We start from the raw sequence: 144,179 nt of genomic DNA on the forward strand, positions 1-144,179 counted from the left end.
GAGGAGGGGGAAGAGACAGCTTGGCCCACTGCTGACGGTACCCATGCTGCTTGTCTGTCATCCTTTCAGCGTGTATGGGCTGAGGAGGAGGAAGAGGAGGAGGAGGATGATCCTGAAAGTGATCTTCCTAGTGAAGACAGCCATGTGTTGCGTACAGGTACCCTGGCACACATGGCTGACTTCATGTTAGGATGCCTTTCTCGTGACCCTCGCGTTACACGCATTCTGGCCACTACGGATTACTGGGTGTACACACTGCTCGACCCACGGTATAAGGAGAGCCTGTGCACTCTCATTCCCAAAGAGGAAAGGGGTTCGAGAATGATGCAATACCACAGGGCGCTGGTGGACAAACTGATGGTAAACTTCCCATCTGACAGCGCTAGTGGCAGAAGGTGCAGTTCCGAGGGCCAGGTAGCAGGGGAGGCGCAGAGATCATGCAGCATGTACAGCGCAGGCAGGGGAACATTCTCCAAGGCCTTTGCCAGCTTTATGGCTCCCCAGCAAGACTGTGTCACCGCTCCCCAGTCACGGCTGAGTCGGCGGGAGCACTGTAAAAGGATGGTGAGGGAGTACGTAGCCGATCGCACGACCGTCCTCCGTGACGCCTCTGCCCCCTACAACTACTGGGTGTCGAAGCTGGACACGTGGCCTGAACTCGCGCTGTATGCCCTGGAGGTGCTTGCTTGTCCTGCGGCTAGCGTCTTGTCAGAGAGTGTGTTTAGTGTGGCTGGGGGAATCATCACGGATAAGCGTACCCGCCTGTCAACCGACAGTGCCGACAGGCTTACACTCATCAAGATGAACAAAGCCTGGATTTCCCCAGACTTCTCTTCTGCACCAGCGGACAGCAGCGATACCTAAGCAATACGTATTATGCACCCGCGGATGGAAGCATCGTTCTCTCTCACCATCCAAAACGGGGACATTTCTGCTTCATCAATCTGTGTATAATATTCCTCCTCCTCCTCCTCCTGCTCCTCCTCCTGAAACCTCACGTAATCACGCCGAACGGGCAATTTTTCTTAGGGCCACAAGGCTCACTCATATAATTTTTCTAAACAATTTTTATACGTTTCAATGCTCTTAAAAGCGTTGAAACTTTAACTTGAACCAATTTTTCGTTAAACTGGGCTGCCTCCAGGCCTAGTTACCACTTAAGCCACATTAACCAAAGCGATTAATGGGTTTCACCTGCCATCTTGGTTGGGCATGGCCAATTTTTACTGAGGTACATTAGTACTGTTGGTACACCAATGTTTTGGGGCCCTCACCTACAGTGTAATCATAGCAATTTGTATGTTCTTCGCCTGCACTCATGGTACAGAAGTGTGTGTGGGGTTGGCCTACACTTTAGCTACATAAATGTAACTTGGGCCTTGGCTATACTAAGGCTACTGAAATGGAACTAAGACTGCGCTCCCACTATACTGCTGCTTCGGAATTGTTACTGGGGCCTGTCTTGAGTGCTACTATTGCTGACATGGAACGAAGACTGCGCTCCCGCTATACTGCTGCTTCGGAATTGTTACTGGGGCCTGTCTTGAGTGCTACTATTGCTGACATGGAACGAAGACTGCGCTCCCGCTATACTGCTGCTTCGGAATTGTTACTGGGGCCTGTCTTGAGTGCTACTATTGCTGACATGGAACGAAGACTGCGCTCCCGCTATACTGCTGCTTCGGAATTGTTACTGGGGCCTGTCTTGAGTGCTACTATTGCTGACATGGAACGAAGACTGCGCTCCCGCTATACTGCTGCTTCGGAATTGTTACTGGGGCCTGTCTTGAGTGCTACTATTGCTGACATGGAACGAAGACTGCGCTCCCGCTATACTGCTGCTTCGGAATTGTTACTGGGGCCTGTCTTGAGTGCTACTATTGCTGACATGGAACGAAGACTGCGCTCCTCCTATAATGCTGCTAGTGATATGTTAGTGGGGTCTGTCCTAATGCTACGGCTGAAATGTTACGAATTATGGGCTCTGCCTATACCGCTGCTAATGGTATGTCTCTGGGGTGTGGAAACAGAGGCTTCCCAAAGACATGATGGCGGCGAGGCCATTTCCCACCAACGCGGTTACTGTTAAGGTGCATATAACCACGGACACGTGGAGAGGACACGTAGTGCCTCAAAAACATCCCCCTCCTCCTCCAACAATGAAAACATTCTTGGCAAATGCCTTTGCATTGGTTCGTCTGGTGGCAGTCCAAGAATTTCACCTTTACCGACACAACAAGAGAGCCCCCCCACCATCCCCCCGCCACGGCCCACTTAATCCTGGCCGCATTCCGAAAACCAACAAAATACAACCGTGCTACTAGGTCCGCAGTCACCACCACATTACCACCAACGCGGTTACTGTTAAGGTGCATATAACCACGGACACGTGGAGAGGACACGTAGTGCCTCAAAAACATCCCCCTCCTCCTCCAACAGGGAAAACATTCTTGGCAAATGCCTTTGCATTGGTTCGTCTGGTGGCAGTCCAAGAATTTCACCTTTACCGACACTACAAGAGAGCCCCCCCACCATCCCCCTGCCACGGCCCACTTAATCCTGGCCACATTCCGAAAACCAACAAAATAAAACCGCGCTACTAGGTCCGCAGTCACCACCACATTACCACCTACGCGGTTACTGTTAAGGTACATATTACCAGTCTGACTGGGGCATGCAGACACCTTAACAGAATGAATAGTGTGTGGCACATAGGTTCCCCATTGCTATGCCCACGTGTGCAGCTCCTGATGGCGGTGGCACAGGATTCTATTTCTCATTGCTTCTGTACAGCATTGTGGGCTATCGCCCCACCACTTTTAAAGAGGGTCGCTGCCTAGCCGTGCCAACCCCTCTGCAGTGTGTGCCTGCGGTTCCTCCTCATGGCAGATGCACTTATAAATAGACATGAGGGTGGTGTGGCATGAGGGCAGCTGAAGGCTGCGCAGGGACAGTTTGTTGTGCGCTGTGGACACTGCGTCGTGCGCGGGGGGGGGGGGGGGGGGTTGGGCAGCATGTAACCCAGGAGAAGTGGCAGCGGAGTGTCATCCAGGCAGTGATTGTGCTTTGTTGTAGCTAGTGTGGTGCTTAGCTAAGGTATGCCATGCTAATGAGGGCTTTTCAGAAGTAAAAGTTGTTGGGAGGGGGGGGGGGGCCCACTCTTGCCGGTATTGTGGCTTAATAGTGGGACCTGTGAACTTGAGATGCAGCCCAACATGTAGCCCCTCGTCTGCCCTATCCGTTGCTGTGTCGTTCCCATCACTTTCTTAAATTGCCCAGATTTTCACACATGAAAACCTTAGCGAGCATCGGCGAAATACAAAAATGTTTGGGTCGCCCATTGACTTCAATGGGGTTCGTTATTCGAAACGAACCCTCGAGCATCGCGATAATTTCATCCCGAATAACGAGCACCCGAGCATTTTGGTGCTCGCTCATCTCTATTGAATAGCAATTAAAAAAGGCAATGGAGTAATCAGAATGATTCTTGTCCAAACTAATGTTTACATTATATTTATTACACTAATAGTCTAAATCTGGTGGCTATTTTTGGCACCTTTTTACCATTAACTCTTCACGTCTTTTTTGCAGTTTTTGGCCTACAGTAGGTGAGGTGCCTGTAGTGGTACTAATTGCAAGTAATCTAGTCACATTAAGAGTGATTTCACTACTAAATCCTAAGTCTGTAACTATAGTTTCTGCTTGAGGAGCTTTTTTTAGAATTTGGTTGAAAATAATCTCAACTTAATTTTGGAAACTCTACTTTTGATGCTCAAAATTTAAAGTTTTTTGTTTCTGCTAGCTGATTTCAAAAGCATTTAATCATCCAGAACATCATTTTACTTGGCAACATAGGAATATTTATGCATACTAAGACATATTTTAGAGTTTGACAATTTAAAGATTTGTATTTGTTTGAAGTTATTGGAATAAATGGGTCAATTTGACCTCATTGACTGCCCATAAAATATTTTCTATTGAATCATTATTTACCATGGAGCTTCCTTAGCTAAAATAAATCTTCTTGTTAAAGTCTACTAAGGTCCTGTGCTATGATAATGACCATGTGAAGTTCATAGAGGAAACCAGTGCAGTTCTGCAGTGACATGATGGGCGGATTGAATAAATATCCCAGAAAATTCACGCAGCGACAGCTGGTATTTAAATGCAGTGTGCTGCCATTCACGAAAACAAAGGAGGAATATTTTCCCATACCCACATCCTTTTTTTGAGGTCACAATCACGCCAACATGCTACAGTTAAACAACAACAAGCATTTTCTCTTTTGTTCTAAACATTTCTCAGCAGAATTCTTGCATTAATGAAATATGGCCCGGCCACCGAACTGCTGTGATAGTACGAAAGAATAATGGATTTTTACATAAGTTTACAGTATATTAATCATCTTAACTCAAAATCCATCATTGTTGGATGCTTACATTAATCAATGTGTCATGATTTTAATTCTCAGACCCCAAAATCCCCTAAATTGAATTTCCTAGTTGGCTTGTTTATTCTACCTAGCAACAAATCCATTTGCAAGAGAACTTGATCTATCAGGCTTCAAAGGCGCCATCCATTCATTACCGAATTAAGACTTGGAGCAATCTTTGGAAGCGTTTCTGCTTGGGGGTGGGTGTCTCACATAGAAATCCTGATGTAGTAGACAAAAATGGTCAAATAGATCAGTTGGCTAATGGAAGACAGAAATAAGGGAGCTAAATACATTAAAGAAGAATCTCAAGCAAAATGTGCATTATGATTAATAACTTCTCCCCCACTTAGCGGAACTGTAGGGGATCACATTGTGGGCCTCTCACTGTTCAGAGAAACTGACTCCTTTGGTGCCTGAAAAACATTAATAACTTCACAGCCTATTCTTGTTAGAGATCAATTGAGAAAGCTATGTGAATAACCAGCATGTTCCATCTGTTATCTCTAGGTTTCTCAAGGGGAATTCAGTTTTTTATGTCATACGTGCCCATTTTAATCTTCTTCATAATGATAAATTAACATTATTGACTCTAAAGAAGTTTCGTCCAATTCTTCCATTATCATGATTTGAGTGTGTAATAATTTGTTGAGTGTGTTAGTGACTAGTAAATTAGTGGATGAATATGGGCAGCTGGATAATTTAATAAATATATGAACTAATTCATGGATGAACCCTCAGAGACTCTATGCACAGGTAATGTGTTGTTCTTAGTACACATGCTTTTCAGTGCCTTAAATATGTGGTACCCTAAATTGGATTTCAAAACACAAATCCCTACAGAGAATACATTACACAGAGGGTGAAAAATTGGAAAACACTGAAATAGGGTAAAATTGTCTGCAAATATGAAGCTGAGGGTATTGCTCTGCAAGTGAAAACTGATAATTTGACATGTGTTTTTATGTGGAAATTGACGAGGATTTTAGGGCAGAATTTCCAATGTGGATAATCTGTACCAATTCCGCTACTTGTGAACGTACCCTAATGATGCAGATTGTGGTGCAGGTTTGCAGCAGATTTGATGCTTTTAATTACATTTAACTGGAGGGGGTGAAATCTGCACAAAAATTTGCAGCAAATCAGCACCCCAAGGGTCATTTATGTAGACCAATGTGGGCATTTAACCAGACAAAAAAAGGGCAAAAATTTCTGAAGTAAGCCTAGGCATGGTTTCACTTTTTTTTTTTTTTGGGGGGGGGGGGGGGGGGGGGGAAGCTGCATTTTTTTTTTGCTGAAGCCAGTAGTAGATCCAAAGTTATGGGAAAAATAAAGATAGGACTTTTGGGTTTGGCTCAAAAAACTGCCTCAAAAACTGTTGTGGCATTTTTCCAAAAACAGATGTGTGTGTAATCACCCTAAGGGCTTAAACAGATAAGAGCATGTGCAAATACGCTTACTGTTACAGAGCACATTTGTGCAGAACAAGTCAAAATTATTTTTTTCTTCTGTCGCAATTTACCGCGAAATCGCGATTTTGCGCGATCGCGATTTTAACATTACAAGTCCCATAGACCCCTGCAGAGAAAAAAAACGCCAGTGGGTGGGCACCCTTTTAGTGTTTAAATTTTGTGCTATTGTGCATGGTAGAAAAAAAAACTGCCGAAAGATAAGGCAGGACCTATCTTTTCTCAGACGTAGTATGAGAATCACGCTAGTCAAAATGAAACCATTGAGATCAATGTTTTTGTTTCATCATGTTTTGTGGCTGTGATTCATGGTCGTGTTTAACCCCTTAGTGACCAAGCATTTTCGTTTTTTCCTCCCCCCTTTTAAAAAATCCTAATTCCTTTCTTTATCCATTGACATCACTGCATGTGGGCTTGTTTTTTGCGGGACGAGTTGTATTTTTCAATGGTACTATTTAATGTACCACATAATGTACTGAAAAACTTTTAAAAACTTCTAAGTGGAGAGAAATAGAAGAAAAAAGAAATTCCGTTATCTTTCAGTGCATCTTGTTTCTATGGCGCACAAACTGCAACAAAAATGACATGATAACTTAATTCTCTGGGTCAGTACGATTGCTACGATACCAAACTTATATAGTTTTTATTTTTTGCTGTACTACTTGTATTTTTTTTTTCAAAGGCATTTAACTTTTAAAAATTATTTTCTGCCGCCATCTTCTGCGCGCAGTAACGTTTTTATTTTTCCATCGACATAGTTGTGCGAGGGCTCATTTTTTGCAGGATGTCCTGTAGTGAACGTTTCTACCATTTTGAAATACATGCAAATTTTTGTTCGCTTTTTATTGTATTTTTTCTTGGAGACAGGGTGACCAAAAAAACCCGCAATTCTGGCGTTCTTTTTTTTTTCAGACAATGCGTAACTTTGATAGATCAGACTTTTCCAGATGCAGTGATACCAAATATGTATTTTTGTTTTATTATTTAGATTCTTTTATTGTAAATATGGGAAAATGTTTTCTTATTACTTTTTTTTTTAATTAGTAAAACCTTATTGTTCATATTTCTACTTTTGTTTTTTAATCCCCAGAGAGGACAACAACCTGCGATCCTTTGATTGCTCCTGCTGTATTATGTAATACATCATACTGCGATCGAGCAGGCAGCCTATAAAGTCACCCAATGTGCATGGCTTGATAGGCATTCTGCCATGACAGCTCTGGGGACTTTCAGAAGGCCCTGGCTGCCATGACACCGGCACGGCTCCCTGTGATCTCATTGCGGGGGGGGGGGGGGGGCATACGGATTCCCTGAACATCGGGGGATTTAAATGCCGCTGTCAGAACTGACAGCAGCATTCAAAAGCATTAACTGCCATGATCAGCCACATGGTTGATTGGAGCTGTTGCCGCTGGGTGTCAGCTATAAGAAACAGCCGGCCCCTGCCTTGTATGAAGGGAGATCACCCCTTGATCTCCGTTCATACAATGATTGTTGATACAGGCCGTTAATCAAAAGACATATTGGCGGTCACCAAGGGGTTAAGACCTGAGGCAGGTGGATTGAAGAGGTTAGAGCACATTTACCAATCCTGTCTAATAGACAATGTAAACATAGACAAGCTAGTATGAAAATGCACCAAATATAAGTAATAGAGATGAGCGAACGTGTTCGTCCGAACTTGATATCCGTGCGGATATTAGGGTGTTCGGGATGTTCGTTATTCGGGTTACTTTCACTTCCTTCCCTGAGACGTTAGCGCGCTTTTCTGGCCAATTGAAAGACAGGGAAGGCATTACAACTTCCTCCTGCGTCGTTCAAGCCCTATACCACCCCCCTGCAGTGAGTGGCTGGGGAGATCAGGTGTCCGCCTAATATAAAAGTCGGCCCCTCCCGCGGCTCGCCTCAGATGCCTTGTGAGTTAGATGAGGGACAGTGCTGTTTGTACCGGAGCTGCTGTAGGGAAAGAATTGGTAGTTAGTGTAGGCTTCAAGACCCCCAAAGGTCCTTATTAGGGCCACTGATAGCTGTGTGTTGGCTGCTGTTAGCAGTGGCAATTTTTTTTCCCCTCAAAATCGGCTCTGCAAAGCGTTGCACCCGGCATTAGGGACAGAAGTGTTGCATAGGCAGGGAGAGTGTTAGGAGTGAGTGTAGCCTTCAAGAACCTCAACGGTCCTTTCTAGGGCCATATTTAACCGTGTGCAGTACTGTGCTGGCTGCTATTAGCTGTGCTGCATATTTTTTTTCTTCTCAAAATCGCCTCTGCAGAGCATTGCACCCTCCATTGATACTGCAGGGAAAGAATTGTGTAGGCAGGGCCACAACACAGTTATTATTCATTGAATATACGCAGTGCGGCCTTTTGCTTGTAAAACAAGTGAAAAAAATTCTATTTGACCTGCCTCTGTCCGTCCTAAGGGCTGTGGACACGTGTCGGCTGCGTGTGCAACGTTTAAAAATCAGACGCACCCAGCTACGTTTTACTCCTGGCTTCGCCATTTGCTTTCCTTAATTGGGAAAAAAATACCTGCTCTGCCAGAGTTATAATAACTCTGCTACCCTCAAGTTCTGTGCCACATTAGCAGGGCCACAGCACAGTTATTAAACTTCTCATGTTCATTGAATATACGCAGTGCTGCCTTTTTGGTGGAAAAAAACTGAAAAAAAATCTATTTGTCCTGCCTCTGTCCGTCCTAAGGGCTGTGTGTACGTGTCGGCTGCGTGTGCAACGTTTAAAAATCAGACGCACCCAGCTACGTTTTACTGCTGGCTTCGCCATTTGCTTTCCTTAATTGGGAAAAAAATACCAGCTCTGCCAGAGTTATAATAACTCTGCTACCCTCACGTTCTGTGACACATTAGCAGGGCCCCAGCACAGTTATTAAACTTCTCATGTTCATTGAATATACGCAGTGCTGCCTTTTGGTGGAAAAAAACTGAAAAAAAATCTATTTGTCCAGCCTCTGTCCGTCCTAAGGGCTGTGTGTACGTGTTGGCTGCGTGTGCAACGTTTAAAAATCAGACGCACCCAGCTACGTTTTACTGCTGGCTTCGCCATTTGCTTTCCTTAATTGGGAAAAAAATACCTGCTCTGCCAGAGTTATAATAACTCTGCTACCCTCACGTTCTGTGACACATTAGCAGGGCCACAGCACAGTTATTAAACTTCTCATGTTCATTGAATATACGCAGTGCTGCCTTTTGGAGGAAAAAAACTGAAAAAAAATCTATTTGTCCTGCCTCTGTCCGTCCTAAGGGCTGTGTGTACGTGTCGGCTGCGTGTGCAACGTTTAAAAATCAGACGCACCCAGCTACGTTTTACTGCTGGCTTCGCCATTTGCTTTCCTTAATTGGGAAAAAAATACCTGCTCTGCCAGAGTTATAATAACTCTGCTACCCTCACGTTCTGTGACACATTAGCAGGGCCACAGCACAGTTATTTAACTTAGATTATTCATTCACTAGAGGCAGTGGGGCCTTTCGTTTTCAAAAAAGGGAAAAAATTATATTTGGCCTGCAGTCTTGCGCCAATTTATTTCCTGCCTGTGAAATCAAATCACTGGTAATACTGCATGCTGAGGGGTAGGGGTAGGCCTAGAGGACGTGGATGCGGCCGAGGACGCGGAGGGCCAAGTCAGGGTGTGGGCACAGGCCGAGCTCCTGATCCAGGTGTGTCGCAGCCGACTGCTGCGCGATTAGGAGAGAGGCACGTTTCTGGCGTCCCCACATTCATCGCCCAATTAATGGGTCCACGCGGGAGACGGTTATTAGAAAATGAGCAGTGTGAGCAGGTCCTGTCCTGGATGGCAGAAAGTGCTTCGAGCAACCTATCGTCAACCCGCAGTTCTGCGCCGTCCACTGCTGCAAATCCGAATCCTCTGTCTGCTGCTCCTCCTTCCTCCCAGCCTCCTCACTCCACTACAATGACACCTGCTCAGGAGCGGGAACACTCCCAGGAACTGTTCTCGGGCCCCTGCTTAGATTGGGCAGCAGCGGTTCCTCTCCCACCAGAGGAGTTTATCGTCACTGATGCCCAACCATTCGAAAGTTCCCGGGGTCCGGGGGAAGAGGCTGGGGACTTCCGCCAACTGTCTCAACAACTTTCTGTGGGTGAGGAGGACGATGACGATCAGACACAGTTGTCTTGCAGTGAGGTAGTAGTAAGGGCAGTAAGTCCAAGGGAGCAGCGCACAGAGGATTCGGAGGAAGAGCAGCAGGACGATGAGGTGACTGACCCCACCTGGTGTGCAACGCTTACTCAGGAGGACAGGTCTTCAGAGGGGGAGTCAAGGGCATCAGCAGGGCAGGTTGCAAGAGGCAGTGCGGTGGCCAGGGGTAGAGGCAGGGCCAGACCGAATAATCCACCAACTGTTTCCCAAAGCGCCCCCTCGCGCCATACCACCCTGCAGAGGCCGAGGTGCTCTAAGGTCTGGCAGTTTTTCACAGAGACGCCTGACGACCGACGAACAGTGGTGTGCAACCTTTGTTGCGCAAAGCTCAGCCGGGGAGCCAACACCAACAGCCTCACCACCACCACCATGCGCAGACATATGATGGCCAAGCACCCCACAAGGTGGGACGGAGGCCGTTCAGCGCCTCCGGTTTGCACCCCTGCCTCTCCCCCTGTGCCCCAACCTGCCACTGAGATGCAACCCCCCTCTCAGGACACAGGCACTACCGCCTCATGGCCTGCACCCACACCCTCATCTCCGCTGTCCTCGGCCCCATCCAGCAGTGTAGTTCAGCGCACCGTCCAGCCGTCGCTTGCGCAACTGTTGGAGCGCAAGCGCAAGTACGCCGCCACGCACCCGCACGCTCAAACGTTAACCGTCCGCATAGCAAAATTCATCAGCCTTGAGATGCTGCCGTATAGGGTTGTGGAAACGGAGTCCTTCAAAAGTATCATGGAGGCGGCGGCCCCGCGCTACTCAGTTCCCAGTCGCCACTACTTTTCCCGATGTGCCGTCCCAGCCCTGCATGACCACGTCTCCCGCAACATTGTACGCGCCCTCACCAACGCGGTTACTGCCACGGTCCACTTAACAACGGACACGTGGACAAGCACAGGCGGGCAGGGCCACTACATCTCCCTGACGGCACATTGGGTGAATTTAGTGGAGGCTGGGACAGAGTCAGAGCCTGGGACCGCTCACGTCCTCCCACCCCCAGAATTGCGGGCCCCAGCTCGGTGGTGGTATCTGCGGAGGTGTATGCTTCCTCCACTAAAGCACCCTCCTCCTCCTCCTCCTCCTCTGTCTCGCAATCAAGATGTGTTAGCAGCAGCATGTCGCCAGCAGTCGGTGTCGCGCGGTGTGGCAGCACAGCGGTGGGCAAGCGTCAGCAGGCCGTGCTGAAACTACTCAGCTTAGGCGATAAGAGGCACACGGCCCACGAACTGCTGCAGGGTCTGACACATCAGACCGACCGCTGGCTTGCGCCGCTGAGCCTCCAACCGGGCATGGTCGTGTGTGACAACGGGCGTAACCTGGTGGCGGCTCTGCAGCTCGGCAGCCTCACGCACGTGCCATGCCTGGCCCACGTCTTTAATTTGGTGGTTCAGCGCTTTCTGAAAAGCTACCCACGCTTGTCAGACCTGCTCGTAAAGGCGCGCCGGCTCTGCGCACATTTCCGCAAGTCCCACACGGACGCTGCCACCCTGCGCACCCTGCAACATCACTTTAAGCTGCCAGTGCACCGACTGCTGTGCGACGTGCCCACACGGTGGAACTCTACGCTCCACATGTTGGCCAGGCTCTATGAACAGCGTAGAGCTATAGTCGAATACCAACTCCAACATGGGCGGCGCAGTGGGAGTCAGCCTCCTCAATTCCTTTCAGAAGAGTGGGCCTGGTTGGCAGACATCTGCCATGTCCTTGGTAATTTTGAGGAGTCTACCCAGGTGGTGAGCGGCGATGCTACAATCATTAGCGTCACCATTCCTCTGCTATGCATCTTGAGAAATTCCCTGCAAACCATAAAGGCAGCTGCTTTGCGCTCGGAAACGGGGGCGGTGGAAGACAGTATGCCGCTGGATAGTCAGGGCACCCTCCTGTCTATTTTTCAGCGCGTACAGGAGGAGGAGGAGGAGCATGAGGAGGATGAGGAGGAGGGGGAAGAGACAGCTTGGCCCGCTGCTGACGGTACACCGGCTGATTGCCTGTCATCCTTTCAGCGTGTATGGCCTGAGGAGGAGGAGGAGGAGGAGGAGGAGGATCCTGGCAGTGATCTTCGTAGTGAAGACAGCCATGTGTTGCGTACAGGTACCCTGGCACACATGGCTGACTTCATGTTTGGATGCCTCTCTCGTGACCCTCGCGTTGCATGCATTCTGTCCACGACGGATTACTGGGTGTACACACTGCTCGACCCACGCTATAAGGAGAACCTGCCCACTCTCATTCCCGAAGAGGAAAGGGGTTCGAGAGTGTTGCTATACCACAGGACCCTTGCGGACAAGCTGATGGTAAAATTCCCAGCCGACAGCGCTAGTGGCAGAAGGCGCAGTACCGAGGGCAAGGTAGCAGGGGAGGTGCGGAGATCGAGCAGCATGTACATCCCAGGCAGTGCAACAGTCTTTAAGGGCCTGGCCAGCTTTATGGCTCCCCACCAAGACTGTGTCACCGCTCCCCAGTCAAGGCTGAGTCGGCGGGAGCACTGTAAAAGGATGGTGAGGGAGTACGTAGCCGATCGCACGACCATCCTCGGTGACGCCTCTGCCCCCTACAACTACTGGGTGTCGAAGCTGGACACGTGGCCTGAACTAGCGCTGTATGCCCTGGAGGTGCTTGCTTGTCCTGCGGCTAGCGTCTTGTCGGAGAGGGTGTTTAGTGCGGCTGGGGGAATCATCACAGATAAGCGTAGCCGCTTGTCAACCGACAGTGCCGACAGGCTAACACTCATCAAGATGAACAAAGGCTGGATTTCCCCAGACTTCTGTTCTCCACCAGCGGACAGCAGCGATACGTAAGCAATACGTAGGCTGCACCCGCGGATGGAAGCTACGTTCTCTCTCACCATCCAAAACGGGGACATTTCTGCTTCATCAATCTGTGTCTAATATTCCTCCTCCTCCTCCTGCTCCTCCTCCTGAAACCTCACGTAATCACGCTGAACGGGCAATTTTTCTTAGGGCCACAAGGCTCACTCAAATAATTTTTCTGAACAATTTTTTATAAGTTTCAATGCGCTTAAAAGCGTTGGAACTTTAACTTGAACCAATTTTTCGTTACACTGGGCTGCCTCCAGGCCTAGTTACCACTTAAGCCACATTAACCAAAGCGATTCACCTGCCATCTTGGTTGGGCATGGCCAATTTTTACTGAGGTACATTAGTACTGTTGGTACACCAATTTTTTGGGGCCCTCACCTACAGTGTAATCATAGCAATTTGTATGTTCTTCGCCTGCACTCATGGTACAGAAAGGTGTGTGGGGTTGGCCTACACTTTAGCTACATAAATGTAACTTGGGCCTTGGCTATACTAAGGCTACTGAAATGGAACTAAGACTGCGCTCCCACTATACTGCTGCTTCAGAATTGTTACTGGGGCCTGTCTTGAGTGCTACTATTGCTGACATGGAACGAAGACTGCGCTCCCGCTATACTGCTGCTTCGGAATTGTTACTGGGGCCTGTCTTGAGTGCTACTATTGCTGACATGAAACGAAGACTGCGCTCCTCCTATAATGCTGCTACTGATATGTTAGTGGAGCCTGTCCTAATGCTACGGCTGAAATGTTACGAATTCTGGGCTCTGCCTATACCGCTGCTAATGGTATGTCTCTGGGGTGTGGAAACAGAGGCTTCCCAAAGACATGATGGCGGCGAGACCATTTCCCACCAACGCGGTTACTGTTAAGGTGCATATAACCACGGACACGTGGAGAGGACACGTAGTGCCTCAAAAACACCCCCCTCCTCCTCCAACAGGGAAAACATTCTTGGCAAATGCCTTTGCATTGGTTCGTCTGGTGGCAGTCCAAGAATTTCACCTTTACCGACACAACAAGAGAGCCCCCACACCATCCCCCCGCCACGGCCCACTTAATCCTGGCCGCATTCCGAAAACCAACAAAATACAACCGTGCTACTAGGTCCGCAGTCACCACCACATTACCACCAACGCGGTTACTGTTAAGGTGCATATAACCACGGACACGTGGAGAGGACACGTAGTGCCTCAAAAACATCCCCCTCCTCCTCCAACAGGGAAAACATTCTTGGCAAATGCCTTTGCATTGGTTCATCTGGTGGCAGTCCAAGAATTTCACCTTTACCGACACAACAAGAGAGCCCCCACACCATCCCCCCGCCACGGTCCACTTAATCCTGGCCGCATTCCGAAAACCAACAAAATACAACCGTGCTACTAGGTCCGCAGTCACCACCACATTACCACCAACGCGGTTACTGTTAAGGTACATATTACCAGTCTGACTGGGGCATGCAGACACCTTGACAGAATGAATAGTGTGTGGCACATAGGTTCCCCATTGCTATGCCCACGTGTGCAGCTCCTGATGGCGGTGGCACAGGATTATATTTCTCATTGCTTCTGTACAGCATTGTGGGCTATCGCCCCGCCCCTTTTAAAGAGGGTCGCTGCCTAGCCGTGCCAACCCTCTGCAGTGTGTGCCTGCGGTTCCTCCTCATGGCAGACGCACTTCTAAATAGACATGAGGGTGGTGTGGCATGAGGGCAGCTGAATGCTGCGCAGGGACACTTTGGTGTGCGCTGTGGGGGGGAGGGGGGGCGGTTGTTCAGCATGTAACCCAGGAGAAGTGGCAGCGGAGTGTCATCCAGGCAGTGATTGTGCTTTGTTGTAGCTAGTGTGGTGCTTAGCAAAGGTATGCCATGCTAATGAGGGCTTTTTAGAAGTAAAAGTTGTTGGGAGGGGGGGGGGGGGGGCCACTCTTGCCGGTATTGTGGCTTAATAGTGGGACCTGTGAACTTGAGATGCAGCCCAACATGTAGCCCCTCGCCTGCCCTATCCGTTTCTGTGTCATTCCCATCACTTTCTTGAATTGCCCAGATTTTCACACATGAAAACCTTAGCAAGCATCGGCGAAATACAAAAATGCTCTGGTCGCCCATTGACTTCAATGGGGTTCGTTATTCGAAACGAACCCTCGAGCATCGCGGGAAGTTCGTTTCGAATAACGAACACCCGAACATTTTGGTGTTCGCTCATCTCTAATAAGTAACTAATTACATATGTGCATCATTAGCCACTTTTTGTCTTTTTTAAACATTGATCCAGGGATTATTCTGACTGCCATTATGGTGTCGGGAAGGAATTTTTTTTACCTGAATGGGCTAAATTAGCTTCTGCCTCATTGGGTTTTTTTTGCCTTCCTCTGGATCAGCAAGGGGGTTGGAAACAGGCTGAACTGGATGGACATTGTTTTCTTTCAGCCTAACATACTATGTAACTATGTTTATACCACAAAATAGTTGGTGTGTTTTAGAAATTTCTTTACATGCATTGTCGCATTCATTGCCCTTTTTACTCTAAGCCAAGTGATGCATAGTGGCTTATTCTTTTTGGTGCACATTGTTCATAAATAGGTCTAAAACTTGATGCAACATTATGCCACATAAATGTGTCAAGCTTTGGAACACTCTATAATAATGTCTAGGTGCGATCACACTGGTAAATGTTCCCTGTTATGTGGCATGAGAATAAATGGTGTTTTTGCCACTCTTTTTTAGCAGCTGGGTCTGGTATTTTATCTTAGCCTCATACACTACGTAAAGCTTACTTCACAGGAAGCATGATAAAAGTTAAATCACTGGGACCACCTAGTGAATGGAGTGATCACAGCTCCATTAACTATCTATTAAGATGGCCAAGCAACGCGCTTGTCTATATCCCTAGTCCTATACATGTCAATGGAGGAGTGGTCACAGTAGATAGGATTGGGGTGGGCCATTCATCTGTACTCTTGGGTTCTCATCTATTACTTATGCTGTGAATAGGTGGCAAATGATTTTGTGGAATAACCTCTTAATCCATGCCATTTGTTGACCGATATAATAACTTTTTATTTCACATATAAATGAATCTTCTTACACTACAACAGCTATAAAGCAAAATGGCTTCTTGTTTTCAACGGCTCTCAGCAGAAAACATATGCTTTCTTTATCCATTTCGAAGGGTTACATTGCTGAACCACACTGTGATATTTAACATGCGCACACTTCCAATTGTCATTTATATTTCAATTTGTTTGACATTTGCCACGCTAGATTTGCAGGAACCTAAAAAAAGGGAAATGCTGTGAGGTAGCGCACAAAGAGAGTGCCAGCTACAAATGCCATTAGGAAAGAGCACTGCAATCTATCTGTGTAGCACTTGTTAGTTACGCACAGCAGGACCGTCCATTTATTTAATCAGAAAGAATTTCCATAACATTCAGCATCGGATGCAGAAAGAGCGAAAATTGAGAAACCTTTGTTTTTGAGAAGGACCGTTGTAGACAGTAAAGAAAGTTGTAACTCGATACAATGTTTCATTCAGCCCATTTCAATAGTCTTTATCATGGATTGTCCGGCTGGGATTTTACTTCCTAAACATGATCTTTGTGGTAAATTGTCCAATAAGATCATAAATTAATTTTTACCTTTTGCACTAATTTAATTTTGTGGGTATTTAAACATTCACATAGCATAAATGGAGCAGCTGCAAAATAAGCTGCCGTACATAAATTACAATGTAATTCAACCAATGTAATCATTCTGAGAAATTATTTAAAATGTATCTTCTGCTTTATCTTAAAGGGAACTTGTCACCTCCCAACCGCTCCGCTGTTAGGGAAGGTGATGGATTTTTTTTACTCATCTACTCTGCCAATCCCATGCTGTACCCACTACAGTCTGCGGGCAGCACGAATGTCTGTCATATTTTAGATTGCCAGATTTTTGTGCTGTGTACGGACTTCACAAGGTCAGGTGCGGGATCAGGACAGCAGCTGGGTATAAAAAAGTACATCACCAAGCATCCCATTCCTTCCCTAAAAGCACTGTAAGGGTTTATTCAAACAGGCGTATATCGGTCGGGTTTTCACGCCCAGCCGATATACGCTGTCTCTCTCTGCCAGGGGAGGAGGCCAGCCTGGCTGGAACCAATGCACTGAGCTCTGCCCCTCCCATTGCAAGCAGTGGCAAGAAGCGGAGAGGGGGTGGGAGCTCAGTGCACTAGCTCTCGGCCAGGCCTGCCTCCTCCCCTTGCAGAGAGGGACAGCGTATATCGGTCGGGTGTGAAAACCCGACCAATATACGCCTGTCTGAATAAGCCCTTATAGTGCTTTTAGGGAAGGAATGGGATGCTTGGTGATGTACTTTTTTATACTCAGCCGCTGTCCTGATCCCCACCTGACCTTGTGAAGTCCGTACACAGTTTGTTGTGATGTTCAGAGATGATATGTTCCCTTTAAACTTAATATTAAACACAGCAGTAAAGTTTGCCATATATTAAAGATTTCAGCTAATATTTTCTTTCCCATGCATTTGAGGGCATGGCCAGTTTTTAATGAAAAAGACATTAAATAGCCCTATATGTCACAGAAAAAAAGCAGCAAAAATAATTTTGGTACCTGAAGAAAAAGAAATAGAGCCATAAAACCACCACATAGGTAAAATCCCTAAAAACTATCTGGTCCTTTTGGACCAAAACACTATGGTCCCTAATGTCTTAATAAATGGACAACCACTTTAAAGAAACAAATCATCAATCAGTCTGAGTTAGTCTATGGCCTGGACTTCTGTTTATGGCATGCACATCCGATTTGTCATTAAGCATGAACAACTTTTTCCAATGATACATACCACAAACAATGAAAAAAAATAATCACAATATGTCAAATTTTGGAACAATATGTCAAAGATGGAACAATGCCTGTACAGCCCCACCTATTAGAAGTCAGCATTTCTTCAAGTCAATGTAAGACATTGTGACAATCACTGAGAATGTAAGCCAAACATAGTAAGATAGTATGTAAGGCCAAAAAAAGATGTATACAAAAAAGTAATAGGCTGAACTAGATATGTCCATCTAGTTCAGCCTATTACCCCCCTCATGTTGATCCAGAGGAAGGCAAAAGCCATAGTCTTTTCCAGAAGGAAGAGATCACCATGTACAAACAGCCATTTCTGAGTGTTTGCCCCTCATCAGTGTATAGTATGTTGCTGGCTGGTTGAGTGGGAAGCCTATGATGTTGGTCCACAGATATTTGCTATTGGTGTCATGCTCACTCATGTTAAAAGTAGGTACCGACAATCACTAGAAAATTATCTTAATTGCTCTTTTTGGCCATCTAAAATCTGTGACTTGCCAGCATTAGTTTGCAATATACCTAATAAGTTATTGCAACATATCTTCAAGGGGCAAAACTACAATCATAGTATTAAATCACACAGAGGTGTAACATGAAGCTGCTGGGCAACAATTCAAATCTGGAATTGGGCCCCCTAAGTATAATGCTTCATTGATAATACTGGCTTTCTCATATGGGGAGGGACCTTATGGGCCCCTTAAAGTTCCGGGACCCGGGTGCGACAGCACCCTCTGCACCTCTATGTATCTGTTTGGCTGTGTTGTTGAATGACAGCTGAGAGCTGCCCCTGATTGGTCCCTGCGCTAAGCCAATCAGAGGCAGCACTCACTCACCCATTCATGAATTCATGAATGGGTGAGTGAGAGCTGCCTCTGATTGGTGAGGGCTGTTACCAATCAGAGGCAGCCCATTCAGCAGTCGGGGATTTTAAATCCCCGCCTGCTGAATACTACTCAGAGCAGTTCAGGAGAACTGCCGGCCGGCCGCGGCTGAACTCTGGCTGCATGGACAAGGTGAGTATATATATATTTTTTATTTTTACACATTTTTAGATGATTTTCAGGGAAGGGCTTATATTTTTAAGCCCTGCCCGAAAATTCATCCTGCGCTCGCCGGTAGCCCATTGCTTTCAATGGAGCCGGCTGTATTGCCGGCTCCATTGAATTCAATGGGCAAACATCATTCTTCTCTGCCACAGCTGTTACAGCTGTGGCAGAGGAGAATGATTTGAGTAGTATATGTTCTCAATGGGGTCGGCGCTGCTGCCGCCGGCCCCATTGAGCGCATATAGAGAACACAAGGAATCGCAGATCGCAGATAGCCGCGATCTGCGATTTCTTGTCCTATAATTTATCGGACAAGTGCATTACAAGCGCCCATGTGTCCGATACCATTGCAAAGCAATGGTTCTATAAAATCGCCAATTGCATGTGCATGCGCAAATCGCGCGAAAAATCGCCCGTGTGACCGAGGCCTTAATGTTAATCCAGAGGAAGGCAAAAAAACCCCAATGAGGTAGAAGCCTATTTTCCCCATTTAAGGGAAAAAATTCCTTCCTGACTCCAATCTGGCAATTGGAATAATCCCTGAATCAACAACCGTGTGACTATATGGGTGATTGTACTAGACCACTACTGAAAGAAAAGACTTAAACCAATTTCTGCACTATAGCCCCAGACATATAAAGGTGTAGTACTGCTAAAAACGGAGACATAAGAGGTGCTGCTTCTGAGCTCCACTTCTGTCTTCGGGGTCCTTGTCCACATTTGTGTTTCTATTTCTAGTTTCTCAGCTAAGCCTTTGGATATTTCAGTTGTGTTTTCATTGCTACCAGTAAAATGTTCTGATGGTTCATTTACGTTTATTCAGTTGCAAAATGTTTGCCAGAGTGATTACGACATTGTGTGTGATGGGGTAACAGCAATATAATGGGATCCTATGGAGAACCGTATCACATGGATGCATTTTACAGACCCCCAGGTCTACGCTTGTGGTACTTTTACGGCTCATGCGAAACGCTTCAACAACTCTCCAGTGATTAAAATGTACCGGAAATAAAAAGCAAGAAAGCAGCATGTTAAAGGAAGACTGGAAACAGCTTGCATATCAACATACGGCCGCGTGTTAGGAGATGAAATGGAACAAATGTTTATAAAGTAGTAGCATAATGGATTCTAAAGAGTAGGTGATTTTAAGAACGTACTGTTTAGGGCTAGTTCACATCTGTGTTTTAGGCCTTTCCTTCTTCTCTCTGATCAGTTTTTAGTGCAGAGAAATGGAATTATGGGCTTAACACTGCTTTCACACGGCCGAGAAAATCGTGCAAGATTTGTGTGTTGAGACACACACAAATCTTGCATGAATATGAACGCCAATTTTGCATCCCAGCATAGGAAAAAAATGCAGCATGTCCTATCTTTGGGTGTTCCCTTGGAACGCCTTGCCCATTGTTTCAATGGGGCCGGCAGAGCATCACACAATGTGTGATGTTTCCCATTGAAAACAATGGGAAACACTTGCCGATCTTCCAGCGCAGCTGTCAGCCACGTCAGAGGATCGCTACTTTCCTGAAGTGACACAAAAACGCCTTACATCTGCGGGGAAATTGCGAGTTGGAGAGCCCGATATCGCACTCGTCCATGTGAAATTAGCCTTGAACATAGAACTGTGAATTGTGAACTTCAGAATTTCAAAAAACTAAATGCTGAAGGCCGAATGCCCACGGTCGGATTATCGCTGCAGAACTCGCTGTCAGACACCTACCGCAAATTCCGCAGCAACGTCCGCTCATAGACATGCTATGTTAAATGATTCTACCCTGCCAATGAGTAAAAATCAACTGCGATTTTCCGCTCGCGGGGGACGGCCTCCATTGCATGCGCGCTGGCTCGCCGGCTGAGACACTCGCAGCAGATCCAGACATGTGAATATAGGGTCTCTGGGGGGCGCTGGGTCTGATTCCGCTGCGAGATCCAGGGATTACTCTGGTTGCCATTATGGAGTCAGGAAGGAATTGTTTTCCTCCAAATGAACTTTATTGGCTTGTTGTTTTTATTTTGCCTTCCTCTGGACCAACGAGGGGGGGGGGGGGGTTGAAACAGGCTGAACTAGATGGACATTGTCTTCATTCGGCCTAGCATACTATGTTACTGGCAAGAGCTACGGACACCTCCTGCAATAAGCACTGTACAGCAAGTGCAAGGATATGATGCAGACCTTGGTAATTTGGTTGCCTTCTATGGCAAAGGGTTGATACTAGAGGGAAAGGGTAATTAAATTGGGGTAAGATACTGGAGAGAAAAATTATACTGCGAAGGGTGATGGTTGGCAAAGAAAGATGATAGGGAGGTGACACCTTAGAGGCGAAACTTGAGGGAAGGAGGAACAGTTGATGTTTGACACAGAAGAGTGAAGGTTTAGGTGATATCTTAAGGCCCTTTTGTAAGGGACGATTATCTTGTTAGTTGTTCAAAACCCTGTGCTTGCGCTGGGTTTTGAACTATAATTGTCAAGTGTAAATGCATGTAGAAACTTGAAGACAGCGCGTTCAGTGTAAACAACAGCCATTGAGACAGTACTGAATGGCCGCTTCTTGCAGTGAATGGAGAGGGGCAGGGGGAGAGCGGAGAAAGAACTCTCCTCCAGCCACCCCGCCTCCCTATCGGTCGCGATATGAGCGATCCAGCGATACTTGCTCCTATTTAACAGCACAGGAGCGAGTATACACAGGGATGAGTGTCTGCATAATTTGCCTGACACTCGTCCAGTGTAAATGGGCCTTTAGAGGAGATGATATATCTGAGGTGGAAACAATTACACCAAGGTCCTGGTGTATGAGGGGGCCAAAATGCATCTCTGGAACATAATAAGACACCAGTATTATAAATAGGGGCCCATATACACATATGCTGAATATGTATGTATATGATGCTGAGCTATTGCCACCCACCACAGCAACCTGCTGAGGGACTCTGTAAAATCGGTCCTATATTTCGTTTGAGGTTGGATAAGTAAAGTACAAAGTAAAGTTATAAGTAGTGTTGGATGAACCGAACCAATCAAACCCTGTCTAAAGGTCAAACTTTGCTAAAAATTTGGTTTGCTGCAAACCCGAGAACAAGGAGAAGAAGATGATGTTCAAGAAGAAGATTTGGTCATGTGTCTCAGCTGTTAACGCTATTGCCTTCCAGTGCCAGGATCCATGGTTCAAATCTCACCAAGAACAACAGCTGCATGGAATTTGCATATTCGCTCTGTGTTTGTGTGGGCTTCTTTATAATAACAATAATCTCCTATATAGGTCATACATTTATGGAGAAGAAGGAGAAACACAAAAACAGGGAGGGCTTCCAAACTTCATGCACATTTTGTCTTTGATCAGATTTGTATGTAGGACCCCAGCACAGCAAGCCAACAGTTCTAGTCATTGAACCACTGAGGAGAAGCAGATCTTCTTCTTTGTAGGAAGAAGGATAATGCCTCAGTGATTAGCATTGTTGCCTTGTAGCGCTAGGGTCCTAGTTTCAAACCTGACAAAGAACAACATCTGCATTGAGTTAGTATATCCTCCCTGTGTTTGTTTCTTATTCATAATAATCACCACATACAGAACATATATTTATAGAGAAGAAGGAGAAACATAAACACAGGGAGAACATACAAACTCCATGTAGATGTTGTCCTTGGTCAGATTTGAACCTAGGACCCCAGCACTGCAAGCCACTGTGCTTCTTTTTCCTCTGGAGGGAAAAGAAAAAACACAAAGCAGAAGAAGCAGAATCAAAAGGAGGAGAAGTATGGTGGCTCAGTTGATCCTAGGTTCAAATTTGATCAAGGACAACATCTGCCTGGAGTTTGTATTGTTCTCCTGTGTTTAAGTTGGCCTCCTCCCACACACAAAAGACATGCTAATAGTTGAATATAAATTCTGAGCCCAGTGGAGACAGAAAATATCAAGTGATGTAAAATGCTATGTAATATGTACATGCTATAGAAATAAAAGTGATCATTATAGAACACAGGGAGAACATATAAACTCCATGCAGATGTTGTCCTTGGTCAGGTTTGAAGCTAGGATCCCAACACTGCAATGCTAACTGCTGAGCCACAATGGGGCCACCACCACATTGATGTTATACACAATGTGGATAATATATTTGTTGTAACTCAAATCATACCAACCAAACTTGACTTCGTTACTTCCTTATTCCACATCATGGCTGTCATAAATAGGTATATAAAAAATGTGAGCCAACAATGATCCATAATAAATTAATTTGACATTATGACCTGTTTTCTCTGAATCTTCTGTGAACCTTTTTTCAAATTTTCATTCTTGTCACAGAGCAAGAAAAAAGTAATGTACATTATAAATACACTTCAATTGTGCCATTGCTTTTTATGCCACTTAAATGTACTCCATAATTCTTAATGGCACTTCTTTCATGGTTTAGTTAGATGGCACATAATAGTTGTTCTCTTTGTTCTGAATATGACAGAACTTTAGAGAGGAGATATCCTGCTGTGATTCCATCGCTAGATCGTTTTACTATATACTATATTTGACATTTTTAGAATTTTCCAGGAAGCAATAACGCTAAGTTTAAAATATTGGAAAACATTCATACTGTGCTCTATATTTGTAGAGAGAAGGAGACAAACACAGGAAATAGTAGCATGTGCTACATTGACGTCTGCTCCATGTATGATTGGATTTTGTGTTTGCTCAGAGTCAGGTAGGGACAGTAAATATTGGACTATATCCAGGTCTGTAGTTACTCCTTTTTTGTACTTGGCTTTATGAGCGTGCACACCGCCCAAAGGCCGATCATCAACACGATATTAAATCCAAGCTGGAAAAATCTGATGTGGGTTTCAAAGGAAATTTGTGCAAGAAATCCACAAGTAATGGCTCTTTCACACGGGGAAATTCGTGTAGCTAACCTAAATGGAAGTCGTTCCATGTAAATGCAGCCACTAGTAGGGTGGTGAGCGATAATTCACTCACTAGTTGCTAGTTGTTTCATTTCAGCTAATCTAAAAAATAGTCCCTGATTCATCAAAATTCGTCTGGTATAAAGTCACACTCATTTGTATTTCCATGACTTGTGAATGAATTTGCATGGAGATTCCCCTACAAGCGATATCTCTGCGAACAACTATTAAACAATAAGCGCCTTGTGTAAAAGCTTTCAATCAACTGTAGTTCTCAAGCTTCAGTGACTTTTTAAAGCGACTATCTGAAGGATAGCTGCTCATTGTAAAGGTACCAGAACTCATCCTCCTCTAGTAAAAAAATGTTGTTGCTCATGCATCAACTGTACAAGCTTTTAAATACTATTTCCCAATGAAGCAAAAATGAATAAGTGAATAAGTCCTTGAACTGTCATCTTCTTTTCTCTATTTAATTGTGTAATACATATGTCTTTACAGCTCCCACAGGAGCTATCGCCCAACTGTGCCAAATTACTGATGTGTATGTCTATTATGGAAAAGAAGATATATTTTCCATTCAGGGTTCTGAGTAGTGATGTGCAACCTTTTTAAAAGTGCAGTTTGTCCGGTTTGCCAAATTTGGGCAAAAACTTTGATTTGATCCTAATTAGAGTAAACTTCACCAATACCCATAAAACTGGAATATAACACTGTCTTAGGGTGGACACCCACTGGCAATATTTTCTATCTAGCGCTGCCAGAGCAAGTGAAAACACTTGCCTTGCAGCGCAAGAAAGACGCCGGAATGAGACCGGGATATCATGATATCATGAAAATCATCATTCATGAATAGCTAAGCACTATCTGTAATTGGCTGAGCGCTCAGCCAATCAGCACAGGCCTTTCAGGAGGCAGGAATTTTTAAATCCCCGCCTGCTGAAAGTGATGGACAGCAGTGTCGGGGAGCCAGCCGGAGGACACGTGTGAGCGGTGGAGAGGTGAGTACTTTTTTTAAAAACTTTTTTAACCCCTTAATGATGATTTTCAGGGAAGGGCTTATATTTCAATGCCTTCCCCCGAAAGTTAAACTGCAGGGTTTGCCAAAAACCACTGCTTTCAATGGGACCGGCAGCTGCGCCGATCCCATTGAAAGCAATGGGATAGCATGGTGCACTTCTGCCACACCTCTCACAGCTGGCAGAAGTCTGCGGTATCCTCTATATCTTTTCAATGGGGCTAGCACTGCTGCAGCTGGCCCCATTGAAAAGACTGGCGATATCCCGGCGTCATCCCGTTTTTTTTCTTGCACTGCAAGGCGAGTGTTTTTACTTGCTTTCGCAGCGCAATGGAGAAAAAACGCCAGTGGGTGTCCGCCCTTAGAGCCATTAAAGCCCTGAATAACACTTTTATGTCACCTTGGAGTATATCTAAGTACTCTTAAAGGGGTTGTCCCGCGCCAAAACGTTTTTTGTTTTTTTTCAACCCCCCCCCGTTCGGTGCGAGACAACCCCGATGAGGGGTTAAAAAAGATCACCGGACAGCGCTTACCTGAATCCCCGCGCTCCTGTGACTTCTTACTTACCCGGTGAAGATGGCCGCCGGCATCTTCTCCCTCCGTGGACCGCAGGGCTTCTGTGCGGTCCATTGCCGATTCCAGCCTCCTGATTGGCTGGAATCGGCACGTGACGGGGCGGAGCTACACAGAGCTACACGGAGCCCCATTGAGAAGATAAGAAGACCCAGACTGCGCAAGCGCGTCTAATTTGGCCATTAGACGGCGAAAATTAGAAGGCAACCATGGAGACGAGGACGCCAGCAACGGAGCAGGTAAGTGAAAAACTTTTTATAACTTCTGTATGGCTCATAATTAATGCACAATGTACATTACAAAGTGCATTAATATGGCCATACAGAAGTGTATAGACCCACTTGCTGCCGCGGGACAACCCCTTTAAGCTGTTTGTAAGGCAAAGATAGTGAAAAAAAAGGAAGAAAAAGAAAGAAGGAAAAAGAAGAAGAATTTTAGCAGGTTTGGCTGAGATAAACCACCCGAGGCTCAAGTTCACGCTGAATTGAGCATTTAGTAAAGATCAACCTAAAATAGGGTTCAACTGTTTCAGTTCTCACAACACTACTTCCGAAAAATATAGTTTACGACTTAGAAACATTTGAATGACAGAAGAGAACACCTTACAGTTACTGGTATTTTTTTTCTAATTAAAGGTCAAATGCTTTTTAGGTGAATCTTCTAGCCAGTAAGAAAATTCAATGTTTCCAATAAACATTGTGTCCAGGACTTTTTCATTGTTCTCTCAGAAAGTTGCTTAATCTGTAGAAAGTTACTTAACCCCATCAATTAATGCAGTGAGTGCAACATTATCTCCATCGCTGTTCCTCAGGATGGGAGATTCCTTCCTACTGTTGACCTGGGGCATCCTTTTTCAGGATACTGAACTGAAGAGATATCAGAACCCTTTCCTTAAAAAACATGCAAACTGTGAACAGCCCTTGACTCTCTGAACTGTATGCTTGATCATGAACATCCTGTGCGTAAAACTATTGTATTATTGCCTGACTGTGTAGTGAGAGCTGTGATTAAAATGTGCCAATGTGAAAAGAACACAGCGCTGCCTCCAGGGACTGGAAATACTCATTTCTTTAAACTCACAGAATTATTGTAAATTTGTAAAGAAGTATTGGTTGGTTTGCTTCAGGCAGTGGCCTGGGGTGGGTAGGGGCTGCAGTTATAATACAAACTGATTTTATTAGTATAGTTAAGGTTAGAGGAGTAGATGGTCAAAATTATAAAACCGGGACAGAAATGCCCTTAGCATTTTCACTGCACAGCGCAGTTTCCATATATCCATTCTGCAGACTACTGTGTAACACGTCCTTGCACAGCGGGTGTGAGAGTGGCGCTATGCTAAAGTTAAGTGTTGCAGTTTAATTAAAGGAATAACACTGTATTGTATACAGATGTATTCTTCTTAACCTGTCTCTAAACCTAACACTTCCAATGGATATGTTGATGGGTGCCATCTGTCGGCCATCTGTCACCCTAAGGCTCCCATTTTGAAAAAGGTATACATTTTTTTACTGGATTGTGCTAGATTGTACTTTATAGGTGTCATGACAAGTTGTATAATTTAACAAAATTCATGCTAAGTGTGGAGACATCTGTAGGTTCGCTTATATGCACACGTACTGTACAGATTTCTTATTACAAAGCACAGAGAATGAGATGTTTGCATTATAAATATGCAAAATTATATAATGGACCATAGATTAATATGGGAAAGGGCACTTATAAGAACAAATGTTTCCAGGAACGTATCAATAATCTTGGATCTGTCCCTGGAAATTAAAGATTCTTTTTAACTACTCTAGCCTTGCTGCACTCTTTGATGTGCACCGAGCTAATGAAGTGACTCACTAAATCTGAAATTCAGCCAAGTATCTATATTTATGTTAAGTGTGTAATATCTCTTCATTTTTCTATGTATGTTATGCGGCTGTCATGTAACATTTTATAGATTTTATTTTATTAATATCACTATAGAGGTAGTACCCCTGGCAATAGTAAAATGGTTTTTATACTATGTCAGGCATAAAGGCCCATTTTGACACAATGATTATCGCTCAATATTTGTTCAAAGGCAAACTTTTGACCGATAATCGTTATGTGCATTTACGCGCTCCAAGAACTGCTGTGTTCTCGGAGCGCTCAGCTGGTATCCAGCTGAGCGCTCCGAGCGGGGTATGCAGAACACAGCTGGAGTGCAGTCTTCTGCATACTCCTGCTGTTTTCATGGAGCGCTCAACTGTTATGCAGCTGAGCGCTCCAAGCGGGGTATACAGAAGACAGCTGGAGCGCTGTCTTCTTCATACTCCTGCTGTGTTCTCTGAGCAGGATACCGGCTGAAATAATAGTGTCAGCTATATCCTGCTGAGAGCTCAGCTCGCAGTCTTGATAAGGCTCATTGCTGTCTTTCAGCTAGCTGAAAGACAATGATGAGCGAGTCGTGCACTAACAGTGCACGACGGCCGCACATTTAGACACAACAATTATAGCTCAAAAGACGGCTTTTGAGCGAATTGTGAGCGATAATCCTTATGTCTAAATGGGGTCTTAGCCTCCTTCCTTGCACAAGATTAGCGTTACGTCTATGCCAGATGCAAGTGCACCTTGTCCGGATCAGACGTAAAATAATGTTCCGAAAGGACACACAATATACTAACATGAAGAATACAAACTATATAAAAGGAAACCAAAATATAGGAGGAAAGGAAATCAGATGCTAAACTGGAGACACAAGGGATACCTGCCTAAAAGGGAAGTAATCACCCTGATAAGGACAGCCCCACATCAGGAGTCTGGGGCGAGACCGACTTCAGCTAGGTGGAAGCAGAGGATAGTGGCAAAAGGATAAATGACACTATAATATATTAATCACTAAGCATCATGGTTTCAAGGTGTTGAATAGCTTCACAGGTATATCATTGAATGTGCAACAAACCTAGGTACACTGGAGAATCAGGTTACACATGGAACTACAGACTGGACCAGAACAGCTTCAGACAGCAATCTTCAAACAGCAATCTTCAGAAAGAAGTCCACAAATCAGAGCAGGAACACCTTCAAACATATGTCTTCACAAATTTGACCAAAAGTATGACCAGCACCAGGAGCTGGAATAAATGTGCAGAAACTAATAGTGATTGGTTGACTGGGCTGTCCCTACCAATATGCCCACAGATAGTACAAGCAAATAATGAAAGAATGCATGTGTCGTCGAGATGATGACGAGGTCTGAGGCTGAAGCAGTGACATCAACCCAATCATTGACCAACCCAGTTACACAATGACAACCAGCAAACCAGCAGAATAGAAGCCAGTTCAAGGTTACAGATCAAGGTATAGTAGAGGAGGATGGAGACACCAGATACCAAAATTTCTCTTGACCAATCTCCAGTTTTAATGCCTGATGGTTGAACAGTTCAGATTTGGTCTTATTACTGGAGGACCCATATCTCTATGGTATGTACAATACACATTATTATTCAGCTTTATACATATATAGCTTATTCAACTTTATACACTTTATACTATATCAGACTTGGCCCACAAGAGAAAATCATTCTAAGGTCCCAATCTTAAGCCAAACAAGTATCTACTTTTACTTGCTTCATAATTCATGTCTAGGGAGTACCTTGGAGGGTTGAAGAAGCATAGGTTTTGAGCACTCGGAGTAGGGAGCTGCAGCATCAAGCCGCTCTGTCTTTGCCAGGCAGTGACCTGAATTTTTACACTGCCTGTAATGGGCTGGCAAGGACATGTGCCACGAGTTCTAGGTGCATAAAGGGGCAAGCCAACATGTTGCTATGCCTTGGCTTGGATATTTAGATGTACCACAGCAAACTGAATCCTTATCCCATGTTGATTTGTTTCAAATGCAGGCAATGTAATCACAAACTACTAATAGGTTGTTTGTGAAATCATCCAAAAAAGGAAATAAACCTCAGACATAAGTGATCAGCTCCATCAGTAGCTTCATAGCTTCATATTGGGCTTTATCTACTGGATTTTACAGGTTCCTTTGTGGTTCTCCATATTATCTCATCGAAACTTGGACCTACAGAAATGGAGGACCGTCTAGTCCTCAGTTGGGCCAGACAGGTTCTACATTTATAGATGTTGATACAATAACTCCAAATCTTATACATTCTTTGAAAAAACATCATGTTATTACAGTTTAATGCACTTAAATCCAACATTCAATAAAAGTTACAACAATCATGATTACATAATATTGAACTATCCTACATGGTACCGTGGTCCAAGTTCTCTCCTGGACTAGCGTGAGTTATATGGGTGAATAATACATTTTAGATACTGTAATTTTACACTAGAGCATTATTATTCAGCTTCTTGCATTCCAAAACAACACCTGCTAGAAAAGGCTACATGTATCTAGCTGCCAAGTTTGGATGACTGCCTTCACATCCCGTGCATTGGCAATAACATATACAAAACAGAGCAGGTGTGAATTTTGACAACACATGCAAGTACTGGGCGCTCAGCTTTAAAAATAAAGTACTTGTAACTTACCATTTATTTTCTGCCAAATTTCACTTTTTTTCTAATTTGAATGATTCCCTCAGAAACTTTTATACGTGTTTTTTTTTGTATCTTTTCAGAAATACAGTATGGTATGGATTCTTCAGGTTTTTTAATTTTTTTTTATTTGGACTCTCCATTTACTGTCACACATAATGCACAATCTCAAGTGCTTCATATAAATCATCTTTTAGTTGCAGTACATAAAACGCTGGGAAATAAAAGTCTAACTTTTGCCAAAAACCCTTTCAGATTTTCATTAGGAAATACATGCAGCTAACCGTGCAAATGGATTTTAGGATTTTAAAGATAATAAAAGCTCAAATATTATGTATTTTGAGGTAATGTATAAAAAGCTAAATGAAACTGTTCTAATACCAGAGATAGGAGGAAAATCGGAAACCTAAAGGGGTTGTCTCACGAAATCAAGTGGGGTTATACACTTCTGTATGGCCATATTAATGCACTTTGTAATATACATCGTGCATTAATTATGAGCCATACAGAAGTTATTCACTTACCTGCTCCGTTGCTGGCGTCCCCGTCTCCATGGTTCCGTCTAAATTCGCTGGCGGCTTGCTTTTTTAGACGCGCTTGCGCAGTCCGGTCTTCTGCTCTGAGCACGAGCCGCTTCAGTGTGCTCGCCGCTACAGCTCTTCTGCGCATGCGCAGACGAGCTGTATGTTCTCGGGAGCACGCTGGAGCGGCCATTCTGCTACCATCCTCTCTTAGAGGAAGGTGCAGAAACTTGTGCCGCTCAGCAGAGCCACCCAGCTGCCCAGCCGAGCCGCCCAGCCCAGCCGCCCAGGTAAGTGATGGGTGACGGACTGACGGGGGTGACGCGTGACGGACTGCCGCTGTGGCCCCGGAGCCTACCGCTGGGCCCCGGAGCCTACCGCTGGGCCCCGGGGCCTACCGCTGGGGAGCCGGGGCCTACCGCTGGGGAGCCGGGGCATAGCGCTGGGGAGCCGGGGCTAGCGCGGGGGAGCCGGGGGCTAGCGCCGGTTACCTGCTGCCTGGCGGTGGGTGACTGGTCGGCCGCGTTCAATCCCGGGGTCCGGTCGGCGGCTGCGGGGCGTCTGGTTGTCAGGGAGACACAGCTGGTAGCATCTCGGGAGCCCGCACGTCGGGCTACAGCAAGCGACGGGAAAAGAGCCGGCGGCCATCTTGGGGAAACTTTTTATAAGTTCCTGAAACGCTGGAACTGTAAGTAGAAACCGGCTAGAAAAGTCATTTACAGGGGGGCTTAGTAATGTATGCTTAATAAGGGGGACTGGGCAAAAAAAAATTTCACTGCTTCCTCGAGACAACCCCTTTAAGTTTGGCATTGATAACATTTTGAAGATGGTTATTGAGTTTTCTGCTTCGGGACTGGTTGAGAGACGACCCTTTCTTAAGGGCTGTGTTCAATGCAGTTCTTGGCTGTGGTAGACCACAAGTTTCCAATTAAGGGAATGGATAAGGAGTAGAGATGAGCGAACACCAAAATGTTCGGGTGTTCGTTATTCGGAACGAACTTCCCGTGATGCTCGAGGGTTCGTTTCGAACAACGAACCCCATTGAAGTCAATGGGCGACCAGAACATTTTTGTATTTCGCCGATGCTCGCTAAGGTTTTCATGTGTGAAAATCTGGGCAATTCAAGAAAGTGATGGGAATGACACAGAAACGGATAGGGCATGCGAGGGGCTACGTGTTGGGCTGCATCTCAAGTTCACAGGTCCCACTATTAAGCCACAATAGCGGCAAGAGTGCCCCCCCCCCCCCACTGTCAGCATAAAGATCGTCCTCCTCTGGCACAGCTGTAACAGCTGTAGCAGAGAAGAACGATGTTTGCCCATTGAATTCAATGGAGCGGCAATACAGCATGTTCCACTGAATGCAATGGGCTGCCGGCGATCGCAGGATGAATGGTCGGAAAGGGGTTAAATATATAACCCCTTTCCTGCAATTCATCCAGAAATGTGTTACACTAAAAATATATACCGGCGTATAAGGCGACCGGGCGTATAAGACGACCCCCCAACTGTCACCTTATACGCCGGCAATACAGTGGAGCAAAGAATAAAAAGCATTACTTACGTTTTTAGATGATCTGCGGCGCTCCTGCAGGCTGTCACTCCCTCCTAATCCACGGCAGACAAGCTTTCTCTATGAAAGGCTTTAAATCCCTGCCTCCAGGAAGACACGTGCCTTCAGCCAATCACAGCCAATGACAATGATGTCATTGAATGGCTGTGATAGGCTGTGTTTCTGGAGGCGGGGATTTCAAGCCTTGAAATCCCCACCTCCAGAAACACAGCCAATCACAGCCATTCAATGACATCATTGTCATTGGCTGTGATTGGCTGAAGGCACGTGTGCTTCTGGAGGCAGGGATTTAAAGTCTTTCGTGGAGAAAGCAATACTCTGCCGTGGACCAGGAGGGAGTGACAGCCTGCAGGAGCGCCGCAGATCATCTAAAAACGTAAGTAATGATTTTTATTCTTTGCTCCACTGTATTACCGGCGTATAAGGTGACAGTTGGGGGGTCGTCTTATACGCCCTGTCGCCTTATACGCCGGTATATATTTTTAGTGTAACACATTTCTGGATGAATTGCAGGAAAGGGGTTATATATTTAACCCCTTTCCGACCATTCATCCTGCGATCGCCGGCAGCCCATTGCATTCAGTGGAACATGCTGTATTGCCGCTCCATTGAATTCAATGGGCAAACATCGTTCTTCTCTGCTACAGCTGTTACAGCTGTGCCAGAGAAGAAGGATTTGTCTTCTATATGTTCTCAATGGGGTCAGCGCTGCTGCCGCTGGCCCCATTGAGCGCATATAGAATGCATCCATAGCGAGCAGCGGGAGGGGCAGATTTCAATACTCGGGTGACACCTTATCTCCCCAGCCACTCACAGCAGGGGGGTGGTATAGGGCTTAAACGTTGCAGGGGGAAGTTGTAATGCCTTCCCTGTCTTTATATTGGCCAAAAAAAAGCGCTAACGTCTCAGGGAAGAAAGTTTAATTTACCAGAACACCGCATGGTGTTCGTTACAAATAACGAACATCCCGAACACCCTAATATTCGCACGAATATCAAGCTCGGACGAACGCGTTCGCTCATCTCTAATAAGGAGTTAAATGGGTGCTCACATTTATTTAATGCTGTTGTTCAAAGCTGTCAAGATTGATAACCATTAGTTTCCAATCAGAGCTAAATAAAGGGCTACAAACTTTATCAAATCTGAATTCCCAGTGCTACCTTTATTTTTACCAGAATGCTATACATATAATACACCATTACAATCTTATACAAAAACTTTTATTTTTTTAATATTACTATGCTGTTTAAAAAAATCTAAAAATGTTGCAGGTTCCTCTAAAAATGATTTTATCATATTATATAAGAATGTACTTCAAATATTTGCAATAGACAATTTAATCCATCTTTTTAATACACTTTCCTTTGTATCCCCCTTCCATAAACATCCAGCACAGGAAGGTCACATGTAAATAATTTGATTTAGTGGATATGAATAAAGATGAGAGAGCATACTCGCTAAGGAGAAATACTCGAGCAAGTATTGTCCTTTTCGAGTACCTGCCCTCTCGTGAGAAAAGATTAGGGTGACGGCGGGGGGCAGCAGGGGAGAGCGGGGGTTGAACGGGGGGGAGATCTCTCTCTCTCCCCCCCACTCCCTCCTGCTCACTCCCGCAACACAGCGCTCTTCCCCGCCGGCACCCGGATCTTTTCTCACAAGCAGGCATGTACTCGAAGAGGACAATACTTGCTCGAGTATTTGTCCTTAGCGAATATGCTCGCTCATCTTTATGTCATAATGACATAAAGATCCCATTGTCATTATGGTCAATGAGTAGGAATACAAAATAATAGAAAAGGTAGTCCAAAGTGGAGTATTCTCAGGTTAATCCAACATCCTATAGGGGTAAACTGGCTTTGGTTTATATTCTGTCATTATTACAAGGCTTCTTAAAAGGTCAGGCATTGACTAGCGGGAATAATGCTTTCTAATAGATGGCCATTTAGAGGCATTGTTCCATCTTCCTACATTACCTACATTACCTTACAGGGCACAGTGCATCGCTAGCATAGCTGTCATGGCTTGGCTATAAACTGAAACAACAACCCTAGTGTAAATAGGCAAACACAGCAAAAATCATCGTTTTTCTATAGCAAATAGTTTAGTTCACTGACCTGCGTATAGCTAAATGCATACAGCTATATAATTAGTAATTTAATTCCATTAAGGCCTTTTATTTAAATTGAAAGCATTCCCAGAGAAATTACTTAATTTCTATTAAGAAGGTCACAAGGTTGATTAAAGGGGGTATAATTGTTTGTGATAAATACCCTGGCTTTTGAGGTATACACACTTCTATTCAATATTTAGCATCACGAAAAAGTAGCAGTCCTGGCAACTATGATTGTTAGTGGCTGCTATTTATAACCAGAGGCTCAGGAAACTAATTAGATGCCTTTGCAGAGTTTCAACTTGACTCAGCAAGACCTAATGACGAAAATAAGTCAATGAAATTTCTAGACAGAAACCTATAACATGGGAAAGTCACAACTAGCCATTAAAGCAGCATGTTTATTCTCCATTATGGTTATGTTATATGTATTACTAGTACCAAGAATGAAACGCCGGATTGTGATCCCTACAGTGAATTATCTAAGGGACATACTGTAAAAATGTAGTCCAGCAAAAATTTCCAGTCCCCATTTCATATTTGAAATTCGGCAAAAAAAGTTCTAAATGCCCAACAACAATGGTAGCATAAACTAGGTCATTTGGAATATTCTCAAAAAAGACATTAAAGAGGACCAATCAGAGTTTCAGTTGAAAAATATAAAAGCAGTTGAAGGAATATGAAACTCTAACTTGGAATAATCAAAAATATGAAAAAAAGTGTAAAACACTTACTTTCCCTTATTCAAAACTTACACAATTTGGCCAGTGCTCTGCAGTATTTAGGTACAAAGTTGTAGCTATGGAGCTTTCCATAATGACCCAAGCTCTTTCGCATACCCCCTGGCATAAAAAGTTAAGCTGTATTAAGACAGCCTATGTGAGTTGCAAGTCGCATCAGACAACACATGGATCCCGTACATTACATTTTGTCTATTCTTGTGTAAACAGATGAGAATAGAATATACAGCATGTAACAGCATGTTTATGTGAGTAATCTAACAGACTATTATGGGGTGGTCTGAATGAACACTTAGGGAATGTCCACACAAGGCATAAAGAATCAGCAGCCAAACTGCATGTGGAAAATCTGCAGAATTCACTTGTAGCAGCATAGTGGATGTGAGTTTACTAACTCCCATCCACATGCTGCGAAAGAAAATCTGCAGTATAAATTGACCTATGGTACACATTTTCACCATGGATTTCACCCTTTGCAAGGCAAGCAGGGAACTCAGTGGCACACCCACTGCGAAGGCGGATTCAGGCGACTGTGTTTTTCTCCCATTATGCGGCTGTGATAATCACGACCGCATAACGGAATAGAAGGAAACCACTGATTTCAATTGATTTCAGTGGTTTTGTTTTCAGTAGCTCTTTTCTTGCCCGTTAATTGTACGGCCAAGAAAAGATAGGACCTGCCCTATCTTTCCCATACACAGTGATTGCTATGTGCAGAAAAGATCAGGCAGCACCTCGTTCAGGCGCAACTATGCTCTGTACCGGCAGAAAGCCATTTTTGTTTAAAAAAAGTTTATTTTGTTTAAAGTAGTAAAACATACAGAAATCAAATCAATCTGATATCAACTATGACTTGCACAAAAAATGTAGTTCTTTTTAATTTGAGAATTCTGGTGCAAGTGCCTTTATAGATTACCCCCAAGTGGTTTTGTTACATTTTTGGTGTTTTTTTTCAAAGTATGGCTTTTTTCCCAACATGTATAAGTCTTGAATTTCAGGGCTTATTTGGATGTGCGTATATCGGCTGGGTTTTCACGTCCGGCTGATATACGTTGTCTCTCTCTGCAGGGGGAGGAGGCAGGATGGGCCGGGAGCAATGCACTGAGCTCCCGCCCCCTCTCCGTCCCTTGCCACTATTTGCAATGGAAGGGGGTGGGGCAGGGTGGAACTTAGCTCCATCACCGCCCCTCCCATTGCAAACAGTGGCAAGGGGCAGAGACGGGGCACGAGCTCAGTGCACTGCTCCCGACCCGGCCTGCCTCCTCCCCCTGCAGATAGGGACAGTGTATATCGGCCGGGCGTGAAAACCTGGCTGATATATGCACGTCGGAATAAGCCCGCATGGTGATTTTTACAAGCACTTTAAAAAAAAATTGTGTGCAGCAGCCTTAAAAGGAATCTGCCAGCTCGAACATGTTGTTCAAGCTGGAGGCAGCATGTTATAGAGCAGGAGGAGCTGAACAAATTGAACAGTCTAATGAGTGGTGCTATTAGTTAGTGACAACTGTGTATGAATTGCATACAAAAGTATTTATAAATCAAGATAAGCTCCGCCCACTAGACCTTCAAGCATAAAATGGCCAGAGATATAAATAAATAAAAGACAAGTTATACTGCTCGGCTCCTCCTGCTCTATAACATCATGCCTGCAGTTGGGTCAGCCTGTTCAAGTTGACAGATTCCCCTTATTCTGGAGGAAATGGATTCAAACACTGTGCTATTGTACATCAACCCATATCATGCACCTACTGAATATTTGCACCGTCTGTAGCTATGCCTAATTAGTACAGTATATGGATAACTGTCTATATATTTAGTAAATTTTCTATACATTACATTGATCTAGATACATGCTTTTTTTCAATTGGAAATTTTTCACATCAGAAAACAACTGAAAAATAGTGACTGTATCTCTAGAATCAAGTTTATTCACTGTTTTTGACCAAACTGACAACATATTTCACCTATCATACTAAAATGACAGCAAAAATGCAAGTTTCTGCTTTCATAAAATGAACAAAGAATGTGTGGAACTCTTGCAGATTACTAGAATAAAGCAATTTATTTTTTTGAGTAACAAACAAAAGTGAAATATTGAAGGAATTATTCATGTTTGCATATTCAGATCGGGTTTCTGAATTTTCTTCAGTATGATCTTAATGTGATAAATTTTGAATCTGATAAAATAAATTCAATAACTACAGTAATAGCAAATTAATATCTTAGTTACATACATAATCCAAAGTAAGTGAAAATACCCGCAGCACAAGTGATGTACCCCTATTCAGGGGAGGCATAAAACTGCACAGCCAATTCCGGAAAATGAACTCAACTTTTCCAATCGCCACAAATCTCCAAATCCAATATGAATGGCAGCAGGACAGCTTCAGTGCATAAAACAGGTTTCTTTATTTCATCCTTAAAAAGGTACAGGCGACGTTTCGACTATTACAACTGGTCTTCTTTATCAAGCATCATTATCAAGGAGTCCCATTGTCACTGGACACTGTGACAGCAAAACTTTATTGTTCTTATTTTTACTTTCTTTTTAAAGTCCCCACAGGGAATAACAACTTGTGATGCTTTGATCGCTTCTGTAGTATGTTGTAATGCTATAACATTACATTGAGCTACTACTGGGCAGGCAGTCTGTCAAGCCACCCCACGGGAATGGCTTGATAGGTATTCTCCCATGACAGCCCAGGGGCCTTTCAGAAGGCCACCGGCTGCCAGGGCACCTACATGCGGGACCCATGTACATCGTTCGGTGATTTAAATACTGCTGTCAGAATTGACAGCGGCATTTAAAAGGTTAACAGCTCAGATGAGCTGCGCAGCTCATTGCAGCTATTGCCGCCGGGTGTTGGCTGTAAGAAACAGCCGGCACCCACGATGTATGAAAGAAGGTCGCCCTGCAATTTCCCTTTATACACTACCTGCATCTGCAGGGCGTAAAAACACAATAGGCCGGTCACTAAGGGGTTAAACTCTATGGATATCTCAAGGAACTTTTTTTTTAACTTAAAAGCATGTATTTTTTTTTATAAAAAGCATTTTCGCACTAGGGTTTTCTTTAAAATGTTGTGCCATTGATTTCTGCAGCTTCTACAGTATATATCACAGTTTACAACAAGCTGCAGAAAGCTGTTCCCTAGCACAGCCTTAAATTAGGAATATGATGGCTCAATCTCCAGCCCCTCTCGTCTTTCCTGAACAAACTCCTAAGCTTATTTATGACCAAATGAAACTTTGATTTGATCATAAATAGAGATGAGCGAACGTACTCGTCCGAGCTTGATACTCGTTCGAGTATTAGCGTGTTCGAGATGCTCGTTACTCGTGACGAGTACCACGCGATGTTCGGGTTACTTTCACTTTCATCTCTGAGACGTTAGTGCGCTTTTCTGGCCAATAGAAAGACAGGGAAGGCATTACAACTTCCCCCTGCGACGTTCAAGCCCTATACCACGCCCCTGCAGTGAGTGGCTGGCGAGATCAGGTGTCACCCGAGTATATAAATCGGCCCCTCCCGCGGCTTGCCACAGATACGTTCTGACATACTTTAGGGAAAGTGCTGTCTTGGTGGAGCTGCTATAGGGAGAGCGTTAGGAGTATTTTAGGCTTCAAGAACCCCAACGGTCCTTCTTAGGGCCACATCTAACCGTGTGCAGTACTGTGGAGGCTGCTTTTTGCAGTGTTGCACTTTTTTTTTTTTTTTGTATATCGGCCGTGCAGAGCATTGCGCCCTGCAGTAATTAGATATAGTGCAGGGCCAGTAGTGGTGAGGCAGGGACAGAAGACATATATTGTGAGGCAGGGACAGAAGACATATTGATTGAATATAGGCAGTGGGCCTTTGCAAAAACATTTGGGGAAAAAAATCTATTTGGGCTGCCTGTGACTGTCCTCAGTGTTCTGGGTCTCTGCTGGGTGTAGTAGTCCTCCTAATTTATACGCAGCCAGCTAAGTGTTACAGCAGGCTTGCGCAAAATTATTTCCTGGCGTTCCGTGTTGGTTGTTAAATCACCGCTGTATTCCAGTCCACAGTGCAACGCTCTGCAGTTATTTGACATACTCCAGGGCCAGTAGCGGTGACGCAGAGAGAGAAGAGATATATTGAATGAATATAGGCAGTGGGCCTTTGCAAAAACATTTGGGGGAAAAAATCTATTTGGGCTGCCTGTGACTGTCCTCAGTGTTCTGGGTCTCTGCTGGGTGTAGTAGTCCTCCTAATTCATACACAGCCAGCTAAGTGTTACAGCAGGCTTGCGCAAAATTATTTCCTGGCGTTGTGTTGGCTGTTAAATCACCGCTGTATTGCAGTCCACAGTGCAACACTCTGCAGTTATTTGACATACTCCAGGGCCAGTAGTGGTGACACAGAGAGAGAAGACATATACAGTGTATATAGGCAGTGGGCCTTTGCAAAAACATTTGGGGAAAAAAAATCTATTTGGGCTGCCTGTGACTGTCCTCAGTGTTCTGGGTCTCTGCTGGGTGTAGTAGTCCTCCTAATTCATACGCAGCCAGCTAAGTGTTACAGCAGGCTTGCGCCAAATTATTTCCTGGCGTTCCGTAAGCGAAGTCAGCCTCCAACCACAGGCCAATAAGCGGCACATTTAATTACAGCGTTCTGTTTCTGCACTACTGGTAATACACCATGCTGAGGGGTAGGGGTAGGCCTATAGGACGTGGACGCGGGCGAGGACGCGGAGGCCCAAGTCACGGTGTGGGCACAGGCCGAGCCAGTGCGGTGGCCAGGGGTACAGGCAGGGCCAGACCGAATAATCCACCAAATGTTTCCCAAAGCGCCCCCTCGCGCCATGCCACCCTGCAGAGTGCAAGGTGCTCAACGGTGTGGCAGTTTTTCACAGAGACGCCTGACGACCGACGAACAGTGGTGTGCAACCTTTGTCGCGCCAAGATCAGCTGGGGAGCCACCACCACCAGCATGCGCAGGCTTATGATGGCCAAGCATCCCACAAGGTGGGACGAAGGCCGTTCACCGCCTCCGGTTTGCACCACTGCCTCTCCCCCTGTGCCCCAACCTGCCACTGACATCCAACCCTCCTCTGAGGACACAGGCACTACCGTCTCCTGGCCTGCACCCACACCCTCACCTCCGCTGTCCTCGGCCCCATCCAGCAATGTCTCTCAGCGCAGCGTCCAGACGTCGCTAGTGCCACTGTTTGAGCGCGAGCGCAAGTACGCCGCCACGCACCCGCACGCTCAAGCGTTAAACGTGCACATTGCAAAATTGATCAGCCTGGAGATGCTGCCGTATAGGCTTGTGAAAACGGAGGCTTTCAAAAGCATGATGGCGGCGGTGGCCCCGCGCTACTCGGTTCCCAGTCGCCACTACTTTTCCCGATGTGCCGTCCCAGCCCTGCACGACCACGTCTCCCGCAACATTGTACGCGCCCTCACCAACGCGGACCCTGCAACATCGGTTTCATCTGCCAGTGCACCGATTGCTGTGCGACGTGCCCACACGGTGGAACTCTACGCTCCACATGTTAGCCAGACTCTATGAGCAGCGTAGAGCTATTGCGGAATACCAACTCCAACATGGGCGGCGTAGTGGGAGTCAGCCTCCTCAATTATTTACAGAAGAGTGGGCCTGGTTGGCAGACATCTGCCAGGTCCTTGGAAACTTTGAGGAGTCTACCCAGATGCTGAGCGGGGATGCTGCAATCATTAGCGTCACCATTCCTCTGCTATGCCTCTTGAGAAGTTCCCTGCAAAGCATAAAGGCAGACGCTTTGCACTCGGAAACGGAGGCGGGGGAAGACAGTATGTCGCTGGATAGTCAGAGCACCCTCATGTCTATATCTCAGCGCGTTGAGGAGGAGGAGGAGGAGGGGGAGGAGCATGAGGAGGAGGGGGAAGAGACAGCTTGGCCCACTGCTGAGGGTACACATGCTGCTTGCCTGTCATCCTTTCAGCGTGTATGGCCAGAGGAGGAGGAGGAGGAGAAGGAGGATCCTGAAAGTGATCTTCCTAGTGAGGACAGCCATGTGTTGCGTACAGGTACCCTGGCACACATGGCTGACTTCATGTTAGGATGCCTTTCTCGTGACCCTCGCGTTACACACATTTTGGCCACTACGGATTACTGGGTGTACACACTGCTCGACCCACGGTATAAGGAGAACCTTTCCACTCTCATTCCCGAAGAGGAAAGGGGTTCCAGAATGATGCTATACCACAGGGAGCTGGTGGACAAGCTGATGGTAAACTTCCCATCCGACAGCGCTAGTGGCCGAAGGCGCAGTTCCGAGGGCCAGGAAGCAGGGGAGGCGCAGAGATCAGGCAGCATGTACAGCGCAGGCAGGGGACCATTATCCAAGGCCTTTGCCAGCTTTCTGGCTCCCCAGCAAGACTGTGTCACCGGTCCCCAGTCAAGGCTGAGTTGGCGGGAGCACTGTAAAAGGATGGTGAGGGAGTACGTAGCCGATCACACGACCGTACTCGGTGACGCCTCTGCCCCCTACAACTACTGGGTGTCGAAGCTGGACACGTGGCCTGAACTCGCGCTGTATGCCCTGGAGGTGCTTGCTTGTCCTGCGGCTAGCGTCTTGTCAGAGAGTGTGTTTAGTGTGGCTGGGGGAATCATCACGGATAAGCGTACCCACCTGTCAACCGACAGTGCCGACAGGCTTACACTCATCAAGATGAACAAAGCCTGGATTTCCCCAGACTTCTCTTCTTCACCAGCGGACAGCAGCGATACCTAAGCAATACGTAGGCTGCACCCGCGGATGGAAGCATCGTTCTCTATCACCATCAAAAACGGGGACCTTTTTGCTTCATCAATCTGTGTATAATATTCCTCCTCCTCCTCCTGCTCCTCCTCCTGAAACCTCACATAATCACGCCGAACGGGCAATTTTTCTTAGGCCCACAAGGCTCAGTCATATAATTTTTCTAAACAATTTTTATACATTTCAATGCTCATTAAAGCGTTGAAACTTTCACCTCAACCAATTTTTATTTTAACTGGGCTGCCTCCAGGCCTAGTTACCAATTAAGCCACATTAACCAAAGCGATTAATGGGTTTCACCTGCCCTCTTGGTTGGGCATGGGCAATTTTTCTGAGGTACATTAGTACTGTTGGTACACCAATTTTTGGGGGCCATCGCCTACAGTGTAATCCAATTAATTTTTAGCCCACCTGCATTACAGCTGACGTTACATCAGCTGTGTTGGGCACTGCAATGGGATATATTTATGTACTGCCGGTGGCTTCCTGGCACCCACCCATGCTGTCGGTCCACACGGAGTTGTAACTGCATGTGTCCACTTCTAAAGAACCCCAGTCTGACTGGGGCATGCAGTGTGGGCCGAAGCCCACCTGCATTAAGCACGACATTACCTCAGCTGTGTTGGGCACTGCAATGGGATATATTTATGTACCGCCGGTGGGTTCCAGGGAGCCACCCATGCCGTGGGTCCACAGGGAGTTGTAACTGCATCTGTCCACTTCTAAAGAACCCCAGTCTGACTGGGGCATGCAGTGTGGGCCGAAGCCCACCTGCATTAAACACGACATTACCTCAGCTGTGATGGGCAATGCAATGGGACACATTTATGTACCGCCGGTGGGTTCCAGGGAGCCACCCATGCTGTGGGTGCACACGGAATTCCCATTGCGGAGTTGTACCTGCCTGTGACTATTTATAAAAAAACGCGGTCTGACTGGGGCATGCAGACACCTTGACAGAATGAATAGTGTGTGGCACATAGGTTCCCCATTGCAGATGGAGGTGGCACAGGATTGGATTTCTCATTGCTTCTGTACAGCATTGTGGACTATCACCCCGCCCCTTTTAAAGAGGGTCGCTGCCTAGCCGTGCCAACCCTCTGCAGTGTGTGCCTGCGGGTTCTCCTCATGGCAGACGCACTTATAAATAGACATGAGTGTGGCGTGGCATGAGGGCAGCTGAAGGCTGGGCAGGGACAGTTTGGTGTGCGCTGTGGACACTGGGTCGTGCGGGGGGGGGGGGGGGGGGTTGGTCAGCATGTAACCCAGGAGAAGTGGCAGCCGAGTGTCATGCAGGCAGTGATTGTGCTTTGTTGGAGGTAGTGTGGTGCTTAGCTAAGGTATGCATTGCTAATGAGGGCTTTTCAGAAGTAAAAATTGTTGGGGGAGGGGGCCACTCTTGCCGCTATTGTGGCTTAATAGTGTGACCTGGGAACTTGAGATGCAGCCCAACATGTAGCCCCTCGCCTGCCCTATCCGTTGCTGTGTCGTTCTCACCACTTTCTTGAATTGCCCCGATTTTCACAAATGAAAACCTTAGCGAGCATCGGCGATATAGAAAAATGCTCGGGTCGCCCATTGACTTCAATGGGGTTTGTTACTCGAAACGAACCCTCGAGCATCGCGATAATTTCGTCCCGAGTAACGAGCACCCGAGCATTTTGGTGCTCGCTCATCTCTAATCATAAATTGACACAGCAGTTTATTCAGGAGTGGAAAGAATACAGCTGGGGACTGAGCCATCAGACGAGATCTCTGGTGAATTTGCTAGTGAAGATCATTCTTCAACTTGCTTGTACTGTAATATAGAGAAGATGAAAAAGCCAAAAGGTGCAATTTGTATTATAAAACCCTAATGAAAAAAGTTTTATCAGCCAAAAACGCATGAATTTACGTTAAAATAATGTCTCCCCAGAGTAGTCAAAAGTCTTCATAGTTGCTGTTTCATGAAGATAATATCTGTCCAAAAGCTCTTTTTGGGCATATGAATGTATGGACATCTAAAGGGGGTCACACCTCTATGAGATAGAAGGGAGAGCAGCCATTTAATACTCAACCTTTCCTCCATAAGCCACTTTCCGGTGAAAGTGTCTGGTTGGCCGCTATTTTTCCCGGAAAATCTTCTGTTTGCTGGGGTTCTAGTAGAGATAAGCTGATCACCACACTGGCCTCAAGTGATAAAGCATTCTCTTTGATGACACACACCCCTTTGACCTTGGATTTTACATCAGATAGCTGTTGACATCATTCAGGCAGCTACCCCAATTTCCCCATAAACATGCACGTTGGGCTTAGCTAACTGTGCAAGTTTATTTCACTGTGGTAAGTGGGAAGGGACCTTGATCTTTGCCACAATGGTTTACTTCCTGCTTGCAACAAAGGATTAGGCATGGTGGAAACCAGCATGCCTAATCCCTCTATCCTTGACATTTGCTGATGGTGGCCACTTGAAGCATCTGTGCATATCACATAGCCAATCTCTCCAAATTCAGAAAATTCAGACAACTTGGCTTTAAGTTTCATTTAGAACTTCACTTCAATTAAGAACATTCACTTTCTAAGTAAAATAAAGCTTAAAAGAATGGGATAGTGATTCTCTCTGCAATGATAGATTAAAATGAGTCTGTATTTACCGACAAAACCTTTCATAAGGCTTCTTCCTTCACTATTTGCTATGAGTCAGGCTGATGATGACACTAACTTGAAACCACAGACTTAAAGGTCACTCATTTAAATAATTCCATTCACCCAAAGAAAACCTTTATTTCTTTGACATATAAAATGCCGAGTGAAGGCCGTTGTCTATCAAAATTTCATGACTACTGAATCGAAAGTGGAAATAAAAGGTTCTGCTAGAATACTGTTGAAGTGTTGATTTAATTTATGATTCTACTTTAATGGGACCTTTAAAAGAAAGGCCACATGATATACAATTCAAATGGAGCATATATGTGAGGATTGTTGGCAAAGAATGCATTATTTATCTGTAAACACCTGATAACTCGATAAACTTATAAATGAACAAGAAAGGTGAAGTAATAGGCGAATTCATAAAGGTCAAGAACATTGCAAAGTAGAAAAAATTGCATTCTCAGCGGCAGATATGAAAACTTTATTGATTTTGTTTTCAACTTTATTTCAGTTTTGTTGATTTTTTTCTGAATTCTTAATTTATACGTTGTAATGCTCATTTCAGGGACTAAAGAGACTAATAACATATCCGACATTTTCCCCTAGATGGATGTAAATGATGTAAATAAGCACGGTGGGTATAACCTTTATATGCTGACACAAAATAGGAATAATATAAAAAGGCAATATGTGCAACATCCACACTGCCAACTCTATACTGCGGAGAAGAGAAGTATGCTCAGAATAATGTTTAGTGAATATGTGGCAACTCCAAATGTGAATTCAAAAGGAAGAAACCACTTGAAAATTTGTACAATATAGGACAGGCTGCGGATTTGAAAACAACAGTATGCACTGAAATCCACTTAGAATTTTTTTCTAAAACATGTAAATGGGATTGTACCCGACCCCATTCAGAATCATTCTACTATACTTCGCTGTAGAATATTCACTGGAAATTCCCTGTAAGACCATCATGTCTAAATGTGGCCTAAGCATTTTTGACTGTAGTGGCACTATTGTAAAATTGTCGATGTAGACTGTTTTAGTCATCCATTATTACATTGATTTTCTCAATAACTTGCATAATTGGCTCTGTTGTACATATTCACTTGGGTTCATGCCTCTGGTGCAAATCTAGCATAGGATCCAAGATGAAATAATGCATCATGCTGTGTTATTGCATCCTGGAATATGCTGAAAAGCTGGATGGATCCAAATTTTAGTCAAAAGGAGTCTACCTGATACTGTTTAAGTCAAGATTCGGCGCTTCCATCTTCCCACTTGTTTGACTCCCACGATGGAGCTATATAACAGAAAAAGTAAGTGGAGGTGGAATAGTGGCCTAAACTGGGGTGGTTATGCCATCAATGGGCACAACACTATTGAATGCCCTGCTTGATCTCTGAACTTGCTGTTGCATCTCCTTGGAAATTCTTCTGTTCCTTCTTAGGACCTAAGAACAACACTGGATAAGGGTGAGGGCCACTATACACTTCCGTTTTTTTTTGTTTTTTTTTAAGCTGCGATATCGCTGCGTTTTTTTAATGCGATTGTCAATTAAACTTTCTAATGTTAAAAACGCATCACAAGTTGGTGCTTTGCAATTTTTGTACAATGTGTTTTTAACATTAGAAAGTCCCATTGAAAATCTTTAAAATGCAGCGATATTGCAGCGTTAAAAAAACGCAAGTGTGTAGGAGCCCTAAGTATCTTGCAGGCATTCTTTTTTCCTCCTATGTAATGGGAGGAACTGCTAACTCGGTTTTGGAATCCCAAGAATTGAAAATTTATACAAACAGAAGGATGAAAATATAAAATCATATTTTTATTGCTTTGCATAAACACAAGCAACGTGATTAAATCCCACACTGGGATTTCGTCAAACGTATGCTTGATGAAGATTGTAGTCTTGAATCAAAACACACCGCCTATGTTTATTTAAAGAAATAAAAAGATACTTTTATACTTTCATCCGTCTGCCTTATGTTGATTCTCTATGGTCAGGATCCTAAAATAGCACCAGCAGCACTTATTATCTAGGGCGAAAAGGTTCTAAGCAAGATACTTCACTTTGACCAATGTCCTCAAATAATGCTGTACAATCACTATGGAAGATATTTACAGTTAAATTACAGTGGAGTAAATTGTTAAGCAGAAGAATCACCAAAAATGTAGAACACCCCTATGATGTTGATAGAGTTTATTTTAAATTATTCAACATGTGAGTATGTAGATTAATAGCTGAGACTAAAGGCATCAAAAATATAGTAGCAGATGTCAAGACAGTGTACATAGAGAAGCTTTGCTTGTTAATTGATTTCAGTGAGGGCTACATCTGAGGGCTGCACCTGGGGAACCCTGGTTTTCACCCTTTAACCTCACTAATTGGGATCTGGTTTTTGGTTAGGGGAACTCCAAAGCGCTACTCCAGAAGTAGTCTCAGTAAAGAGACAGCTGATACAACTTGGTCAGAAATAACGTGATATTAAAGGGTGCATAAAGACATAGTCAAGTAACACAGCCACAGTCAAGACAGGCAAAGACCTTGTGTGATCAAGAAGCAGGCTGGAGGGTAGGATGAAAATGTACACCCTTCAGGCAGCAGTTACAGCCATGATGAGGAGAGGTGGCATTTTCCACAGGTGACATGGGGACACTAGCACTGACAAACAGTAGGAGGAGATAAGAGACACCATTGGCCGTGACCAGCAGCCATAACAGTAGTATAGTAACAGGGAATAGAATGATAAAATGTAGTTTTTTTCTTGTGCCTGCTTCTTATTGTGCACCTACTACATCCATGGATTGGCTACTTGTCTCCTTTCTGTTTTTTGGTCTTCTATCAAAAGGGGAATACATGGAAGATGCACTGCAAGAAGTATATGGGTCAGAGAAATAGCAAAGTTAGCAGTAGCTGGAGGCTGGGCTATAAGCTAGTGCACATGTGCTCATGAGATCCTGTCCACCATATTTAAATCAAAGAATTGCAATGGCCACTAGAGATGAGCGAGCGTACTCGGCCATGCCCCTTTTTCACCCGAGTACCGCGATTTTCGAGTACTTCCGTACTCGGGCGAAAAGATTCGGGGGGCGCCGTGCGTGAGTGGGGTGTTGCAGCGGGGGGTGGGGGGGAGATGGAGAGAGAGGGCTCCCCCCTGTTCCCCGCTGCTACTCCCCACGCCGCCACGCCTCCCCCCGCCCCCCGGCGCCCCCCGAATCTTTTCACCCGAGTACTGAAGTACTCAAAAATCGCGGTGTTCGATCGAGTAATTACTCAAAACGAGTACGTTCGCTCATCTCTACTGGCCACCTCTTCTCCTCTACTAATTCTTTACATAGAAGAGGTAGTTTCCCTAGCAATAAGCCATAAACAACCATAGGAATCAATATCTGCAATATCTGAATGGAGCGTTTTGGAAATAAACATCATGTGGGTGAGTGCATTGTTTTGTGATTTTGAACACATTGAAATAAGATTCCCCAGATGGGAATACCCCTTTACTCTCTTCCAAGTGCATGAGCTCTAACTCTGGTTATAATCATTACCAGTATGTAATATATATAACATGGCATTTTGACCTTAGCTCACCATGGAATCCAAATAATTGTAATGCTTGTGGAATTCACCTTTCACAATACAAAATGCTCGAAAACTAGATTTGTATTGCTGTCCAAAGAGCCTGAATTTCATTTCTGTACCTACAATGTTTTCAACCCATTGATTTTGTTTTTTTTAAATTACCTTTAACCCCTTAGTGACCAAGCCTGTTTGCGCCTTAATGACCAGGCCAAATTTTGCAAATCTGACATGTGTCACTTTAACATGGAAAAACACCAGAAAGGTTTTGCATATCCAAGCGATTCTGACATTGTTTTTTCACCACATGTTGTACTTCATTTAGGCGGAAAAAATAGACCGATAGAATTTGTGTTTATTTATTAAAAGCGCCAAAATTGGGAAAATTTTGAAAAAATCGTAATTTTTTCACATTTCCAACTGCAATATCTTAAAAATGTGCAAACATAATATAGAAATTTTTGCTAAGATTTATATTTCCACCCGTTTACTTTATTTTGGGTGCACATTGGAAAAACGTTCATTTTTTTTTAACCATTTAGGAGACGTACAAATTTAACATTACTTTTTAGCATTTTGAGAAACACTTTGTTTTCCTACACCAAGCCAAGATTGGAAAGGCTCATGAGTGTCAGAATAATAGATAGCCCCACAAATGACCCCATTTTAAAAACTACACACCTTAGTGTATTCACTGAGGGGTGTTATGAGTATTTTGACCCCACAGGTTTTTTTTCAAGAATTAATTCAATTTAGAGGAGAAAAAGTAAAATTTCATATTTTTGCAATTCTATCATTTTAATGCCATTTTTTCCTATAGTTTACATGAAAATGAGGATTTACACCCCAAAATGGATACCCCTGTTTCTCCCGTGTTCAGAAATATACCCATTGTGGCCCTAATATTATATCTGAGTCCACAACGGGGCCCAAAACAAAAGTAGTAGTCAGTGTCTTTCAGAACAGAAATTTTGCTTGATGTCCTTTTAGACCTCATAGCACACATGTAGAGTTCTTGAGCGCCCAAAACCATAGAAAACCCCCACAAATGACCCCATTTTTAAAACTAGACCCCTTAAGGAATTTATCTAGGGGTGTACTGCATATTTTGACCCCACAGCTTTTGAATGAATTTAAGCCAAGCAAAAGGAAAACAATAAGGGTTTTCGTTTTTTTGGCAATTCTGTCATTTTAAAAACAGCTTTTTTTGTACAGCACACATATGAATGAAGACTTGCACCCAAAAATGGATACCCCTGTTTGTCCCGTGTTCAGAGACATACCCATTGTGGCCCTAATCTTATGTCTGGATGCACAACAGGGCCAAAAATGAAAGGAGTAGTCAGTGGCTTTTGAAACATAGATTTTGCTTGAAGTCCTTTTAGGCCCCATTGCCCACTTGTAGAGTTCTTGAGCGCCCAAAACCATAGAGAACCCCCACAAATGACCACATTTTAAAAACTAGACTCCTTAACGAATTTATCTAGGGGTGTACTGTGCATTTTGACCCCACAGTTTTTGAATAAATTCAAGCAAAGCAAAAGGAAAAAATTAGGATTTTCGTTTTATTGGCAATTCTGTCATTTTAAAAACAGCTTTTTTTGTACAGCACACATATGAAGGAAGACTTGCACCCCAAAATGGATACCCCTATTTGTACTGTTTTCAGAAATATACCCATTGTGGCCCTAATCTTATGTCCGCATGCACAACGGAGCCCAAAATGAAAGGAGTAATCAGTGGCTTTCAGAACATAGATTTTGCTTGAAGTCTTTTTAGGCCCCATTGCCCACTTGTAGAGTTCTTGAGCGCCCAAAACCATAGAGAACCTCACAAATTACCCCATTTTGAAAACTAGACCCCTTAACGAATTTATCTAGGGGTGTACTGTGTATTTTAACCCTACAATTTTTGAATAGATCTAAGCAAAGCGGTAAGAAAAAATTACGATTTTCATTTTTTGGGCTATTGCGTCAATTTAAAAACAGTTTTTTTTGTACAGCATACATATAAATGACGACTTTCACCCCAAAACGGATACCCCTGTGTCCTGTGTTCAGAAACATACCCATTGTGGCCCTAATAGACTTACAGGACACATGGCTAGGCCTACAATGAAAGGAATACCCGTTGGATTTCAGGGTACAACTGAATAAATTCCAGGCCCCATTGCCCACTTATAGAGCCATTGAGCAGCGAAAACTATAAAGAACCCCCACAAATGACCCCATTTTGAAAACTAGACCCCTTAACAAATTCATCTAGGGGTGTATGCGTATTTTGACCCCACAGTATTTGAATGAATCTAAGCAAAGCAGAAGGAAAAAGTTACGATTTTCAATTTTTTTGGCAATTTTTTTAATTTAAAAACAGTTTTTTTGTACAGTGCACATAGGAATGAAGACGTTCACCCCAAAATGGATACCCCCATTTGTCCTGTGTTCAGAAACATACCCATTGTGACCCTAATTTACTTACAGGACCCATGGCAAGGCCTATAAAGGAGGGAACACCCGTTGGATTTTTAGGGCACAACTGAATAAATACCAGGCCCCATTGTTCATTTGTACGGAATAAAAATTGACTCCCTAAAATTCCCCCCCCCCTCCCCCACACACTCCGCGCCCTTTTTGGCGTTCACAAATCTTAGATAAAAGTAATAATGTGGACTTCCGCCCTGGACGCCAAGAGAGCAGGACGTGCTCAGCAGAGCTCCTGAGACAGCACTCTCCCCAACTTTACCGGGATCCTCGGGCGTCCGCAAAGCAGCTGTAAGGGACAGCCATCACCCCTACTTGCTGTGAGGAAGTCCTCCGCACCGCCGGAGAACATACAGCGGCATTCCCCGCCACAACCGGGCCCGACCCGGGACCGGAACGCAAGACCCCGCAAGTGGCACCTACCTGGACCCGAGACACAGCTCTCCGCGGAGACCAACCACCATCGGAAGATCCCGGTAGGCAAGACCCAACCGCGAACCGCTGCCCACACCCCACCACGGCGACCGCCGGAGCAGCGCGGCGGCGCGGCGACGCCCGAGACCGCGGCCTGGAATTGGGCAGTAACACCAGCAGCGGCTCCGGCCGAGCGACACGGGGAGAGGAAGAGGATCAGCGGTGTCCCTGGTTCGCCGGAGGAGCCCCGCGGGTGCCGGATACCGCGACCGGGAGTCACGACCGCGAAGATCACCATAAAGGGCCTGGGACATAGAGCGGGGGAAACAATAAGGAGGCCATTAGAAGCAACAGCAGCCATTTTGTCGCGGCGGAACTGCGGTGAGCGGCCAGTCCCGGCCAGACTGTACACGTTCCTCCACATATCCCCTGCACAGAACATACTCAAGCCACCAGAGGGGCCCCCAGGGGAGACTGCCAACACACAGCAACCCAACAAGGCCCAAAGCTATGACCCAAACCCTCGGGCACAACGCCAGTAGGACTCTTGGCAAGGGCATGCAAAAAAGGTGGGGGGAGGGAAATAATAAAACAAATAAATTAAATAAAATACCCAACCCCCTATCCACATAGCATACTGAGTCACAAAGAAGGCGGTGAAGGACCAGGCACCCCACACAAAAGACCCCAGGACAATGCAAAGGCCTATAAACAAACCCCACCCGACCGCAGTCCTGGGCAAAGCCCTAACAAACAACAAAACAATAAGGACATTAACACATCTCAGAGGAAAAGGGAGGGGGAGGGGAAAAGAAGAGGAGACACAGAAAGAAGAGTGGGAAAGAAAGAAAACAGACAGAATTAATAAAGGAACAAGCCGGGTCCTGACATAAGGACACCAGACAAAAAAGACATGCACAAATAGATCTAGGATAAAAAGCCACATCCACAGCAAAAATACAAATCGCAACAAAATACCAACAACCCGGATATAGGGAAACGATCTTAAGCGCAACCAACCTATGCAAAACACCTGACACCGAAAAGTCAAAAAGTAAAAAATAAATAAATAAATAAATGGACAAATATCTAAACGAAAGAAACGCAGATACCTCAGCACGAGCAACACGCCAGCTAGACATAGACAAAACAACCACAGGAGGAAAACAAAAGGCTAGACCCGTTAAAAACATCAAGGAAAAAGAGAGCAATACCGCACATCAATCTGCGTCCCCTTTAAAAAACATTCCACCACGCACTGCGGTCTCACCAAACTCTGACCACGAAGCAATGGACATTTCTTCCACACAAACTAACGAACAACCCACAAGCAACAGCATGGAAATGACGCAGGCGACACTAGTGGCACAAGAGGTCTCAAAACTGCTCCTCCCCTTATTTGACAACAGACTTGAGGCGTTGCACAAATCCATAAATTCAGCAATGTCACAAATAACAGACAACACCCAAAGGGTGACAGAACTAGAAACGAAAAACCAGAACATAGAACAGACTATCGCAACGCTAGAAGCCTCGTTACAAAGGAGTCAGTCAGAGACCGAAATGCCCCGGGAAAAAGTCGACGATTTAGAGAATAGACATTGTCGCAATAACCTCCGCTTCGTGGGAATACCGGAGACAGTACCTAACAGCCAGCTTATAACCTATCTAACCACGGAACCACCACAGGCACTTCAGGTCGACATACCCAATGACCCCCTAACCATAGAAAGAGCCCACAGAATTGGCCCACCGAGGGACGGGCGCAACAACAGAAACAGACCTCGCCCAGTGATAGCAAAATACATGCACTGGACAACAAAAGAAGCTATTCTACGAGCCTATAGACGGCAAGGAGAACTGATAATACAAGGGGCAAAGATCCTGCTGTTTCAAGACTTCTCGGTGGCGGTGTCACAGAAACACAAATTGTTCACCCCGATCTGCCAAATTTTGCATGAGCAAAAACACACGCTTCCAACTGCTGTATCCAGCAAAACTCCGGATTCAAGACGGTAACAAATCCCTAATATTTAACACCCCGGAGGATGCAAGAAAACATCTACGTATGGAGGAAAATGAAGAACAAGGCTGAAACAACCAGGAAAAAGGAACAGTTTTGTTGCTCCCCACAACAACCCTGATCCAAACACCGTGGATATGGCACTTGCCATGTGAAAGGCGAATTTAATGCTAAATGTTTATATGTTTACTACTAAGTTTTACATGTTTCTTACGTTAGTTTTCTTTCTGACCCCTTTGACCTCTAGAAAACGGACCAATAGCATGATCGGAGAGCCCCACAGGGACGGCACGACCAACACTCAGTCACATCCGCGGCTCGCTGGGACCGAGGGATGTGACAACGATAAAGAGGCAAAAGTAACGGTAATTATAACCAACACAAACACACCAACATGCCTATAGACACAGACACAACTGACTATCAAACACCCACCACGATACAAACACTATCTTGGAATGTAGATGGACTAAACACGCCAATTAAACGAAAAAAAGTACTTACACACCTGAAACGATACAAACCCGACATAGTGTTTATACAAGAAACACATTGGAAAAAGGAGGGGAGGGGCGAATTAAGAGCTCCATGGATAGAAGCATGCTACATGGCGTTACACACATCTGCGTCACGAGGAGTAGCCACCCTGATCAGGAAAAACATGCCACACACAATATTACAAAACATAGCTTACCCGAAGGGCAGATACTTGATAACAAGAATAAACCTGGACGAGCAAACTTATACCTTAGTGAACATCTATGCTCCTAACACAAATCAATCAACATTTTATACCACACTAATAGAGCAGCTACAACCATATCTAAATGACAGAATAATTATGGGAGGAGATTTCAATAGTACACGAGATGAAGCAATGGACAGAACAGGGCCACTCACCCAAACACTATCAACCACACACGCATTATTAACACTAAAAGAACAACTCCGCGTATGCGATCCATGGCGCCTCCTGAACCTCACTAGCAAGGAATACACATGCTGCTCCAATACTTATCACTCATTCTCACGCATCGACTTCTTCTTAATCTCAAACAACATCTTCCAATATCATCACCAATCGGTAATACACCCAATATCCCTTAGCGACCATGCGCCGATAACAATGAAATTACAACTGATTGCCCCGCGAAGACTAACCAAAATATGGGGCTTCCCCACATTCCTTTGGGAGTCGGAAGATTTTAGAACATATATAAAAACTAACTGGAACAACTACGCAGATGACAACAGGGCACATATAGACAACATAAATCTATTTTGGCAAGCCTCAAAGGCAGTAATGAGGGGACACGTTATAAGCTACTTGTCTCATAGAAGGAAAAAACTCCAAACTGAATTCGAGACACTACATCACTCCCTTCTGACAGCACAAAAAGAACATATGAACACACAAAATGATAACTCATACCAAACCTTCACCACAGCAAAACACTTACTAAATACATTTGTACACGCCCATGCACACTGGCAAACCCAGTTAACGAAAAACAAATTTTACAGATGGGGAAACGAGACAGGACGCCTGCTAGCTAACCTGACAAAACAAAGACAACCACATAAACCGATACTGACTTTAAGACTAGAGATGATCGAACGTGTCCGTTACGGACACTTACGCACCCGGACACCGGCTTTCCCGAACACTTCAGTGTTCGGGCGTAAATGTTCGGGGGCCGCCGGGGGGCGGGGGTCGCCGTGGCAGCGCGGGCGGCAGCAGCGGGGAACAGGGGGGAGCCCTCTCTCTCTCCCTCTCCCCCCCACTCCCCGCCGCACCCCCCCGCGCTGCCACGGCGACCGCCGAACATTTTTCGCCCGAACACGGAAGTACTCGCAAAGTTCGGTGTTCGGGTGAAAAGGGGCGGAGCCGAACATGTTCGATCATCTCTATTTAAGACACATCAACGGAGACAACCTCACAACGAAACAGGACGAGATAGCCCAAATATTACAAGAATATTTCGAATACCTATATAGAGCAGAACCAACAAACATACAAGACATAAACAACTTCCTAGACTCCGTGAACTTACCAAAACTAACTGAAGAACAAAAATCCTTACTAGACGCTGACATACAGGAAGAAGAAGTACGGGAGGCAATAGCGAAGGCACCGGGGGGAAAAACACCGGGCACCGACGGATTCTCGACAGAATACTACAAAATATTAACAACAGACATCGTACCAATACTGACTCAACTCTACAACACAATATACACAAACGACATACAAACAGAAGATTTTGGAAACTCCAGAACGATTCTGCTCCCCAAACCAAACAAGGACACGACAGACCCAAGGTCCTACAGGCCAATAGCACTACTGAACTGCGACTACAAATTCCTATCCAAGATACTAGCCGATAGACTTCAGCAAATTCTGCCGTCCATACTAGACCCAGCACAGAAAGGCTTTACACAAGGGCGAAGCGCCATAAAAAACAGAGCCGCCATAGCGGCGACGGTCGCAGCACAAAATCCCGAAAGCCAAACAATAATGTTGCTAAGTCTAGTCGCGGAAAAAGCTTTTGATAAAATGGCCTGGCCATTCTTAAATACACTGCTAGAAAGACGGGGCTTCGGACAGACATTTATGAACTACATAGACACAACACACACAAACGCTACTACGACCCTCACAATTAACGGACTCAACACCCCCAGAATAGATCTATTTAAAGGGGCTAGACAGGGCTGCCCGCTCTCTCCGCTACTATTTAACTTATTGATAGATCCACTACTCAGATACTTAACACAAACATCACTCTTCACAGGAGCAAACTGCGGAGACACAAAAATAAAGGTAGAAGCATTCGCAGATGATCTTCTTTTGGTGGTAAACAACCCTAGGGAAACATTAGCACCCGTAATACAAAACGTGTAGAGAGTTGGCAAACTCTCAGGATACACTATAAATCTAGACAAAACAGAAGCCCTACTCCTCAGAGGCTCGGCCAAACCCTTATGGGCGATGAAATATCCATTCAAATGGGAAAAACACGCCATACAACACCTGGGAGTGCAGATCACAAGAAACCCTTCCAAACTATATAAAACGAATATAGAACCCCACATTAAAAAACTAGAGACAACCTTGAACACGTGGAAAAAATTCACGATTTCTTTTCTGGGGAGGGCAAGCCTAATAAAAATGATAGAATTCCCATGCCTACTATATATCTTACATTCACTACCTATACTGCTAAAGTTAAAAGACGTAAAGAAAATAAACTATCTATACAGGAAATTCATCTGGGGAGAAAAAAGACCGCGTATCGCATTCAAAACATTGAACAAACATAGAGAAAATGGAGGAATCAACCTACCTAACATCCGAGACTATAATCTAGCAGCACAGGCGCGAATCATACATGACTGGATTTACTCCAAGTCATATTTCACAAACAAACCTCTCGAGCAGGAAATGGCTGGCCCAATAAGACTCCAGAACATACTCCACAGCCCATACACAGAACTCCCAGGAAAAATCAAAAAGAACCCTCTGATAATAACGGCCTGGAAGTCAGGGAACAAATTACGTAAAGATAGTCAAGCCTCGCCACAAGTATCATTATACCTGTCACTAATGAATAACCCCAACTTCCAAGATGGTAACCCCCACAACATATTCGCTGAATGGGAGGCTCAGGGAATAAACTCAATAGAAAAACTACTACACATAGGGGAATGACATATAATGTCGTACGATGAAATGAAACAAAAATACCCTGAACTCCAAATCCCGCTGTTCACAAGCCAGACATTACATCACGGAACTAATACCAGAACTTCGAGAAGTCAATTGGGCACAGACAAGAAACACATGGATAGCTAAAAAAACAGGGCCACGGGGCATGATCTCATAGTTGTATAGGGCAATAAGAAAAATGAGAGTGCAAGATGACATAGACCTGGGGATTGGAAAATGGGCTCTGGATAACCCAGACTTCACCCCAACACTGATAATGCAATCACTGACCTCAACACACAGATACCTGCCATCGGCAAGGTTTCTGGAGAAGTGGCTACAAATTGCCCACAGGGCATACATAACCCCAAGCAGGGGGTTCCATATAGGAATCTACGCTACTTCAAAATGTTTCAAATGTCAGGCACCTCATGCAAACCTATATCACAGCCTGTGGACATGCCCCTCAATACAGGCCTTCTGGACACGAATAAGCGAATACACGAAAACATACTTGACGAATTTCTGCCCACAAGAACCAACGTGGGCAATATTTGGGTATTTAGACCCTGAAATATATCGGTGCTCAAGAGACGTTAGGAAATTACTACACTTTATAGCAGCAGCAGGTCTGAAAGCCATCTTACAAACATGGATTCAACCAACAGGGCCTCCGTTCAGGCTGTTCCTGGACAAACTAGCGTTCCTGTTTCAGATGGACTGGGGGAGACATCTCTTTTCAAGGAAAAGAGAGTACAAGCCTTCTTTGAAACCTGGGGGAATTTTATTCAATTACTACCACAAAGGGTAAAAGACAAACTAAGAGACTGCTTCTATTATACCTGTTGGTTCCAGGAACAGATGATAATGGGGGACATACCCATTTAGGGTGATACACTTAGGTCGTGCCGTAGCCATGTGGGGACTCCACGATTTTGAAGATCTTCAAGGTACAGGTCATAATGGGTCAAGAGTTTGATTTAATGTATGTAACTTACTTATTTTAATGTTTAGTCTGTTATGTTTAGTATAAATAATATTAAAAAAAGCAGGCCATGACAGCACATCCATGTATAGAGAAAAAATCCAACAAATTTACTGTAATGCTTAGTGTTTGTCCTGACCTGTTCAATAAAGACATAAAAAAAAAAAAAAAGTAATAATGTGAACTGTGTGGTATTTCCGAAGACGGGAAATTACGGAGGCTGGTTGGGTTAGGCACATGGGGCAATAAAACCGGTATCCCCCTCCTCTCATGCTTTTTGGGGGTCATTTCTTGACCTCAGTAGCGGGTATGGGGTGTAAAAAGTGGCGTTCCATGAGTCTCCGTAAGCTTGATGAGGTGCTGCGGTCTCACATAGAAGGCGCTCAACAAGCTGCTCCTGAAACTGCAGGAAGTCGAGCGTTCCTGGGGCTTCTTGTAAAATACGTATCACAGGTAGCTGTCTGAATAGCGCCGGGCTCACGCAGCCGTAGGCGGAATCTGCTTGCGGAGGCCCGCAGCGGATCCCAGCTGTGAGCCCGGCTGTGACCCTGCATACGGCCACGTAATGTACTGCGCATAACTGCCTACTTACACAGGCGGTCATGCGCAGTACCTTTTTTTTGTTTGTATTTCGCGCACCGTCGCTTAGCGATGACGCGGGTACCCGCAGCCCGTATACAACATAGTTGCGTATGAGCTGCCGGTATATCCAAGACCATGGAGCACAATGGGCTCTATGTTGCGGATATCCGCGGTAAAATAGAACCTGCTGCGTTCTCTTTTCTGCGAGTGGATTACACAATTCCGACCCGCTAATGTGAGCAGAATTGTGTAATCCAATATGATTGATCTGCGTATTACCGCGGATCAGACGCATGCGGAATCCGTAATTCCTATCCGGTCATGTGAGACCGGCCAAAGGTAGATCTCTACCTTATTATCACGTGACCGGGGACAACTCAATGAGGCCACCGATCACTGCTCCAGGCTCTCGGCGACCGTTGGACTCCTGCGCATGTGTCCGGTGTTTTGCCGGCGGTCGCATGTGCAGAATCCGGGTAAGTTCACGGATGAGGATCGCGTTGGGGTGCAAATACGGAGGCCTCCGGTAAAAAGTTTCCCGATCGCATCGGTGAGGGGAGATGAAACTTCAATTTTTTTAAAAATCTTTTACGTGATCGCCATTATCCATTGTATAACGGCGAACACGTGACCAGGTACCGCTCACCGCGGCCCCCCTGTGAAATCTCCAGGCTCTTGGCTCAGTTTTGTAGCCAGGAGCAGGGAGATTTTCAATTATCCTGGCAATCCACAGCTTTTGCGCATGCGTTCGCCATTTTGGCGACGGGCGTGTGCGCAGAAGCTGGGGTAAGGTCCACGGATAAATCTGGGGGCCTTATGTGCGTACTTTCATCCTCTCTCACGGATATGATCCGTGAGGGGAGATGAAACGTATGCTTTTTAAACTTTTTTTTAACTTTTTAAAACTTTTTTAACTTTTTTTTTTTTACTTTTTCACACTTTTTTTTAACTTTACATGATCACTGTCATCCATTGGATGACAGTGATCATGTCCCCAGTGACATCCTTCTGCTCTTGGCTACACATGGCAGCCAGGAACAAAGGGATTTTGAATTTCCCGGGGCTCGAGTCCCTCTGTGCACGCGCCCGATGTCAATCATCGGGCGCGCATGCGCAGAGGGGGACTTTGGGTCCCGGACCATCGGGACATCGGGGAGGACTTAGGTGAGTATTTTCACCTCCCCTCATGGATCCGATCCATGAGGGGAGGTGAAACTAGCACTTTTTTTTACTTTTTAAACTTTTTCGCGATCGCCGGGAGCCAGGAGGTTTTGAATTTGCCGGGGGCTCCTGGGCTTCTGCGCATGCGCCTGACGTAATCGTCTGGGGCGCATGCGCAGAAGGCCGCCGGTGGGTCCGGGAGGACCAGATCTCCGGGGGACACCGCCGACAAGCCAGGGGAGAATTTTCAGCTGCTCTGATGGATCCGATCCATCAGGGCAGCTGAATATCTATCTTTTTTCACTGCTTTATTTACTTTTTTGCGATCGGCACTATCCATTGGATAGCGCCGATCGCAATGCCGGGGGGGGGGGGGGGGGGTCCCCGCAGCCCGGGATGACAGCTGCATGCTGTCGGCTACCTGCGGGCACCGACAGTATGGAGCTGTCACGTCCATAGCCCAGTGGTAATTGGCACACTGGATACCGTGCCTAAAGTCCTTGACCGCCACTTGAAACAACTCAATAATGACAAAATTAATATCTGTCAGTTACAAAAGGCCATACTGCTAGACTTTGCATGCATTTTACACTCATCCATAACGTCATCCTAGGTTCCTGGGTGGGTACTGATGCACTATGAAGTCGAAGTGCCAAACTGTAACTTTCTGCTTGTGTTGTACTGCTTTCTTGTGTATAATAATAATAATCATAATCATGATCTTCATTTATATAGTACAAGCATATTCCCCAGCATGTTAAATTTCAGTATAAAGAAAATGAAAGAGTACCTGCACTTGCACTCTGGAGCGCTTTTGCTCCGTCAGCTGTTTTTGGCTCCTCCGAAGCAGCTGAAGACAGCCTCATATACAAGCACCATATGAGGCCTTCTTCAGCTGCCGGAAGGAGTCAAAAACAGCCGTTGGAGCAAGAGCGCTCCAGAGTGAAAGTGCAGGTACTCTAAGCATTACAAAGTAACAAACTAATTATTAATATAAACAAGGAGCGAGGATTCTGAAGAGACAGCGTGACACAAGAGGTAAAAGTACAATGCTCCAGATGTGTTTTTAAAGTATTCTTATAAATGGATTTTTGGAATTACTCTGATTGTCTAGGGTAGTATATTCAAGAGAAGTAGTGCAGCACAAGAAGAGTCTTTGAAATGGGAATGGAAGGTTTAGATTATAATAGATGTTAATATTAGATTGATAACAGAATCAAGAGCATCGGTATGTTGGTAGACAGAGATCTTAGAGAGCTTTATGGGTTAGAGTCATACTGTAAACTTACATTGTAGTCAATAGTGGACGTGCAACCAGAGCAGTAACTGGTACAAGGTAAAGATATTAGTACAGCAGTTGGGCCGAAAGATGAGCCAGGATGTTGCATTTAGAAACATTGGAGAGGGGAAGACTAATCACTAACGAGTTATCATAGTCGTGACAAGAATGAATTACAGGAGCAATAAAAGTTTTGCCTCTTTCCACAGAACGAAAAAGGTGGGTTTTTGAGATCTTTCTGAGGAACAGATGACAAGTAATTGAATATAGGAAGTAAAGGAAAGAGTATAATCAAATATAACCCAAAGATAGCTGGCATCTTGCCTAGGAGTTATGGCAGCACACACACTGAAATGGCTCTGTCATTCGGACTTCCCGGCACTGACCCCCGACTTATTCTACTACTTCTTCTTTCTGCATCACCAGTCAGCATCTACTTTAGTGATACATCCTAGGGATTCGTAGGAGCTTAAGACCACATCCCACCTAAAGTGGCTTAAAGGTTAAGATCTATGGTTCCTAGGTGTCACTAGCCAGAGTAGTCAGCCCTAAGTCAGATTGCGGACACTACATTGCTAGTTAAATTTATTCTCCTTTAATGGCGATGTTAGAACCATATACTGATTAGCTTGGGTTTACCTTGATCAACTGACCATATCGAAAAGTAATATCTCAATATCATCAGTGCCTCCAGCAAACTACCAGACTGTAGTTAATTATCCATCTGCCAGGCTGATAATGAATCAGAGTGAATGCAATTCACTCTAATTGGTTAGCTGCCCTGGGTAAAATTTATGAAGAGGGGATAAATATGCTTATAATTGAAGAATGTTCTGCATAAGGGTTGATATTCCACTAAAGAGGAACATATCTCATTGTTTCTATAACTAATTTAGTATGATATAGTGTACATATGGATTATTTTACTGTTGCTTTATTCAATATATTAATGCATGATAAATATTGGCTATAGATCAAGGTTCTGTAACTGAGGGTTAGTAAAGAGGTAACAATCTAGACAAATAATTTGTGTGGAGCTTACATAAAAAACCTTTGTACTGAAAATTAAAGTGACCCACTGGGAAAAAGCTTAACATACCAATTTTACCCAGAGGAAGGCTCTTATCCCATAAGTTATATTTACATAACCCTTGCCATTTAGGAGATCCATGGGGGTCTTCAAGTACTGTAGACAACTCCTTCACAGGGCACTTTGTAGAGGCCTCAGTAGCAGTTGGCATAAGCTGCCTGGAAACCTGTGGCGAAAGCAGTTTTTTTTCTTTAGTAAAGTTTAATGTTTTGAACTTTAGTTGTGGCTGCTGTAAAATCCCAAGCACTTTTCCTAGGTCACCTTAACTACCTGCTAATGTGATTTCCCAAGGTGCCCCAAGTAACACCCCCTGCTATCTTAATCCGATTAAAATGTAAGAAATATGGGCTTTATTCTCATAACATAAATCCACAAAACATTCAGTGTTTTCTGTATCTCTAAAAAAAAAGTGCATATTAAAGTGCAACATTGTTTAGATTTACAAGAAACACAGTTTGCGAAACAATTAAAAAAATATATTTTAGGTTACCGTATATTCCGGCGTATAAGGCAACTGGGCGTATAAGACGACCCCCCAACTGTCAACTTATTCGCTGGGAATATGGTGTAGGAAAAAAAAAATACTCACCTCCCATGGCGTTCTGCGGCGCTCCTGCAGGCTGTCGCTCCCTCCTCCTCACCGACAGAGCATTGCTTTCTGGATGCGGGGTTTGAAATCCCTACCTCCAGAAAGCTAATGCTCTGATTGGCTAACTCAGGCAGCGTCAGCCAATGAAAGCTGGTGCTGCGTTAGCCAATTACAGCCATTCAAGGACATCATTGAATGGCTGTGATTGGCTAACTCAGGCGGTGTCAACCAATGAAAACTGGCGCTGCGTTAGCCAATCACAGCCATTCAATGATGTCATTGAATGGCTGTGATTGGCTGACGCCGCCTGAGTTAGCCAATCAGAGCATTAGCTTTCTGAAGGCGGGGATTTCAAGCCCTGCATACAGAAAGCAATGCTCTGTCGGCGAGGAGGAGGGGGCGACAGCCTGCAGCAGCGCTGCAGAACGCCGCGGGAGGTGAATACTGTTGTTTTTTTTTTCTACAGCTTGTACCCGGTGTATAAGACGACCCCCGACTCTTGAGAAGATTCTCCGGGGTTAAAAGGTCGTCTCATACGCTGGTATTTACGGTAAATATGTATGATTTCAAAATGGATAACTAATTAATGATCAGTGCTTAAAGCTCCTAAATAAACAAATGCAAAAGGAAAAAAATAGCAAGTTAAGGGCGCCCACCCACTGGCGTTTTTTTTACCTGCGTTAGCGTTTTGCGTTTTTCCTGCACAGGCATAGAGATAACATGTGCTCATGTCCACTGGCGTTTTTAATATCGCCCCGCCCCGCAAAATCGCATCGCAGCTGTCCTTAGTCTCTGGCTCCTTTTTGTCTTCTAACTGCTCCCATGGTTTTCAATGCTCCCGGAAAAAACGCAACGCAACGCAATTTGAGCGCGTCTCTCATAGCCCTTGTGCAGGGTGTGTTGGTATAGAAACGCAATGCAACGTTTCAGGATGAGACATTCTCCGCGTTTTGCGTTAGAAAAACGCTGCGAAAAACGCAAACGCGTAGATGCGAAATCGCTGCGTTTTCCGCGCACGAAAATCGCAAACGCCAGTGGGTGGGCGCCCTAATAAAGAAAATGAAAATAAAAACATGAGAAAAAATACATATTTTGTACTTTATTTCTGCATGTAATAAAATAAATAAAAATGATACGTAGTGTTGGAAGTCAATGTTATGTTTGCTTTTCATGATGGTTGCTCTGAGGCTAAGTGCACATTAGCCATAATATGAGTTGTAGCCAAGAGACTCAGATGCAATTTGCATCGGGCACCCATTCACATGCTGTCTTCTATAAACAGACCCTGCACACTGACATGCGTTGGCAGGTCCTATTTCTAAGCGCGGAGTCAGACGGCCGTGTTTTAACTAGTTTTTGTGCATGGGATGGGTTCATTCTCGCTTCTTTTTTTTTGCGACTATGCTTGTCACAAACACAAAAAAATAGGACCTGCTCTATTTTGTGCATATCTGCGCACCAAAGAGCCTAATAGAGGTTTACGGGAAGTGCGCAAACACGCACATCTGCACACGCAGGTATGCTCAAAATCCTGCTCATACCCATTATCACCGGCACCTCTTTAGGCTAATTAGCCATTTACATCAGGACTGGGTGATTCCACCGCCTGTGTGAACAAGTGGTTTCTGTGCAATAAAGTTGTGCAGGAGCGAGCGTATTTTGATATACGCTCATCTGACTCTGCCCGAATTCATGAAATGGACAGGTATAGGACAAGTTATGAGTTTTTTCCTGAGGACCATGGGTCCACAGGAAAAAAACATCCATGTGTATAGACTCGTAGGCCTGTAATGGGGTCAAGTGCTGTCCGTGGATTAACACGGACAGCACATGGCCTTAAATGCACTAGTGTGACCAAAGCCATGATACATACAAGCGAGTGTTGAATGGGATTATCTAGCTAGAAGAAGGTATTGTCACTAGTTGTAGGAGCTGGATTTGGGATTTACTTTTTCCAATCACAATGACATGAGACAACACATGACATGTTTTATGAGGGGCACAAAAATGGGGAAAATATTTTTTTTTAAATAATGCTTTTATGTTTGTTTTGCTTCATTTATGCTCAAGATATAATAGCAGTCATATGTACATTAGTGGTATATAGCAATAGTTAGTAATTAGAGATGAGCGAGCATACTCGCTAAGGCAAACTACTCGAGCGAGTAGTGCCTTATTGGAGTACCTGCCCGCTCGTCTCCAAAGATTCGTCTGCCGGAGGGGGGGGAGGGAGCGGCGGGGGAGAGCGGGGAAGAACAGAGGGGAGATCTCTCTCTCCCTCTCTCCCCCCGCTCCCCCCTGCTCTCCGCCGCAACTCACCTCTCACCCGCGCCAGCAGCCGAATCTTTAGAGACAAGTGGGCAGGTACTCGAATAAGGCACTACTCGCTCGAGTAGTTTGCCTTAGCGAGTATGCTCGCTCATCTCTATTAGTAATGCAACATTGACTTTTTTCTGGTCTTTATGTATAGATTATGTGCATTGCATATCCTTGCATGTTCATAAATGTTTGAAAATCTACAAGACACATGGAAAATTCATTCCATTTGTTTCTAAAGTGTTCCAAAAAGCAAAGGAACCTGCAATATCAACAGAGAAAATGATACAGTAGAGTTTAATTCTTTTTGTTCAAATTTCCTTGCTGTGTGAAATCATTTGTATAATAATGAATGGTCTACAAAGACGGCATTACTGGCATACCAATGTAATAAGTAGGCAGCAACAATCAGCTAGAGATTGGTAATCTTTGATCAATCTACTCTCTGCATTCTAATAACAGCATTTGCACAATTTTGCAGATGTTCTGAAGTGAAAAGTTTTAAATAGCTGAATGACTAACAGATCCTAGAAGTAAAAGGTTTCTATTAGTAAACTGCCGAAACAAACATTAAGCAGCTGCAGACTTTAATTTTCGGAGTTAGTTGACATTTGCAAGCTGACTGCCTTTTAAAGAAAATGATGTCATTCCCACCAAGCTTAATGACAATCACCAGACTGATAAAGCACACTGTGCTGACAATCATCGCCGGCCCAATTCATTTCATTCTGTTGCTATTATTGAAGCATTGATGAGTTTCAAAGGAATTATACACTTTTTGTGAAAATTTCTTGCTGTTTACTGATAACACTCTCACAAGACATAATGAATGCGGTCCTTTAAATAGACTGGAAATAGCAAGCAGAAAAAGGGACCTTTCACACTAGTGGAATTATCCCGCAAGATGCACAGCAACTGTAAAATTTGCACCAAAATCTGCAGCTAGTATGAAAAATAGTTGAGTCGGCTGCGCTGTCCTGTTTGCTTAAGGCGTCATGCACACAGGCACGCACGGATTCGGTGTGGGAAATCCTGCAAGGAATCCTCCCGTGCCCGCTGTCGGCAATCCTGTGTACCTGTCAGAAATCTTTTCTTCTGTATGCAGATGTGCCGCCGGCACCCCGCGGCACATGTGCAGTACAGATTTCTCTGCGCCGTCGCCTAGCTGATGATGAGGATCTGTGACAATTCTGCAATGCTCATTGCAGAAGTGCCATGGCAGGGACGGCTTCCATTGACTTCAATGGAAACTGAACCTGTGTATCCGCTCTGAAAATAGAAATAAAATCCGCTGGTATGCGTGGAGAGAGGAATCTCCACACACATCAATGGGCACATTGAACAGCGGATCTCCGATGCCTGCTGGCAAGCGCAGAATCTTCTGCTCAATTTACTCCGTGTGCATGAGGTCTTACTGCCATAGAATTAAAGTTATGCAAATGGCATAGCACAATGAACCACACTGTTTCTATAGCCCAGGTGTGCAAACAGCTTGTTGTTATCGAGATGGGGTCATGTAAAGCCAGAACTTACAACAGGTGTAGGACATGCATCTATCAGATTTGTACAGCATAACCTGTGGATGAAAGTAAGACTTGGGAATATCTCTGTAAATGAGAAAGAGCATGAATACATTATATACCTCTTGGTCAAGAGTAGAATTGTTTCTGAAAAAATACAGTAGGTGTATTTAACATAGTATATAAGGCTGAAAAAACCATATGTGCATCCTGTTTAGTCCCCCATGTTGATCTAGAGGAAGTAAAAAAAAAACTCTAATGAGGTAGAAGCCAATTTTCCCCATTTAAGGGAAAAAAATTCCTTCCCGACTCCAATCTGGCAATCAGAATAATCCCTGGATCAAAACCCCTTCTGAGGTTGCGGTATTTCCATAAATCAACTTTTTATGTAACACATATTTCCATGGACACCATAACCAGAGGCACAACTTCAAGCTCCTGACCACCAATTCAAAATCTGTAGCAGCCACCCACTACCATGTGCCTTTTATAAATACTGGTCTATTCTCCTCCAGCCTTGTGTGGTGCAGAGTGTTAAGGCAGCTGAAATGCAGTCCTTAGTTCTCACTCATGACCTGAAGGTTGTAAGTTTAATCCCTGTGTAGCTCAAGGTTAGCTCATCCTTCCAAGGTTGGTAAAATAAGTACCCAGCTTGGTGGGGGCTAATAAATAAATTACCTGAAAGTTCTGTGGAATATGTTGGTACTATTCAAGATTTATTGATTTTTATTTCTTAAATTGTACTAGCTTATATATGCGTTTGGGCTGCTGTGCTAGCAAAAGCTGCTGCATATATCCTGGACAGCGAGAGTAACAAACAGAGAAGTCCTGAATCATATAAGACCCGACATATCACTGGAGGGCAAGATGACCAGAGTCAGACTCATGGATTTTGGCCATGTAATGCGAGCAGAGTCGCTAGAACAATCTATAATGCTTGGACAAATCAGTAGCAAAAGAAGACCCGGCTGTCAAAGAACAGGATGGCTGATACTGTCAAAGCTGATACTGGCATGGATATCACACAACTGAAAGAAGCAGTGCAAAACTGAAAAACATAGAGGGAGGTCAAATTTAGGATCGCCGAGGGTCGTAAACGATCAAATGGCTAATAACAACAACATATACCGACTACCGAGCATTGCCCGCGTATACCTTGATGTCCTTTCTATTTCTCTCTCTTTTTTTATTTTGAGCCTCATGCTGTTCCGAGGTTTCTGCAGCCCTTGATGTACTAGCTCTTTCTCACTCATTAAGTCGTTGGTCACCTTGTTCACTTGTCTCACTCCGTTGCAGTAATTTTGCTTTCTTTGCGTTCAAGTGGACTTGTTTAATGGGTTTCCGATTTTTTAGAGGCATTCCGGATCCATCACATGTCTAAATTATTCACCACGCTGAATCACAAAGAATCTTATTTTACTATAAATTATACAATAGGCTTCATTTATTGGAACTGTGTAAAAAACTGTTTGTTGCAACCAATCATTATTCCTTAAATTGCTCTAGTAAAATAAAAACTGTGCTATGATTCATGGCTATGAGCAACAAACTGTTGAAATCCCCCAGTATTTTAAGCTGGATCTTGAAGGGTATGTTTAATAAATTTGGCATGTAGGAGCCTGTGAAGAACAAAGAAACAAATATCCAGACACATCTTCATTTTTTAATAACTCCTGAACATTGAAATTGTAACACCAAGAAGGAAAAGTCATGGAATTATGAAAATCACAGGGTCGATAGACAGGTTAATGATATGAAAGAGCTGAAAACATGGAAAGAAAATATTCAAAACATCTCAATTTATTGACCGCCATCCGTAGAAACACATGCATTTACACACCTTCGCATACTATCAATGAGGATATTAATGGTCTTCATGGAAAACAAGACCAGAGATACTGCATGGTAGCATGCTTAGGCCATGCAGGCTGATCAACGTTGTATGAGCAACATGTGGCTGGCATTGTCGTGTTGAAAAATGGCTCTTGGGACACTTCAGAGAAATGGCCATAATACTGGTTCAACAACCAAATCAACATAATGCTGAGCTGTTTGTGTACCTGGAATGAAGAATAGAAGGGTCTGGGTACCGTACATTATGCATCCCACATCAAAATTCTGGGAGTATGACTGGTGTGACATTCCATCATGAGGGCCTCTCATGGCATTGCCCACATAGTCTACAGATCAATATACGGCTAACATTGCATCTAAGACAAAAGCGGAACTCATCAGCCTCCATTACCATCTTGCTAGCCTTTGAGAATGGTGGCATGAGGTCAATGGAACACCTGTCACTGGGGATCTGGTTCATAGCCCAATGTCATGCAAGTGCCTTCTGATAGTTTATGTAGACACTGTGGCAGAGGATTTCTTCATCTACGCAGGGAGTCCCCTCATCACTGAACACTGTGACAGCATTTTCACAGTGCCCAGTGACAAGGGAACTTCATGTGGGGATGAAGAATTCTCCTGCCACAGCTGTCACAGCTGTGGCACAGGAGCGCAATATTCTCCCATTGCTTTCAGTGGGGCTGGTGCTTCTGCAGCCCCATTGAAAGCAATGGGCTGCCGGCAAGCTCTGCAGTGATTTTCAGGGAATGGCTTTGAATATAAGCCCTTCCCTGAAAATCATTCCTAGAATGGGAAAAAAAAGCATATACTCATCTCTCCCTGCTAAAAGGGCTGCCTCTGATTGGCTAACACTGTGACCAATCAGAGGCACCACTCAGCCATTGAATGATAGCTGAGCGCTACCTGTGATTGGTCCCTGCGCTCAGCCAATCAGAGGCAGCACTCAGCCTTGGTCCCTGCGCTCAGCCAATCAGAGGCAGCACTCAGCCTTGGTCCCTGCGCTCAGCCAATCAGAGGCAGCACTCAGCCTTTCATTGAATTCAGACATTTATTGAATTCAATGAATGGCTGAGCGCTGCCTCTGATTGGCTGAGCACAGGGACCATTCACAGCTCTCAGCTGTGTTTGGTAGCCAGGAGCAGGGAGATTTTAAATTACACCTGCAATCCGCGGCTTTTGCACATGTGTCTGCCATGTTGGCAACGAGTATGTCAACAGAAGGCACGGTAAGGTCCGTAGATAAACCTGGGGGCCTTAGGTACATAATTCCATCTCCCCTCCTGAATATATTTCAGGAGGGGAGATGAAACGTAAACTTTTTTTTCTTTTTTTTTTTTACACTTTTTTTACTTTACATGATCGATGTGATCCATTGGATAACAGCGATGATGTGACTGGGAACCGCATCCAGCAGACCCCGCTGACATCCCCCTGCTTTCATGTACTCTTAGTAGCCGGGAGAAGGTGATTTTAAATTTCCCCGGCCTTCTGCGCATGCTCATGACGTGTTATATCTGTGTGCACATGTGCAGAAGGCGATATAAGGTGCTGGAAGGACTAGAACACCGTGGGACATCGCGGTAGACGGAGGTGAGTACTCTAAGCTCCCCTCATGGATTCAGTCCGGTAGCCGACAGCAGGGAGCAGTCACGTCCACAGCCCCCGGGGCTTTAATCCTCAGAGCGAGTGTGTTTTTACAGCCCTGAGGATTAACCATTTCCAATCCACTGTCTGACCTGTAAAGACATTATGATTTAAGGCTGTAGAGCTCCAATGTTGGGAGACATCCGTCGGGGTTCTCTTACTGTATATTGTCAGCTTCTGCGCTGTCGGAACCTATCCAATGTGTCACCTCATGCAGTCCTGACTTTAGCCAGCATATAGCACCGCTGTATAATGGCAGAAAAAAATAAGCCCCCTAGGAAAACCAGGATACAAATTGGATTGGAAAGGGTTAAAGCCCACTTAGCCAGGAGTCTATGGGGTGGTCACTAAGGGCTCAGTCAGATGAGCGTTTTTGCGCACGCATGTTAGGCGTGTTTGAGATTAGCATCTAAAAGAACCAATGCTTTCCAATGAAAGCAGTCACATATGCATTTTTTTGCATGCAAATAAAATTTGCACCTGCAAAAGATAGGATATGTGAGTTCCAATGCACCCGGTCACGCGATTCTTTCTATATACGTTGTGCAATTTTTTTTTTCTCGCACCTATAATGTGTGAAACATTTGCTCATCTCACTGAGCCCTAAGGGGTTAATTGTTCAGATATCTATGCGAGTAGGACAAGATCTTATTATATATACTATACTGTGGAAAACATGCTTCTTAAATATAAAATCTTTGTAAAAACCATATTTTGATTGGTTAAGCACTGATTTATGGCTAGAGTCGCCCTACAGTCAGTCGTCTAATACTATGGAACACAAGTTGGCAGCATTAATGATGGAGGTGATCTCAACCATTCGACTGTATGTGTATTTCTGAAACATTTCCATGATTCAGAAGTCCATATTGCAATACTATATCTGTCCTGTGAATACACAGTAGTCATTAGGTTCACATATTAAATACATAAACCCACAAGCAGTCTGTTCTATCTACAGTTTTAGTTTATTTCCTTATATATTTATGTTAAATAGCGAAAAAATAGACTTACTTTTTTGATGAGAGTTTGATAAAAATTTCTTGAATTAATATGCTTACATATATATTCTGCTTTCTTATAATAGTGCGATAATGAATCGAATTTTAGAGTTTGTAGTGGGCATCCTGGATACCCCTATTTTATTTTTAGGCGAATTTAGTCCGGCTATTGACCCATTCTAGAATAGATTTCAGGTGGGAGACAATATACCAGAGGGTTCCTTGACTCACCTGGGGCAACTATTTCAGGAAATGCTCCTCATAGATTTATTAAAACAAAAGGCAGGGCTCCAGAGGTATACACATTCATAAAATAACTCCACAAAAGTGGAGGGGATTTACCTGGTGTGAAAGATGTACCCAGATCACAGGCAGACCGTCTCACCTGAAATCTTGGATGGCTTATTAAATAGTTGGTCACAAGAACATCCAAATGTGGAGAGCGTTGATGGGATTACGAAGTGGGTCTCGGTCACATACGTGTGGAGATTAAAATATATAGAAATAAGACCCAGCACTCCAGGGGTCACAGCCATTTAAAATAGGAAGAACATAAAAATTACTTCACAGGGGGGTCTCCAATTGGAATACACTCTTTATCCTAATCTGCAAAATGCCTGGGTGAGTGACTGCTGCCTCTCATCTGATTGGTCCCGCTGAGCCAATGAGAGGCAGCAGACACTCACCCATTCATAAATTCATGAATGGGTGTGTGAGTGAGATCTGCCTCTGATTGGTCAGGCTGTGACCAATTAGAGGCAGCTCATTCAGCAGGCGGGGATTTTAAATCCCCGGCTGCTGAATACTACTCACAGCTGTTCAGAGCAGCTCAGGAGGACTGCCGCTGGCCGCGCTGAACTCCGTCTGCCGGGACCAGGTGAGTATATATATTTTTTTTATTTTTACACATTTCTGGATGAATTGCAGGGAAAGGCTTATATATTTAACCCCTTCCCGACAATTCATCCCGCGATCGCCGGCAGCCTATTGCTTTCAATGGAGCCGGCTATATTGCATTCAATGGCCTAACATCGTTCTGCCGGGACAAGGTGAGTATATATTTTTTTTATTTTTACACATTTCTGGATGAATTGCAGGGAAGGGCTTATATATTTAAGCCCTTCCCGGCAATTCATCCCGCGATCGCCAGCAGCCCATTGCTTTCAATGGAGCCGGCTGTATTGCCGGCTCCATTGAATTCAATGGGCTAACATCGTTCTTCTCTGCCACAGCTGTAAAATAATTGGACATGCGCGACTGAAATCCCACACCTGAAAGTGGAATTTAACTTTGGTAGTGGATCCCCGTACAACTGATATTACCCTGTTCCATTTTTTAAATTTATTTTAGTATCACAAAACTTTCTACATTGTTATTATGTAGAAAAACCCCAACAAATGTAAATTAAAGTCCACTACCAATTTTACTGTTTTGTAACATTGACTGTTACATTTACTTATCTATTTCGCTCTTCAGTAAATCCATACAGTATGGCTGTGCATGGGTCATGTATGATTGAATAGATACATGAATGTATGTGTGTGGGACTCCCCACAGGTATGTAGGTCAAGAGGAAAGGAATCCCATATTGCAGAAAACAGCAACAATCTTTACTTTAGCATCAAATGCCAGTCTTAAAGGGGTTGTCCCGCGCCGTAACGGGTTTTTTTTTTTCCAACCCCCCCCCCCCCCCCCCCCCGTTCGGCGCGAGACAACCCCGATGCAGGGACTGAAAAAAAGAACAGCACCGCGCTCCGGTGACTTCTATACTTACCGGTTGAAGATGGCCGCCGGGGTCTGCTCCCTCCGTGGACCGCAGCTCTTCTGTGCGGTCCATTGCCGATTCCAGCCTCCTGATTGGCTGGAATCGGCACGTGACGGGGCGGAGCTACACGGAGCTACACGGAGCCCCATTGAGAAGATAAGAAGACCCGGACTGCGCAAGCGCGTCTAATTTGGCCATTCGACCATTTTAGACGGCGAAAATTAGACGGCAACCATGGAGACGAGGACGCCAGCAGCGGAGCAGGTAAGTGAAAAACTTTTTATAACTTCTGTATGACTCATAACTAATGCACAATGTACATTACAAAGTGCATTATTATGGCCATACAGAAGTGTATAGACCCACTTGCTGCCGCGGGACAACCCCTTTAATGTAATTTCCCCCAGTGCGCAATGCCCCTAGTACATAAAGAAGCTCACACCTTATGCCTCTTCATGTATTATGTGCATCTTAATGGCCTAACCGTTACTATGTTGACAATTCACCAGGGCTTGCGGTACGTTGTGCTGCCTATTCCATCCCGTGTGAAAGAGGTTCCCAAACTTTTTTGCCCTGTAGAACACTTTTTTTTGTTTTCTGTAGACCCCCTGCCTGCCTTACTTATTAAAGTTAAATGGGTTTTTCCCAGCTGATACAGTGCTGCTCACCTAGGGTTTTTCATAGAGAGGACAATTGTAAAAAAAGGAAAACCATGTACAATTTTTATTGGAAAGACTCAAAATGCAAATAAGTATTTGGATTTGGGACAAAACAAATCAGAACCCAGTAAAACACTTACATAAAATTACTACACAAATAATGTTGCTAATAGGAGGGATGAGCCTGATGCTCTGATAGCAATTGTTTAATATTGGACTTAGTGAGGGCGTCTTCACACTTCCTATCGCGATATTGATGCGTTTTTTAACGCAACTGTCAATAGGACCTTCTAATGTTAAAAACACATTGCACAAAAATTGCAAGTTTGTGCTTTGCGATTTTTGTGCGTTGCGTATTTAACATTAGAAAGTACTATTGACAGTCGCGTTAAAAAAAAATGCAGCGATACCGCAATCGCAAGTGTGAAGGCACCCTGAGGTATAGTCTCAAATCTCCCCGTTCAGTGATTTGCAATCAATTTCTTTTTTTCGCAAGAAGATTGGCGACCGCGCTAAAACCATTTCCACGAGATGGAAAAGCTGTCAAAAACTTTCTTGCGATAGTCCATAATGGAGGATAAGCCACAGGTATGAGCGCAATGTGCTGCTGCCGGTATGAAAACCACACACCACAAAGCAGAGAGGTATAGTTCGCACAAAACTTTTTGGGCTCTGGCGGATCAAGTGAAAACGATGCACAGTAGAAACTTTATAGGTAAATTAGCTTCTGCTCAGGTCTGTTTTGTCTATCCCCAGAGCACAAGCAGTTTTGTGCGAACTCTGCATAAAAATTTTATAAAATATCAGAGTTAAGTAATTTCTATGTCTATTATAAGTATTATGTACACAATCTATGTACGGTGTATTATGTCATTCACAGAACGCCTACATGTTGATGATGATCTGCGTTAATTGAATCTGCTCACGTGGACCCCCATTTACATCTCGTGCACCTCCAAATGCTTTTCTTGCTGGCATAGACCCCCAGCAAGTCAAAATTGACTCCTGGGGTCCATATAGACCACTTTGAGAACCTTTGCTTTAGACTTTCTTATTCTAAATCCAGTTATGAAGGTCTAGTGATAAAGTTATGTTTGCTTCAAGCACTCCCCATTTTCCATTATATAAAACAGTTTAAAGTATAATAAATCTCAAAATGTTCTATAAAAAATGTTCCTGAAAATAATACATATACACAAAACATAATTAGTCTCAATGAGTTTAAATCAAGTTTTATACATCTGTGAGACCAAATAACTAAAACCAATCTAAAAATGATCCATGCTGGTTAGAAAATAGCTCCACTTGTGAAGAAGACATCACTCTACCCGTTTTCTTTTTTTTGCCCATAGAAGTAAAAATAGCTTTCTCATACATGAAGTAAGCAAATAGTTTCAGCCGTTAAAGCTTAAACATTTCATACTTCAAGTCTACATCATATTACCCACATCCAGCCGCACTGGCAATTCATTCAACAACATCATAACTAGAAAAAAAAAATCTTGGAACCAAAGAATTCCTGTTGCGGATAGAGACTTCATTAGAGAGGGTAAAAACAAAGTGTATGTATGCATATGCATACTAATTGAAATTCCCACAGTTCCGATCCAATACTTTCACAATAAAATCACTGTCCACCCCACACCAAAAATTTAATCAACTTCCTCTAATATACCAATAATTACGCTATGAAGTTTCTTGTTGCATGTTAAAAGATGTTCGCGTTCACTTATTCAACAAAAGTTGCTTTGCTAAATAGGAAAAAAAAATCAGAATGGTTTAATTGGAGCTTGGGGATTTAAAGGCTATTGTCCTTTTAGAAGACTCTGCATCAGTGGCTCTGATCTACAGACAGAATAAAATAAGCATGAGAAGCAAGAGAATTTAATTGGTTTAATAAATCCTACCAGTAGCAGTGTTTTGCCCTTTCTTTTTGGCAATAGGGTAATTGGTAACAAAGGATGTAAGCGCAGTTTTGTAAACCAATGTCAATTATTATTGATTTGTGTTACTTGTCGAGGAAGGTTGTAATACATTTCCTGGTTATGTGGAACTTAAGAGGTGAGCTTTTAAAGTGTCTGGCAAACAGTTCTTCCTTGCAAACACTGCAAACATTGTCTGGAAGCTGGACGTGCCACACTACGGAAAAATGATTCTGAATGTATAATAAAAAACTAATACGGATATTTTGTGCAGTAGACACCTGACAACGTCTGTCCTTGAATTACCCATGGTTAATCACTTCTAGAGAGTCATGGGTGCATTTATTATTTATCTGCTCCTTACTGAAATTTGCTGGAAGGTGACTGGCGATCACTGCTGTGGATGGTTCAGAAAAACAGGCATTTGCATTCTCCCTCTGTGAATGTGCCTGACAATATCATCTTAGGTTATACAATCTATTAGGTTACTGCCGTCTGTCATGTATCTTGTAATAGCGACAAAAAGTACAGACATGACTCTACTTTGATAAAGGCTAAAAGCTCATTATTAAATGCACAGCCTGCTTGTATTTGTCTAACACTTGGCAGGAATATCTCTTGCTGACCACACAGGGGAAACCAGAAAGCAGAAACCTTCAATCTTGCTGCCAGGAACTTTATATTAAAATTGGAAATAGTTGGAAGAATAAATACATTCATGTACAAACAATAATTGTTAACAATGAAACTGGAAATAATGACTTGACTTACTGCCTAAAGGACTTTTAGTTCAGACGTTTTAGGGTGTTCGTACACGTACTTCACGCAGGGGCGTAACTATAGGGGATGCAGAGGATGCAGTTGTACCCGGGCCCACAAGTCTTAGAGGGCCATAAGGTCTCTCGTCTCCATATAGGGAGCCCAGTACTATGATTAAGGACTTATTCAGACATCTGTATATCGGCTGGGTTTTCACGCCCGGTCGATATACGGTGTCCCTCTCTGCAGGAGGAGGATGCTGTAAGGGCCAGGAGCAGTGCACTGAGTTCCCGCCCTATAAATTAGCTCTGCCCCGTCTCGCCCCCTTCCAGTGCAAATAGTGGTGAGGGGCAGAGAGCTCAGTGCACTGCTCTCGGCCCTTCTAGCATCCTCCCCCTGCAGAAAGGGATATCGTATATCGACCCAGCGTGGAAACACAGCTGATATACGGACGTCTGAATAAGCCCTCAAGCGTTATAGTTTTGGGCCCTGTTACAAATTTCGCATTAGGGCCCAGAAGCTTCAAGTTACGCCTCTGCTTCACAGCATTATAAAACCACAGCAATTCCTGACAAAACCATGTGCAGTTTTGGCTGTGCAGTTCCAAGATGTGCAGCAGAAACTGTGACACCTTAAAGGGGTTGTCTCGCGAAAGCAAGTGGGGTTAAGCACTTCTGTATGGCCATATTAATGCACTTTGTGTTGATTCCAGCCTCCTGATTGGCTGGAATCGACACACGTCATGGGGCGGAGCTACGCGATGATGCGTCGAAGGGGGCGGAGCCAGAACGCCGCTGCTGCCGAACCGAGCCGAACGCAGAAGACCCTTCTGCGCAAGCGCGTCTAATCGGGCAATTAGACGCTGAAGTTAGACAGAGCCATGGAGACGGGGACGCCAGCGCAGGAAAGGTTAGTGAATAACTTCTGTATGGCTCATATTTAATGCACGATGTATATTACAAAGTGCATTAATATGGCCATACAGAAGTGCTGAACCCCACTTGCTTTCGCGAGACAACCCCTTTGTCTTTTGATTTACTAGATCGTGGTCTTCAAAGGGACATAACACTAAGGCTGTCAAGCAGATTTTCATAGACCCTTAAACTGGACCTAACAATATAGTCTGGTGCAGTTGGTACGTGCATGATACCATAAGGACAAAGCAATAAAACCTTTACCAAAGTTTGGCTTTGGGAAAGGATTCCCTCCTTTGTCCTGATGAAATCCAATCCCGTCCTTTGTACTACTCTATATATAAGGCTCTTGTACTAAGCTGTATTATGGTCATCTCAAATGAAAGCTTTGTGATTCCCTTTTTCTGCATCGAGTGCTGGTTTAGGCTAAAAATAATGGATGTAGCAACTTAAAAAAAAAAAACTCTGCTCAGAGAACCTAACCTAAATACTAAATAAATTCTGCACTGCTATAGAGAATTACACTTTTTGTCACAGTAATAGGAGCAGTTTAGTAATTCCGGCATTATATTCATGATAAACCATGAAGATCAAGATGAAAAGAGAAGAGAAAACTGCAATGCATGAAATTGTGAAAGGACACAGAAAGAATAGTTTCAATGAAAATATGAATACATTTTACTAAGCAACATCTGTAATTTCAATAATTGTAATTGAGTCTACTGCAAAAACTGAATATAATGTACCTATGATAGTATTTTTGCATGATTCTCTATTTTTTTCATCATCTAGCATCCTGTACTCCTCCTTTTTCTTTGCTATCTGTAAAGGTTCAGTAACATGTTACCATAAAGAAATCCAAAGAATGCAATAAATACTAAACAGGGAGGAAGGGCAGGATGGAATGCTGCAGCAGCCTGTGTGTGAGACTGCATGCTGGGAAAGAGGAGGGGACAAGCCGGAGGAGACGTTTGATTGGCTCAGCTCACACAGCAAAGTCTGCAGGAGTTGCCCACTCAAAAAACATGAAAAACAGCATCAAGGAGAAATATAAAAAGATGCATAATAGACATAAATGTAGTCTATTCATAAATTGTAACTACTTGGTATCATCCGCCATACATATATTGTGGATGTGTGTACGGATTGTAATGAGCGGGTTTGGAAGCCAATGCTTCATATGTAGTGAGTGGCTGTCTTTGCCGATTGACACCTAGCCACAGCACCCACAACCTGGTGATAGCTCTGATTATGGCTATTAATCATTTAAATATCAATGCTGACAGTAGCATTTAAATGTCCCAATTGGCCTGTAAATATCCTGAACAGTTAGCGCACAATGAGACCAAGAGCAGACTTTTGAGTGTCATGACAACCAGTTAACTTGTAAAGACCCCCCAGCACTGCCATGAATGTCTGCCTATTAATAGAATCCCTAGAGAAATACAATACACTGCTATACTGTAGTATTGCAGTATATTGTAAAAGCAGTGTCGACAGAAAAAAAAGTTATTTTTTGAAAGTGAGGAGTTAAACAAAAATGAAAAAAAAAATGCCAGTTGCATAAAGAGAGATTTAGCTTATATATCTGTAATAATGACTTCTTTTTAAGCATAAAATGGCTAGTATATAGCTTTTTTAGCTGGTATGCATTCCTTTATTGTGCTATTAAAGTCAGCGAACAATCTTTAAACTAACTCTTGGAAAAGAAAATGCCCTGTAAAGTTTCTTCTCTTCTCAAAGATAACGATCGACTGTCTCAAATCTGGGATATTGTCAGCTTGGTAATGAGTCATTCAGCAGTGTTCCTTGTAGGCTGAAGACAACAGTCAACTGTACAGTGGGTCTTATCATATTGCCACTTAGTCATCAAGCCCTTGTAAGAGACATTGGAGTTATTTTCACATCACCAATTGAAAAGCTAAGGGAAGAGCAGCAGTCAGGATTTGTGCAGGTTACTGATTCACCTTTCTTGATTGATCAATTTAACTTAGTCATAGACTGTTTTCTTAAACACTTGGCTATCACAAAAGACAGCAAATAGAGAATGGTAAGATAACACAGGGAAGGGCTTTCATTAAGTGTCACTGATATGTTCTGCAAAAAGCAGTGACCTTTGTAAAGTTTGTGTGTTTCAGTACTCAGACAGGGAATATCTCAAATTGAAGCACTAAAAATCCCAACAGATCATCACAAACTGATAAAATTATCCTGTTTCTTTGAAGATGTATGTTATCTTATCAACCAGTAAATCATTTATGTGTTTAAACAGTGCAGTCCTTTGTTCACTATGTGGGAAGTTTAACAAGTTGTATTTTGTAAGCGACCCATCCTAGGTATTGGTCATTGTGTAAACAGGGTAAATAATTCTCTGTAGAAGGCACAATAAATATGAATGCAAAAATAACAGAAAAACTGACTTTTTCCAAATAAATTTGCATTTTTTTAAAAAAAAGGAGAGAAAATAAATTGCATACAGTTGGTATCCAAACCTAACCATGTAATACATAAATGAAGCCCTGTTCGAAATCCAGGGGTGTATCTCCTTTATTATATTCTGTCTGCTGCCACAGGTGAAACGTCAAATGCTGCCTACCCAATGTTACGGATTTCCATTGGATAAAATGTTCAAGTTGGAAACAAATTTCACGCAAATTAATAGAATTGACATAAATTACATTACATAGAGGTAAAAGTGCTGTATATGTTGCAGAATTTTACAGCAGATCTCCTCTTAGAGATCACGCTTGCAATGAAAGCGGTTGTCCTCAGAAGAAAACTTCTGCTGCATGTGGTACTATTTTTGATGGCTATTCATAGAGAAGTGGTTATTGGGATGATCCATGATGGTCCATAAGTGTGAATGAACAAGTACCTTGTGTCCAGTGGTTTACCATCTCTGCCAGATTTGAGTATTGTCTGTTGCTCCAATCACTGGTCCACAGCTGGGCTGGAAGGGCGGAGTGCATATGGGATTCAAGGCCAGGCCATATGGCTTGCTAGCAGAGGAAATCTGTAGTCACTATCTCAACCAGATAGATATATCATGCACAAAGATGGTATCACTATACTGCACACAAACATAGTTCTGTTATACTTCAACATAATTCACCCAAACTGGACCCTGCAATGATGACAGCTGAACGCTAAACTGCAGAACTTGACTTCACCTTTAAAAGTTGCCTTTTCTGAGTACTAACCATGTCTTCCAGTACACAGATACCCCCAGGATGTACTGTAAAACAGAATGTAACCACTGGAGCATCACAAATATACATATCAATATAATAGAATCACAAATATAAAAACTAGAGACTCACCCTTAGAAGACAGGGCAAAAGGCGATGAAAAGAATGATGATGGTGATGATGATAATCAAACTGATGGTGGAACCTGAAGCAGATGAAATATAATAAAAATAATAAGGGAATTCCTACCTCTAATGCTAACCCTCCATATAAGTTGCTCCAACCTTTCCATGATGCTGAAACTAAGGCCAGACACTACTGTCTAAGTAGGTCTTCGTTATTCCTACTGCTGACTCTATCTCATATACTGTCCCTGACAACAAGGGAACACTGGGACGCTGAAAAAAAGTAAAACAAGCAAGCTAAATAATAGAACAAGGCTAGCATCATGGCTCGATGTTCATGACAGAGCCACATTATACCAGTCACAAGGCGGAAACAGACTGGCGGTACAAGGTCAGTCCAGCCACATTATGACACTTTTATGGTTGTACGTTTGTTACCCCATTGGGTTCCCCCATCATTGATGAAGGGTCCTTGGGAGTCGTATGTTGAAATTCCCCAAGGTGGTTTGTGTTTTCCTGGGCTGGCCAATCTCTTTGAGAGGGGGTTTATATGGGTCAACCCCTGCTTTCACTAGTTGCTGATTATTTATCTCTCTTGGTTGAAATTGGTCTAGTCCTTTTCCCTAGGTGCTGCTATCTGGATTAAGCTAAGTAGTTGGTGTATTGATTTATATCTTAGTGTTGATCCTGCTATTGTTCCTGCTGTCATTTGCTATTACCACCTGCGTATTGACATTTATGATCTCTACCTAGGGTTTGGTGTTTGGTGGTGGTTTTAGGCTGGGTTCACACGGGGAGGATTTGCCGCAGAATTTTCGTCTGGAATTTCGCCACGGCAAATCCGCCTGCAGCCGCTAATCCCGGGAATAGCCAGCCATGTGGACGAGATTTCTCAGAAATCTCGTCCACACAGAACGGCAAATCAGCCGCGGCAAAGCCGGCACTGCGGCGCAGATTAGCCGGCCGCAGCTTGTTCATTCTTTTTCTTCCTCCACTGCGGTCCCGCTCTCCTCTATGGCAGCAGCGGCTACAGCGGAAGAGCGAGTGGCCGGGCCGCTTCAAAACCCGCGGATAAGTGCCGCAGGTTTTGAAGCAGCACTTCTCCCAGCAGAAATCTTGCAGTTTTTCGCTGCGGCCAAACCGCGAGATTTCCGCCGGGATTCCGCTGTGTGGAACCCAGGCTTAGTGTTTTATTGTGAGATTTTCTGGAGTTTATTTGTCCAGTATGAACACTGTCTTGCATCTGTAAACTCTCTGGATGGATGTAACATCTAGATAGATACAAACAAGGAATGAACAGTCAAAAGCCAGAGCCTAGTAAATAGGACTAGACCGGACAACCATAGGAATAACCACATTGACAAGAACAAACTAAACTAGAACAAGGTACTAGAACTAAAAAAATAAATACAAAATTTAAATGCACATTGTTACTGCTATCACCAGCAACCATACTGCAGAATCCAATTATTCTTAAAGGGAGCCTAGCCATTCATGAACTACTCTCTAAAAGGGGTAAGCTGAGCAGCAATATCAGCTAATCCACTCTAATGGATCTACTGTGGGCACAGTTGTATAGCAATTGTCTCAGCAACATGTTAGATAGCAGGAGATGACAATCTAGAAGGAGAATTCCTACTGGTCAGAGCACACACATATTATACAGTATTGCTATGTGATACACTCATACATTCATTGCTTACATACAGATATATGCAATACATACACATTACACACATATACTATAGCTTCACTTTCCACACATCACATACATATTACATCCATATACTATATATTTACATTACAAATATATACTATACATTTAGACACATTAAAGGGAACCTGTCACGTCCCTACAGCACCAAAAACCAACTAAACGCACGCACGGGAATCTGGAAAGAGTCAGATTTTGTGCACCGCATGGACTTCAGAAATGAAAGAATATGGTCAAGGCAGCATCAGAAGAATAAAAGAACAATCATTTTATTCCTCCATAAAATAATATGGAATCTATGGACTTCAGCAATGAACACTGTGAGATCCAGAAAACGGGTGAGTATAAAAAAATACATGACCCGGCTCCCTGTCACGTCCACTAACAGCACCACAACTCAGTTTATGGTGCTGTGGGGAGGTGACAGGTTGCCTTTCAATACCCATCACATGCATATATATTCACGCTGCATGCACCTCCTCAACCCCCACCACACACACACATACTCATTACACATAAATACCTCTCTTGCAGAACTGGCACATCCTAGTAGTTGGGAGAGAGTCATGTTGAGCAGAGCTTCATTACACTCCTTCCATCTTCCTCTTTACTCTGTCCCAACAGAGCTACTGTCGGGACAATGGCTAGTAAATACGCCTTTAAACAGGCCAATAGTCATCCCAATAATTGCTCAAAGAAGTGATTACAGGTGACTGTCGGACGGTGTATGTACATTCCCTGATAGGGCACTAATTGAGAAGTTGCTCAGTAGTCATTAGTTGTTCTGTTTCAGCTCACTGAGCATCTTCTCTCTCAGTATAAAGCCACCTGGAGTGGGAGTGCGCCTCCGGATTCTGTAGCAAACACCACCCATAGCATGATATGAAAAAGCATTTTTTCCTGCCCATGAGTGAAAATCAATTGTGATTTTCTGCTCGCAGGGGAAAAATTGCAGTATGCTCTATTTTTAGGTGGATTCAATGGAGCCGTCCGCCCCGCGAGACTTCCGCGATCATCATTGCCTAGCGAGGGCGTGGCATAATCTGTACTGCGCATGTGCGCCGATGCAACAGCTGGCACATCCACAATACAGAATATGAAGAATCCGGACAGGTACACAGAATCCCTGGCCAGGCACAGGGTCGGATTCCACTGCAGGATTCCACATGCGGAATCTGACTCGATCGTGTGCAGCCAGCCTAAGCAGGAGTCTTTCAATCTTGAAAGACTAATGTTTACTGTGAATGGAAACAGGCAACTAAAAGAGATCTCCCATGTGCTCTGCCTCTATTCTCTGACAGTCTATTGCTCCTGTGTAAAAGCACAGGATTGACAGTCACTGGGATGGCTGAAAAGGTACCTCAAGAAGCTTCACAAGTAGAAGGAGAGGGGAAGGACAGGTTCTCCAGATGCCCTTATTCTGCTCCCCATTCTCCATATCCCTATCTAACTGTGACTGAGGCAAATGCCCTAACCGTCTGACCCCAATTATGACCCTGGCAATGTCAAAAAAACAAGTCAAGTTGATACTGAGTCAAAAAAACTCAATGTTTTTAATAGTGTTATATATACAGGTTTAACAAAAATATAATAAAAATAATATGTAAATGCAAAGTTTAAAAAGGGACACCTCAGGGGAAATGAAGGAGGAGAATTAATACTGAGAGAAAGAGGTGAATAAAAGAAAAGAATTTTAAGTGGCAGTTGTTGTTCCACAAGAGTGATTAGTGGTGAGAAAAACATTAATAAATACATCAGTATACAGTTGTTATTAGATTAGCAAAGTGTTATGCTTAAAGGGGTTGCCCAGTTGCAAACTATTGATGGTCAATCCTTGGGACAGGTGATCAAAGTAGATTGACTAGGGTTTGTCGCCTTGGACCTCCACTGCTCAGCTGTTTTCTGGGATGATGAGCTCCTTTACTGAACTAATTTCTGCAGGAAGCAGATGGCCCCATTCTTACTCCATTGGATTGGTATTGCAGGCCACAATCCCATTGAAGTGAATGGCCTGTAACACAAAGTTTAGCCACTGTAGTGAAAACTGAGCTGTCCACTTCCTGCTGAAATCAACCATATGTATAAGCACAGTGGCCCAAAAAGCTGCTGATTGTCTGGGCACCCAGGTGACAGAACACTACCGATCTACTATTGATGACCTATCTTGAGGATAAGCCATTAATAGTTTATAACTGGAAAACCCCTTGAAACATTGCTTAATTGCAGACAGAAGGTACAGATAACAAGCAAGGATAAAATCTCAATGTCTCAAGACAAGAATGTGGATTTTTATGGCTGGAAACTGAGGGGTGAAATATTCACCCTTTAACCCCTATATAGGGATCTAGACTTCTCTGCAATGAATGCCCAGGTCCCCATGCTTGGACTAGTCACTAGTTGGCAGCCATATGCAGCAGCAATGACAGGACAGGAACATTAAGAAAGGACCAGGAGCTAAAAAAGAACCTTGAACATCAGGAATAAAGCGGGACAGAAATGGGGACACAGGAGCAGGACTAAAGTGTGGTCATTGGGCAGAATACAGCTAAGTTCATCTCTGTGGCAGAGGTTCAAACAAAGTGACCAACGATCAAGGCAGGAACATAATCAGGAATTAACTGAAGTCATGTAGTACAACAAACACCGGAAAAAACTTCAACCAGACTTTTTTTTACAAGGTGGCTTCAGACAGAGCCCACAGGAGCAGAGGGCCAGATGAGACTGGTAGCACTGTGCAATATGCACCCATCCACAGGCTCTAAATGAGAGAAATAGCAGAACATTTCTAAAGCAGATCGTGATTAACACATGAGAAATGGCTGCAAGCAGCGAAGCACAGAGCCAAGGAAGAGTTTATTCACTGCTTTGGTGCAAGAGCCAGGTGTAGTCCTGTGCAATGGAGACAGAACACAGGAGTTTATAAATCAGGGTCAAATGGCATCTTGCAAGCAGGGGAGAGGTAAATAGCATCGCTAACAACCCTGTTCAAAACACAAAGAGGGACAAAGATTTATTAGTAAAGAAATTGTAAGAAAAAAGAAAAATAGAAAAGGTTTGATCCAAATTTACAAGTTGTATCCGTGTATTTTAATCAGTAGTCCCAGCTCTGTAAAACAAGTATTATTAATTATACTAGGGACTTGTTATCTTGAGAATACTTATGTAATTATATGCCAAGAAAGGGATTTTACTAGAGACTATAATTACAAGATAATTTCTAAATGCTACAAAACTGCTACTTGAAGTACACCTATGACTGTAAAAAAATCACTATGACTCCTTAGGCATCTATAGATGCATATTAAATAGAGCCAAAAATACTGATTTTTGTAAATTCACAATTTCTTTCTCCCAGCTTATTGAGCAAATGAGCTCCTACTGGTTTGATATAGTCTGTCATCTGTCCTCCCTTTCTGGTAGAACTCCTTTAACACAATGTAGCCTTACATATACATAAAGGGAAAAATACTGCCGCAGCATCCCCCTTCTCTAGCCTTTATTGCCTCCTACCTGGATTTTATTCACTTCCAGCAAACCAACTTTTTAAAGATTGAAAAGGTATCCTGAAAATCTACATAGAGCCTCCAGACAAAGAATGAGGAACTACAGGCTGCTGGAATGGAAGAAAATGCCACTTTACCATAATAAGATATTTACAAAAGTTTGATGTATTCACATATACTACTGATTTATGAAAAAATAAGATAGGCTTAATTTAAGCGCTTGGTGACATCCACATCAGATATGTGTGGCTTTGTTTGAAGAAGGATAAGGAGCCGAGCCTGTTCCGTGCATGGCGCATCTCAGCTATCTTTGACATACTAGGAACACCCCACAAGCCCTGCCATTTTAGAGATGCTCCGATCCAGTCATCTACTCATCATAATTTGGGCCATTTCAAAGTGACTCAGATCCTTACCCTTGCCCATTTTTCCAGTTTTACAACACCTCAACTTCAAAAACTGTTCTCTTGTTGACCAAAGGCCCATTTACACGTAATGATTATCACTCAAAATTCGAAGAAACAAATTAAATTGAGCGATAATCGTCCAGTGTAAATACAAACAAATCACTCACTATTTTGTTTGCAAGTCATTATCGCTGATCACAGAAAGGGAGATAGCTAGAGATGAGCGAGCACCAAAATGCTCGGGTGCTCGTTGCTCGAGTCGAACTTTCCGCGATGCTCGAGGGTTCGTTTCGAGTAACAAATCCCATTGAAGTCAATGGGCGACTCGAGCATTTTTGTATATCAGCCATGCTCCGCTAAGGTTTTCATTGGTGAAAATCTGCAAAACCCAAGAAAGTGCTGAAAACGACACAGAAACGGATAGGGCAGGTGAGGGGCTACATGCTGGGCTGCATTTCAGGTTCCCAGGTCCCACTATTCAGCCACAATAGCGGCAAGAGTGGTCCACCCCCCCCCTAACAATTTTTACTTTGGACAAACCCTCATTAGTAAGCCACACCTTAGCTAAGCACCACACTACCTCCAACTAAGCACAAGATCTGCCTGCGGGACACACCCCTGCCTCTTCTCCTGGGTTACATGCTGCCCAACCCCCCCGCACGACCCAGTGTCCACAGCGCACACCAAAGTGTCCCTGCGCAGCCTTCAGCTGCCCTCATGCCACATGCTGGCCTCACAGCCACACCACCCTTATGTCTATTTATAAGTGCATCAGCCATGAGGAGGAACCGGAGGCACACACTGCAGAGGGTTGGCATGGCCAGGCAGCGACCCTCTTTAAAAGGGGCGGGGCGATAGCCCACAATGCTGTACAGAAGCAATGAGACATCCAATCCTGTGCCACCTCAGTCAGGAGCTGCAAACGTTGGCATAGCAATGGGGAATCCATGTGCCACACACTATTCATTCTGTCAAGGTGTCGCATAGCTCAATCCACACTGCAAGGGGAAGGCCATCAGCGCTCTGCCCCCTATCCAAGTCAGTCAGTGTCTTTGTGCCAGACAGGTCAAACACCGCGATGGGAACTAAGTTTGCACCAACAGCATTGGTGGGTCCTAGGAAGCCCAAGACATGAACAAAAAATTGATCTGAGCGGCCAAACTTGGCAGACTTGCACCGCACCCACGACATAGGCCTCGGCCCACAGCTTCAGCAATCCTAGGCAGGAAGCGGACTTTCACTGCACCCAGGACATAGGCCTCTGCACAAACCCTCAGCAATCGCGGGCCTACAGCGGACTCCTATGCTAGCGTAGCTGTGCACATCTCATTAGCGCTGTATTGCTCCTGTAGTTTGTCCCAATGCAGTGCCACGGATAGTAGAGCTAACGTCAGATTAAATACAGGTGGGCTTCGGCCCACACTGCATGCCCCAGTCTGACCGGGGTTTTTTATAAATAGTTACAGGCAGGTACAACTCCGCAATGGGAATTCCGTGTGCACCCACAGCATGGGTGGCTCCTGGAACCCACCGGCGGTACATTAATATATCCCATTGCAGTGCCCTGGACAGCAGAGCTAACGTCAGATTAAATGCAGGTGGGCTTCGGCCCACACTGCATGCCCCAGTCAGACTGGGGTTTTTTATTACTAGACACAGGCAGGTACAACTCCCTATTGTGAAGTCCGTGTGGACCGACAGCATGGGAGGGTCCCAGGAAGCCACCGGCGGTACATAAATAAATCCCATTGCATTGCCCAGCACAGCTGAGGTAACGTCAGATTAAATGCAGGTGGGCTTCGGCCCACACTGCATGCCCCAACCTGACCGGGGTTTTTAGTTCATAGACACAGGCAGGTACAAATCCCCTATGTGAAGTCTCTGTGGACCGACAGCATGGGTGGCTCCCTGGAACCCACCGGCAGAACATAAATATATCCCATTGCAGTGCCCAGCACAGCTGAGGTAATGTCAGATTAGATGCAGGTGGGTTTCGGGCCCACACTCCATGCCCCAGTCAGACTGGGGTTCTTTATAAGTAGACATATGCAGTTACAACTCCGTGTGGACCGACAGCATGGGTGGGTCCCAGGAAGCCACCGGCGGTACATAAATATATCCCATTGCAGTGCTCTGGACAGCAGAGCTAACGTCAGATTAAATGCAGGTGGGCTTCGGCCAAGAATGTTTTCATTGTTGGAGGAGGAGGACGGGAAAGTTTTTGAGGCAGTACGTGTCCTGTCCCCGTGTCCGTGGTTATATGCACCTTCCCAGTGACCGCGTCGCTGAAAAGTTGTCGCGCCTGTGGAACCTAGTAGCGTGGCCTCACCTCCATCATGTCTTTGGGAAGCCTCCGCTTCCACTACCCTGTAACATTACATTAGCAGCAGTATAGGCAGAGCCGAGAATTAGTAACATTTCAGCGGTAAGAGTATGCACAAACCCCTGTAACATTTCATTGGCAGCAGTGAGGACAGACCCCAGTAACATTTCAGTAGTATCAATATAGAAAGACCCCAGTAACAGTAACGTAGAAGCAGTATGGGCAAAGCAGTAGATTCACATTTCCCTGGCAGCAGTGTAGGGAGAGCATAGTTCTGGTACGATTTCAGTAGTAGGAGTACAGTCAGGCCCCAGCAACAGTAACGTAGAAGCAGTAGGGACAAAGCAACAGATTCACATTTCCCTGGCAGCAGTGTAGGGAGAGCATAGTATTGGTAAGATTTCAGTAGTAGGAGTATAGACAGGCCCCAGCAACAGTAACGTAGAAGCAGTAGGGACAAAGCAGCAGATTCACATTTCCCTGGCAGCAGTGTAGGGAGAGCATAGTATTGGTAATATTTCAGTAGTAGGAGTATAGACAGGCCCTAGCAACAGTAACGTAGAAGCAGTATGGGCAAAACAGCAGATTCACATTTCCCTGGCAGCAGTATAGGAAGAGCGTAGTATTGGTAAGATTTCAGTAGTAGGAGTATAGACAGGCCCCAGTAACATTAACGTAGAAGCAGTATGGGCAAAGCCCACTATTAGTTACATTTCTGTTATAGCAGTATAGACCTGCCCCAGTAACATTTCCGTTGAAGCATTATGGGCAGAGCCCAATATTAGTAAAATTACAGTAGTAACAGTATACACCAACCAAGGTAACATTTCAGGAGCAGAAGTATCGGCAGACCGAAGTAACATTTCTGTTGCTGAAGTATAGTCAGACCCCTGTAGCATTACTGTGGCAGAAGTATAGGTAGGCAGAACAGAGTTACATTTCTGTAGCAAAAGTGTAGGCCAACCCCAGACACAGTGGTGTAACATGAGTGCAGGCGAAGCCCATAAAAATTACTTGGATTGTAGGCGAGGGCCCGAAAAATTGTTGTACCGACAGTACAAATGTACCCCAGAAAAATTGCCCATGCCCCACCCAGAGAGCAGGTGAAACCCATTAATCGCTTAGCGTACTGTGGCTTAATTTTTAACTAGGCCTGGAGGCAGCCCAGTCTAAAAATTGCCCATTCGCAGTCATTACGAGAGGTTTCAGGAGGAGGAGCCGGAGGAGGAGGATGAATACCATACACAGATTGACAAAGTTCTTTAGGTAGCGCTGCTGTCCGCTGGTGGAGAAGAGAAGTCTGGGGAAATCCAGGCTTTGTTCATCTTTATGAGTGTAAGCCTGTCGGTGCTGTCAGTTGACAGGCGGGTACGCTTGTCCGTGATGATTCCCTCAGCTGCACTAAACACCCTCTCTGACAAGACGCTAGCTGCAGGGCACGCCAACACCTCCAGGGCATACAGCGCGAGTTCAGGCCACGTGTCCAGCTTTGACACCCAGTAGTTGTACAGAGCAGAGGCGTCACGGAGGACGGTGGTACGATCGGCTGCGTACTCCCTCACCATCTTCTTACAGTGCTTCCTCCGACTCAGCCTGGACTGGGGAGGTGAGAGACAGTCTTGCTGGGGAGCCATAAAGCTGGCAAAGGCCTTGGAGAGTGTTCCCCTGCCTGCGTGGACATGCTGCCTGATCTCCGCGCCTCCCCTTCTACGTGGCCCTCGGAACTGCGTCTTCTGCCACTAGCACTGTCAGATGGGAAGTTTACCATCAGTTTGTTCACCAGGGCCCTGTGGTATTGCATCACTCTCAAACCCCTTTCCTCTTCGGGAATGAGAGTGGAAAGGTTCTCCTTATACCGTGGGTCAATCAGTGTGTACACCCAGTAATCCGTAGTGGCCAGAATGCGTCTAACACGAGGGTCACGAGAAAGGCATGCTAACATAAAGTCAGCCATGTGTGCCAGGGTACCTGTACGCAACACATGGCTGTCTTCACTAGTAAGATCACTGAGTATCCTCCTCCTCCTCCTCCTCAGGCCATACAAGCTGAATGGATGAGAGGCAAGCTGCATGGGCACCCTCTGCAATGGGCCCAGCTGTCTCTTCCTCCTCAGACTCCTCCCCCTCCTCCTCCTAATCCTCCTCCACGCGCTGAGATATAGACATGAGGGTGCTCTGACTATCCAGCGACATACTGTCTTCCCCCGCCTCCGTTTCCGCCCGCAAAGCATCAGCCTTTATGCTTTGCAGGGAACTTCTCAACAGGCATAGCAGGGGAATTGTGACGCTAATGATTGCAGCATCGCCGCTCACCATCAGGGTGGACCCCTCAAAGTTTCCAAGGACCTGGCAGATATCTGCCATCCAGGCCCACTCCTCTGTAAAGAATTGAGGTCACTGACTCCCACTTCGCCGCCCATGTTGGAGTTGGTATTCCACTATAGCTCTACGCTGCTCATACAGCCGGGACAAATGTGAAGGAAGCGTAGAGTTCCACCATGTGGGCACGTCGCAAAGCAGTCAGTGCACTGGCAGATTAAACTGATGTTGCAGGGTGGCAGCGTCCGTGTTGGACTTACGGAAATGTGCGCTGACCCGGCGCACCTTGCCGAGGAGGTCTGACAAGTGTGGGTAGCCTTTCAGAAACGGCCGAACCACCAAATTAAAGAAGCGGGCCAGGCATGGCACGTGCGTGAGGCTGCCGAGCTGCAGAGCTGCCACAAGGTTACGGCCGTTGTCACACACGACCATGCCCGGTTGGAGGCTCAGTGGCGAAAGCCAGCGGTCGGTCTGCTCTGTCAGACCCTGCAGCAGTTCGTGGGCCGTGTGCCTCTTCTCTCCTAAGCTGAGTAGTTTCAGCACGGCCTGCCTACGCTTGCCTACCGCTGTGCTGCTGCGCCGCGCAACACCAACTGCTGGCGACAAGTCTTGATTGCAAGGTAGAGGTTGCGATGGAGGAGGAGGAGGAAGGTTTAGTGGAGGCGGCATACACCGCCGCAGATACCAGCACCGATCTGGGGCCCGCAATTCTGGGGGTGGGTAGTACATGAGCGGTCCCAGGCTCTGACTCGGTCCCAGCCTCCACTAAATTCACCCAATGTGCCGTCAGGGAGATATAGTGGCCCTGCCCGCCTGTGCTTGTCCACGTCTTCATTGTTAAGTGGACCTTGGCAGTAACCGAGTTGGTGAGGGCGCGTTTGATGTTGCGTGAGACGTGGTTGTGCAGGGCTGGGATGGCACACCATGAAAAATAGTGACGACTGGGGACAGAGTAACGCGGGGCTGCCGCCGCCATCATGTTTTTGAACGCCTCAGTTTCCACCAGCCTGTAGGGGAGCATCTCCAGGCTGATCAATTTGGCTATGTGGACATTTAAAGCTTGAGCGTGCGGGTGCGTGGCGGCGTTTTTGCACTTTCGCTCCAACGATTCTCTTAGCGACAGCTGGACGCTTCGTTGAGAGACATTGCTGGATGGGGCCGAGGACAGCGGAGGTGAGGGTGTGGGTCCAGGCCAGGAGACAGTCATGCCTGTGTCCTGAAAGGGGGGGTTGGATCTCAGTGGCAGGTTGCGGCCCAGGGGGAGAGGCAGTGGCGCAAGCTGGAGGCGGTGAACGGCCTTCGTCCCACCTTGTGGGGTGCTTGGCCATCATATGTCTGCACATGCTGGTGGTGGTGAGGCTGGTGGTGGTGGCTCCCTGGCTGATCTTGGCGCGACAAAGATTGCACACCACTGTTCGTCGGTCGTCCGGCATCTCCGTGAAAAATTGCCACACCTTAGAGCACCTTGGCCTCTGCACGGTAGCTTGGTGCGAGGGGATGCTTTAGGAAACAGCTGGTGGATTTTTCGCTCGTGCCCTGCCTCTACCCCTGGCCACCCCACTGCCTCTTCCAACCTGTCCTGCGGCTGCAATTGCCTCCCCCTCTGAAGACCGGTCCTCAGTTGGCTTATCACACCAGGTGGGGTCAGTCACCTCATCGTCCAGCGGCTCTTCCTCTGAATCCTCTGTGGCTCCTCCCTCGGACTTACTGCCCTTACTACTACCTCACTGATAGACAACTGTGTCTCATCGTCATTGTCCTCCCCACCCACTGAAAGCTCTTGAGACAGTTGCCGGAAGTCCCCAGCCTGATCCCCCGGACCCCGGGAACTTTCCAAAGGTTGGGCATCGGTCACGACAAACTCCTCCGGTGGGAGAGGAACCATTGCTGCCCAATCTGGGCAGCGGCCTGAGAACAGTTCCTGGAAGTCTGCCTGCTCCTCAGAATGTGTCATTTTCATGGAGTGAGGAGGCTGGGAGGAAGGAGGAGCAGCGGCCAGAGGATTCAGAGTTGCAGCAGTGGACGGCGTAGAAGACTGGGTGGTCGATAGATTGCTTTATGCACTTTCTGCAATCCACGACAGGACCTGCTCACACTGCTCAGTTTTTAATAAAGGTCTACGACGTGGACCCAAAAATTGCGATATGAAGCTGGGGTCCCCAGAAACTGTCATCTCTCCTACTCCCGCAGCAGCCGGCTGCGATTCACCTGGACCAGGAACTCGTCCTATGCCCACACCCTCACTTGGCACTCCGCGTCCTCGACCGCGACCGCGTCCACGTCCTCTGCCCCTACCCCTACCCCTCAGCATGCTGGATTAAGAATCGAGCAGAGACAGAGCGGTGTAAAAATGTTTGTGAATTATTGCCGCGCAGTTCCTGCTGCCAGCGGTAATATAACGCTAAATTAAGCCAGAGTTAAATTATAAGGAAGGCTGCACGCAGGCTAGGCTGTAAACTATGCAGCTTGGATGGACGTGAAGTCCCACAGGCCACGCAGGCCCAGGCACTGGGTGACCGTTAGCCGTAAAAAGGAATTTAAAAAAAAATCTCCTTATTTTACTCTGCAATGCAGGCTGAGGCTAGGCAGTGTGTATTGCACTTTCAATCTATGGGCGTCGGGCAGACCGTGAACGTCTGAGACAGCACACGTATAACAGAGCGTTGTAGAAAATGTGTGGTTTCTTGTCGTACACTTAGAGGCACACTGCAGTGAGGCTACGCGAAGTGCGGACAGAAAAATATTTCTAAATGAAGGCTGCACGCAGGCTAGGCTGTGCAATGCAGAGGTACTACAACTCCCAGCAACCACGGAGTTAAATGCACGCGGTCGCAGTTTGCCCTAAGAAGAACCATTGGGGTACTTGTAGACAGGATTCTACACTACCACTGTCCCTGCCTGACCAATAGTGCCCCTATACTGAAGTACAGACTGCAGCCTGAGAACGCTACAGCCTGCACGCCCGATATACATAAAAAAAAAAAATAGTGCAAAACTGCTCACAGCAGCCACAACAGTAATGCACTAGGTGAGCTGTGGCCCTAAGAAGGGCCGTTGTGGTTCTTGAAGACGCTAACACTGTCCCTATAGCATCAGCAGCATCAGCAGCACTTTCCCTGATCTCTCCCAGTGTGTGTCTGTGGCGAGCCGCGGGCGGGGCTGATTTAAATACTAGGGGGTCACTTGATCTCGCCAACCACTCACTGCAGGGGGGTGGGATAGGGCTGGAACGTCACAGGAGGAAGTTGTAATGCCTTCCCTGTGTTTCTATTGGCCAGAAAAGGGCGCAAATTTCTCAGGGAAGGAAATGTAATGGAGTCGAGTGCCGCGTGGTGCTCGTCTCGAGTAACGAGCATCTCGAACACCCTAATACTCGAACGAGCATCAAGCTCGGACAAGTGCGCTCGCTAGAGATGAGCGAGCGTACTCGGCCACGCCCCTTTTTCACCCGAGTACCGCGATTTTCGAGTACTTCTGTACTCGGGCAAAAAAAGATTCGGGGGGCGCCGTGGGTGAGTGGGGGGTTGCAGCGGGGAGTGGGGGGGGAGAGGGAGAGAGAGGGCTCCCCCCTGTTCCCCGCTGCTACCCCCCGCGCCGCCACGCCTTCCCCCGCCCCCAGCGCCCCCCGAATCTTTTCACCCGAGTATTGAAGTACTCGAAAATCGCGGTGCTCGATCGAGTAATTACTCGAAACGAGTACGTTCGCTCATCTCTAGCGCTCGCTCATCTCTAAAGATAACTTGTCCATCAGGGGGGGTCTCACTGTCCCCTATCCGCCTCACTGTGAGATTATAGCATCCACTTCAGGGAGGAGGAGACTGAATGGAGCATTGGTCCCACAACCACACTAGCACTCCAATTACTTTCAATGGGACTGCAGAGATACCCTATTTCCATCAGCCCCAATAAAATGAATGGTGCACTGACTGCGCATGCTCGGCCAGTGCTCCATGCACAGTGCTGTCACTGCAGGGGGAGAAGCAACTTCCACAATCACTGGCAGAGCTGGACATGGGAGTCCTGTTCTTAAGATTGATAGAGATCTCAGTGGTAAGACCCACCCAGATCAGCAAGTTTTCCCCTATACTGTGAATAGGGAATAGCTTGTAACTGTGATAAAATCCCTTTAATGTTATAGATTCGGCATAAGAAAACATGTCTGCTGCCTTGATTTCTGGCTTACTGTCATTTTAGTATATAAACTTAAGTTACACAGTAAATATTCTTTCAACTTTTAGAATTCATTACAGTCTGTCAGACAAATTTAGCTTAATCATACGTTACCAAATAATTACTTTAAAAATCGTCTATGGCAAGACATATTTCAAAGAAAGTTTGTAAAGTACTAATTAGAATGAAGAGTGGAATTTATCATTTAAAAAGCTAACATCAAGTCTAAACTCTTCAATGTAAATTAATCACGACAATATGCAGTGGTATGTTATGTATCCACCAAATTACTAAAGCAATGTTATTAACTATGAAGCTTACAATACATCTTTTTGTTACTACATTTATTTATGCTCATTTTCTTGTCATCTCCATCCTCCCATAGTTATGGATTGAAAATGTGGAGTTGCTGAAGTTTTTATGTATCATACAATATGTGAACATTCTATATTACAGGGTCAAAAGTCCCCATACCTGTGTGTTCTGTGTTCTTATGTCCACATAAGTGATTCTGCTGATAAAGGAGGAAGGAATTGATGTGATACTACTTCGTACGGTTGAGTTCAACATGTCTCATGGCCCATATATAGTATCAATGTGAAACATGCCACATAAGTCTCACATGACTGTGTTGAACAGCTCAAAAAGATGGTATGTGTGGATGAAAGGGGCACCTGAGTAAAATTTTGGTCCTCTGGCAGGTTTGGAGTTGGGGAGATGTCAACCACAGAAACTCTGTATTCGAACCCGCAGGTATTGCTAAGGGCAGGCCATACTTTGCATAATAGGCCCTATTACACAAGTGTATGAAGATAAACAACATGCCCAACATCTTGCTTCTTAACTGTAATAAACAGTAAAATAAGTAACTGAAACAGTTTCTGAATCTGCTTCATACATTCAATTATTCAGAAAACAATCTATTGTAAATATAACTCAATGTGGATCTCCGATTGACAAAGGATTGCCAGGCAGTAAAAGGTTTGCAGACCTGATACAACCTCGTATATGGTGTGCTGCCTTTCAGGTGCACAAATCAAAGATAAGTCTGATAGCCTCTCAAGGCTCTTCAGTTCCACAGACCACTACCTATTCCTACTAATACATGTAGGGATAAATGACACTGCAAAAAAACGACCTTGCAACTATCTGCAGAGACTTTGAAGACTTTGGCAGGAAAGTGAAAGAACTAGGAGGAGAGGTAGTCTTCTCATCAATCCTCCTAGTAGACAGTAGTGGAATAAGGAGATGGAACAGGAATCGAAAGGTGAACAACTGGCTACGTTGATGGTGCAATCAACAAAGATTTGGATTTCTAGACATTGAAGTGAAGTATCTATATAATAGACTCCTTGCTAGAGATGAGTTGCACATTACAAAGACAGGAAAGGATATATTTGGCAGGCACCTTGTTACACTCATCAGGAGAGCTTTGAGCTAGAAATATATGGGAAGGGAAATGAAAGGCCAGACAAAAATATACAGCTAATAAATACATCTGAAATCCTTGCTATTGGAAGTATAAAGAACTAAGACAAAACACTCAGAAGGAAAGTAGAGGAGCAAGAGACACTGATCACAAACTAAAATGTTTCTACACAAATGCACAGAGGATGGTAAATAAACAAGATGAATTAGGCTGGGTTCACACAGGCCTGATTTGCCACGGTTTTGCCGCGGATTGACGGTGCATATCTGCACTGCGGCAAAAGCGCTGCGTTTGCAGTGCAATGCAGCACAAATGAGATTTGCCAAAAAGCTGTTCTCACAGGACGGATTTTTTCCACACAGCCGCAGTGCGGAAATGCAACTGCGGCGTGGTTTTAAAAGATGCAGCATGTTCATTCTTTGGTCTTTTCCGCAGCGCTTTTTTGTCCATAGACCTCTATGGACGCAGTGAAAACCGCACCAAATACGCGACAAATACGCGACAAAAGTAAAAAAGCGCTGCGTAAAAAACCGCTTGCGGATTTTTCCGCACGAAAATCCGCTGCAAAATCCGCAAACCCAAATTAACCTTTGAAGCTGTTTTGCCGCAGAAGCAGTACTTCTGCGGCAAAACCGCAACGGAAAAACCGCGGCAAGACCGCGACAAATCAGCCCTGTGTGAACCTAGCCTTAGAGCTCATAACACAGGAAGATAAATATGATGTCAGAGAATGGTAGTTGTGTAGAAACTGTTTGGGTAAGAATACAAGGAGAGAACAACTGAAAAGACAGCATTGTAGGCATTTACTGTAGGCCGCCTGGACAAGCAGAAGATATGGATGAACTGTTTCTACATCAGATGGCCAAGTCTTTAATAATAATAATAATAATAATAATAAAATAAAAAAAATAGTGATCATTGGAGATTTTAATTATCCAGACATTTGTCTGGAATCTCTTCGGCAAAGGTAATGGGTCCAACAAATTCTTATCCACTCTTGCTGACAACTTAATCTTCCAAAAGGTAGAAGAGAAAGAAAAGATATCTTCTATCTTGGACCTAATTCTTACCAATAGAAAGGAAATGGTTGAGGAAGTAAGGGTGACTGAGACCTTAGGAGGCAGCGATCATGCTATCATTGAATTTTGGATAACAAGGGGAGGAAGACCTGAGAAGACACAGTACAATCGCTACAGTGAAGGATGGTAATGGCAGCATCATGCTGTGGGAGTGTTTTTCAGCTTCTGCAACAAGTAGACTGCTCAGAATTGATGGAAAGCTGAATAGAGTAAGGTACAGAGACAGAGGCCTAACTTGAAGCTCCTGGGCCCCAATGCAAATCCTGTAACAGGGCCCCCAACTATAATGCTTTATTCATAGTACTGGGCTCCCTATGTGGAGAGCAGAGACCTTATGGGCCCCCTAAGGCTCCTGGGCCTGGGAGCAACTGCATCCCCTGCATCCCCTAGTTACGCCTGTGTACAGAGACATTCTTAATCAAACGCTGATCCAGAGTGCCAGGGACCTAAGACTTGGTAGAAGGTTCACATTTCAACAACCCATTTGAATATCTCTAGAGAGACTTGAAAATGACTGTTTACAGACTGTTCCAATCCAACCTGACAGAGCTTAAGAGGAATTGCACAGAAGAATGGCAGAAAATCTCTAAATCCAAGTGTGCAAAGCTTGTGACATCATACCAAGGAAAACTGGAGGCTGTAATCACTGTCAATGGTGCTTCAACTAAGTGCTGAGTACAGGAGCTAAAAACCTATGTCAATGCAAAATATTAGCATTTTTTTTTCTAATAAATGTACAAATATTTCTAACATTCTGTTTTCACTATGTTATTATGGGTCATTGAGCGTAAAATGATGGGAAAATACTTGATTTTTTTTTTCATTTGCAGAAGCCCACAACATAACAAACTGTAAAAAAGTGAAAGGGTCTGAAGCCTTTCCAAATGCATAGTAAGTTTCATAGATTCAGCTCACAAAGCTTGACTCATTTTATAGCATCTTTGTCATGAGGATCAATTGCTAAATCAATTTAAAAGGCTGCCACACCCAATTGTTTTTGGTAAAAAATATGTCACTATCATAACAAAATCTCTTACCAGAACATTGTAATATCCCGCTCATCATTTCAACCTCCCGGTTAAATAAATAAACAGTTCACGTTCGTCTTCAAAGTGCAAGTTATCTCACCTGATTCCCAAGTCTTGTTCTTCTCAATAGTATCAATAGTACAGACCTAACAGTGGAAATAAGTTTCTAGTTACTTAATATTTTATGTTCGAAAGAAATAAGAGACAGACTAAAAATCAATACTCTAGACTTGGCTACAGCCAGTACACTGGAACAGTTAAGGTCCTATTTAATCGAAGCAAAGGATTTTGAGAATCTGTACGGTAATAGAGATCTATTAAATCATGATACGATGCAGCAGGTTCATTTTGTTGTAAAGATTAATATTTTCACCTCTACCAACCTCAATAACAATCTCAACTGCTCAAATGCTACTTTAAATACATTTCTGCCTGATTTTTCTTAAATACATATATATCATTTGAGCTACATACAGCTCTATGGGAAAATACTACTTTATTTATACTATACATTCCTTTTTGCCTTATCTTAACTTTCCAATGATATGAGAAAACATCTTCTGTAACCTTGGCACGTATTGTGGACGTATGCCAAATCATTTCATGGTATGCCACATATTTTCTTCATTGATCCCTATCAGGTCTGCCGCTTTCCTTGGACGTCTCAAACAAGTCTGAGTACATATTGAAAAAGTCTTGAATTTATGTTTATTCCTAGGTATAATTAATGTTAATGTTTTATTATTTCACTTGCATACAAATAGGCAAGTAAATGGAAATTCACCTTTACATGCTATCAAACCTTGAGCACAGTCAGAGGTATCTATATTTCTGACACAATTCTTGCATCACCACTCTACTGCAATCGATGGTGCAGACCTCCATGAAGATGTGACTGTTATCTGTCTTTAATATTGCATCTAATGTTAGGAAAAATATTATATATCCATTGGTGGTTAATAAAATTCCCATAGCTTGACAAGTGATTTGCACTGCCCTGTCGAATTTCTATGGAAAAGGACATTCACTACACACTTTGAAAAATACTAGAAACGATATCAATTATCTGCTAAAATCGTATACCTACATTTTCTTTTATTTCAGTTTAGATATGTGAATGTTCCCATAAATTTGAACATACAAAAATGAGGAAGAAAAGTAAAATGAAAAATACAATCGCACTGCAATGTTCCCTCTAAGCCTTTGAAGCTAGACCTTCTAAATTGGGCGATCCAAACCAGAGACAAGTAAATGTCGCCGTATGGTGCCAAATTAAATAATTATTTAGGGTTAGAGATGAGCGAACGTGTTCGTCCGAACTTGATATCCGTGCGGATATTAGGGTGTTCGGGATGTTCGTTATTCGTAACGAACACCATGCGGTGTTCAGGTTACTTTCACTTCCTTCCCTGAGACGTTTGCGCGCTTTTCTGGCCAATTGAAAGACAGGGAAGGCATTAGAACTTCCCCCTGCAACGTTTAAGCCCTATACCACCCCCCTGCTGTGAGTGGCTGGCGAGATCAGGTGTCCGCCTAATATAAAAGTCGGCCCCTCCCGCGGCTCGCCTCAGATGCCTTGTGAGTTAGATGAGGGACAGTGCTGTTTGTACCGGAGCTGCTGTAGGGAAAGAATTGGTAGTTAGTGTAGGCTTCAAGACCCCCAAAGGTCCTTATTAGGGCCACTGATAGCTGTGTGTTGGCTGCTGTTAGCAGTGGCAAATTTTTTTTTTTCTCAAAATCGCCTCTGCAGAGCGTTGCACCCGGCATTAGGGACAGAAGTGTTGCATAGGCAGGGAGAGTGTTAGGAGTGAGTGTAGCCTTCAAGAACCTCAACGGTCCTTTCTAGGGCCATATTTAACCGTGTGCAGTACTGTGCTGGCTGCTGTTAGCTGTGCTGCATATTTTTTTTCTTCTCAAAATCGCCTCTGCAGAGCATTGCACCCTCCATTGATACTGCAGGGAAAGAATTGTGTAGGCAGGGCCACAACACAGTTATTATTCATTGAATATACGCAGTGCGGCCTTTTGCTTGTAAAACAAGTGAAAAAAATTCTATTTGACCTGGCTCTGTCCGTCCTAAGGGCTGTGGACACGTGTCGGCTGCGTGTGCAACGTTTAAAAATCAGACGCACCCAGCTACGTTTTACTGCTGGCTTCGCCATTTGCTTTCCTTAATTTGGAAAAAAAATACCTGCTCTGCCAGAGTTATAATAACTCTGCTACCCTCAAGTTCTGTGCCACATTAGCAGGGCCACAGCACAGTTATTAAACTTCTCATGTTCATTGAATATACGCAGTGCTGCCTTTTGGTGGAACAAAACTGAAAAAAAAACTATTTGTCCTGGCTCTGTCCGTCCTAAGGGCTGTGTGTACGTGTCGGCTGCGTGTGCAACGTTTAAAAATCAGACGCACCCAGCTACGTTTTACTGCTGGCTTCGCCATTTGCTTTCCTTAATTGGGAAAAAAATACCTGCTCTGCCAGAGTTATAATAACTCTGCTACCCTCACGTTCTGTGACACATTAGCAGGGCCACAGCACAGTTATTAAACTTCTCATGTTCATTGAATATACGCAGTGCTGCCTTTTGGTGGAAAAAAACTGAAAAAAAAACTATTTGTCCTGCCTCTGTCCGTCCTAAGGGCTGTGTGTACGTGTCGGCTGCGTGTGCAACGTTTAAAAATCAGACGCACCCAGCTACGTTTTACTCCTGGCTTCGCCATTTGCTTTCCTTAATTTGGAAAAAAAATACCTGCTCTGCCAGAGTTATAATAACTCTGCTACCCTCAAGTTCTGTGACACATTAGCAGGGCCACAGCACAGTTATTAAACTTCTCATGTTCATTGAATATACGCAGTGCTGCCTTTTGGTGGAAAAAAACTGAAAAATTTTCTATTTGTCCTGCCTCTGTCCGTCCTAAGGGCGGTGGACACGTGTCGGCTGCGTGTGCAACGTTTAAAAATCAGACGCACTCAGCTACGTTTTACTGCTGGCTTCGCCATTTGCTTTCCTTAATTGGGAAAAAAATACCTGCTCTGCCAGAGTTATAATAACTCTGCTACCCTCAAGTTCTGTGCCACATTAGCAGGGCCACAGCACAGTTATTAAACTTCTCATGTTCATTGAATATACGCAGTGCTGCCTTTTGGTGGAAAAAAACTGTAAAAAAAACTATTTGTCCTGCCTCTGTCCGTCCTAAGGGCTGTGTGTACGTGTCGGCTGCGTGTGCAACGTTTAAAAATCAGACGCACCCAGCTACGTTTTACTGCTGGCTTCGCCATTTGCTTTCCTTAATTGGGAAAAAAATACCTGCTCTGCCAGAGTTATAATAACTCTGCTACCCTCAAGTTCTGTGCCACATTAGCAGGGCCACAGCACAGTTATTAAACTTCTCATGTTCATTGAATATACGCAGTGCTGCCTTTTGGTGGAAAAAAACTGTAAAAAAAACTATTTGTCCTGCCTCTGTCCGTCCTAAGGGCTGTGTGTACGTGTCGGCTGCGTGTGCAACGTTTAAAAATCAGACGCACCCAGCTACGTTTTACTGCTGGCTTCGCCATTTGCTTTCCTTAATTGGGAAAAAAATACCTGCTCTGCCAGAGTTATAATAACTCTGCTACCCTCAAGTTCTGTGCCACATTAGCAGGGCCACAGCACAGTTATTAAACTTCTCATGTTCATTGAATATACGCAGTGCTGCCTTTTGGTGGAAAAAAACTGTAAAAAAAACTATTTGTCCTGCCTCTGTCCGTCCTAAGGGCTGTGTGTACGTGTCGGCTGCGTGTGCAACGTTTAAAAATCAGACGCACCCAGCTACGTTTTACTGCTGGCTTCGCCATTTGCTTTCCTTAATTGGGAAAAAAATACCTGCTCTGCCAGAGTTATAATAACTCTGCTACCCTCACGTTCTGTGACACATTAGCAGGGCCACAGCACAGTTATTAAACTTCTCATGTTCATTGAATATACGCAGTGCTGCCTTTTGGTGGAAAAAAACTGAAAAAAAACTATTTGTCCTGCCTCTGTCCATCCTAAGGGCTGTGTGTACGTGTCGGCTGCGTGTGCAACGTTTAAAAATCAGACGCACCCAGCTACGTTTTACTCCTGGCTTCGCCATTTGCTTTCCTTAATTTGGAAAAAAAATACCTGCTCTGCCAGAGTTATAATAACTCTGCTACCCTCAAGTTCTGTGACACATTAGCAGGGCCACAGCACAGTTATTAAACTTCTCATGTTCATTGAATATACGCAGTGCTGCCTTTTGGTGGAAAAAAACTGAAAAATTTTCTATTTGTCCTGCCTCTGTCCGTCCTAAGGGCGGTGGACACATGTCGGCTGCGTGTGCAACGTTTAAAAATCAGACGCACACAGCTACGTTTTACTGCTGGCTTCGCCATTTGCTTTCCCTAATTTGGAAAAAAAATACCTGCTCTGCCAGAGTTATAATAACTCTGCTACCCTCACGTTCTGTGACACATTAGCAGGGCCACAGCACAGTTATTAAACTTAGATTATTCATTCACTAGAGGCAATGGGGCCTTTCGTTTTCAAAAAAGGGAAAAAATTATATTTGGCCTGCAGTCTTGCGCCAATTTATTTCCTGCCTGTGAAATCAAATCACTGGTAATACAGCATGCTGAGGGGTAGGGGTAGGCCTAGAGGACGTGGACGCGGCCGAGGACGCGGAGGGCCAAGTCAGGGTGTGGGCACAGGCCGAGCTCCTGATCCAGGTGTGTCGCAGCCGACTGCTGCGCGATTAGGAGAGAGGCACGTTTCTGGCGTCCCCACATTCATCGCCCAATTAATGGGTCCACGCGGGAGACGGTTATTAGAAAATGAGCAGTGTGAGCAGGTCCTGTCCTGGATGGCAGAAAGTGCTTCGAGCAACCTATCGTCAACACGCAGTTCTGCGCCGTCCACTGCTGCAAATCCGAATCCTCTGTCTGCTGCTCCTCCTTCCTCCCAGCCTCCTCACTCCACTACAATGACACCTGCTCAGGAGCGGGAACACTCCCAGGAACTGTTCTCGGGCCCCTGCTTAGATTGGGCAGCAGCGGTTCCTCTCCCACCAGAGGAGTTTATCGTCACTGATGCCCAACCATTCGAAAGTTCCCGTGGTCCGGGGGAAGAGGCTGGGGACTTCCGCCAACTGTCTCAACAACTTTCTGTGGGTGAGGAGGACGATGACGATCAGACACAGTTGTCTTGCAGTGAGGTAGTAGTAAGGGCAGTAAGTCCGAGGGAGCAGCGCGCAGAGGATTCGGAGGAAGAGCAGCAGGACGATGAGGTGACTGACCCCACCTGGTGTGCAACGCTTACTCAGGAGGACAGGTCTTCAGAGGGGGAGTCAAGGGCATCAGCAGGGCAGGTTGCAAGAGGCAGTGCGGTGGCCAGGGGTAGAGGCAGGGCCAGACCGAATAATCCACCAAGTGTTTCCCAAAGCGCCCCCTCGCGCCATGCCACCCTGCAGAGGCCGAGGTGCTCTAAGGTCTGGCAGTTTTTCACAGAGACGCCTGACGACCGACGAACAGTGGTGTGCAACCTTTGTCGCGCAAAGCTCAGCCGGGGAGCCAACACCAACAGCCTCACCACCAGCACCATGCGCAGACATATGATGGCCAAGCACCCCACAAGGTGGGACGAAGGCCGTTCAGCGCCTCCGGTTTGCACCCCTGCCTCTCCCCCTGTGCCCCAACCTGCCACTGAGATGCAACCCCCCTCTCAGGACACAGGCACTACCGCCTCATGGCCTGCACCCACACCCTCATCTCCGCTGTCCTCGGCCCCATCCAGCAGTGTAGTTCAGCGCACCGTCCAGCCGTCGCTTGCGCAACTGTTGGAGCGCAAGCGCAAGTACGCCGCCACGCACCCGCACGCTCAAACGTTAACCGTCCGCATAGCAAAATTCATCAGCCTTGAGATGCTGCCGTATAGGGTTGTGGAAACTGAGTCCTTCAAAAGTATCATGGAGGCGGCGGCCCCGCGCTACTCAGTTCCCAGTCGCCACTACTTTTCCCGATGTGCCGTCCCAGCCCTGCACGACCACGTCTCCCGCAACATTGTACGCGCCCTCACCAACGCGGTTACTGCCACGGTCCACTTAACAACGGACACGTGGACAAGCACAGGCGGGCAGGGCCACTACATCTCCCTGACGGCACATTGGGTGAATTTAGTGGAGGCTGGGACAGAGTCAGAGCCTGGGACCGCTCACGTCCTACCCACCCCCAGAATTGCGGGCCCCAGCTCGGTGCTGGTATCTGCAAGGTGTATGCTTCCTCCACTAAAGCACCCTCCTCCTCCTCCTCCTCCTCTGTCTCGCAATCAAGATGTGTTAGCAGCAGCATGTCGCCAGCAGTCGGTGTTACGCGGTGTGGCAGCACAGCGGTGGGCAAGCGTCAGCAGGCCGTGCTGAAACTACTCAGCTTAGGCGATAAGAGGCACACGGCCCACGAACTGCTGCAGGGTCTGACACAGCAGACCGACCGCTGGCTTGCGCCGCTGAGCCTCCAACCGGGCATGGTCGTGTGTGACAACGGCCGTAACCTGGTGGCGGCTCTGCAGCTCGGCAGCCTCACGCACGTGCCATGCCTGGCCCACGTCTTTAATTTGGTGGTTCAGCGCTTTCTGAAAAGCTACCCACGCTTGTCAGACCTGCTCGTAAAGGCGCGCCGGCTCTGCGCACATTTCCGCAAGTCCCACACGGACGCTGCCACCCTGCGCACCCTGCAACATCACTTTAAGCTGCCAGTGCACCGACTGCTGTGCGACGTGCCCACACGGTGGAACTCTACGCTCCACATGTTGGCCAGGCTCTATGAACAGCGTAGAGCTATAGTCGAATACCAACTCCAACATGGGCGGCGCAGTGGGAGTCAGCCTCCTCAATTCCTTTCAGAAGAGTGGGCCTGGTTGGCAGACATCTGCCATGTCTTTGGTAATTTTGAGGAGTCTACCCAGGTGGTGAGCGGCGATGCTACAATCATTAGCGTCACCATTCCTCTGCTATGCATCTTGAGAAATTCCCTGCAAACCATAAAGGCAGCTGCTTTGCGCTCGGAAACGGGGACGGTGGAAGACAGTATGCCGCTGGATAGTCAGGGAACCCTCCTGTCTATTTCTCAGCGCGTACAGGAGGAGGAGGAGGAGCATGAGGAGGATGAGGAGGAGGAGGGGGAAGAGACAGCTTGGCCCGCTGCTGACGGTACACCGGCTGATTGCCTGTCATCCTTTCAGCGTGTATGGCCTGAGGAGGAGGAGGAGGAGGAGGATCCTGAAAGTGATCTTCCTAGTGAAGACAGCCATGTGTTGCGTACTGGTACCCTGGCACACATGGCTGACTTCATGTTAGGATGCCTTTCTCGTGACCCTCGCGTTGCACGCATTCTGGCCACAACGGATTACTGGGTGTACACACTGCTCGACCCACGCTATAAGGAGAACCTGCCCGCTCTCATTCCCGAAGAGGAAAGGGGTTCGAGAGTGTTGCTATACCACAGGACCCTTGCGGACAAGCTGATGGTAAAATTCCCAGCCGACAGCGCTAGTGGCAGAAGGCGCAGTACCGAGGGCAAGGTAGCAGGGGAGGTGCGGAGATCGAGCAGCATGTACATCCCAGGCAGTGCAACAGTCTTTAAGGGCCTGGACAGCTTTATGGCTCCCCACCAAGACTGTGTCACCGCTCCCCAGTCAAGGCTGAGTCGGCGGGAGCACTGTAAAAGGATGGTGAGGGAGTACGTAGCCGATCGCACGACCGTCCTCCGTGACGCCTCTGCCACCTACAACTACTGGGTGTCGAAGCTGGACACATGGCCTGAACTAGCGCTGTATGCCCTGGAGGTGCTTGCTTGTCCTGCGGCTAGCGTCTTGTCGGAGAGGGTGTTTAGTGCGGCTGGGGGAATCATCACAGATAAGCGTACCCGCCTGTCAACCGACAGTGCCGACAGGCTAACACTCATCAAGATGAACAAAGCCTGGATTTCGCCAGACTTCTCTTCTCCACCAGCGGACAGCAGCGATACGTAAGCAATACGTAGGCTGCACCCGTGGATGGAAGCTACGTTCTCTCTCACCATCCAAAACGGGGACATTTCTGCTTCATCAATCTGTGTCTAATATTCCTCCTCCTCCTCCTCCTGCTACTCCTCCTGAAACCTCACGTAATCACGCTGAACGGGCAATTTTTCTTAGGGCCACAAGGCTCACTCAAATAATTTTTCTAAACAATTTTTAAAAGTTTCAATGCGCTTAAAAGCGTTGGAACTGTAACTTGAACCAATTTTTCGTTACACTGGGCTGCCTCCAGGCCTAGTTACCAATTAAGCCACATTAACCAAAGCGATTAATGGGTTTCACCTGCCCTCTTGGCTGGCCATGGCCAATTTTTGGGATGTACATTAGTACTGTTGATACAGCAATTTTTGTGGGCCCTCGCCTACAGTGTAATCAAATAAATTTTTAGCCCACCTGCATTAAGCACGACATTACTACCTCAGCTGTGTTGGGCAATGCAATGGGATATTTCTATGTACCGCCGGTGGCTTCCTGGCACCCACCCAGGCAGTGGGTCCACAGGGAATTATAAATGCATCTGTTTCCACTTGTAAAGAACCCCAGTCTGACTGGGGCATGCAGTGTGGGCCGAAGCCCACCTGTATTACGCACAACATTACTACCTCAGCTGTGTTGGGCAATGCAATGGGATATTTTTGTGTACCGCCGGTGGGTTCCAGGGAGCCACCCATGCTGTAGGTGCACACGGAGTGTAACCTACATGTGTCCACTTGTAAAGAACCCCAGTCAGACTGGGGCATGCAGTGTGGGCCGAAGCCCACCTGTATTACGCACGACATTACTACCTCAGCTGTGTTGGGCAATGCAATGGGATATTTCTATGTACCGCCGGTGGCTTCCTGGCACCCACCCATGCTGTGGGTCCACAGGGAGTGTAACCTACATGTGTCCACTTCTAAAGAACCCCAGTCAGACTGGGGCATGCAGTGTGGGCCGAAGCCCACCTCTATTACGCACGACATTACTACCTCAGCTGTGTTGGGCAATGCAATGGGATATTTTTGTGTACCGCCGGTGGGTTCCAGGGAGCCACCCATGCTGTCGGTCGACAGGGACTTCACAATAGGGAGTTGTACCTGCCTGTGTCTATGAATTAAAAAGCCCGGTCTAACTGGGGCATGCAGACACCTTGACAGAATGAATAGTGTGTGGCACATAGGTTCCCCATTGCTATGCCCACGTGTGCAGCTCCTGATGGCGGTGGCACAGGATTCTATTTCTCATTGCTTCTGTACAGCATTGTGGGCTATCGCCCCGCCCCTTTTAAAGAGGGTCGCTGCCTAGCCGTGCCAACCCTGTGCAGTGTGTGCCTGCGGTCCCTCGTCATGGCAGACGCACTTCTAAATAGACATGAGGGTGGTGTGGCATGAGGGCAGCTGAAGGCTGCGCAGGGACACTTTGGTGTGCGCTGTGGGGGGGGGGGAGGGGGGGCGGTTGGGCAGCATGTAACCCAGTAGAAGTGGCAGTGGAGTGTCATGCAGGCGGTGATTGTGCTTTGTTGGAGGTAGTGTGGTGCTTAGCAAAGGTATGCCATGCTAATGATGGCTTTTCAGAAGTAAAAGTTGTTGGGAGGGGGGGGGGCCCACTCTTGCCGCTATTGTGGCTTAATAGTGGGACCTGTGAACTTGAGATGCAGCCCAACATGTAGCCCCTCGCCTGCCCTATCCGTTGCTGTGTCGTTCCCATCACTTTCTTGAATTGCCCAGATTTTCACACATGAAAACCTTAGCGAGCATCGGCGAAATACAAAAATGTTCTGGTCGCCCATTGACTTCAATGGGGTTCGTTATTCGAAACGAACCCTCGAACATCGCGGGAAGTTCGTTTCGAATAACGAACACCCGAACATTTTGGTGTTCGCTCATCTCTATTTAGGGTACTTGATGCGTTAATGGTAATATTTTCAGGCAGTAAAGGAATTGATCTCAGTATCCCTGGTGGAGTAGGGCATAGAAAAGGTTAACGTTACATACCTGGTGTCTGGTGGATCCAAGAGGCTGCTGTAAAGCTTAGCTCTATTAGCTATTAACTGCTAACCCTGGACAAATATTAGCCAAACTGTCCCTTGTAGTAGCCATAGTATCCCCTTTAGTAATAATTCTACTGTCCCCTTTAGTAACAGCCATAATGTCCATTTTTGTAGGCACACTGTTCCTCCATAGTAAAACCTACTCTCCATCACCAGGCCTCTTATGTTTAACGTCCTGCATTGCAGAGTACTTAACTTGTCTCACTGTTCTTAGAATGTGGATTTCAGCATTTTAAGTATTGAAAATGCTTCCAACTTCAGCCTCTGACACATGGGCTCTGTAGACTGCGTGATGCCGTCATCTATCTCGCTGATCCCCAAAGGATGTCCACATCTTCTAAAATGTGTCCCATGTTTCTATCTGAGCCTCGTGTGGTGCAGAGTGTAAGCTCTCGCCTCCGACCTGAAGGTTGCAAGATTGATCCCCGTGTGAGTCAGGTAGCCGGCTCAAGGTTGACTCATCCTTCTGAGGTCGGTAAAATGAGAACCCAGCTTGGTGGGGGGTAATAAGTAATAATTACCTGAAGGCGCTGCAGAATAAGTTGGCGCTATACAAATAACAAGATTTATTTATCTGCTTGTATTCACAAGAAAAATATTAGAAGACCTTAGAGCTTGTACACATAAGAAATCTCTACAAGGGTGCTTTTTCAGAGGTTGTAAGTCTTCTTGCTACACTACATTTTAGTCCATGTATCCTTTTTAATGATACCTATAAATATTACTTATATCAATATATATTTTCCATAATGCAAAACACTAGATCTTTTACATATACTAATGCAACAAAAGTTAACAGGGCTGTGAAAAGTTTTTGTAACAAGTTATCTTATCTCAACCACTTACGGACTAAGCATGGTAAATAAATGGCGCTTGGTACTTGGCTTTAATCCTAGCTGATAGCAAAAATATGGCGTATGATTAAAGCCTCTATTCCTGCAATCAAGCAGGAGCAGGTTAGCTCTTCGGCTGTCAGACGTTTGCCTTCTCCTTCCCAGGCAACATAGCTCTCAATGAGTGCTATGTACTGAAGAGTGAAAGTGGAAGTATTACTTCCTCTATCCAACCCGTCGCTGGTAAAATAACAATGTTATGAGTCTTAGAATGCGGCAAAGCAGATTCAATTCAATTTTGGTGCTAAAATAGTAAAAATAAAAAAATACTTGGTATTGCAGTAATTGCGCTGATCCAAATAAAAGATTACCATGGTATATTTACCGAATGGTGAATGCTGTGAAAACAAAACCCAAAAAAACAGTGGTAGAATTTCTGGGGGATTTTTTTATGTTTCCCTAAAAATTGTAATATAAGTTATGCAACTCATTATATGTACCCCAGAGTGGTACCATTAAAAATACAACTCATCCTACAAAAAACAAGCCCTCATATGGCTTTATCAACAAATCATGGCTCTTACAATGTGACTATGAAAATTATTTGTTTCTTAAGTCACAAAATAGGACAATCACTAAGGAGTTAGGGTAGTCTTCAGAGTTCTTGCTGTCATCAAAAATCCTCCAACCTAAAGGATTAGGCTCAATTAGTAGCCATTTGGATTTGTTTTAATATTGATCTGTCATATAAGTCATGGCTCTGATAAAGCACAATCCATGATGCTAGTGTGAACAGTGCTTTACTGACACTGTGTTGCATATTTTCCTGTTTACTTGGAACAACCTCTCCTAGTTATTCGCAAAAATGTTCAAAAAATGTTACAAAAGTCATGATACATGTGTTTTTTTTTTATTAGACTTCTACAGGAGTAATCTTAAATATATTGATCACTTGTTAATCTACTAACCTTGATGCATTTTTGGCAACTATCTTAAAAAGATGTTACAATATGTCAGGCCTTTGTCCAGTCATCAATTTAAAGGGGTTATGCAGCATTGGAAAAACATGGCTGCTTTTCTTCCAAACACAGCACCATCCTTGTCCATGGGGTTATGTGTAGTAATGCAGCTTAGCTCCATTGAAGTGAATGGTTGCTGTGCATCACAGAAGGGGAAATAAAAAATTAAAAACAATCACAGAAAATGGCCATTACTTACTGAGTGAGGAGTGCATATAGATGCATCCTCCTCTCACCATGCAGGTAGCTGACTACCGAATGGAGGAGCGAATAACACCTGTGCAGGACACCGATAAGACAACCACTCACACTGCCTCTTGATAATGAGGGGGATGGCTGCTTGGTGTATACTCCCACACATAGTGGATACAGGGTGCCAGACCATTTTGATATATGTAGCTCACCATGCAGACCAGCAACCTATTAATGACGCCATGATAATTCGTTGGGTTGCCCTGCATTTCCATCAGTGAACCACATTGGTACATGAGCCCACTAACCACTTCACGGTTCCTTGCGTTGTAGTGGGTCCCTACACTAATATAAATGCATCACAGAAGGGGAAATCAAGAATTAAAAACAAATCACAGAAAATGGCCGTTACTTACTGACTGAGGAGTGCATATAGATGCATCCTCCTCTCACCATGCAGGTAGCTGACTACCGAATGCAGGAGCCAATAACACCTGTGCAGGACACTGATAAGACAGTCACTCACACTGCCTCCTGATAATGAGGGGGGTGGCTGCTTGGCGTACACTCCCACACATAGTGGTTGTCTTATCGGTGTCCTGCGCAGGTATTATTGGCTCCTCCATTTGGTAGTCAGCTACCTGCATGGTGAGAGGAGGATGCATCTATATGCACTCCTCAGTCAGTAAGTAACGGCCATTTTCTGTGATTGTTTTTAATTTTTTATTTTCCCTTCTGTGATGCATTTATATTAGTGTAGGGACCCACTACAACGCAAGGAACCGTGAAGTGGTTAGTGGGCTCATGTATCTTGGCCAAAATCCAACCAATGTCTTGCATTTATTATCTATCATTCACATGCAGTGTGGCTTTAAGACTCCAGGGGGAGCCCAGGGTGGCAGTACCAATGTGGTTCACTGATGGAAATGCAGGGCAACCTGCCGAATTATCATGGCGTCATTAATAGGTGGCTGGTCTGCATGGTGAACTACATATATCAGAATGGTCTGGCACCCTGTATCCACTATGTGTGGGAGTGTACGCCAAGCAGCCACCCCCCTCATTATCAAGAGGCAGTGTGAGTGGTTGTCTTATTGGTGTCCTGTACAGGTGTTATTCGCTCCTCCATTTAGTAGTCAGCTACCTGCATGGTGAGAGGAGGATGCATCTATATGCACTCCTCACTCAGTAAGTAACAGCCATTTTCTGTGATTGTTTTTAATTCTTGATTTCCCCTTCTGTGATGCATTTATATTAGTGTAGGGACCCACTACAATGCAAGGAACCGTGCAGTGTGGCTTTAAGACTCCAGGGGGAGCCCAGGGTGGCAGTACCAATGTGGTTCACTGATGGAAATGCAGGGCAACCCGCCAAATTATCATGGCGTCATTAATAGGTTGCTGGTCTGCATGGTGAACTACATTTATCAGAATGGTCTGGCACCCTGTATCCACTATGTGTGGGAGTATACACCAAGCAGCCACCCCCCTCATTATCAGGAGGCAGTGTGAGTGGGTGTTATTATCGGTGTCCTGCACAGGTGTTATTGGCCCCTCCATTCGGTAGTCAGCTACCTGCATGGTGAGAGGAGGATGTATCTATATGCACTCCTCACTCAGTAAGTAACGGCCATTTTCTGTGATTGTGAATGGTTGCTGTGCATCAATACCAGACACAACCCACGAACAAGGGTGGCGTTATGTTTGAAATGAAGCAACCATGTTTTTCTAACCAAGGACAAAGCCCTTAAGAATACTTTTGTCCTTTCTAGATTTGTGTTACAAAAATGAGAGAGTAAACAATGAAAACTGCTGTTGTTTTAGATACGGTGTTTATGCTGAAATTACCTCACTGGGATATGTAATGCATTTGGAAGCAAATCTCGTTGTGAAGTAGTTTATAACCCTCATTCATACTGGATCATGACCTCACTATTCAACATTTACTAAAAGGATTGCTTTGCCAAAAATAGTGTGTGATGATCTAGTTGCCAGTATCGTGTGAAGTCACATAATATCACAATGTAATCAGATATCGGATGGGTAAGAGTAGATAAGAAGCCACACAGTCACCCTAATTAATCTCAGTCAGATGAAAGCTTAGTGACTATGCAGTGTGAATAGTTTCACTTAGATACAGGAGCATAAAAAATGAGGAGACAGAATCACAAGAGCAAAGATCAAAGCGGCAAGTAGTATAAAGTGATCAAGAACAGGATGAGCTTCTCATTCAGAGCAAGTGTTATCTATTCTAACCAATGCAATTCTCTCCAACTTTGTGATCAATACTGCAACAATAATCACATGTATAAGTAATAGCTTCCTTTTCAGTGGGAGATGTAGCTGCAGAACTTTGTGAGGGTCTGTAGTTTGAGACAACCTGCTAGACTCCACTTAAAGGGGTTGTCCCGCAGAAGCAAGTGCAGTTATGCACTTCTGTATGGCCATATTAATGCACTTTGTAATATACATCGTGCATTAAATATTGGCCATACAGAAGTTATATACTTACCCCCTCCGGTGCTGGCGTGCCCGTCTCCATGGCGACGACCAAACTTCTGCTCTGGTAGCCGCAACAGTCGCGCTTACGCAGAGAAGAATCCTCTTCTGGAGGGTCCGGGCTCACGAGCCGCGTCCTGGCTCCTCCCCCTTCTCAGTGTCATTGCGTAGCTCCGCCCCGTCACATGGTGCCAATCAGCCAATGAGGTGGCTGTAATCGGCAGTGGAGCTCAGACTGGAGAAGAACATCCACGGTGCACCATGGGAGAAGACCCGCAGTGCAGCATGGGAGAAGACCCGCAGTGCACCATGGGAGAAGACCAGCGGTGCACCTTGGGAAATGACGGCGGCCATCTTGGAAGAAGATTTTTATAACTTCATGAAACAACTTCATGGTGAGTAGAAATGCTCTAAAAAACTGATTTACATGGGTAGTTTGTGATGCTTGCTTAACATGGGGGACTGGGGTGTGAAAAATTTTTCGTTTTGGCCGCGGGACAACCACTTTAAGCTTTGAAGGGAATGTGTCATCAGAAAATGACCAATTATATAAATCACATTTTTGTGTTAAACATGTTTTTGAGAATCTTTACTGAGTTTAATTTTTTTTTCATCACAATCTATATATTTTTAAAAATTCTACAATTCTGCATTTTTCGCACTGAGTCTAATACTGGTCTGTCACTTCCTGTTCTCTCACTAATATCACAGGCTGGATTACACTGAGAGGTAATACCTATATGTAGATAACACAGGATTCACCATTCACAATAGGTGATCAGCTGGGACTATTAACTCCTCTCCTCTACACAGGTCACAGAACATGTCTAGAACAGTCTTCCATGCAGAGTCAGTAGGTCAGCTCCTGCCTATTGTGTGAATGGCCTATGAGACTGCTGTAAAGCATATCTTCTATTTGTTCTTATTGCTGTTAAAAGCAGCTCAGGAAAGGTGGCAGCCCCCATAGTCATGTATAGACTACAGAATACAAAAACTCTACAACCACATAATAAAAAACAATTAGAAAAATATGTTTCAATATCTGCGATTTAATTAATACAAAACAATTGGTGATATAGTCTGTTTAAAAGGATTATCCCTCTTCTAACTATGGATAACTTGTCCTCAAGATAGGTCATAGGAACAGCATAGTGACATAGCGGTTAGCACTGTTGCCTTGCAGTTCTGGGGTTCTAGGTCTACATCCCACCAAGGACACCATCTGCAAAAAAGTTCATATGTTCTCCCCATGTTTGTGTAGGTGTCCTCCAGGTACTCCGGCTTCTTCCCACACCCCAAAAACATGCAGATAGGGGAATATAGATTGTGAGTCCAATGGAAACAGAACTCCATATCAAGTAATGTAAAGTGCTGCATAATATGCATCTACTATATAAATAAAGGTGGTTATGAGAAAGAAATCCAGTTTGGATTAGGGGGAGGGTTCTTCTCAAAATTATGACCTTTGGAGAGGTTTCACTTGTGTGTACATTTTGTGTACACTGATTTCTACGAGCTTTTTAAATAATACAAAAGTTATATATCACCAGACCAGTTAATTGAGCCATTGTGTAAGCAGCAAAAACAAGAAAGGAAACATACTCGTAAGTCCTGTTTATGATCACAGCAGTATTGTGGGTAGTGGGACTACCAACCTAGTCATTGAGAGCTGAATACCACGAATGGCTGTTATATTGTATTCCGGCATACTCTTTTCCAAAAATAATTATATGTTGTACTTGTTATAATTTCTTCGAGTTTATTTTCACAAGGCAAATGCATTAGAGTTCTGGTACCTATCTGAAGATTACCTCATTCTATGTCAGACTTTCACCAGTTATCAATTTGTTTGGCTTTTTATGTACTTTATTACTTTGACATTCAACTGCTCACTTTTATCGACATTAATGTTAGAACAAAACTGGAAGAGTTGTATACAACAAGGACATTGCATGAGCTATAGTATACCATTATTTTACACACAGTGATTTCAAAGGAAACGGTTTCAAGTTGGATAGTCTCACTTTTATTTGTAATGCATTTCAAAGTATATGTTGTTCAGTAGTGTATGACTCCAGCCATGCCAAAGCATGACCTCACTTTTCTATTCTGCATCTAGTAAAAGGATTTCAAAAACATTGTGATGATCCCATATTGGATGGGCAAGAGAAAATAAAAAGCCATAAAGTCCCGCCAATTAATTTCAGTCAGATGAAAGCATGTTTAGTGACTACACAGAGTGAAAATTAAGCAGATTCAGCTGTCTTAGAGAAAACATAGAAATCACACAGCCTGGGGCCAAATGGTCAAATCTCACAGACAATGAATTTTCCAAGGAAAGAGGTGAACAATGCATAATTAATAGTATAGGCTGAGGTGTAAGGTGAAGGTTCTGGGCACCAATACAACATTTTAATAGACATCTCCCATACCTACAAGGTGTCATTTATAATACTAGTGTTTTCTTAGGTGGCTGAGGGGCCCACTCAAACCCCAGGACCTGAGAGTAACTTCTGTACTGTCCATAGTTACATACCGGTATATAGGAGAGATCACATTGACTTGATTTTTGAATTATTGATACAATTTACATTCTAAAGAATAGCAAAATAGACTATGTTATGATAAAATGTAAAAGCACACCACATACATACATCCAAAGTATGTCAGAGTATAGTGGCTCACTACAGAGAAATATTTTTTCCCAGGCTATTGCAAGCTTAATGTCAAGACTCGGCTTTTCTCAAACATGTGCTAACAGTGGTTTGATTATTACCAGTTTGTTTCAAAAGGCCCTTTCAGATGTTTTGACCTCAGTGCTAAGTAAACCTTATTACCTTCTTCTGTAAGCTTATTATAGTAGACATTTTTGACTGACTTCAAATATCGAATAATAGTTATTTTGTAAGAATCAATATTAGTCCATGTTAGGTGCTATGAAAACATTTGACCCATACCACATATTCACATGGCTTATTAGCAGAGAACATTGAGCAATTTCTAGAAGCAACTAAAGTCGACAGCCGTGATCAGGTTTTACTATTTTTATGCTTTTTACTTGTGAGATTGTCAAATATTTTGTGCAATAGTCCTATGATAACAAAATACTTATTGAAATATGATGAACATATTTATTCTTGTTTATCAGACATTTCAGACTTTTTTCCAGATCATTGTTGTATTTGTCATTGCATGGACTAAATTATAAATCACATGTTTATTTGCTATTTGAGAAAATGCAATTTTTAGGCAGTAATTTTTGCTACGATATTAGAAATAGAAACATATATGAGTTTTTAAAAAAGCAGTTGCGCCTGTAATGATAATAAGCCAAAAAGGTAATACTGATTGATAATGGTTAGCCGAACTTGATCGAAATGCAATGATATGATTGTCATGTGACTTAAAGGGGTTGTCTCGAGGAAGCAGTGAATTTTTTTTTTTGCCCAGTCCCCCTAATTAAGCATACATTACTAAGCCCCCTGTAAATGACTTTTCTAGCTGGTTTGTACTTACAGTTCCAGCGTTTCAGCAACTTATACAAATTTTCCCAAGATGGCCGCCGGCTCTTTTCCCATCGCTTGCTGTAGCCCGACGTGCGCGCTCCCGAGACGCTACCAGCTGTGCTCCCTGACAACCAGACGCCCCGCAGCCGCCGACCGGACCCCTGGATTGAACGCGGCCGACCACGGCACACAGTCACCCACCGCCAGGCAGCAGGTAACCGGCGCTAGACCCCCCGGCACAGCGGCAGCCCCCCCCCCCCCCCGGCCCAGTGGCAGCCCCCCCGGCACAGCGGCAGCCCCCCCCCGGCACAGCGGCAGCCCCCCCGCAACGGCGGCAGCCCCCCCCCCGGCCCATCACTTACCTGGGCGGCAGGACGGCGGGACAGCTGGGCGGCTTCTCGGGACAGCTGGGCGGCTCTGCACCTTCCTCTAACAGAGGATGGTACAGAATGGCCGCTCCAGCGCGCTCCCGAGCAGTGACAGCTCGTCTGCGCATGCGCAGAAGAGCTGTAGCGGCGAGCACACTGAAGCGGCTCGTGCTGAGAGGAGAAGACCGGACTGCGCAAGCGCATCTAAAAAAGCAAGCTGCCAGCGAATTTAGACGGAACCATGGAGACGAGGACGCTAGCAACGGAGCAGGTAAGTGAATAACTTCTGTATGGCTCATATTTAATGCACGATGTATATTACAAAGTGCATTAATATGGCCATACAGAAGTGTATAACCCCACTTTGTTTCGCGAGACAACCCATTTAATTAGAGTCGACCTCATAGGAGTTCCATTAGAAATTACTGGGAACAAAAGGACGATGTGATAGACTGTTACTTCTGTCTAACAAATGTTAAGGGCTTCACAAACAGAAAATCTAAAAGTCACGTCACATTGTGTATCCCAAATTGTCGTCTGTAATGAGGTCTGTACCGCACTCTGAGACTAGTCCTGTCCCCTAATGACTTTCAGGTGAAGAATCGGAAGATGATGATGATGAGACAATGCAGGAAGAGAACAAATTTCCATCAAACAGTGAAAGAAATGATCCTACATTTAAACCTACAGGACAGTCAACTTTACACTTTTTAGCACAGGCAGATTTAAAATATTTAGTCCATAATTTATGCCTAAACAATAGGAAGGTGGAACTTTTGGACTCCAGGTTGCAAGGATGGAATCTTCTCTGAACCGAAACAAGTAGTCTAATTTATAGACACCAAAAACAAAATCTTGTGCATTTCTTCCTTTTGATGGGACCCAAACTTTTTGTAATGAAATAAGTAGTTTGATGTCAGATCTGGGTCAGTTTTGGGATGTCCAAGAGTGGAGACGCCTCAGAAACCATGTTTGAAAGCTTCACAACGGCAATGTGCTACATTCTGTTACAGTCGGTTCTTGCAAAGGAGTCCTATGAAATGCTGCAGCATATGTTTCACTCAATTAAATACTGTGAATAAAAGTGGAAGATCAGCAGAGACCTGAAGGTCTTTTCTGTCATTCTGTGAATGCTAACAGGGTCTACAAAGTATTTCTGTTTTATTTTTTCCGTGGGACAGCCATGACACGTAATCTTGCTACCTAAGACAAGACTGGCCAGACAGAATTTGGACAGTTGGGGGCAAAAATGTTCCATGGGAAAGTATGGTTTCCTCTGAAGACATCCTGCTTTTTCCATTACGTATAAAATTAGGTCCTATGAAACTGTTCGTCAAGGCAATGGATAAAATTGGCAGAGGATTTGCCTATCTCAAGACCAAATTACCTATTTTTCAGAAGCAAAGATAAAAGAGGTGTTTTCATGAATCCACAGATTAGAGAGTTAAAATGTGACAATAGATTCGATGAATGCTTAACAAGTGGAGCATAGTCAGATATCATCATCCTGCAGGTCCTGGACACCATGTGCATGGCGTCTGCGCCCCCTTACCTCCTCTCACTGTGCTAGGCACTAAAGAAGGGCTGTCTACTAGAGAGGTACAGAGCAGTGGTCTGGTTCCAGAGTTATTACTCCCACTTCAGGTGTGGTGGTCTAATAGCTGTGACCTCCCTGCCTGTTTGCATCTGTCTAGTTTTACTACAGGTTATCCCCTATCGACAGAATAGAGGATAACTTGCTGATCATGGGAGTCTTACACCGTTTAGAGCCCCCTGCAAGAACTGGGGTCCCATGGGGCCCGTCCTCAGTGCAGGGTTAGGGCTTCTTCAGATGAGCATGATTTTGGAATGTTTTTGGATGTAGTTGTTGACCACAGTTTTTGAACGTGTGAGAAAGATATGGCGGGACTATAGATGAGCGAGTATACTCGCTAAAGGCAATTGCTCGAGCGAGCATTGCCTTTAGCGAGTATCTCCCCTGCTCGAGACTGCAGGTTCGGGTGCTGACAGCGGGCACGGAGCTGCGGGGGAGAGCAGGGCGGAACGGAGGGGAGATCTCTCTCTCCCTCTCTCCCCCCCGCTCCCTTCTGCTGACAGCTGCTACTCACCACTCCCCCACGCCGGCACCCGAACCTGCAGTCTCGAGCGGGGGAGATACTCGCTAAAGGCAATGCTCGCTCGAGCAATTGCCTTTAGAGAGTATACTCGCTCATCTCTAGGCGCGACCTATTTTTCTGATTTTTTTTTTTCTGCACGCAAAAAAAAGGACTTTTAAGGGCGCCCACCCACTGGCGATTTTTTTCCCTGCGAAATTCGCAGCATTTTTTTCTCTGCAGGGGTCTATGGGACTTGTAATGTTAAAATCGCGATCGCGCAAAATCGCGATTTCGCGGTAAATTGCGATTTTGCGCGATCGCGATTTTAACATTACAAGTCCCATAGACCACTGCAGAGAAAAAAACGCTGCGAATTTCGCAGGGAAAAAAATCGCCAGTGGGTGGGCGCCCTGACAGGGTCATGTGCAAATACACTCCGTAGTGCAAGTGTATTTGCGCATGCGCCCATCTGAAGATGCCCTAAAATTGAAGGGGTGGACTCTGCTGCGGATCCTCATCAAAAATATGCACCAGAAATTTGGATTGTCACTCAACTTCTGATGTGGATTTTGGTGTGGATTTTATGCTGCCCAAAATCTGAGCCAATTCTGCTACATCTAAACATACTGTAAATCATACCAACACAATCCATAGCAGAGTCCCACACACACAGACCCTACAGGGAATATTGTGGACAGTTTGGGGCATCGGTACTCAAGAAGGACATATCAGAGCTTGAGCAGTTCAAAGACAGGCAACTAAAGTAATAAATGGAATGGGCGGACTACAATACCCAGAGAGGTTATCAAAATTGAGGTTTAGTTCAGAAGGATATTTTTGAAGTTGTCAGATGGATATGTGTGATTGTAACATTGATATAAGTAAATGATTACAATATCAGAGCAAAAGGATTATTTATTGTGGAAAACTAACCCCTTGAAGGGAGGCTCTTGTATCCTGTTGTACCACCTCTAGCTTGGATACAAGATGCGATAAGGGCGGGCATGAAGGCTCTAGTCCCCTGCTGTACCACCTCTAGTTTGGATGCAAGATCTGATACTGGCGGGTATGGAGGCTCTAGTACCCTGTTGTAACACCTCTAGCTTGGATACAAGATGTAATACAGATGGTCATGGAGGCTCTAGTACCTGGTTGTACTGCCTCTACCTTGGATACAAGATCTGATACTGGCGGGTATGGAGTCTCTAGTACCCTGTTGTAACACCTCTAGCTTGGATACAAGATGTAATATGCGTGGGCATTGAGGCTCTAGTACCCTGTTGTACTGCCTCTAGCTTGGATACAAGATGTGATACGGGTGGTAATAGAAGCATTAGTACACTGTTGTACCACCTCTAGCTTGGATACAAGATGTGATAAGGGCGGGCATGGAAGCTCTAGTACCCTCTTGTACCACTTCTAGCTTGGATACAAGATGTGATACTGGAGGGCATGGGGACTCTAGTACCCTGTTGTACTGCCTCTAGCTTGAATACAATATTTGATACAGGTGGCCATGGAGACATGCAGGTTCTGTATGATATCCTTGCGCATATTAGTCCACATTTGCTGTAACTGAGCCTCTAGATTGTCCAAACTTGTAGACTTGGTGTCAAAGATGGTCCCATACATATTCTATTGGTGATGAATCTGATGACCGGGCAGCCGCGAACATGTGGCAATTTTGTGGAGGCTTCCTGTGACCCCCTTGTGTGTGCTGGAATCTGCTGGAAAATATACAGGGAGATGTATGCAATGCGATGCAAGGTTTCCCCAATGTCTGTAGCGGCAGAGGATCGCTACTTCTCCAGTGTGATGCGAGATGTTTTGAAACAAAAATGCCTCACCTCTGTGGCAAAATCTCAGTCTGGTGAGTGCAACATCGGGCTGTGGCTCATGGCCCCATATCAAACTCATCCATGTGAAATTAACCTAAGGGGCTACAAAAAAAAATATTTATGTAGTCCAGGAAATGAGTCATCTTTTGAAAGCTTATGCCAAGAGGCTAGATCATATATGTAAATTTGTTTTGCAGCTGCAGGCAGCACAGTTTAGGTATGGGTACCGGTACACGTGTGCGTGTGTGCGTGTGTGTGTGTGTGTGTGTGTGTCCAAGTTGAGCTTTTACACCCGGGCCCCTGAGCCTTTATTTACATCCCTGACCAGAAGCATGCAGGGCCCCAATCGCACCAGACATGAAATACAGTAATTTTATGCCTCAGAAACAGGTGATGGAGGAAAGCTATCCCCTATCCCAACATACACACCTTACACGTTAATAATACAAAAGGGGAAACCTCTCTGTGTCAACAGCTAATGTTAATCTACATAAATATTTCAAAACACTCAAAGGTATAAAATGTCTTCAATTCTTATTGCAGCTTTGAGAAAGGGAAAAAAAGAACACCATTTATAAAGGCATCACACTTCTGTCAAAAGCTTTTTTATTGTTGTAACAAATTTTTCAAGTACACTGAAGTGATAATATGTAATACAAACCTCAGATAATATAACTGTTATTTATATACTTGAGACAGGCACAAAATTGTATTTATGTACAAGTTAGGCCACAGAAAAGTAGCCCGGCACCACACTTTTATGAAAGCTGTCTAAAAGATGTTGTCCTTGTTGCCTATAGCAACCAATCACAGCACAGCTTTTATTTCTTATACTGTTTAGGTAAAATAAAAGCTATGTTGTGAATAATTGCTATGGGCAAAAAAAGGGGTATTCAACATTGGACTCGGAGCATGCTCGGAATGCAAAAAACATGTTCTGCCTGCTCATCATTGCCAGGAGCATCTCTGGAGCATATGCTCTGGCTGTTCATCATTACTAGAGCACACTCTTCAAAGCACACTCATAGTGGGTGCCTTGGAACATAGATTTCAATTTTGTGCTGTGGCGCCTGTAAGAGATAGAGAGTAAAACCCAATGCAATGTTGAAGTGTAGCACGTGAGAAGCAGAAATCCACTTTCCATGTTTGTCTTAGTCCTATGGGATTGCTGCTTTGGCTGAAGTAAAGAAAGCTTACTCAAAGTGGCTTCCTTCTGCTACGATAAGGGCACATCACCCAGGAATTAATCGACTATCATCGGCAGGATATGTAGGTATTAATCAATGTTGAGAGTCCCTGGAACGAATGTAGGTCAAACAAGGCGATCATGTCAAGTACTAACACGTTCATGACTAAATTTGCATTGATTTCTGATTGGGTCTGGTTCTTACTTGTAATTTGCATTACATCTGTACTTTGCCATTCACTAACATGGTTCCTCAATTATATCATCCCTGGATTGCGTTGTTGAACAGTTCCTTGCCACTTTGAGTATGCTTTCCTTACTTCTCAAATGCTACCCTTCAACTTTGCAATTGGGTTTTACTCTCTATCTCTTAGAGTGGCCGCAATACAAAAATAAAAATCCATATCCCGAGGCCTCGATATAGGGTGTCTGCTTTGAGAGATAACGCTAGATACGTTTTTTTGACTATACCCTGTATATTTGACAACACGCAAACTTTAGAATTGGCAAAAAACATTAAAGGCATAAGTTTAACATTGAGAGTGGAAGGATTAATGCTGAATGCTCTTCACCCTGTACTCTATGTAAAGAAAAAAAGAAATGAGATGACTGTTGGCTCTTCTGCAAGGTAAAGTGAGAAGTTCCTGGTTGCAATATAAATTCTGAATATGCTTCACATAATTCCCATGAACTTAATGACCCCTACAGGAAAATCTTTAGTGCCCGTGGGTGACAATAATTTACATTGACCTCAAAATGTCATGATAGCTCTGTCTTTCAACTGATAGAAAAATATGGACAGCTGAAATGTTCTTCATACAGATGAATGTTTGACTCAAGACTTCAAGCACCATGACCAGACCAGTACTAAATCTTAGCCCTGATATAAATAGGCCAAACAATAGGCCAATGTGTGATCAATGTTAACACAGATTTTCTTCAACCTAAAATATCAGAAATAATGATATGATGTCACAGTTTTTGCTACTACATATACAGTATCTCCATGACAAACAAGTAAGCCGGGTTGCTCAGTTGAAAAGATTTTTCTTCCTTTATTATTTTCTTCTAATTACATAGTGGGACACACAGATAAAACCACTAGACGTGTTTCGGGAGAGAGCTGTGAGAAAGGCCGATTATCGTCCGAAACACATCTAGCGGTTTTATCTGTGTGTCCTGCTATGTAATAGAAGAAAATAACAAAGGAAGAAAAATCTTTTGCACTGAGAAACCCGCTTTATCTTTTTGCTATGGAGAGAGTTTCCAGCTGCTGGGACTTGCAGCTCACCGGTGTTACCTGTGCACTTCCAAAGAAGAGTGGATTTAAAGCCCATTGGAACAGTTGAGCTTGCAATCTTTCTACTGTTATTACATATACAGTATACTGAATGGAGCATTGAAATTCTACTATGCCCTTTAAAGCATAGTTTCCCCTAAGATAATAAAGCTTTGAGTATACTTCTTAAGCATTTCTTAGCATTTCTGAGAAACCTGTGTGAAAGTAATATGGACACTATAGTACAGGGGTAACCAACTATTTTTAGTAAAGGTCCACCTACCTGGATATGTAATCAAGTCAAGGTCTGAGCTGAACACTAGCCAAAAGAATTTCATTTTCTAAGGCTATTTTCACATTATGGCTTCGGTGTCCGATTCCTCAATACACTGGGAAAGGTCCCGGTACATACGATAAACAGATCCATAGACCCAATATATATTGTGGAGAGTTGGGGCTACTCACCTGTTGGATTGCTATCTTTTATCAGAATGGTTGGCTCAGGTGCATAATGGCTTAGGAGACTTGGAGTTTCCTTCAATTCTTGCGCCTGCCAGTTTTTTATTTCACATATCACAGCCGAGAAAACTTGTAGTATACACAGTTCCTTAAGGTTCACAACCAACAGGGTTGCTATAACCATCCCCCATTTGGGGTATCTAGAGGGCAGCCTCTGTCAGACTGTTGTGATGGGCCCAGGTTGGTCCACAGACTTCACCCGACACTGGGTTAAGCAATCACAGCCATTCAATGACATCAGCACCGGCTTTTATTGGCTGACACGGCGCTGAGTTAACCAATCAGAGCATTAGCTTGCTGGAGGCGGGATATTCAAGCAGCACATCTAGAAAGCAATGCTCTGTCAGCCTGGAGAAGGGAGCGACAGCCTGCCGCAGTGCTGCAGATCATCGCGGAATGCCAGCGATAGGTGAGTATTCAGGTTTTTTTTTAGCTTGTAGTACGTTTCCCCATTGAAATGCATTGGAACGCATTAATGATGTTTCAATGCATTTCAATGTGGGAAAAGTCCTTTAACATACAAGTTTTTCTGCTTAAGAGCTCCATCTCGGAACGAATTAAACTCGTATGTCAAGGCACCAGTGTGTGTGTGTGTGTGTGTGTGTATATATATATATATTATATATATATATATATATGCCCAAGATTTTTATCATAAATAGTTTTAAAGAATATCTCGAATTTACACAAACGATGTCATGTGAGAAGCGCCTTAACATTCTGCAAACTTTGTATAGTTATTTACATTAAGATATGTTAGTGGGAGTACCACACCAGAACCCTAAATTAAACTTGTACAAGACTTCAAAATACTGTACATCTTGATCCCAAAATAAACCCTTAAATTCAATCAGACTTTTAAAATTCATCAGACCCCAGACCAGCAAATAAAATGAATCCAGACTCTAGAACATCACCATTAACAACTGCACAACACTGGCCAGATACATTAATATGTATTATAGATAGAGATGAGCGAGCACCAAAATGCTAGTTACTGGAGACAAAATTTTCGCGATGCTCAAGGGTTCGTTTCGAATAACGAACCCCATTGAAGTCAATGGGCGACCCGAGCATTTTTGTATATCGCCGATGCTCGCTAAGGTTTTCATTTGTGAAAATCTGGGCAATTCAAGAAAGTGATGGGAACGACACAGCAACGGATCGGGCAGGCGAGGGGCTACATGTTGGGCTGCATCTCAAGTTCCCAGGTCCCACTATTAAGCCACAATAGCGGCAAGAGTGGGCCCCCCCTCCCAACAATTTTTACTTCTGAAAAACCCTCATTAGCAAGGCATACCTTAGCTAAGCACCACACTACCTCCAACAAAGCACAATCACTGCCTGCATGACACTCCGCTGCCACTTCTCCTGGGTTACATGCTGCCCAACCCCCCCACACGACCCAGTGTCCACAGCGCACACCAAAGTGTCCCTGCGCAGCCTTCAGCTGCCCTCATGCCACACGCTGGCCTCATAGCCACACCCCCCTCATGTCGATTTATAAGTGCGTCTGCCATGAGGAGGAACCGCAGGCACACACTGCAGAGGGTTGGCACGGCCAGGCAGCGACCCTCTTTAAAAGGGGCGGGGCGATAGCCCACAATGCTGTACAGAAGCAATGAGAAATCCAATCCTGTGCCACCTCCATCAGGAGCTGCACACGTGGGCATAGCAATGGGGAACCCATGTGCCACACACTATTCATTCTGTCAAGGTGTCTGCATGCCCCAGTCAGACCGGGGTTTTTTATAAATAGTCACAGGCAGGTACAACTCCGCAATGGGAATTCCGTGTGCACCCACAGCATGGGTGGCTCCCTGGAACCCACCGGCGGTACATAAATATATCCCATTGCATTGCCCATCTCAGCTGAGGTAACGTCAGGTTTAATGCAGGTGGGCTTCGGCCCACGCTGCATGCCGCAGTCAGACTGGGGTTCTTTAGAAGTGGACACATGCAGTTACAACTCTGTGTGGACCGACAGCATGGGTGGGTCCCAGGAAGCCACCGGCGGTACAGAAATATATCCCATTGCAGTGCCCATCACAGCTGAGGTAACGTCCGATTAAATGCAGGTGGTCTTTGGCCCACACTGCATGCCCGAATCTGACCGGGGTTTTTAATTCATAGACACAGGCAGGTACAACTCCCTATTGTGAAGTCCGTGTCGACGGACAGCATGGGTGGCTCCCTGGAACCCACCGGCGGTACATAAATAAATCCCATTGCAGTGCCCAGCACAGCTGAGGTAACGTCAGGTTTAATGCAGGTGGGCTTCGGCCCACACTGCATGCCCCAGTCAGACTGGGGTTCTTTAGAAGTGGACACATGCAGTTACAACTCTGTGTGGACCGACAGCATGGGTGGGTCCCAGGAAGCCACCGGCGGTACAGAAATATATCCCATTGCAGTGCCCAGCACAGCTGAGGTACTGTCAGGTTTAATGCAGGTGGGCTAAAAATTACTAGGATTACACTGTAGGCGAGGGCCCAAAAAAATTGGTGTACCAACAGTACTAATGTACCTCAGAAAAATTGCCCATGCCCAACCAAGAGGGCAGGTGAAACCCATTAATCGCTTTGGTTAATGTGGCATAATTGGTAACTAGGCCTGTAGGCAGCCCAGTTAAAATAAAAATTGTTCAGGTGCAAGTTTCAACGCTTTATTGAATTGAGAATTGAAATGTATAAACATTGTTTACAGAAGTAATATCACTGAGCCTTGTGGGCCTAAGAAAAAATTCCCGTTCGGCGTGATTACATGAGGTTTCAGGAGGAGGAGCAGGAGGATGAATATAATACACATATTGATGAAGCTCAAAGGTCCCCGTTTTTGATGGTGATAGAGAACGATGCTTTCATCCGCGGGTGCAGCCTACGTATTGTTTAGGTATCGCTGCTGTCCGCTGGTGGAGAAGAGAAGTCTGGGGAAATCCAGGCTTTGTTCATCTTTATGATTGTAAGCCTGTCGGCACTGTCGGTTGACAGGCGGGTACGCTTATCTGTGATGATTCCCCCAGCCGCACTAAACACCCTCTCTGACAAGACGCTAGCCGCAGGACAAGCAAGCACCTCCAGGGCATACAGTGCGAGTTCAGGCCACGTGTCCAGCTTCGACACCCAGTAGTTGTAGGGGGCAGAGGCGTCACGGAGGACGGTCGTGCGATCGGCTACGTACTCCCTCACCATCCTTTTACAGTGCTCCCGCCGACTCAGCCTTGACTGGGGAGCAGTGAGACAGTCTTGCTGGGGAGCCATAAAGCTGTCAAAGCCCTTGGAGAGTGTTCCCCTGCCTGTGCTGTACATGCTGCCTGATCTCTGCGCCTCCCCTGCTACCTGGCCCTCGGAACTGCGCCTTCTGCCACTAGCACTGTCGGATGGGAATTTTACCATCAGTTTGTCCGCCAGGGTCCTGTGGTATAGCATCACTCTCGAACCCCTTTCCTCTTCGGGTATGAGAGTGGAAAGGTTCTCCTTATACCGTGGGTCGAGCAGTGTGTACACCCAGTAATCCGTAGTGGCCAGAATGCGTGTAACGCGAGGGTCACGAGAAAGGCATCCTAACATGAAGTCAGCCATGTGTGCCAGGGTACCTGTACGCAACACATGGCTGTCCTCACTAGGAAGATCACTTTCAGGATCCTCCTCCTTCTCCTCCTCAGGCCATACACGCTGAAAGGATGACAGGCAAGCAGCATGGGTACCGTCAACAGTGGGCCAAGCTGTCTCTTCCCCCTCCTCCTCATGCTCCTCCCCCTCCTCCTCCTCCTCATCAATGTGCTGAGATATAGACATAAGGGTGCTCTGACTATCCAGCGACATACTGTCTTCCCCCGCCTCCGTTTCCGAGCGCAAAGCGTCTGCCTTTATGCTTTGCAGGGAAATTCTCAAGAGGCATAGCAGAGGAATGGTGATGCTAATGATTGGAGCATCGCTGCTCACCATCTGGGTAGACTCCTCAAAGTTTCCAAGGACCTGGCAGATGTCTGCCAACCAGGCCCACTCTTCTGTAAAGAATTGAGGAGGCTGACTCCCACTACGCCGCCCATGTTGGAGTTGGTATTCCACTATAGCTCTACGCTGCTCATAGAGCCTGGCCAACATGTGGAGCATAGAGTTCCACCGTGTGGGCACGTCGCACAGCAGTCGGTGCACTGGCAGATTAAACCGATGTTGCAGGGTGCGCAGGGTGGCAGCGTCCGTGTGGGACTTGCGGAAATGTGCGCTGAGGCGGCGCACCTTTCCGAGCAGGTCTGACAAGCGTGGGTAGTTCTTCGGAAAGCGCTGAACCACCAAATTAAAGACATGGGCCAGGCATGGCACGTGCGTGAGGCTGCCGAGCCGCTACCAGGTTACGGCCGTTGTCACACACGACCATGCCCGGTTGGAGGCTCAGCGGCGAAAGCCAGCGGTTGGTCTGCTCTGTCAGACCCGGTAGCAGTTCGTGGGCCGTGTGCCTCTTCTCTCCTAAGCTGATTAGTTTCAGCACGGCCTGCTGACGCGTGCCCACCGCTGTGCTGCCACGCCGCACGACACCGACTGCTGGCGACGTGCTGTTGCTGACACATCTTGATTGCGAGACAGAGGTTGCGTAGGAGGAGGAGGAGGGTGGTTTAGTGGAGTAAGCATACACCACCGCAGATACCAGCACCGAGCTGTGGCCCGCAATTCTTGGGGTAGGTAGGACGTGAGCGGTCCCAGGCTCTGACTCGGTCCCAGCCTCCACTAAATTCACCTAATGTGCTGTCAGGGAGATATAGTGGCCCTGCCCGCCTGTGCTTGTCCACGTGTCCGTTGTTAAGTGGACCTTGGCAGTAACCGCGTTGGTGAGGGCGCGTACAATGTTGCGGGAGACGTGGTCGTGCAGGGCTGGGACGGCACATCGGGAAAAGTAGTGGCGACTGGGAACCGAGTAGTGCGGGGCCGCCGCCGCCATCATGTTTTTGAAAGCCTCCGTTTCCACAAGCCTATACGGCAGCATCTCCAGGCTGATCAATTTGGCTATGTGCATGTTTAACGCTTGAGCGCGGCGGCGTACTTGCGCTTGCGCTCAAACAGCTGCTCTAGCGACGGCTGGACGCTGCGCTGAGAGACATTGCTGGATGGTGCCGAGAACAGCGGAGGTGAGCGTGTGGGTGCAGGCCGTGAGACGGTCGTGCCTGTGTCCTGAGAGGGGGGTTGGATCTCAGTGGCAGGTTGGGGCACAGGGGGAGAGGCAGTGGTGCAAACCGGAGGCGGTGAACGGCCTTCGTCCCACCTTGTGGGGTGCTTGGCCATCATATGCCTGCGCATGCTGGTGGTGGTGAGGCTGGTGGTGGTGGCTCCCTGGCTGATCTTGGCGCGACAAAGGTTGCACACCACTGTTCGTCAGTCGTCTGCACTCTCAGTGAAAAACTGCCACACCTTTGAGCACCTCAGCCTCTGCAGGGTGGCATGGCGTGAGGGGTCGCTTTGGGAAACAGTTGGTGGATTTTTCGGTCTGGCCCGGCCTCTACCCCTGGCCACTGCACTGCCTCTTCCAACCTGCCCTGCTGCTGCACTTGCCTCCCCCTCTGAAGACCTGTCCTCAGTAGGCTTAGCAAACCAGGTGGGGTCAGTCACCTCATCGTCCTGCTGCTCTTCCTCCGAATCCTCTGTGCGCTCCTCCCTCGGACTTACTGCAATTACTACTACCTGAGTGATAGACAACTGTGTCTCATCGTCATCGTCCTCCTCACCCACTGAAAGCTCTTGAGACAGTTGCCGGAAGTCCCCTGCCTCATCCCCCGGACCCCGGGAACTTTCCAAAAGTTGGGCATCGGTCACGACAAACTCCTCCAGTGGGAGAGGAACCATTGCTGCCCATTCTGGGCAGGGGCCCGAGAACCGTTCCTCGGAGTCTGCCTGCTCCTCAGAATGTGTCATTGTAATGGAGTGAGGAGGCTGGGAGGAAGGAGGAGCAGCAGCCAGAGGATTCAGAGTTGCAGCAGTGGACGGCGTAGAACTCTGGGTGGTCGATAGATTGCTGGATGCACTTTCTGCCATCCACGAAAGGACCTGCTCACACTGCTCATTTTCTAATAAAGGTCTACCGCGTGGACCCATTAATTGTGAGATGAATCTGGGACACCAGAAAGTTGCCTCTCTCCTAATCCCGCAGCAGTCGGCTGCGATACACCTGGATCAGGAGTTCGGCCTGTGCCCACACCCTGACTTGGGCCTCCGCGTCCTCGCCCGCGTCCTCTTGGCCTACCCCTACCCCTCAGCATGGTGTATTACGAGTAGAGCAGAAACAGAACGCTGTAATTAAATGTGCCACTTATTGGCCTGTGGTTGGAGGCTAACTTCGCTTACGGAACGCACAGCAGAGCCAGGAAACAATTTTGCGCACGCCTGCAGTGAGACGTAGGTGCGTATGACTCAGCTACTGGAATTCACAGCGCAGAAGCAGTCAAGTCGCCAAAGCGCAGTGGTAGGCCTTAAGTATTTTGCTTCAATTTTTTTAAATGGTGAGCTGAAACACCAGTCAGATACTGTATGCAGCGTATATTATGTATACTGTTTCCCTCTGGCGCTATGACGGCGGTGATGTAATAGAGACAGCAGAGCCAGTAACAATTTTGCGCATGCCTGTAGTGAGATGTAGGTGCGTATCACTGAGCTAGTGGAATTCACAGCGCAGAAGCAGTCAAGTCGCCAAAGGGCAGTGGTACGCCTTAAGTATTTGGCTTCCCTTTTTTTAAATGGTGAGCTGAAACACCAGACAGATACTGTATGCAGCATTAATTATGTATACTGTTTCCCTCTGGCGCTATCACGGCGGTGATGTAACGGAGACAGCAGAGCCAGGAAACAATTTTGTGCACGCCTTTAGTGAGACGTAGGTGCGTATCACTGAGCTAGTGGAATTCACAGCGCAGAAGCAGTCAAGTGGCCAAAGGCCACTAGTAGGCCTTAAAGGGGTTGTCCCGCGAAAGCAAGTGGGGGTATACACTTCTGTATGGCCATATTAATGCACTTTGTAATATACATCGTGCATTAAATATGAGCCAAACAGAAGTTATTCACTTACCTGCTCCCTTGCTAGCGTCCTCGTCTCCATGGTGCCGTCTAATTTCAGCGTCTAATCTCCCGATTAGACGCACTTGCGCAGTCCGGTCTTCTCCCTTCTGAATGGGGCCGCTCGTGCCGGAGAGCTGCTCCTCGTAGCTCCGCCCCGTCACATGTGCCGATTCCAGCCAATCAGGAGGCTGGAATCGGCAATGGAACGCACAGAGCCCACGGTGCACCATGGGAGAAGACCTGCGGTCCACCGTGGGTGAAGATCCCGGCGGCCATCTTCGCAAGGTAAGTAAGAAGTCACCGGAGCGCGGGGATTCGGGTAAGTACTATCCGTTTTTTGTTTTTTTTAAAACCCCTGCATCGGGTTTGTCTCGCGCCGAACGGGGGGGCTATTGAAAAAAAAAAAAAAAAAGTTTCGGCGCGGGACAACCCCTTTAAGTATTTTGCTTCTATTTTTTTAAATGCTGAGCTGATACAGTAGACAGATACTGTAGGCAGCGTATATTATGTATACTGTTTCCCTCTGGCAGGAAGACGGCGGTGATGTAACGGAGACAGCAGAGCCAGGAAACAATTTTGAGCACGCCTGTAGTGAGACGTAGGTGCGTATCACTGATCTAGTGGAATTCACAGCGCAGAAGCAGTCAAGTGGCCAAAGGCCACTAGTAGGCCTTAAGTATTTTGCTTCTATTTTTTTAAATGCTGAGCTGATACAGCAGACAGATACTGTAGGCAGCGTATATTATGTATACTGTTTCCTTCTGGCGGGATGACGACGGTGATGTAACGGAGACAGCAGAGCCAGGAAACAATTTTGCGCAAGCCTGCTGTAACGCTTAGCTGCGTATTAATTAGGACTACTACCCCCAGCAGACACGCAGTACACTGAAGACAGTCACAGGCAGCCCAAATATAGTATTTTTCCCCAATTTTTTTGAAAAAGCCCACTGCCTATATAGCCTGTATATCTCTTTTCCTGTACCACTGTCCCTGCCTCACCAGTACTGGCCCTATACTCTGTACAATGACTGCAGACTGAGGACGCGATGCTCTGCACGCCCGATATACAAAAAAAAATAATTGTGCAACACTGCTCACAGCAGCCTCAACAGTACTGCACACGGTCAGATGTGGCCCTAAGAAGGACCGTTGGGGTTCTTGAAGCCTAATATAACACCTAACACTCTCCCTATAGCAGCAGCATCAGCAGCACTTTCCCTGATCTCTGTCAGAATGCATCTGTGGCGAGCCGCGGGCGGGGAAGATTTAAATACTCGGGTGACACCTGATCTCGCCAGCCACTCACTGCAGGGGGGTGGTATAGGGCTGGAACGTCACAGGAGGAAGTTGTAATGCCTTCCATGTCTTTCTATTGGCCAGAAAAGCGCGCAAATGTCTCAGAGATGAAAGTGAAAGTAACTCGAACATCGCGTGGTGTTCGTCTCGAGTAACGAGCATCTCGAACACCCTAATACTCGAACGAGTATCAAGTTTGGACGAGTACGCTCATTCATCTCTAATTATAGATAGACAGTTCTGAGATAGATAGATGTGACAAGTGCCACAGACAATGGCTGTCATCACTGCACTATCATGATGGCACTACTTTGTAAGATGTGAGCCATTACCTCTGTACTGCAATGGCCTGCTGACCAGTTATACATGTGTACTTGTGGAGAATTTGTAGCAGAGCCAGCAGTGGAGAAGCATGTCTGCAATCTATCTGCCCTCAAATCATGGTATTTGTATAGCGCCAACTTATTCCGCAGTGCTTTCAGGTAATTATTACTTATTACCCCCCACCAAGCATAGATGAATTGAAGGAGACACTGTCCACTTCCAATGCATCCATAATGGCAGGACTGCAGAGTTCAGTTAGCTGGCATCCCACATCTGGATTCAGACTTTGGTCCGTCAGTTGAGTACCCTTGCCATAGTAGTTGCTCTACGGTCATCACACACCTTTCTTAACATTATGCCAGGTCAGCACTCTAGTTATGCAGCGATCCAGTGATACTTCCCAAAACACTGACTTTTCACCTTGAAACATAAATTAAATAGATCTAAAGGTACCATTACACGGCGATTATCATCCGAATAATCACTGGAAGCAGTGATTTTGGGAGATAGTTGCCCTGTGTATACACAACCACCGACAGGGCACTGAGAAAGAAATTGCTTACTTGTCAGAGTTGCTTGGTTTTAAGCTAACTAGAGATGAGCGAGCATACTCGTCCGAGCTTGATGCTCGTTCGAGTATTAGGGTGCTCCAGATGCTCGTTACTCGAGATGAGCACCACGCGGTACTCGTCTCGATTAAATGAGCACTGACCATTGAATTCAATGGAGCTGGCAATACAGCCGGCTCCATTGAAAGCAAGGGGCTACCGGCGATCTTAGGATGAATTTTCAGGAAGGGCTTAAAAATATAAGCCCTTCCCTGAAAATCATCCTAAAATGTGTAAAAATAAAAAAATAAAATGTATACTCACCTTTCCGCTGCAGCCGGAGTTCAGCCGCGTCTGACCGGCAGTTCTCCTGAACTGCTCTCTTTAGTATACTGCTGAATGAGCTGCCTCTGATTGGTCACAGCCTCACCAATTAGAGGCAGCTCTCACTCACACCCATTCATGAATTCATGAATGGGTGAGTGCTGCCTCTGATTGGCTCAGCGCAGGGACCAATCAGGGGCAGCTCTCACTCACACCCATTCATGAATTCATGAATGGGTGTGAGTGAGAGCTGCCTCTGATTGGTGAGGCTGTGACCAATCAGAGGCAGCTCATTCAGCAGGCAGGGATTTTAAATCCCCGGCTGCTGAATACTACAGAGAGCAGTTCAGGAGAACTGCCGGCCAGATGCGGCTGAACTCCAGCTTCAGCGGAAAGCTGAGTATACATTTTTTTAAACATTTTTTACACATTTTAGGATGATTTTCAGGTAAGGGCTTATATTTTAAAGCCCTTCCCGAAAATTCATCCCGTGATCGCCGGCAGCCCATTGCTTTCAATGGAGCCGGCTGTATTGCCGGCTCCATTGAATTCAATGGGCTAACATCATTCTTCTCTGCCACAGCTGTTACGGCTATGGCAGAGGAGAACGATCTTTATGCTGACAGTGCGGGGGGGGGGCACTCTTGCTGCTATTGTGGCTTAATAGTGGGACCTGGGAACTTGAGATGCAGCCCAACATGTAGCCCCTCGCCTGCCCTATCCGTTTCTGTGTCGTTTCCATCACCTTGGTGAATTTCCCAGATTTTCACAAATGAAAACCTTAGCGAGCATCGGCGATATACAAAAATGCTCGAGTCGCCCATTGACTTTAATGGGGTTCGTTACTCGAAAAAGAACCCTCGAGCATCGCGGGAAGTTCGACTCGAGTAACGAGCACTCGAGCATTTTGGTGCTCACTCATCTCTAAAGCTAACCTAAAAACTAACGTACTATTGGCACGTGTAAAGAAGCAATCGTTCATCTATAAACAACTGCCTGTTTGCAGTGAATGGAAGCTGGTAGCTAGAGAACGTACTCCACCTCCATTATTTGAAGGAGTATTGCTCTTGTGTGAAGTGGCAGCACAGAAGTGGTAGTCATTGGGAAAGCTGTTGGGTGTTTATACGCCCCACAGACATCCTGTGTAAAGGTTCCTTTATGCATATTTAGTGTTATTCTGATAAACATAGTCTGCCTGGGCCTCAAATGGATTAGTTTAAGTTACAAAAACCACGACTTGCAGCTCAGTAACCTTGCTTCATCTGTTTTTGCAGTTCAATGTGGTCCTATTTAGATGTACTCCTCTCCAATATCAAGAATTACAGATCATTTCATTTAATCTTATAAATACTGCAATCATCTCATTAGCTAATTCGTTTTCTAACTATTTTAATGTTGAGACCCCAGAATCCAGAAGATCAGATGGTGAATTAAATAAATAAAGTACAATACACTCTATGTATCACTGGGGTTTTACTCACCAATAATTGCTATATGGAAAACATCAAGATGTAACATAAGTGAAGTGTAGATGAATCAACATTGGGAGGGTAATAGGCTGAATTGGATGAACATATGTGTTTTTTCAGCTGTACATACTATGTTACAATACTGGAGATCCGACTCCAGAGGGACATTTTTACATATTTGGTGGTAGTGTGACATGCGCTACCCATAATGACAACATATCTTCAGCACAATTAAAGACGTTATGCCAAGATGGCATCACCTGTTTATTTGAAAGCCATAGAGTTGGGTTACACTCTCAAGACTCCCCTCCATGTCCCAGAACAAAGATCCGCAAGGTAAGAGTGGCTCCTGTTCTGGTGGAAATTCTGCCGAGCTGTCAATACAGGAAAAAAAATTCATGTGAATGGCCTCCCTGTAAATCTAAATTTCACTACTGGGGTAATGTGTGGCCGGCCGTGGCTTCAGCTGGCAAAATCAACTACTTGTTGGAGGTTCTGAGAACCATGCATTCTCAAAGCAGTTGTGTACTGCTACACTTTTATTCCATATGTGGTACAAAACTTCCCTATCATCTAGAACTGAGCCTTTACTTCATTACTCTAACATAACACTCCCAAATAACTCCTCGCACTACTGCATGAATCTTAATTCATTTACATTGCAAATCATAGGATGTTCCCCCCATCCATCATTAGATTAATAAAGTTGATCAGATCTCCAGATTAGAACAATTATCTAACTGAGAATTCAAGTCTCATAACAGATATCTATGTATTTGGAACCCCCGACACTCCAATAAGCAATAAATTTAACCATTGTATTGTTCTTTTTTTTCCCTAAGTTCATTGGTTTACACTCAAATTTTCCCCAAGGCTATCCCAATATCACCTGATAAAGGGTAACAAAAGGCTGGAAAAGTCAATGGGACTAATAAAAACAACTGGAGGGTCAATTTTCTACTAAGTCACACGATTATGTATAAAAAGAGAATGTTAGAGAGGCAGAGTCTATCAGAAGCAAAGATAGAAAGATTAGTCAGAGGTTCACCAATCTGTGAAAAACTGCGTCTAAAAATTGTGGAACAATTTCAGAAATATATTCCTCAATGTAAAATGGCATAAGCCTAGCATATGCCACCATCTACAGTATGTAATATTATCAAAGGATTCAGAAAATTAGGAGAAATTAATGTACACAAGTGACAGACCCATGGTCAATTTTGAATGCTTGAGATCCATAGGCCCTCAGGCATCACTGTTTTATGCAAATAAACAGCCATATAGCAACACAATCCAGAGATGCTGATGTCTTCTCTGGGCCAAAGCTCATTTAAAATGGACTTGAGGCAAAATGGAAAACTGTTGTGTAGTCAGATGAATCAAAATTTGAAATTCTTTTGGAAATCACAGATGGCATTTCCTGTAAACTCAAAGGGAGAGGGACCTTTCAGCTTGTTATGAGCACACAATAGATGGTATAGTTTTGCATTATTGTCTATGGCACGGGCAGCTTACACATCTTGTAAGGCACTATCAATGCTGAGCAGTATATAGTATACAACAACATATGTTCCCATCCAGACAACGTCTCTTTCAGGGAAGGCCTTGCATATTTCAGCAAGACAATGCTAAACTACATACTGCATCCATCACAACAGCATGGCTTCATAGAAGAAGAGTCCGGGTGCTGAACTGGCCGTCTGCAGTCCAGACCATTCACCAATAGAAAACATTTGGCGCATTATGAGATAAACAATCCAGCAAAGAAGATCCAAGACTGTTCAACAGTTAGAATCCTGCATTAGACAAATATGGGCCAACACTAGAGTTGAGCGAACATACTCTGTCGAGCTTGATTACTCGATGGTGCTTGTTACTCGAACGAGCATCAAGCCGTGTTCGACCCCGCCCCAGTTTTTGGCTCCTCCCCGCTGTGACGTGCCTCTTTTGGCCCCTCCCTGCCACGACGCAGTGTGCATCATTGGTAACTTTTTTGTCTGGTAGGCAGGGGAGGGAGAGAGAAAGAGAGAGAGAGAGACCTAGGGGAAACAAAAACAAAACTCGGCACCCGGCGTCCCACATACAAAAATGCTCAAGTCTCCCATTTTAGTCAATGGGGTTCGTTACTCGAGTAGAGCTCTCGAATTTTACGAAAAGCTTGACTCGAATAATGCGGACTCGAGCATTTGGGTGCTCGCTCATCTCCAGACAAAACTCCTCTCCCAAAATTCCATAAATTGGTCTCCTCACTTCCCAGACATCTACAGACTGTTGCAAGAAGAAGAGGGGATGCTACACAATAGTAGGCATGACCCTGTCCCATCGTTTTTGAGATGTGTTGCTGCCATCCATTTCTATCCATTTTTTGTTTAACAAAATGGAAAAATGTCTCACTTCCACCTTTTGATATGTGTTATATGCTCTTTTGTGATACAATATATGGTTATATGAGATTCCCAAATCATTGCATCCTTTTTTTCTTTACATTTCTTTACATTTTATGTATACATTAATGGAACTCGGGTTGTAGAACAAAAAACATTTGCTGTGAAAAGATCACATACAAGTAAAAGTGAAGTGTAAAAAGACTTTTCCGGGAGTACCTTGACTTCTAGCACCATATGTTTAGGACTGCTAAAGAAATAATATTAATCTCACATTTGAAATAACTACAATGTTTCAGGGATTTGCTAAACTTCAGACCATCTGTCCATTAAAAGTGCATCACGACTGTGTTATGGAGCAACTGCATTGAGTGTCAGTAAATGTGGAAGTATTTTTATTATACAAATAATATGAAATAGAAACCTGTAACACTCTGGTAGAGGACCTTCCTGTCCTTTATCTTCAATCATAGAGTGACCTTTTCTCAACTTGTACGGTTGAACATTCAGACTGTGTAATTGTGCCAGCTTTGGAAATTGAAATTGATATACAGCTTGTCGCTACACATTTAATGCCCATATGGCCACTAATTGTTATGCAAGTTTTTCTCAGGTATTTAAATTTATACATTAAAATAGGTCGAGTTCGTTGGAGAATTTCAAGACCTATTCCCTAATATACTTACTGGAATGGCTTCTCTATGTAGAGAGAAAATGTAAAAATAGCTAGTAGGTGGTAGAGAAGTGAGAATCTGTTTCCTTGTAAGGGTGGTTTCTAGAGATGAGCAAACTTTTGAAAAGTTTGGTTTGCCTGTTTTCCCAAACGTCTGCAAAAAGTTTGAGTCATACTGGATGTTCACTGAAACCCCTAAAACTGGAGTATAACACTGTTAGAGTGTTATTTGGGCATTTATGGCTCTTACATGTTATAAATTAGGGTTCAGGACTAGTGTTGAGCAAACTAAAGAACCCTGTTTTGGGCAGAACTTGGTTGAAGTTCATGACAAACTTAACTCTTAGCAAAGTTGTACCCAAAAAGGGTTCTACTGGTTTGGTTCACTCGACACTAGTAGCTTTACACATGACAGAATATTCCAACACCGAAAAAACAACATCAAAATCCATAAGTCTGACATGAGGATTTTGACATGGATTAGTGGCAGAATTGTTGTGGATTTGCAAATGAAGAAATTCACAGCAATTATGCCACAAATCTGATTTAAAATCTACATGTTAGACATGGTGAAATTTTCTTTTGCACATGAAAGCACCCTAAAGGGTTATCCAGACAAAATCTTCTAAGAGGTCTACCAGCATGTACTTCACGTGGAATACTATTCACTTTTACTTTCAGGTGAAATAACCCCACCCAGTGACATTAATAACTAATTCTGATAGAGGAAGGAAAGCAGCCAGACAGTTATCTATAGCTATAAGGAGGGGGTGATACTATGAGGATGAGTGATAAAATGGAATCACAGAGATATCACAAATAACTTATACGAGAGGAAGAAACCTGGGTGATAAGTTAGTCCATAGCCACTTTTACCCTACATTGGTTTCAAAGGGAACCTAGTTAGATAACTGTAAAAAAGACCGGCTGCTTCAGATGTGGACACTGCATACCTTGTAAATAAATTGCTCCAAACAAAAACTTTGTGAGCCTGAATACAGGGAACATTTTTGAAATCAATATTCACTTATTCCAAGGATTACAGGAAAAACTATAAGACAGCTACAAAGGAGGACTGGTGAGCATGTCAGCAACATCAATCGTAAGATAGATACAACAGTGACTAGGCATTTTCACCAATACAATAATTCCAAAATTAAGCAGGGCATATTAACCTTAATGGAAATGTAACCCTCCAGCACTCACCACGGGACAGGATAATTTTGCAAAGAGTTTCTTTAAGAAGTAGGAATTGATAGTTAGACTTGCTACAGTGGCCCAGACAGGTCTCAAGAAACTTCTCATATATAAACGGAACTTTACTAGTGACATCTGCCCTTTCAGGATTAGCGCTTTTCTTTATGGAAATTAAACATGTGACTCTGGAGTGCAACATAAAATCAAGGAAGTTTTCTGTGGATTAGTCTGGTGACTAGTGCTAGACTAGCCAGGGCCAGTATTTCAAAGACTGGAAACTTAGTGGGGTTTTCTCACACAACAGTGTCGAAAATATACAGAGGATTATGTGATCTATGAAAAAAATGCAGCAAAAGGGGAACCTGTGGACGTAAAGAGCTTCTTGACAAAAGGTAGTGCACAGTAAGCAAACTGCAGCCAAATATAACACTGATTCTCCAATTAACTTGTGCAAGGGCACAACTCGCCATTCCTTAGCACAGATGGGCTATAACTGCAGGTGACCAAGTCCAGCGCCATTGCTGTTTAAGAGAAAAAAAAAGGCAAGACACCAGATGGCAAAAGAGCACAAAAATTGGATCACCAAGCAATGGAACTACATCCTCTGGTCAGATGAATCCAGATTTCAGTTGCACCATGCTGATGAGATGGTCAGAATTTGGCGAAAGCAGCATGAATTGATGAACCCTTCTTGTCAAAGCATGTTAGTACCACCATCTAATTTGCAGTAAATATGTATGTATGAGTCAGTACTACAGTAGAACAATTTCAATACTTTGTGAAATCTATTTTATGATGAACTGCTGTGATTCTAAAGGCCAAGGACTATGCTACTAGATGGATGCCTCTAATGTAATGGCCACTTTGTGTATGGTTGTTTTTTTTCATTATTAGAGGTACAAAATCTTTATAGTAAGAAATTATTGTTTGTAAGTTGTATCCATACAAACAAAAACAGTCTAGGAATGCGCATACGTAATACCTGTCCTGCTTTCCTTATTCAGGCCTCAGTCACACGGGCGCATCGGCACCCGTACACCGGCGCCGATGCGCCCGTGTGACAGACACCAGCAGACGGACGTACCTGCAGACGGCCATCTCTCTGCAGCGCTGGAGGAAAGAACATGTGACCGGCTTCATTGCCGGTCATGTGTTCTTTCCTCCGGCGCTGCAGAGAGACGGCCGTCTGCAGGCACGTTCGCCTCCTTCCTGCAGTCACACGGGCGCATCGGCGCCGGTGTACGGGTGCCAATGTGCCTGTGTGACTGAGGCCTCATACAATATTTTCTAGCTAATGCCAAAAAAGCACTTGCGTATACTGTAGTAACTTATATGAATAGGGATCAGTTCTCTAGCTGTCAAGCGGTCTTCATGAACCATAATGAAGGATTTATTAATTCCCCTGGTTAGGTCTGGTTTATAAAAGACCCAATGATTGGATTCTTCATAATCTCTTTGAACAGTTCATAGAGACATAGACTTTAGCTGAACGAGCGTATGGCCAACAGCTACCTAAGATGTATAGCTGCCATTATAGTCACTAATTTGGCTTGTCCTAACTGGATTTAGCCTCGCCCTATCCTTCCTTACCGAACATCCTAGGAAAGTAACTACAAACATTTCACTCTGGTTATTTGAAAAGCACATTTTACACAAATCTATCTATCTATCTATCTATCTATCTATCTATCTATCTATCTATCTATCTATCTATCTATCTATCTATCTATCTATCTATCTATCTCCATATCTCCATATCTATCTATCTATCTATCTATCTATCTATCTATCTATCTATCTATCTATCTATCTATCTATCTATCTATCTATCTATCTATCTATCTATCTATCTATCTATCTATCTATCGCCTGGTCTGTTTATCTATCTGTGGAAGTAAATAAGATAAAAAAACAAGTTTACAAAATATCTAGATTATTAGATTAAATTATTAATTACATACATGTTCGGATTTTCCACGATGTTGCCCTCTAATTGATGCCCTCCTGTGTTGTTGCATATGCCACACACATTGGATGGCTCAAGATGAAAAAGATTTATATCAGTCATGGTCAGATTAGAAGTCATTTACTTCATAACACTCTTATTATATTTCATTTTTATAACTATACACTACACAATATCATCATTTCTTAATAAAACAATGGTTCATTAAATGAGGACTGCTGCTAATGGTGGCATTGGAATCTTGCACATTGCAAGTGTCATTTGTAAGATTGAATGCTTTAAGATATTGGTGCATCTTTTTAGCAACTGCCAATCTATCCCAGTCACTTTATGACATATGCATCTCATTTATTACAACTGAGAAAGAAAACAACACTTAAATATGTAACATCTGTCATTCAATGTGACAGCCTATTATAAATTAGAGCATCCAGGATGCCCTAGTGGAGGTGAGCCGCTGCAAATGATTTTCACTCCCGAAATGGCATCCAGAAGAGTTTTAATTGTTTTCAATACGTCTAAAGGTAATCATTTACACACATTTGGCTTACTTGATTCCCTCCAGACGCAATGAGAGGTGGTATTTCCAGCTATCCACATAGTGCTAACATATTCTGCAGCACAGTACAAATAATGTGCCACATTTATTACTGGTGTTGTGCCAGAATTCTAATATAAGTTACACATTTTTGTCACAAATCAGTTTAGACAGATTTACTATTGATTTGCACCAAAAAGAACGGATGTTACACTTCTCACCCCACTTTTCAAAAGTTTCTAGAAAATGTGGGTGTGACTTGCTGCCTGCCCAGGATTTAGAGACAATTATGGCATGAAACTTTTTAAAAGGTCAAAAGGTTTGTCATAGTCCTATTCCAGTGTTTGAGTGGTATAGAAAGTGATTTTTCATCTCCAGATATATTTAAGAATGCTACAATTTTAATATCACGCAATAATTGATAAATGTGTCACATATTAAACTGGAGAAGCTAAAAAATCTAACAGAAAACTGGGGTCCACAAATCTCCTGATAAAATCATTTAATCCATGAATATATGGAAGGGGTGTATAACTAAATGCAATAAACTATAGCTTTTGTTATAAATAGTTAAAATATAAGGTGCTGGCCAATTGTAACACTGAGCCCAAATCAACACATAGGAATGCCATACACTGCAGTTGTATTACATTGTCTATGAAATCAATCTCTGCAATTCAGCAACAATAAAGAAAATATAAAGATAAGAATGGTCATACAAGATGCTATGAATATACAGCATATGGCCAAAGACTTGCAACGATAACAAGGAGGTCCTCTGCTGCAAGATGGGTTTGTCCTGACTAGGGCAGCCCTGCAGTATCCATATATGCAGAAGCCTTTCAAGATCCCGTCAATTAGCCAAATAAACATAGTTACATAGAATGTTAGGCTGAAGGGAGACAATGTCCATCTAGTTCAGCCCGTTTCCACCCCCTTGTTGATCCAGAGCATGGCAAAAAAAACCAAAACAATGAGTCAGAAGCCAATTTAGCCCAGTAGGGGGAAAAAATTCCTTCCCAACTCATCAATGGCAGTCAAAATAATCCCTGGATCAACATTTTGAAAGTTCCTACCTAACTCCAAGACCAGGATCAACAACCCTGCTGATTATTTATTGTCTATACCCTGTAATATCATAGCGCTCTAGAAAGACATCTAGTCCCCTCTTAAACTCCTCTATTGATTTTGCCATCACCACGTCCTCAGGCAGAGAGTTCCACAGTCTCACTGCTCTGACAGTAAAAACTCCCTTCTGTGTTGGTGATTGAACCTTCTTTCCCCTAACCTAAGAGGATGCCCTCTTGTTACAGTCGCAGTCCTGGATATAAACAGATCATGGAAGAGATCCTTGTATTGTCCCCTCATGTATTTATACATAGTTCTTTGTCCCCCTTAAAAGTCTTTTTTCCAGGGTAAATAATCCCAATTTTGATAGTCTTTCTGGATATGCCAGTCCTCCCATTCCATATATTAGTTTACTCGCCCTTCTTTGAACTCCCTCAAGCACTGCAATGTTTTTCCTGAGCACCGGTGACCAGAACTGTGCGCAGTATTCCATGTGAGGCCTTACAAGTGCCTTATATAGTGGAAGAATAATGTTCACGTCCCTCGCCCCTATACCTCTTTTAATGCACCCCAAGACTTTATTTGCTTTTGCAGCAGCTGACTGGCATTGATTGCTCCAGTTAAGTCTACAGCCACTAGTACCCCCAGGTCTTTTTACATATCTATTTTCCCTAGTAGTAACCTATTTAGTGTATATTGATGACATCTGTTTCTCCTGCCCATGTGCATAACCTTACATTTATCAACATTGAACTTCATTTGCCATTTTTCTACTCAAGTTCCCAGCTTATCTATGTCTGTTTGCAGCCATACAGGCAGAAAAACATTTCTACATGTTTCATTCTGCTATGGGCGCTCATCAGGGATGCGAAAGTTGCGATACATGACACCATAAATTGCAATGTCAAATATAAGATTGGAATGACACCAAAAAGATGCAGCAAAAAGCCACAACAGCTCAAAACAAAAGCAACACATACACTGCAAACAGTACTAACAACTGCAAAGTTGATGCTAGCAATAGCAATCAGGACTGAGTGACAATAACAGATTTTCCACTCTATTAACAGCGAATGGCAGAAAGCCAGGAGTAACCTGCACATGGTAAATACAGTAGTAGACACATCACAGAACGACCAAAACACTGCATGTAGCGCCTACAAAACTAGTCGCTATATGCATTGTCTATTATTTTCTCTGCCATACGCAGCTTAGTCCCGTCTTTCTGAGATATGCAGCTACTATACATATTTCAGACGGCCGTAGGCGCAACTACACTCACCGTTACAGATGCACCTGAACAGGGGTAATTTCTTCCCCTTTACCAGCCGTTTAAACTCTGCACTATAGCGCAGTAGTTCCGAAAAAAATGTGGGAAAGCTAGGGCAAGTCCTATCTTTTCTAACCTGTACAATTAACAGGTGAGACTCCCCAATAGTGAAAAGAAAACCAGTGAAATCCATTGAAATCAGTGGTTTCGGTTTATCCCATTATGCGGCCGTGATTATCAAGGCTGCATAACGGGAGAAAAACACGTTTGTCTGAAACTACCCTAATATAGTGGGATTTCAGGGCAATTGCCCCGCTTGTTTCATTGAAAGGGGGTAATAGATGGCAGGGAGTAATAAGGGCCAACTTAAAGGGGTTGTTCCGCGCCAAAACGTTTTTTTTTTTTTTCAACAGCCCCCCCGTTCGGCGCGAGACAAACCCGATGCAGGGACTTAAAAAAAAAACCGCACAGCGCTAACCTGAATCCCCGCGCTCCGGTGACTTCTTACTTACCCGGTGAAGATGGCCGCCGGGATCTTCTCCCTCGGTGGACCGCAGGTCTTCTGTGCGGTCCATTGCCGATTCCAGCCTCCTGATTGGCTGGAATCGGCACACGTGACGGGGCGGAGCTACACGGAGCCGCTCTCCTGCACGAGCGGCCCCATTGAGAAAAGAAGAAGACCGGACAGCGCAAGCGCGTCTAATCTGGAGATTAGACGCCGGAAATTAGACGGCACCATGGAGACGAGGACGCTAGCAACGGAACAGGTAAGTGAATAACTTCTTATAACTTCTGTATGGCTCATAATTAATGCACAATGTACATTACAAAGTGCATTAATATGGCCATACAGAAGTGTATAGACCCACTTGCTTTCACGGGACAACCCCTTTAATATCATTCCATCCTGCTCTTTACCTTACAGATAAGGAACACCTTGATATCTTTGCAATTCTTTGGATGACATTGGCCATGTACTGCATCTTCATAAAG

This window comes from Eleutherodactylus coqui, chromosome 5 (genome assembly GCF_035609145.1).
Source record: "Eleutherodactylus coqui strain aEleCoq1 chromosome 5, aEleCoq1.hap1, whole genome shotgun sequence".
NCBI classification, from domain to species: Eukaryota; Metazoa; Chordata; class Amphibia; order Anura; family Eleutherodactylidae; genus Eleutherodactylus; species Eleutherodactylus coqui.